General features: G+C 39.3%; 11 protein-coding genes, 1 non-coding gene and 2 pseudogenes across 17 annotated transcripts in view; 10 read left to right on the forward strand and 4 right to left on the reverse strand.

The window, feature by feature from the left end:
• The window catches only part of LOC116261365 (dihydroorotate dehydrogenase (quinone), mitochondrial-like), a 9,994-nt gene extending 373 nt beyond the window's left edge, over positions 1–9,621 (forward strand). Inside the window, exons 2-11 of the mRNA XM_031640092.2 lie at positions 1,402–1,484; positions 3,829–4,152; positions 5,626–5,872; positions 6,128–6,208; positions 6,342–6,449; positions 6,578–6,607; positions 7,392–7,529; positions 7,792–7,829; positions 7,950–8,049; positions 9,274–9,621. Coding sequence (XP_031495952.1) covers positions 1,402–1,484; positions 3,829–4,152; positions 5,626–5,872; positions 6,128–6,208; positions 6,342–6,449; positions 6,578–6,607; positions 7,392–7,529; positions 7,792–7,829; positions 7,950–8,049; positions 9,274–9,348 — 1,224 coding nt within the window. The 3' untranslated portion in view covers positions 9,349–9,621. The remainder of the gene's footprint in view (positions 1–1,401; positions 1,485–3,828; positions 4,153–5,625; positions 5,873–6,127; positions 6,209–6,341; positions 6,450–6,577; positions 6,608–7,391; positions 7,530–7,791; positions 7,830–7,949; positions 8,050–9,273) is intronic.
• Positions 9,622–14,327: 4,706 nt separating this feature from the next.
• LOC116260596 (transcription factor TCP7-like) lies at positions 14,328–15,484 on the reverse strand (annotated as a pseudogene).
• Positions 15,485–19,695: 4,211 nt separating this feature from the next.
• On the forward strand, positions 19,696–19,767 carry TRNAT-UGU (transfer RNA threonine (anticodon UGU)). The gene has a single exon. It is a non-coding gene; the product is annotated as a tRNA-Thr (tRNA).
• A 1,212-nt stretch (positions 19,768–20,979) lies between these two features.
• On the forward strand, positions 20,980–24,425 carry LOC116261488 (uncharacterized). 2 transcript variants are annotated; one of them, XM_031640269.2, is made up of 4 exons: positions 20,980–21,106; positions 22,348–22,527; positions 22,861–22,961; positions 23,959–24,425. In XM_031640269.2, the coding sequence occupies exons 2-4, from the start codon at positions 22,430–22,432 to the stop codon at positions 24,378–24,380; spliced, it is 621 nt and encodes a 206-aa protein (XP_031496129.1). In that variant the 5' UTR covers positions 20,980–21,106; positions 22,348–22,429; the 3' UTR covers positions 24,381–24,425. The 2 variants fall into 2 exon arrangements, with proteins under 2 accessions (XP_031496129.1, XP_031496128.1); XM_031640268.2 differs by lacking the exon at positions 20,980–21,106 and adding an exon at positions 21,135–21,162.
• A 1,611-nt stretch (positions 24,426–26,036) lies between these two features.
• On the reverse strand, positions 26,037–44,599 carry LOC116259955 (helicase-like transcription factor CHR28). 4 transcript variants are annotated; one of them, XM_031637988.2, is made up of 13 exons: positions 44,254–44,599; positions 38,880–39,061; positions 38,607–38,773; positions 38,357–38,494; positions 37,552–38,237; positions 34,329–34,400; positions 34,169–34,246; positions 33,183–34,083; positions 32,451–32,581; positions 31,203–31,418; positions 27,785–28,372; positions 27,463–27,672; positions 26,037–26,577 (listed from the first exon to the last, which is right to left on the reverse strand). In XM_031637988.2, exons 3-13 carry the CDS (start codon positions 38,770–38,772, stop codon positions 26,473–26,475), a joined length of 3,291 nt encoding a protein of 1,096 aa, XP_031493848.1. In that variant the 5' UTR covers position 38,773; positions 38,880–39,061; positions 44,254–44,599; the 3' UTR covers positions 26,037–26,472. The 4 variants fall into 4 exon arrangements, with proteins under 4 accessions (XP_031493848.1, XP_031493849.1, XP_031493850.1 ...); XM_031637989.2 differs by having other exon boundaries at positions 38,607–38,794; XM_031637990.2 differs by lacking the exon at positions 44,254–44,599 and adding an exon at positions 44,081–44,230.
• A 985-nt stretch (positions 44,600–45,584) lies between these two features.
• Positions 45,585–49,764, forward strand: LOC116261502 (BI1-like protein). The gene is made up of 4 exons (XM_031640289.2): positions 45,585–45,908; positions 47,550–47,663; positions 47,762–47,919; positions 49,295–49,764. The coding sequence occupies exons 1-4, from the start codon at positions 45,668–45,670 to the stop codon at positions 49,505–49,507; spliced, it is 726 nt and encodes a 241-aa protein (XP_031496149.1). The 5' UTR covers positions 45,585–45,667; the 3' UTR covers positions 49,508–49,764.
• Positions 49,765–55,217: 5,453 nt separating this feature from the next.
• LOC116261454 (RNA demethylase ALKBH10B-like) lies at positions 55,218–64,903 on the forward strand. Its single transcript, XM_031640219.2, has 7 exons — positions 55,218–56,025; positions 60,653–60,786; positions 60,904–61,021; positions 62,662–62,760; positions 63,536–63,651; positions 63,891–64,048; positions 64,349–64,903. The coding sequence occupies exons 1-7, from the start codon at positions 55,395–55,397 to the stop codon at positions 64,791–64,793; spliced, it is 1,701 nt and encodes a 566-aa protein (XP_031496079.1). The 5' UTR covers positions 55,218–55,394; the 3' UTR covers positions 64,794–64,903.
• Positions 64,904–67,122: 2,219 nt separating this feature from the next.
• Positions 67,123–70,298, forward strand: LOC116261579 (40S ribosomal protein S4-like). The gene is made up of 5 exons (XM_031640408.2): positions 67,123–67,281; positions 68,903–68,980; positions 69,087–69,267; positions 69,370–69,467; positions 69,651–70,298. Exons 1-5 carry the CDS (start codon positions 67,279–67,281, stop codon positions 70,080–70,082), a joined length of 792 nt encoding a protein of 263 aa, XP_031496268.1. The 5' UTR covers positions 67,123–67,278; the 3' UTR covers positions 70,083–70,298.
• Positions 70,299–72,756: 2,458 nt separating this feature from the next.
• LOC116260597 (uncharacterized) lies at positions 72,757–74,430 on the reverse strand. The gene is made up of 2 exons (XM_031639049.2): positions 74,332–74,430; positions 72,757–74,281 (listed from the first exon to the last, which is right to left on the reverse strand). The coding sequence occupies exons 1-2, from the start codon at positions 74,428–74,430 to the stop codon at positions 73,031–73,033; spliced, it is 1,350 nt and encodes a 449-aa protein (XP_031494909.1). The 3' UTR covers positions 72,757–73,030.
• Positions 74,431–77,502: 3,072 nt separating this feature from the next.
• LOC116259830 (uncharacterized) lies at positions 77,503–82,772 on the reverse strand. Its single transcript, XM_031637771.2, has 11 exons — positions 82,579–82,772; positions 81,279–81,443; positions 81,021–81,139; positions 80,093–80,167; positions 79,851–79,944; positions 79,639–79,698; positions 79,388–79,453; positions 79,190–79,288; positions 78,933–78,977; positions 78,086–78,188; positions 77,503–77,773 (listed from the first exon to the last, which is right to left on the reverse strand). Exons 1-11 carry the CDS (start codon positions 82,699–82,701, stop codon positions 77,694–77,696), a joined length of 1,029 nt encoding a protein of 342 aa, XP_031493631.1. The 5' UTR covers positions 82,702–82,772; the 3' UTR covers positions 77,503–77,693.
• Positions 82,773–86,347: 3,575 nt separating this feature from the next.
• On the forward strand, positions 86,348–95,050 carry LOC116260464 (F-box/LRR-repeat protein 4). Of its 2 annotated transcripts, XR_004174107.2 has the most exons (9): positions 86,348–86,779; positions 87,410–87,652; positions 88,014–88,420; positions 89,194–89,379; positions 89,870–90,062; positions 91,616–91,692; positions 92,339–92,489; positions 92,601–93,363; positions 93,583–95,050. XR_004174107.2 is itself a non-coding variant. In XM_031638830.2 (8 exons), exons 1-8 carry the CDS (start codon positions 86,450–86,452, stop codon positions 92,895–92,897), a joined length of 1,884 nt encoding a protein of 627 aa, XP_031494690.1. In that variant the 5' UTR covers positions 86,348–86,449; the 3' UTR covers positions 92,898–93,536. The 2 variants fall into 2 exon arrangements, 1 of the variants encoding a protein (XP_031494690.1); XM_031638830.2 differs by lacking the exon at positions 93,583–95,050 and having other exon boundaries at positions 92,601–93,536.
• A 2,822-nt stretch (positions 95,051–97,872) lies between these two features.
• On the forward strand, positions 97,873–98,799 carry LOC116260598 (lysine-rich arabinogalactan protein 19-like). Its single transcript, XM_031639050.1, has one exon. The coding sequence runs from the start codon at positions 97,873–97,875 to the stop codon at positions 98,797–98,799; it is 927 nt and encodes a 308-aa protein (XP_031494910.1).
• An 8,308-nt stretch (positions 98,800–107,107) lies between these two features.
• LOC116261244 (S-type anion channel SLAH1-like) lies at positions 107,108–108,738 on the forward strand. Its single transcript, XM_031639917.2, has 2 exons — positions 107,108–107,925; positions 108,022–108,738. Exons 1-2 carry the CDS (start codon positions 107,170–107,172, stop codon positions 108,346–108,348), a joined length of 1,083 nt encoding a protein of 360 aa, XP_031495777.1. The 5' UTR covers positions 107,108–107,169; the 3' UTR covers positions 108,349–108,738.
• Positions 108,739–119,535: 10,797 nt separating this feature from the next.
• On the forward strand, positions 119,536–122,567 carry LOC116260599 (uncharacterized; annotated as a pseudogene).
• The last annotated feature ends 9,348 nt before the right edge of the window (positions 122,568–131,915 follow it).

The following is a 131,915-nucleotide window of genomic DNA, read 5'->3' on the forward strand; positions in this document are numbered from 1 at the left end:
GATTCGTTGTTTTTTTGTTGAACGTACTACTCATTTCCAGCCTTATTTGAGCATGATCGTTTGTAACTTTCCAGCCTTATTTGAGCATGATCGTTTGTAACTTCTTTTGCGTGTCACGGGCGAACTTTGATTGCTACAGCTACAGTAGTTCATAGGCTCAAATAGAAGTGAAGTACTTCTTCTTATCATCATCATCATCATCACCATTTGGTTGTTTTCCCTTTTATTTTGTTGCACGCCTTCTCTCTTTTGCGCTTTTAGTGTGCTTAATGTGATAAAATAATGGTTAAATATATCTATTGCACCAACAACAATATCCATTTCCCTGTACCTTACTGTAATAGTAGATTGTAAACAACGAGAATGAAAAGGAAGAAATCAAGGACATATTCTTCGGTGTCGTATTTACATTCATAAGTTACACTCTTATGATGAACGCTGATCAAAACATCTTCAGAACTTATTCAGCAACGTATGTTGTACTTGGAAGTGTAAAAATGGTGCAACCATGTGATCCGTATGCACATACTAAGATAATGTCATGGTCACCTTCACTAAATGTTTTGGATTGTCGATCGTAGTTGCTTATTGAAGCATGCGCTTGTTAGGATTGTCTAAATCTGACATGTGGCCAATGGGCATACCAAGGGTCGGCATTGTGGACTGCCCTTGTTGATTTTAATTAAATTGAAATATTAAAATTTCTAAGTCAAACGAGTGATTAATGAGCAAGAAAAGATGCACACTAATGCAAGAATTGGGTCCCAATTGCCATATCTACCAATCTCGGTTGTTTTAAAAGAAACATAAACCTTATGTTGAAGATGAATCAGTATAGATGTAATATTCTACAAGAAAATGCAAATATGAAAATAGAGCTCCAAATGCAGTGTACGTACCTGTATCTAGATCAAATACCCTATCAAGATTTTGAATGTATGGTGATGGAATGGTTATATTGTTAAACTTGATTGGTAGTTTATATCATCATATGTGAGGAAAATGGGCTGGATGACAGAAGTAGGGTAATTCCAAGGAACCGCTGGAATAGTTGATACCACAGTTAAGGTTGGCAGCTTTGAGCTATATTGGCATTTTTTTTCCTTTAGTTTCATGCCCTAGTGTGACTACGGTTGGTTTCTGGAAATAGTTCAGAAATAGGTGTGGTACTGAAGGTTGAGGAAGTCTAAAACCTTAGTCATAAATGGTGTGTGAGCAAAAATGTATACTTTATTTTGCCCCTGTCGCCTTTTCTTTCTTATCTCCTTGATTGTCTTGTGGCAGGAACTAGTTCATAAGCTGCTGCATTACATGCTATACATAGTTTTTTAAATGCCTTTTTTAAAAAAAAATGCTTTTCTAACTTCTTCTTTTGGTTATGTTATGTTCAAATGTGTCCAGGGTCGAATATTGACGGGGACCATGTTGGGAATGGTATTAGCTGGAGGAGCTTATGTGAGTATGGTGGATGAGCCTATTTTGAGGTATATATGAATAGCCTTTACTCAAAAAGGTCCTGGTTCTCATCTTGAAACATGAAAGGTCTGGTAAACTTGTTGACATACTTTTGGCATGATTTCTAAACAGGCTTGGCAAACTGGTAAACCGTAAACATATTCAGCCACTTTTGGCATCTCAGTTTGTTTCTCTTATTAACTTCTCCAGGTTTGCTAAACAGACTTGGCAAACTAGAGACAATTTTGCTGTGAGCTTTTAAGTTTTATGGGCTGATCCCTGCACAGCTGTTCTCCAGCATCTTTGGACTTGGTGACACCTGTCAAATTGATTCTTGGGTTGGCTGTTTTTGAGTGTCTAACATGTATATTATATAGATAGTGGCTGTTATAAATATGTTCAATTGTTTCGGGTCCCTGTTTCCCACACTTTTTACTAGCTCAACAAGACAGTAATACTTGACTTTCAAGTGAAACAACCCATCTTGGTCTTGCTTGAGATCATGTAGCACCGAGCTTCTAGCACCTAAACTAACATGATCCAAACTCAGATTTGTGTTTGCCTTTCTTGTTTACCTGCTCAAGTCCCCTATCCTCCAGTTAACAAAAAAATGCTTCTACATGAAGGTCTATACCTGCAATATGTTAAGCTGTTTTCTGGTGTACTGCTAGTTTGCAAAAACAAGTATGTAGATTTGATAGGAGTGCAATGAGATTCCAAAGCTGCAAGTTTTAATAACCTTGTATGGCAACAAAACATTAGGATCTTTTCAAGACTGTATTTCCTCTAAGCTTTCTATCATTTCTGGTGGTTTGAGCTCTCCAACGACAAAAATGACAGCAAAATCCTTCAGAAAGAAGAGAAGATCCACCAACCAGCAGATGCCATTATTAGTACCAAATTTGAAATTTTATAAGCTTTGGTCACCACAAAATTTTGAGAAGTTTCCTCCACACGAAATGCACATTTTTTGCTTCAAACTTACTTGCCATAGATTTCCTTCATGCATGAAATTTTACATATGGTCACCACAATTCTATGTAGCAAAGTAGATAACTTGGTCTTGGCCTTTCTTCTGCTATAGCTATTCATGCTTATGTTACAATAAGTAGTACATAATTTACTCTCTGCTTGTTTTTAGAGTTGGCACTTTTTTCTATTAAATAGACTGGTAATGGGTAGCGTTTAAAGAGCATGATATGTCATATTTTTTCACACTTTCTGCGTAAAACAGTTCATGCCAGGCATGGCGATTCTCATGTTTTTTAGGAAAGAAGGGGTGATCGTTCATTATAACTTCCACTTCCATTCATGAGACATTATCCTACTCTAAGAATCTGTTTCTTCCACATTTGACAGTGCATGGTAAATGGGGATATGCTCTATGCCTAGGTTGTTCTTTAATCAGACTAAATATAATGCCATTTATCTGCTTGAATATTTGGCCCTTAATAATTCTAATATGCCCATTATTTGAGAGAATGCTTAAGCAACTCATGCTAAACGAGTCTTATTGATCTTAACAAGTTTCCGTCCAGTTCTTCCATGTATTTAGGTATTACAGGTCAAGGGCCACTTTACCATCCCTTACTTGATCAGTAGCATTAGAAAGAGAGTTTTTGAAACAATTCTGATATGGTTTCTATAAATGTTTAATGAATCACAAAAAGCATATGGAAGGGTAGCAAGGATTGTCCCTCTAAAGAGTACTCTATGTGAAATAGGTGCGGGGTGTGGGTGTAGTGAGGAGACATATAATTGTCATGTACAATAATAAGAAATATATATTACCAGATGGGTTAATGTAATCAAGTAATAAAGTTTTGAGGTCATATTCATGAGGATCACTGGCTGAGAGAGAGTGGGATGCCAAGGTCATTTCGTTTCTGTTCTTTGTTTCTACCGGTGATTGCTGGAAGAGGGAGCAGAAAAGGCGGTGGGTTGCGCTGGGGGGGGGTGTGTGTTGGTGGGGTTGGGGGTTGGTTGTTGTTGGGGAGGGAGTAAAAATGGGGAAGACACCCTGAAGTCATTGGTTTCCTTTTTACTCAACCAACTTGCTGTTAACTCGAGTTGGAGGCATGCCTACTTTTGAATGGAAATAGTCCAGCTTAGCTGCATGTTTGTGTTGCCCTAATGGGGGCTGTGCCCAAGCTTCAGCGGCAGTGACACCTGTGCAAGTCACGTCAACTTGGGTATGGCACCTGTTTTAGTAAGTATGTTACTGCACGCACACACACACACTTGAACTGACATTTTTAGCTGTTATCTACCTTCTTGGAAAAAATTACCTTTTAATGTGGTAACTTGTGAATTGGTCTGATAACTCAAACGGACTTCATAATTCTCATATTTCTTGACATGTTCCTTTTGCAGTGACTGGCTGTTCAAAGCAACAAAGTCATTGAACCCTCTCTTTGCTCTTTTAGATCCTGAGGTTGCTCATCATTTGGCAATATTAGCATCATCGTATGGCCTTGTTCCAAGGGAGAAAAGGCCTGATCCACCGGTCCTGCAAGTTGATGTCTGGGGGCTACGGTTTTCAAATCCAGTTGGGCTCGCTGCAGGTTTTGATAAAAGTGCTGAAGCTTTTGAGGGTTTATTAGGAATGGGCTTTGGGTTTGTGGAAGTTGGTTCTATAACACCACTTCCACAGGAGGGCAATCCAAAACCTCGTGTTTTCAGACTGCGGCAGGAGGGGTAAGCATGTATGTTGCTTCTAGTTACCTTGTATAAGCTTCATTCTGAAGCATTGCAACAATTTAAAGGAAGCAGGTGCTAAACTGATAAGGGACAGACAGCAGTTTGCTTCTCAAGTGTTTGGTACCATAAGGTTGCAATTATAGACACCACAAACAATCTTTATTTGACACTATTTTCCCCTTCAATTTCGAGAGGATAGTGCTATCTTCCAGTTTATGAGAGTCAGATAACACTAGAATCAAATTTGTGATTTCGTATTTCATCTTACCATTCTCTATTTTAACTTATTTTAAACAAATTCTTGATCTTCCCTGATTGATGTCTTTTGCTTTAAGTAGTTCTCTTGAGAAGAGTGCAGGTTCTTGGATGACTTTGTCAATGCAAAATACTACCAGGACAACATGCTTTTCTGTCGCCGTTTTACAAGTAGTATGATGAAAGCCAACCAGTTACATGCATATGGTCCTTGGTGATGTCGTCTGCCTTGATATGTAGAGGCTTTTTATTACCTTTCCTCAAAACCATGGTCACAAAGCAATATTTTCAAAAATATCCTGATCAGACTGCAAAAGAGCGAAAAAAATTGGGAATCTATTGGAATAGTTTAAAAATATCACTAATTCAGTTTCTGGCAAAAGTATCACCATTTCATAATATTCTGTGGCATTTTTCAAAGAAGTTCCTAATATATTTTAATTTTTTTGTCTATTTAATGTTTCAATAATTACTACACATTTTTATAGAAAAATCTGTAAAAACTCATAATTTCATAGTTTTTGTATTATTCTTTGTTGCATTTTCAAATTTTTGAATTTGAAAATTTTTTCCAGGAAAACAAACTTTCCAATTAATTCCTGAGAAGAAACTCATAAAAACCTGTGAACAGTATTTGTGAGTATGCTCCAACATCTAGCTTCCTTTAGATTGTAAGGGGTATTTGACTGAGCAGATAGACAGTCTGAGATGACAACACATCTGGCACATACAATATCATTCAAATACAAAAATGTCATCCTGGTTAAGTTCTCCGGGATCAACATGCAAACTGTACAGCTCTTCTTGATGTCTGACCACTCCAGTACAATGCCTATTCAAACACAAAGTGTCATCCTGGATATGCACTATGTCGAGTGGTCAGAGTCATCAGCCCAGAAATCCTGACTTTCTTCACATGAATAAGATTTTGAGGCAATTGAACATGCCCTTAATGTACTTCAAAACTTTGAAAGTATATCCTTTATATTTGTTTCTTTCAATTGCTTAGTTTTTTCTTTTCTTTTTTCTACTAAACTGCATCTGAAGTTTTTGTAGCGCTTCTGCTTGTCATTTAGGTTGCAGTTTACATCTTATTTGCTTTGCATCATCCTTTTTTTATTTTTGTTTATAATAGACAAACTTAAAATGCTATTTCAGAAGATAGCAGCTTGAGATTTTGTTTTCTGGTAAACATTTTAATGGTTCTCTGGTCAGTGCTATCATCAATCGCTATGGTTTTAATAATGACGGTATTGAGGCTGTTACAAAAAGATTAAATGCACAACATCGTAAAAGGATGCCTGAACTAGTACCAGATAATTCAAATAATCGTGTGAAGAATGGAGGAAGAGCTGGATCTGGCATTCTTGGTGTCAATATTGGAAAGAATAAGACAACTGAAGATGCTGCAGCCGATTATGTAAAAGGAGTTCATGCCTTATCCCAGTTCGCTGATTATCTGGTATGCTAGCTACCTTTTGAGCAATATGTTATAGGAATCTACTGAAGTACATAGCCTTCAATATTCATATTAAGAATTTCTTCATCTTACCGATACATTTTGAAAATTAACCATGCACTTTGGAACATACACTGGAAATGGGCTTTTTCTATGTGGTCTGCCTTTAGATTACATGTTATGTAATCTAGACCAAAATTCTGTTAGTAATGCAATACAGTGATTCCAAACGTCATGCTACTTGGTTTGGATTTGCAGGTTGTAAATGTTTCGTCCCCAAATACTCCTGGATTACGCAAACTCCAAGGAAGAAAACAACTTGAAGACCTTATCAGAAAGGTTTTTCAGCTGTAATTCGTTAGATACTTTTTGTGAACGTTGACTCCTTGGATCCAAGTTTCCATTTGGCTTTTGATAATTTCTAATTATGGCTGGAAATTCAAAATATTCTTTTGCATTGTATGATGACAAGGTTCAAGCTGCTCGGGATGAAATGCAGTGGGGTGAAGGTGGACCTCCTCCTTTGCTTGTGAAAATTGCCCCAGACCTTTCAAGACAAGATCTCGAAGATATTGCAGCAGTATGTTATCTTCCATGAAATTAAAATACTTCATAAATGTGTACATATTTCCTCTTTTCCTGAAAAAATTGTTTCATGAACTATTAGGTGTTCAATTTTACTGCTCTGAACATTTGTGTTGCCTCCAGGTTGCTCTTACTCTACGGTTGGATGGATTGGTATGGTCATTTCTCTTGGGCCTTTTGATTTCTATTGTCTTAAAAGTCTGATTCCAAATGCAGTTCAACTTCTTTTCCTGCCATTAAAAATTTGATGAAATCATTAAACTAATAGAAATGTGTTAAACAGGATTATTCAATTTATGGGCATAACTTTATTCATTGTTGACCATAAATTTGAATTTCGTAAATTTTCCTTAAACCTTATGTTAACTTTTCAAGGAAGACATCAACATCCCAAAACCAGAAGAAGAGGAAGAGGGGACAGGGGAGAAGGAAGTGTTGCGGTTTTTTTTTTTTTTTTGGGGGGGGGGGGGGGGCGCGTGGGGGTTGGTGGTCAGGCGGGGAGAGAGAGAGGAGGCCAGCTGAGGGAGAAGAGGGGCCAATAGCTCACCTTTATGTGTTTCTTAGTTTAACTTTTGTTTAAACGTTCAAAAAATTAAAATTGATTAAAGTACAGCGTTGCTACATGTATGTAACTATGTATGCACATATAATGTTTAATTATTTTGGTTGTCCCTGTATTTTTTTTCAAGAAAGTGTTTGTATGGCTCCTACCCCTGTTATATTTGAGTCTTGATAATATCATTTTGTTGTTTTTTTATTAGAAGTTTTATGTTTGAAGAGATTGCCCAGAAACAGGACTTTATTTCTAGCTTCTCATATAAACGTCCTTCTCCTTTTTTAGTTGTTGTGGAGACGTGCTCCTTTGGTTCAAATTTACTTTTATAATTTTTTGCAAGTGTAATACTATGGTGTTGTTTTTATGTGGATGTTTCTGCAGATTATATCAAACACAACTATATCAAGACCAGAGTCAGTTAGTAAGCTGCCTCTGGCTGAGGAGGCTGGTGGATTGAGTGGGAAACCCTTATTCAAGTTGTCAACAGATATTCTCAAGGAGATGTACATTTTAACACAAGTACGTTAATGATATTTCGCATTGCTAGAGAAAGATGTAAAAGCATAATTTCCTATGGTGGCCGATTTGCATATGAAATTTAGAATATATGTGGCTGTGAACTAATTTAATTTATTCATATTCACTATTTGCTTTTCTATCGTTCCTGATTCTTGCCTTGCTTTACGCTATTACTGCTGTTTTTGTTGTGTCTGCTAAATAGCATATCCTGGTTTCTGCTGCTGAGTGTCAGCTTATGATTTGTCTATCTTTGTGTCATCAGGGAAGGGTTCCTATCATCGGCTGTGGAGGTATTAGCAGGTGGAAATAATAATATTTTTCTGCTTAATTTTAAATGTGCACCTAAACAATTGTTGTTTTATCCTGAAGTTGTCTTTTCAAAGTCTAATGAGTTTAAATGATTGAAAATACTTGATTTAGTGGTGAAGATGCATACAAGAAAATAAGGGCAGGAGCTACACTCGTTCAGCTGTATACATCCTTTGCTTATGAGGGACCTGCTTTGATCCCACAAATTAAGGTACAATATTAGAATGGTATAGTTTGTAATGAGCAAGGTATCATTTTCCTTTTTTAAATTAATGAAATTTGATCTTTGATCTTTTTGGTAGGGGAAAATATTTAGTTTATTTTAATCCTTAGATGTATTCTTATGCAAATAAAATTGAACGACCCTCAATATGGCAAAAGACTTGATGGTCAATCAAGTTAAAATTTATTTAGACCAAATCACTTTTCTTAGCAAGAGATACATAACATATTTATATGCTTAAATTAAGCCAAGATTATGTCAAAGTGTGTCCTTCCAGGTGTCTGGATTTGTCTAGGAAATGAACTGTGTGGGACCTACCAATTACTTGTACATCTGCTTTTAGATGTACACTTTATGGTATGTGCATGTTTATGTGCCTATGTGCATAGTTATATTTTTTTTTATTGACTGTCTATCCTATTTAATTGCTTGGTATCTCCAAAAACTTATTTCCATATCTCCAATGCATTTGGTAGCAATGATCAAATGTGTGTTCCTTTCAGTCTCTAAATTAGCACTTCGTTCTCTGGCAGTAGAGTTGTGCAAGAAGAAATGCTTCTAATCCTTAAACATTAATGACATGATTATCGTTTCAAATTTTAATCACCATGTTTCCATTCATATTGCGGCACATAGAAAATGCCGGCCATTTGAAGTTGCTTTTGTTGTCAAGCTTCAAGCACCATTACCAGTTGTGATTTTCTTATGTTTTGTTCTAGTTCTTAATGTCAAGTAGTGAGAAGCCTCAAAAGGCATAGCATAGCTGGTTAGGCTAGGAGCACATGAAGCAGTGGTCTCTAGTTCTATTCTCTTCGCCATGATGCCTCTGTGTCTTAAGTGGTGAGGCATGGTGTCTAAGTTGAGGGGTGCAATGTTACCATCACTGATGCCGATGCAGCCCATGACCTCGAAAACTGAGAGAATAGAAGAAGGGCTCCTTTTCTTGCTCATCGGTAATTCAAGTGGTGACCAACTTGTATTAAAACCATGGTGTCCCTGATTGCCGAAGTTGAAGCCAGGCTGCAGAATCTGAAACATGGTTTTGTATTTACGCAGGGAAACGTTCTTTTTTTTTTTTTTTTTTTGTACACTTGATAAGTTTTGATCCATAATGGGCTTCATGAGGTTGCAAACATATTACCAGATTAAAAACTGAAGTTTTCATGGCAATAAAGTTGATATATATTTTTTTTTTCCATTGTCTTGTTGCAGGCGGAACTTGCTAAATGCTTGGAAAGGGATGGTTTCAAGTCTGTTCAAGAAGCCATTGGCGTGGATTGTAAATAGCCCAGTACCAAACGAGTGAATGGAGCCAATTTTGTGAGTCTAGGTTTGCTATAATATCCATTGATGTTGTTGCACATGAACATCTTCCCTCAATATCTGCTTGAGCAAGGAAAGAAATTAAGAGTATGGATTTTCCCTCCCTTTTTAATCTTTTAGGCAATGATTTGGGCATATGTATTAGCGTATGAAACAGTCCATTTCCTTCCGGCTTTTCCTTCCCTTTTTTTCTACGGAAAGAAGGAATCTAGTACATAGTATCTGCTTGGATGGTTTTTTTGTTTGTTGACACTATTCTTGACTTATTTTAGCACATGCACGTGCATGAACCTTTGTTCTTTTACTATCTATAAGCAAAAAAGTCTGAAACTTCAGAACGTTTTTGTTTTCCTTAAAATATGTGTATAGCATATGAAACTTTTCAAAGGTAAGTTGTGTTTCTGAAATTTTTTCAGAAAATCATTTTTCAAATATTGCTCGTCGTCGCAACCCCCTTGGGGGGCTATCTGTAAGTTTAGCTTGTATCTATCTACCTATTCTAATTGGAACTTTGCAACTCGTATGCACTTTCAGCATATGGTCATAAAGTATTTCTCTCAGGCACGTCAATTTGGCAAACCTTTTAGTACATGTTGAATTTTGTGGGGATACTGGTATGCAATTCTAGTTCTTTCTATTCTTTGTCACGTGTGTGTGAACCGATAAAAACTAAGGAGCTTTTCTTTCTTTAGTTTTTCACAAAAAAAGTCATCACGTGCAATGTGCAGCCCCTTCTTCCGGTCCAGTCAGCTACTGTAGTTATGATCATAGATAGATACATATGGATTCTAATAGTTATTTGGATATAAAATAAGTAAATAAATAAACAAAAGGCTTTTCAAAGTTGAAATTTTATAACATAAAAAAGCTTTAACAGCTGTAATGAAGTAGTTGGTGCTTCAGAAATACCATTTCTTTGCAATATACATATATGGAATACATGTCTCCCAAGAGGAAAACATGTTCATGACTCTATGTCCGACTATACTCCTCTTCAAAAAGAGCTCCGTGCACGTGCTTAGCGATTTAGGCTTAAGACCTTTGAGTTGAAATGGAGAAATCTGGTTATAATCTGACCCAAGTGCCTGGTCTGCTATCATAAAATGCCAAGTTGTCTGAGACATGAGTATGCCAGTGCCCCAATATTTTTTTGAAAGCCTTTTCCACAAAAAGGTCGAAGATGTTTGGGCATCTCCAGTATAAATTATGAGAGATTTCCCTTATGTGGCTTGTGCTTGTGTATGGGAAAAGACCTCCAGCAGTCAGTGGGTACATAGACACAAGCATGAAGCACCTTTGAAGATAATCAATCTCATCATTTTGACCAATAGGTAATTTGGTGTTTCCCTTTGCTTTTTTTTTTTTTTCCATCGGAGAACCGCCAAATGTTATTTATTCATGCTAACTAAGTTCATTCCTGACTTATATAGGCAATTAAAGACAAGGACCTGGTAGTACACGAATCCCAAAGGCTGCTAATCATGGGTTGGTAACAAAAAGATGTCCTAAAAGTGCAAGATTTCCTAAGTATAGTTTGATAGTTTGGAAAACTAGAATTGGAATTAAGTTTCTGTAAAAAGTGTTTTCAAGAATCATGGAATGGAAATTTGCTGTCCATTCCATTTTTGCTGGGCATGTGATGGGATTGGATAGAGATTCCTGGAAACATCTTTCATAGTTTGATGGCATAAGATGGAATTGATGGAAACGACCATTAATGTCGTTTTTGTTTTTTCTTGTTTAATTCTTTATTCTGTAAACCACAATTTCATCAATGGTGGTTCTCTCTCTTCAGCCCAAACAGGCATTTTTTTGGTCCACGGTTGTTCCACCCCTTGGGGTGGGTCAAAATTTCCAGAAATTTGCACAACAACCATCTTCTTATTCCTTGTTTGAATTTATTTTCTCATCCACAGTACATTTCGGGGCCGTCAAATGGGCCCTAAATGACTAAGATGAAGGATGAATGTGCAGATGATCTTTCGTGCTCATCTCCCCTAGAAACAGATAGAACCATCCACGTTCTATTTAGCCTGAACATTCCGTGTACGGTCAACAAACGGCTGCCCAGTTTTTGATTATTTTATACATCAGTCTCAAATACATAGTGATGTGCATTAATCAATTATTTCCTGCACCACGTTCTTCTTGACTAATCACCGCAACTTTGGCATTTAATATTCACAAACCACCACCCACCAACCAAAAGAGATGTCCTTAGGTTGAAAAGTGTTCTGCCCAATCTATCACAAATCAGTAGAGAAAGGAAATAGAAAAGGAAAAGCAGATTATTGATTAGCAGTTGGACTTTTTTTTTGTTTGTTTGTTCCCACAGAGTTTTCAGCCAACAAGAGATCCATTTACCGGCATAAAATATCGAATTAAAGCCCCTCAGACGGAAGAAAATCGAGAAACTTAATATCTGTGACAAGCTTCTGCTTGCGTAATTCGAACTCAAAGCGTTAGCGCAACGTTAACAATTGCTCATGGGTTCAAGCCCTATAATAATAATCATAATAATCAACTTATATAGCCTGTTTATTATCAATGAAACAAGTAGTGGTCAGAACCCATGAACGGCCTTTGGTTCAAGTTTGAAGGTAGTGGTTATCATGTTTTAGTGTGTTTTTTCTTCTCAATCATAATAGGTCTCATCTGCAAATCTGTAAACCCAGTGAGCAGTGGTGGTGAGTACGATGAAGAAGTGATGGGCATTTTATCAATGATGGAATGAACTACTCACCTTAAAGAAAAAAACAAAAAGGATGGGCCTATTGAAATATTGGCAAAACAACAGAGATTTAAAGGCAAAAGGATGCAGTTAATGCCTGCTCCGTGCTCTTGGGAAGACTGCGAAATCCATGGGCCATGACTAAATTTTGTAGATGGTACGTCAGCTCGAAATTTGATTAATTTATTTCAGAAAACTTAGCCTTAGGTTCTTGAAATCTTGGAAAGTGAAAAAGAAATATAACCTGAAACACCAGAAAAAAAAAAACCCCATGATAAAATAATATTGGTTGGACTTCCTGCGCAAATAGAAATCTCCACTGCTGGCAGGAACAACACTGGAAGCTTCCTCTCACGTCATCAAAACCTCCTTCCAATTAAAAGTTGTTCTTTCCCTATGTGGCCTATAAAATATCTCAGATAGTCAGGCACCATTCGGCCTATAAAAAAACCTTTTCCTCTTCTTTTATATTTATGTACATGCATATAATTCTTTTCATTCGATAGATGTGTTCATGATGTTCGATATAGTAACGAATATGAACTGAACTAGTTAGTTTTATACTTAAGAATATTCTAAGAGATTCGAAATCAAAACTCAGAGAGATAAGCAGAGAGTTTTTACCGAATCAATTGATCTAAAAAACATGCCTACCAGCAATTCTTTTTATCGGGAGGAACTCTAGTTGAATGACCAGGCCACATAATGGCCCGGACATTCCTTGAAAGGAGAACAACTCCCAGTGAGCCCACACATCATTTATTATTGAGCCAAAAGATTTATTTCTTCCGTAGATCACAAAGGACGCCGAATTTGAGGCACCCCATTCTCTCTCTCTCGCGTGTCCTCTTGAGTGGCCGCCATGACTGTTGAACCGGTCAACCAGTTATCAGAGACAGACGCATAAGAAGAAGAAGAAGATGGTGGTGGTGGTGGTGACGATGCCAAACCCACCGGTTAAATTATTTGGCACTGCATCGACGCCTTCAGAACACGGGCACAACTGCAAAGCCCTGTGCAACTAAGTACAGGGTCTCGTACCACAAAGGCTGCAAGTAATGCTAACGACGAAATCTATAAATGGGGACACTGTATCGTGATTGGGGTTATTTAATTAAGGTCAATCCCCAAACAGGATAAGAAAAAAGGATTCATCTAATGCTCTGCGGCTGCACCTAGAGAAATAAATTCATGAAAGAAGAAGAAGCTTCGAAGTAGTAATAATGAAATTCGCTTGCATGGTAAAGGAATGATCCGGAGAATATTTTACAGAGCACAAAATAACGCAAAACCTTGAGACTCAGAGCACCATAAAGTCTCCAGCAGTTTGATTTTTTATAAGAGAATAGCAACAGCAATAGAAAGTTCCGACGTTAAAGACAACAGGAAAAAAGGGGGAGATTTATGCAGTTTCCAAGAAGACGAGGACCAGAAACTTTTACCTATATTGACACCTATCAGAAACATAATCAGAACCCCTAACAATTGGCACAGTTCAATAGTTCCAATTGGCATAGTTCGGTTTTCTCCAAGAACAAGAAACAACCATCATTCCTAGCTCCAGGGATGTTGCAAATTCAAACAAAAAAAGTTTCTGCATCAAGTTGCATTCAAGATTATATTCAACTACTTTCCCGACTATCACACTCTTGTTAAGATGAACTGCTCCATGACCATCGAGATTATGTTCATATATGGTAAACTTCAAACCCCACTAGAACACTGACAACAAAAAGTTTAAAGGAAAAACAGAACAAAAACTCGACCATGTGGCTATAAACTTCTGAACTCAGCTTCCTGTGTTCAAGTTCTTACGTAAAGGGAATGTACATAAGCGCAGGGAAGGGTATGGAGGATTTACTTCCAGAGTATTGAACAAGTTCAAAGTCCTAGACAACTAAAATCACAAATGTACGCCATTAAAGCTCAACGTAACTTAATGGGACCCCTAGAACTGAAAAACGATTGGCAACTCGGTCGATTTAGTGATAGCATTTTCTGCCCTTGTCTAGTCCCCTCATTATAGAAACAATAATGCCACAATTTCGATCAGCAGCACTAGAGGAACAGCAAAGGTGAGATGAAGCAAAAGAAGAAACAGATAGATACATACCCGCAAGGAACAACCTCAATACAACATGTTTCTGTCTGTTCAGTTGCAGACATGAAATTACCATGAACCAAAAATCAGATAAAAGAAAAGAATGCACAATGAAAAAGAGAACCAACTAAATATTTATTCACACTATGGCAGCCAAGTTACACAAGTCAGTCCAATTCCACAACATAAATACACCCAATAAAACAGAGAAAAATTACAAGAAGTTACCGGCATGACTCTTTATTTCCACACCAAATGTTTCTAATCCAAATGCTTGGCCCAACCCCAATTGAAGAAGGAAAAAAAGCACATCTGAAATCCACAAAATTCAACAGAAGAAGGGACAAAAAGAAAAAGAACTTACATGATGGAAAATTCTCCACCTCACAAATTCCTCACAGAAACTAACAGACACTTGTATATAACAAGGAACACCACCAATCATCACTGTCTCCACCGTCAAGGACCATGAAGGCAAAACTTCACACAATCATCAAGGAACGGAACAGCTACTCAACGGGGATCCTCCTCCCTCCGGCCCGCGACGGGAGCTCCAGAAAACGAAGCAAGCAGGTTCAGGTGGCCCTGCCCCAGAGGAAGGTAATTGCCAAGCCTTGCGGCGGACGCCTCGCCAATAAAAGGATGCGGCGCAGGGAAGGCAGCGAAGCGGCTGGCTCTGCCTCCGGCGACTGCAGCCGCCGCCTGAGAGGCAACTAGCTCCGGGGATGCGAAGCTCCAAAGCTGACCTGGTTCGGGCCGCGTGGGGAGGGCGAGGAAAGCTGGAGAGACGGAGACGGGGTCGTCCTCAGGGCGGAGGCGCTTGCCGAGGATGAAAGGGGAAGGGGGCTGCGCCGCCCCGACAGAGGACGCAGAGGAGGAGGGCTTGTAATCGAGGGAGGAAGGGGGGCGGTCGAGGAGGGGCTGCGAATGGCAGAGGCGGAGGAGGAGGAGGAGAAGCTGGCAGGGGTGGTGCCGGTGCCCGTGGCAGCGATGATGGAGGGCTCGGCCTGGCGTAGGAGCCACTCGATGGTCTGGCCGTCGGACTTGTGGCCGAGCTCGCGAGTGAGCTGGAAGACGCGCGCGGCGCAGACGATTGGCATGCGGATGCGGCGGCCCCGGCCGTCCACCTTGCTGTGGCGGTCCTTAGATGGAGGCTTTTTCGCCGGCTGGGGCTGAGCGGATACTGGGGTCAGAGCGGTGGAGGAGGGGGTGGGGCCTCGCTGGTGCTTGTGGTGGAGACCAGCCGCTGTTGCTGCTGGTGGCGGGAGTCAGCAAGGGCAGTTGCTCTTCCGCCTCCTTTCCCTTTGCTGGTGTTAGTGGCGGTGGTGGCAGTTCCCCCGCCGCCACCGTCTGTAGACATCGAAGGGAGAGAAAGAGAAGTTTTGTGGGGGATTAGAGACAGAGAGGAGAAAGAATTATAAAAAAAAATTCTTTCCTTTGTTTATCCATCTGTATTGAAAGGTTTTTGTGCTCGATGCTCTCGATCGCTGTTTCTAGAGAGAGAGAGAGAGATAGAGAGGGAGAGAGAGTGAGAGAGAAAGAGGGGCATGTAATGATTGAGAAGGGAGAGAGAGAGAATCGGCAGAAGGTCACATGGGATGGACCCCAGCGTGATATATGGCAGCCGTAATCTCCCTCTCTTTTTTTTTCCGGCGTCTTGCAGTTAAATCTTCCGTCCCCCGGTACCGAACAACCTCTCTTTAGGTAGTCGACAAAGGCTTTTATCATATCTGCATGAAGACTTTTCTTTCTTTTTCTTTTTTTACTGTACTTTCATCTGTAGGAAATTCAGAGTGAGTTTTTCAACATCGATCTGTTTTTTATCATGATGGAAATACTAAAAAGAATTGTTTTAAGAAGCAGAAAGAAGAAATATAAGAACTAGGAAACCTAAAATTCATGAAAACAGTAACTCATTCGATAAGGCCAACAAGTTCAGACATGCCACTTTCTTATAGTATTATTGTGAGCTTGTCGATCCCAGAGTTGCCGACATAAATTTGACAATTATCTGACACGAATTTAAGAGTGTTGTGATCAAGGTTGCAAGTGAATCACATTCCGCACACTACAATGCATTAGAAAATCAAATTCGATGTACCAAAAAATTGACAATCTTGGAAAAACTTGCAACGCAACTTTAGTCTCCATGATATATCTCTCTCACCGTCGCCACTCTTCGACGGGGTCTTCCAATAGTCATTCGTCCGCAGGATCGTAGGCTCTCTCTCTTTCTCTTTCTCCTTCTCATGTCGTCGTTTGTTGGCACGTCACCTCGGTGAGTTGGCTGAGTCAATGGTTTCTGCATCGGTCGCATTTACCACCATTGCCGGAGTCCGGCCGTCCCATCCCCTGTTTCACAATCCTAGACTCTAATGAGGTCAACTACCTCTCTCTCTCTCTCTTACTATAATTCAATTTTTAACATGGTTTAAGGGTTGGAGTTGAGGCAAAAGATTATTAAATCTCCAACATTTTCCATTTAAGAAGAATATAAAAAATTTCCTCAGTAAAAAGCTAACGATGAAGTTTGGACTTATGACCAGTCAGCGTTTTGTCTGGGGCCATTCGAACTGCCAATTCCCTTGCTTCAACAAGATCAACTTTCAAAACTCCTCATTTGACAAAAATGAATGGACTGGCATGACCGATCGAGTAGTTTAAGGGTTGTTTGGCATAAGGAACAAAGTATGAATGTTGAACAAATGTCTCATAAATCTATCTCAAAATCACATGTTATCATATGTTATTCTTAAATGCCAAAGGGCCCAACTTATGCTTTTCAATCGAAAATTTGAAATAAAAAATAGCAGCAAGATTCATGAAATCAGAGTTAGATGTAAAAAATAATCCCTAAACTATTCAAATGTGGGCATCTAATGCCCATCAAACATGCCTCCAATGAACATCACCAGGTCGCATGTCAAACCCTTGCTTAACCCATCAGCAGTCCTAGCTTTAGGATCTGTTTAGTAACAATAACATGTTGTTACTGTTTTATGAATCTACCTACAAAGGTTAATCATCAAATGCTGCCACCACCCAGTATTTTGTAAATCTGCTCCAACTTTTTTGGGAGTATGGAAACAATTGCCAAACAAACCCTTTTAGCGCTTAGTGGCAGTGGATATATAACCTAAGTCAACTAGTACGTCTGTCATCAGTTCTATTATATGTTGGTGTTCGAGGTTGAGATGGAACTATGGATCTCATCAAAAGTCCCATGAATGAAGGATGAGGAGCATACTAATAAGAGCGTGAATCCCAGTCCTCTTTGTTTTTGGTGCTCTACACGGCACCTTCGTTCCAATCATATAACCAAACGAGAGGGCCACCCTGGGCCCAAGCCCATGCCCAAATCCAGATTCGAGCAACAAACAAACCAGATGAAGTTTTCCTGGAAAATAAAAGAAACGTGCCTGCTTTGGCTTGATCTGGATCAATATCTGGATCTGGATTTATTTATACCGATCTTAGTTTTGTATTTTTCCTGGAGAAGATGAAATGCGGTGGTGGGGCGGGGGATGTGCAAGAAATTTTGAGTGGATCGGACCTCTTAGGTTTGGCTCAATCGCTATCAATCCATTTCTGACCCTTTCTCGTCCCCAGTTGCCCACGCATAAAGCGCTACAGCGACTCGTCCGTCCACTTGGTTTCGCTCATGAATGAGTCAATTATTAGTTTACAGCAACCGCGTAAATGGCTCCATCTACCTTCAGCTACATTCTTCACGTCGGAAACAATGGCTGTCCCACGACCACCCATGTTTCTGATTTCTCTTCCCTTCGGTTAAGCCGATGTAAATCTAGTAGGAAACATGTCTCTGTCTTTTTTCTTTGAGTGGGTGTTGTACTGTGTGAAGATTTGCACTTCCCAGATTTCTTGTTCAGGATACCAAAGACGGTCTAGTTACAGATGAGGAAGGCAGCTTGCAAGATTTTACTGCAATTTCCGGCGATGTTTCAGAGAACCGAGCTCTGCCCTTTTGAGATCGTGTTACACAAAATTAACTCGGATGAGAACTTCCAGATCAGTTCATGGGTTGTGACAGTACGTGCCAGGCTAGCTTGTTGCAGCTCGGGTCTTTCTAGATGATGCAGAAACACACACCAACAAAGGTGGCCATGATCCAAGCTCGAAGCAAAGTGTCAAAAATGATTCGAATGGCCATGCCGAGACAAATATCCACGTCCATTTCAGAGTGGCACTGTATTGGGACCATCCCTTTTCCCTTTCTCTCTAAACAGAAAAATGATTACGACCCTTCGGTCTTCCCGAAGGTGAGGCTCTTAGGCTTCACTGATCACGGTCTTTTTCACGAGTTATCAATGAAAAGATGTTTTTTCCTCGCCTTTTTGGGGAGGAATACACAGTTGGGGAGCAGACCTGCAAGCTTCTGAGGCTCAATCTTGTTCCCTTTTAGTTCCTGCTACAAAGAAACCAGACTTAGAAGGTAAAAATTTTGGGCAGACAGGGTGAAATCTTGCAGCTACTACCCCGGAGGTAACGCCGGAGAAAGTTTACCATTCTTACTATTTCGGCAGCTGCACCAACCCACGTGAGTAAGGGGGGGCCATGGAATGCTTCAACGCCTTGAGTGGACCTACGCAGAAGCAACGTACAAAGGGGGTCATGGGGAGGGCCCCTACCAGTAGACAGCGGCAGAAACACTTCAGAATTTCTTTCTTGGAAGCTTCCATTGTTCTTTAGCAATTGCTTTTCCATGTGAACAGCAGCAGCAGCGGCAGCTAGCGCGGCCGGGGAGACTGTTGGGATAATTTACTGCTTTTCTATTTCTCCAGGGACCTAAAGGAGTATAGATGCCATCAATATGCATCGACTGCTTCCTCGTGAAACAAGGGCCCCATGAAACAAAGCTCCCAAGTGAGCTGAGATTGGAAATGAAGAGCCAGATGCAGGTCCTTTTCTAATCCTTTTGATAGTGATCATCCCATACTTATGCCGCAGTTGTGACCCATTTTGGTTTTTCTCGGTGCCCAATTAACTAGCTAGTGTATCCTGTCCACATACTTTAGAAGAGTTGAGAAGGCATATATATATATATATACATATATCTGGGGTCCCAACCTGCCCCACAAAAATCTAAACTTGAATCGCATTGGGTCCTAAATGTTATTTTCATTATCAAAGAAAGATCATAGACAGACAGAAGAAACTGAAACCGAAGAAAGATTGTTGAAGAATCATGAAGTCTTGACTTCGATCTTCACCAGATTACTCCAGGGTGGAATTAAGTATGCTCTAGCTGGAAGCTGGAGCACAACCAAAAGGCACAATCGAGCAAACAAGAATCCTTCAATGAAATCACAGCACTGTTGTAAAAATCAGTTTGAATTGGTCGATTTGAATAAAATCGGTGGCAGGTTAATTAAATTCTTGTTTGGATATAAACGGAGGCAAGGTCCAGGCTAAAGCTCCTTATGTCACATTTCATGGTAAAGCCACCGTTGCCAACAAAGCCTCTATAGCTCAGTGGTAGAGCGTCAGTCTTGTAAACTGAAGGTCTGTAGTTCGATCCTGCATGGAGGCAACTACCTTCTCTACATTTTTAGATACTCAGTTTTGGCTCGCATCTAGAGTTCGCCGTCGTTAGATCTCAAAGCCGAGCTCTTTCGGTTCAATCGAGTCTGGTAAATCTCTTCGTGAGTGGCCAAATAAACAGAGGCTCGTTTTAAGACAACCCTGTTTTGTCTGTATCTTCAATTACAGGCTTTTCCTTTTCAATGAAGGCAAAAGTAAGCCGGAAACACCAAGCTTTACACGAAAATAACACCATGGAAACAACATCATATTCTCTCTCTCTCTCTCTCTCTCTCTCTCTGTGTATATGTGCATATATTACAGCCGAGCGTTCAAAACTATACAACAGATTTCCCAGTAACATGCAGTGTATAGAGTCTGTTTTAGCATGCGGAAATGTCAACATAACAGTGAGGAGAAATGTTCTCTACCCTAATATTTGGCAAGACAGTAAAATGCGAAGGTTTCTGTCATGTGCTATAAAAAGTTCGCTTTTGTAAAATAGTTTTGCTAATTCGACCGGTGAATGAAAAAGTTAAAATAATAGCGAGTTTCTACTTTGCGCTTGTTTATTGAACACATTTTGTAATTTATTGAATGTAAACCGCGGTAGGAATTTCTTGTCTCTTTAAATAAGCCCGTAACATTTGTTGCAAGTAAAATGTCTTCGAATAAGAATTGTGTACTTTCACTTACTTCAAAGTACGTCAACCAATGATGATCTTCAAGAAACTTAAAGCTCGAAATAACTTTGATAATTTTCTTATGTCAGATAACACAAATTGCTTCAGCGCAAATCCATTGGTCGGGTTGGTGGATCGTTGAAAGCCTCATCATCAGTTAGATTTTTATGGGTGGTAGTCTCAAGCTACGAATGGTAGATATGCTGCACTCTTGTTGACGAATATCTCGTTTTTTAGTAACCTTGGATTTCAAGACGAGACTCTTGTTGACGAATATCTCGTTTTTTAGTAACCTTGGATTTCAAGACGAGAGGAAAGGAGTTTCGACCTCTCACCAATTCGCCAAATAAAAAACAGTTATTTTGGCTAAAAGGTATCATTTAAAGCTTAGTTCTTAATAAATGCAGTAAGAAGAGACGTAGATTTCATCAGAATGGGAACTCGCACTTGTATACATTTTTTAGGATGGCGTATGAACTAATGGTCGAGGAACATATTAAAATCCGCATGTGTTTAGCGTACGAGGATAGAGGCAGGAGATCCGGTCCGGTCGACGGCGCCACGACCGTTGGCATTCAAATCTTTCGTTTTTCTCGTACGACGAACCGACCGCCACTCGAGCGCGCCCTTTGAGACAGTCTCGTTGCCCTCATCGCAGCCTCGCAGGTTTGATCTCTCTTTTATCTCTCCTGACCAAAACAGAAGACGGAGTATTTGAAAATGTATACTGGTGCTCTCTTCCAACCTTCATCTGTCTTACTTCTGTACTTTGCTTAGCCAGTTTTTCGATGACAAACTTCATTCTGTTTGCTGTTGCCACAAGTATGTTGACGTTTCTGCTCTTGGTGGTTGATTTCTGCGCAAACCCACATGGCTTCTCACGCCAAAACTTACAAGTTTCTTTTTGTTTTCGCTTTTAACCAAATAGATTGTGTGTTCTGATGAGTCCCTAGAGGAGGGACTCGACCTGCCGAGACAAGTAACAAATTTCTGTTTAATATTGATGAAAATGGTGGCTCATAAATTCTTTCGGTTCATTTCTTTACTTCATTAACAGCCGTATGCACGGTCTAGTGCTAAAAACAAATGAACATGGTCTAACTTTAAAATGTTTGTCAGAGATAGTAGCATTGGACTGGTTTCATTGACGGAATCTCCTTAAAGAATGTTGGCACTTCCCAAACTTACTGTTAGTGAGATAACGCCGTTTGCTTTGAAGAGCAACGAAAGAAGAATCCCGTAGAAATTCAGAACTTAACAAAATCATGTTTTAATAGTTTTTGGTGAAAAAGAGGATTTTTACTAATTCATTAAGATTCACGGCTATAACGGTCTGTGGTTATTCGGTGGGCAGAACCCATCCCATTTTTTGGGTGCCCACTTCGGCACTCAATTGTTAGTTTCAACACTTTCCAAGTAAAGTTTTTTTTCAGCGATGCATCTCACACTATAGCATTGTTGTCTTTTTGAGTTATAGGTGCAATGTCTATTAAGCTTCAAATTCTTTCGAATTGCATGAATGATTAAACTATGCTGGCCTTTTTGGTCTTGAAACCACCAGTGCGTTATAACTGATGAATTTTATCTCTATGATGTTGATCTGCTTTTAACAGTCGTTGATTTCAAAGCAACAAAGGAATTGTATATTCATATGTACTGAGATACAGCCTCCAATGAATTCTAAGGTTCTTTTCCAGAAGATCGCCATCTTCAGGATTTTACTCCAATAAATTATTTGTGCAAAGCAGAATGCAGTTGCTTTTTGTATGATGTGATCTCTGATAGTGGTTGAACACAAATTAAAAAATAACTACGAAGCGTATCAAGTTTGTTTTATGGTGTGGTTATGTGTGACGTGCCTAAACATCTCGTCCTTTCTGCTTTCTTCCTTTGCAAAAATACTGCAGGACTATGTGAGGGTTCCTTTTCCTATTTGGAGTTTGGATAGTGAAAAGGAGATCGCATGAATATCACTGCCAACACAGCCAGATGGGAAGTGTTGTAAGTACCGTTGCAGATGGAGCCGGTTCTGCCTTGGGAACACTAATCTCAGCTCCTATTAAAACCATATTTGGTGGATCATGCGAGTAAGAAACTTTCAGTTCTGTTCTCTTTAAGATCATCCCCATTTTAGTTGAACAGATGATAAACTGTGGCACTTAGTTAGATTATTTGTGGCTTTGTTTTTCTCTATATCTATATCTAGCATCAAAACTGCTTCCCCAAGATATTCATTCAATGGCAACCCGCTTTGCTAAAAGCAGGTGCTTTGTTCATATAACTAAAAGCAAATGATTGAGCCTCGTGCTACTATTCTTCAATAACTAGGATTTACCTTTCAAGTTCTTCAATCTGCATATCATAATTCTTTCCCAGAAACATGCATGATTTAAATAACTGAATTATCATTTCTTATCCAGGAACATTTGCGTGGGAACATGGGATATATTTTGCTTCATCGAGCATTTTTGCATCTCAAATCTAGTAAAGGTGGCTATGGTTTCTCTCCTCATCTACATACGTGAGTTTCCCATTCATATACACGGTCTTCACACACACACCCCTTGTCTTTCCGCTATAATTTCTTTCAGAAACATGAAACCATGTACCAGATGACAATAATGCCTTCAAATCAGAAAGCATCTTCAGGTCTCTCTTCCATAGAATTGCCCCTCTGTAAAGGCATCATGCAAAAGGGTTTCATTTCTATATCATATGGCAGGATCAAATATTGTAGGAGAACAATTTAAAAGGAAGCTGCCACTGAAACATGGTGTATGCTTATTATTGGAACACACTTTAGAATGCAGTACAAAGTTCTTATAGAATTCAGTACATTGATATGGTTGTTTGCAGTACATGGAATTGGAAGCCACATGTTTTTAGTATTTCTCCTGGAAAATGGATGGAAGATTCACCATTTAGAAAAGAGGACTTTCTTATGTTGCGGATAAGTGTAGTTGTTTTAGAATGTAACAGTTGAGAATGGTAACTAATGGCCAAAAGATCCTGGAGGAAGTGCCTCGACCAAGCAATTTAATTATATAGGGAGACCTCCCATAAAGACATCTTTGCCCGTGCAACCAGATTGTTGGTAAGGCGGGTTTTCCAACTATGTTATGAGGGTTCGTATACAGACATTCTTCTCCGTTTTTTCATAATGAAAGATAAGCAAGTGGAGAAATGTTTCGAGCATTTGGCCCGTTAACTTGCTGAATTTACCATTCTCTGCACCGAGAGTTGAAAGGAAAACCTCGAGGATAGTTCCCCTGCTCATGAAGTTCTTTTAATGTTTTATTCTGTTCTTTCGTGTGATCTTGTTGGGTTCTGCCTAACTCATTGTAAAATAAAAAACCTACTGGATTCTCCATGATCCACCTTCCTAAATTTCCTTTGTGAACGACTGCATACTTGCATCACATATGAATATTACTGGCCTACTTAACCTACCGCGCCTGCCCTCCCCCCCCCCACCAACACTGTTCCTTTCTTCTCACCTTTATAATGTTTATGTGCAGTTATGCTGTTCTTCTACCTCTTATACCAAATTGGCATCGTCCAATGCATCGGTAGAAGTATTTGCAAAATGACGTGGGCCTGTTGTGAAACTTACTGGTTTGCTGTTGAAGACATCTCATGTTTCCTGTGGCACAAACTACGGAATGCTAAACGGGTATATCATCGGCGTCGTGACCTTGAAGCAGCGTATAGCTCAAGCGATGATGAAGAAGAAGATGATGATGACTCCGTCAACAACTACGAGAGTCTGAGAGTGGCAATAAGCAAGAAGAGACCATTAAAAGACAGACGCAAGAATCGAATCAGGTCATCTTTGAAGCCTAGAAACCATTGGTCAGGCAGTTGGAGCAAACATTCACGTAAGCATGCCGACTGGAAGACTAAAGTCGGTCGGAGTTATGAGAGAGCCTACCGTTATTAAGCTCTTTCTTTTGTAGGTGAACAGATTTTCCTTTCTCGTTTTTCACCTTCCCTTGGCACAGGCGGCAGTAGCTACATATGGCCTGCAGTGCGTTCATGGTTCTACTGTTCTTTTCTCTGTGAAGCAGATCATAATATACACTCGATTCTAAGGATACCAAACATCATGTGCATATCATACATATACCTGGTAATGGATTTGAGTTTTCGAAAACAATTTTATTCAAATTCTATAAGAAATATAAAATGGCCACATAGAACAATAGCTGTATATGCGTGTTCGTCGTGTCACGTCCATTATTGGATTCAATAGATCAATTGTTGCATATAGCGCGCACACACTCAGGGAGAGAGAGGGAGGGAGGGGGAGAGAGAGAGAGCTGCGCACCGAGCAGCTGCTGCAATCAATCGAGAACAATTCAAGGTTCGCAAGTTTCAACTCGACACAAAAGGTTTATCATCATGATGATTCGATAAAGCTGATCATTACAAAGGACAACGTTGGCAACTCTCTCACCTGCTGATGAAACCCAAGAAAAAACTAGAGCCTTTCGAAGTCCACAGATCATTTCCTTCATTGGGTGCCCTACCATTTCACGCACCAGCATCTTCCCCCATGATATTCCAGCAGACTTGAATGAGGACTACAGGATCGATTGACCAATTCGTTCCACTTGATTAGATGAAGGAAAGAATACCTTATATGATCAGCTGTATGCCAATAAATACAAGCTTTAACATGATCTCTTGTGCATGGCTCCGCCACGTATTTAACTTCTTTTCATGCATCTAGATTTTTGGAAATAGAATATAAATAATCGATGCTTCTTGATGTGCATTACACATATGCAAGCCAATTTCTCCGTATTAAACAATTGAAACGATTTTCGCGGTCAAGTTTTTGACATTAAGCAGGCAATTCTGAGGATCCCAATATAGTTAAGATGAACCCAAAAACCAGATGAACCATAGAAACTAAGTTGGGGTTATGACGTGGATCTAGCTGGCTATATAAGAAACTGGAACGCATAGCGTACTTTAAACGATCAATCTGAAGATTAATGGGCAATTCAGCTGTTGGAAAACTCTAACTAGAATGTAACGCCAAGCTACTTTGGTAGGAAACCATGGTGGAGGTCGGAAGGTCCAAAATCCCTTTTCAAAGCACCTAGTTTAGATGGGAATAAATTGCACATATTGTTGGTAACATTTCTTATTCTTCGTCATCTTCTTCTTCTTCTCATTTGCTTCATTTACCTGGCCATGAGTTCAAGATGGTTGTCCTACATGAGACCAGATCAGCAGTGGCGATCGTCAATGAAGCGAGCCTCATGGCCGAACTTGGTATTTTCTTTCCCTGCCGAGTAAGTCCTCACCATACCCACTTTGCCTCCGGGTGGACTGTGTGAAATGTTGAGGCTCCATATGGGGTAAGGCACTGCCTCTGGCAGAAGGTGGCGCCAACAAGACTGACACAGCACTGCAACTAAGACAGCTTTTTATCGTCTACCTCATCAGTTGTATCCTGATAAGAGGAGCAATTTAATTACTCTCCGCTTCTGAAACAGTAACGGCAGGGTATGGCGCCTCTCTCTCACTCTTGTTGGGGGAGGGAGGGGTGTTCAAGGACCAGTTTGTCGTACATTACTCGGTAGACTTTACACATATACACTGGTTATACAGTTGCCTTTTGTATTAATGTTAAAAGAGCGAGCTGCAATACATTGACACCAAGTCCAGTATGTACAATGTTAAAGAGTGAGCCGCAATATATTGACATCGACTAGAGTATACACCAGCAACCTCTACGCTCCAGGAACTTTCCTATCTCTGACCAAAGGGTAGGTTCTGATCTGGAGAAGCAGAACCTGGTCTAGAATCTAAAAGCGAGCCTTAGGTATGACTAATATCCTCTTCGTACCTCAGAAGGGAAATATTTACAAAAAATTACATATAAATGCTATGCAGCATCACAAAAATGATCAGCCCTGACCTTACTCCCACTACATGAAAGTGATAATTTCCCCGAACGATCTCACTTTGGTATTAAGGTTTGAGGTGGGCTCCAAAAACCAAATCTATGGAGACTAGTATCAGACCATGAACAAGTATCTTAAGTCCTCCACTGTAAGCCGAGTTGCAAAGCTACCTGTTTGGTCCTCTGCAAATGCCGAGGCCACCATCTTTCTCTTTTCCTCCTGCAGACATATCAGGTGTTAGTATTCAGTACTAAAATCTACAGTATCATAGACAATTTCAGCATCAAAATCAGCAGTAAACAGATCAGGTTCTACTTAAGAAGTAAAATAAAAATATCCGGGTATGTGAATGGCATGTTAATGGATGCAAAGCACCTATGAAATATGAGGATATTGGTAAGATTGTTCGGTAAGTGGAAGGCAGCAAAATTGGAGTTGCATGTCACTGATAAAAATTCCTCTGCACCTAGTGTAAAAAAAAAAACCAACAATTTTTTGAACTTAAAGATACGTATCATTGTCGAAGGCACACCTAAGCCACCAGGCATAGCAATCATCTAGGCTGGCTGTTCCAAGACAACCTCTCACCTGATAACCCTTAAAGCATCACCTAGGTTGGGTTTTTTTTTTTAACAATTTTTTTTTCTTTTTCTCCAGCTTACTCCTTTTTTCCCCTTCTCGAAACCATTTTTTCTCCTACCTATGTGCAGTTCTTTTTTCACTTTTACTTGTTGCATGTGATTGTGTATTAAAAGTATATGTACGTCAATGTGTCTCTGTATGCATCCACAGCTACAGTTACAAACTTACAGTTCATATACTATTATTCTTTGAAGCCTCCGTATAACTCTGTTTCACACACACACACACAAATGTTTTTCGAATCCATTTTTTCTTTCTCACCTACTTTTTCTCTCTCCCTTTCTTTCCCCTTTTCACAACCATATTCTCCACCCTAGAACTGGTGGATCTTGGGAAGGCAACAACACACACACATATATAATCCATATAATCCATTTAATAGTTGGCTTTTAGGAAATGGTAAGATTTGTACGTTTGCCAAAGGGACCACAAAAAGGCAGTAGATGCAAGGAAGTTAGGTACCTGCAAAGCTAATATGCGGTCCTCAATAGTATTTTCTATCGTCAATCGAAGAACAGTCACAGGACGAGTCTGCCCTATGCGATGTGCTCGGTCAATAGCCTGATCTTCAGTTGTTGGGTTCCACCATAGGTCAAGCAAGACAACATGATTGGCAGCAACCATGTTTAGACCAAGATTACCAGCCTTGAGAGACATTATCATGACAGTTACCTGATAAAATTTAAAAAAAAAAATAAGAGAAAATGGCATACCAAAAAGTGAAAAAATATGATCATGAGTGACAGTAAAATGATATATCTTGGTCACACAACAGGCATCAGACCTCTGGAAGTGTGTTGAAATCTTTGACGGCTTTATCTCTGGCAGACAAAGTCATTGTCCCATCAAGCCTTCTGTAATTTATAAAGGAGCTCTTCAATGAAATTTCTAGCAGATCGAGCATGCTGGTCCACTGGGAAAAAATAATGGCTTTCTCTGGAAGTGCAACTGGTGTGCTTAACTTGATACCCGCCAGTGCATGTTTGTTTGAGTCAGCAGAGCAACTCATGTCTGGTTTAGAAGTAAAACCATGAACTTCACCACATCCTGCAGAACTAGTGTTACAGTTCGCTTGCCGCATATTAAGTGACTGCAAAATGTCTAGTACAGCCCTAATTTTTGATGAGCTACATGCACTGGGTTCTACTCCAAATTCCTTCAACTTTCTAGAGCTGGCAATGCTGTCACTATCAGTATTAGAATGCCCTGCACTACCTTGAAGGACAGATCTAGAAAAAATGAAGTCAGTGCTAATTTGACTTCTGCAATCAGGTGAAGGGCAGAAATTATCATCACCAGTCAAACGCTCGGATATGCATTGGTTGCAGAAAATGTGACCACATATTGTAATGACAGCATCCTCTGGTGGATCCTGAAACAGTGGCAAATGAAAGAGGGAAAATTTTCAAGCGTCTGATGTAATTTACAGTAAGCAGCAGAGTTTCATGCAACTTCTTCAGATGATATCAAAGGACATGCAGAGACTTTACAAGAAGAAGCCTCGTCAAGGACTACCATTACGGATTATGCTCTGATTGTTAATACTAAACACAGGCCGTTACTCCAGGAAAGCATAATACAGATTACCATGAAATACCAACTTTTTGTTCCTGTAAACCATGCGAAAGAAAGATGCTTGGGGCCAAGTTTCACAAGAAAAACATTAGTAAATGCAAAAATGAAGTGAATTTCTCCGTGAATCTAAAAGTATTTTCACATTCTTAACCTCTTTTAATATCTAAGTCAATTCGAAGTCTCAAACATGCAAGATCTGAATGTTATCTCACTGATTTCTCCTGAATCGAAGACTTTATACTCAATTTAATCAACTTACATAAAGTCAGACCCCATTGATGATGAGTCCCATTGAAGCACCCAATTTATAGCTGGTATACTCATATTACTATACTTGGAGCATGCAAATTAAATGCCGGCCCCCAGGCCCCCCACCCTCTTCCCTTCCTGAAGGTCTTATGTACTTCTTTCCTACATAACAAAATCACTGTAAACTTGTTTCTATACAACGTAATGTCCTGATTACCCACAATGCTACTTGGGTATAAATGGTGCAAAATCGTGTAATCTTTTGAAAATTTTTCTAGAATCCAAAAGTTCAAAATAAAAAGATTCTAAAAGAACTTATTGCATGAAAAAATGTTATTAACTACAGAGTACGATTACAATACCACAAGCAAATGACAGAATGTTCAAAAATAAAAAGATTCTAAAAGAACTTATTGCATGAAAAAATGTTATTAACTACAGAGTACAATTACAATACCACAAGCAAATGACAGAATACCATAAAACATAAAATGCAGAACAACAAAAATTTACAACATTGGTTCAAGTACAAAGTGCAGGTGCAAAAAGCCTGCACCCCAAGAGTCGCCCTCTCCCTTATACGTACATATGAATACTGTTCTTGAAGATTTGTCTCCTTCTCATCTAAACTATTTTGAGGCAAAGAGGTTACAACAGTGCCCAAGAGATGGAGTTATCTGCTTTCACACATAAAGCAGTGCCAGATGGCAAGTAAAGCAGGTCATTTAGCATAAACTACATAAGCAACAACTAGGCCTTTAGGAACCTCTTCGTATGAAATATCATTGGATGTATTCTCTTGGAAGGTAGCTTAATTGTTTTATTACATTAACTATTTGTTTGTCGTTCATTTGGTGGTTATGTTTCTAACACTAATAATTGATAAATTCTTGGAAGTAATTTAGTTAAGTTAAAAAGTTTTATCATAAAAGAAGTCAATCAGAGAGATTAAGTGCAGAAGGGTATATGGCCAAAGAACGGATAACCTTTTGTTCTACATATTTACATGGAATAGGGACTCATTTTGGCATACCACCAAAAAAATATAATGAAATTGATGTTGTATTAGTGCATAAATGACACAACTCAGGAGCACAAGAATTATTCACTTTGACAACAGCTCATTATTGCACACACATAGCTACGTACATTTTACCCATGAAGCAGTGGCCACTTTTCTCAACCAAGTTACTACTTTCTCCTTTTCGATATAATATTACAATACATATGAAAATTTTTGGAAAAGACATGCAAGAAGCATTTAAACGTGGAAAAAAGACAAAACTGCAGTAGGCCTTGCAAGAGCCAACTTAGTGCTTATTGGAAAGTTTTCAAATGATAAGTTGCACAAAACAGAAACTTATATACCAATGCAACTCTAGTAATATTTAACCAATGTTTATACTTTATACCTATGTTACTGCCAGCTAAAATGAATAAAAGAAGAGAAGTGCTGGAGAAGCCACTCAGAAATTCAACAATGAAGGTTTTCAATGAAAATGGCCCCTCATGGACACTACATGGAAATTCCAAAGCTTATGAAGAAGGAATGGAATTCAAAAGGGATTCAGAAAATATTCAGCCTTTCAGAATGTCATGCTAAGTATTTACAAACCAGAATACTAGGTTACTATTTCATGCATCATGAACTATGTTTTAAGAAATATGTATGCATTTTATCTTCTGGATAGTTGTATTTTGATTAGGCTTAGATTGGGAAATCTCTTTTATTGTTTTCCTTTTATTTATTTTTTGGCTGCACATTGCAGCATCTTGTAAGCCATTGGACTCTCCAACAGCTAGAAAATCTGGCCGTTGGAAACTCCAACGGTCTTCTCTACTTCTATATGTTGGGCAGTTTGCCCATTATGTAATGTAAGGCTTTTTGTGAGCCTTTGTAATTGTTCATTGTGAGTAATGTGAGATTATTTTTCAGTCCTTTGAGTGCACAGTTCAGTTAAGTGATATTACTTTGTGGTTTTCTGAAATAGACAAATTCGTGTCTATTTTCAGCTTGAATGGGTGTATTGGAAGAGAAATTAAGCAATGAAAAATGTTCCTTTCACTAAGAACTTCATAGCAGCTCAAACATAAAGATCATGCTATAGCTAGTTTGTGATTATGCTTGTCAGCTCTAGTCAACTGTCAATTACTGTATTCAATAACCTACAGTCTGCCACCAGCATGTACATTCTTTGTATCGCTTTAAGTGTTTGTATGTTTTCCTAAATTTATGTCATTTATGATACATTGTGCCACAACACTGCTATTCACAGTACATAAATTGGCCGAAGATAAATAACTTGTTGAAAAAGGAAACGCCAAAACATATCATATAAGCCAAAAGTCCACAGAAACATGAAGTGACGGATTCATACACTACAGATGGCACATATTGCAGAAGAAGATTCCAAGTGCTTCAATAAATTCATCAGCATATCATTTGGATGTTTTTGTGCAGCCTCTGCGGATAACTTATTACTAGAACGATAGTCTTTCACAAGAAGAGGGTGATCACAAGCTTGACGAAGACGCAAAAGCAACAAAAGTATGTTCGCATAATTTTGGTTTACAGTCCCCTCATCTGCATATGCCTGGAAGTAGACAGAGCTCGAAAATAGAAGTTAACAACAATTGAACATATATAACAATGTAACAAAATACAATATCAATTCCACCACATTAACACAACAAGATCAAAGCAAAGAAATTATAAAATACAAAATATGCATCATCTTGATGTCTTCCCAAGTCCATGCACTGCAACCTTCCAAGGCATCAAAGAGTTTTAGCTTTTTCTGATCAGGCGAATGAGATTTTTTCTTTGTCTCTACTTAACACAAAATAATTAGGACGAATCAATTCCTACCTCATTTTGATTGCCAATCCTCTCATGCGTTCATGTAAATCATCCCCCAAGTTATTTTCTATGAACAAGCTAGGAAAACAGCTAACTTCTCTATGAAAATGAAATGTATGCCCCAACATTTCGCAATAAGAAACTGAGACTAAAATAGTCCTAATGCCTATCAAGAGAAATCTAACAAAGTAATTAGCACTAAAAATTCCTAGAGCACGTGGACACTACCTGTCTTATAGGAAGCATTAATTTGATATGTCAAACTCATTGTTACTTTATCTAATGTACATCCAGGTACATTCTACAGTTCAGTTCCAAGGTCATTTTCCCTAGATTGGGTACCCAATTTCTTTTTCTTTAATGTGGTTGATCAGTAAATGGAGATAGAGTGCTTCTCCGATGTAGTCCATACTCTAAACTTAGTCATGCACAAGATATGGCCAAAGAATCACAACCATTTTCAATCAGTTTAGATCATCTTTCCTTGTGACAGAGAAATGTAGTTTTTGTTCTCTAAATAGCATCGATAACCACAATGTAAAAAATGATCAGTGCAGCTTTCGTCAAGATGTAAGGTAAAAGAATGCAACAACACCAAATGACAGTGCTATACATATGTAACACTCCAATGGTTCACAGTAAGGCTGCACATAAACATTTTAAGTCACATGAAAATAGACACAAAAACCAAAAATGCTGCACATCTATAAAAGATCAATTATATTTCTTTATACCTACTCATTCAAAATGATAAATGATAAGGTACCTTAAATTCTAAACGAGATTCAGCTTCTAGGTTTGAGTAAAAAATACGCTCCTCAAGGGAAAACTCCACCTTCTTCAAACATACTGACTTTGGGGGCAAATTAATGATAGGTTGCCCATCAATAAAGGTTCCTACAACATAAAAGTTAGTAATATATCAGAATGATAGAACCACAGCAACGTGTTGGCAACAAAGATCTACTAAACTTCATGTTAAAAACTAAAAACCATGGATTGCCTATGAACTACAATCTCCACACAAATTACAAAGAATTGCATGAAATATATAGGATAGCCATACATTTTGACTTCAGATGTCCAAATAGTTGACTTTACTAAATTACTAGGATCCAAACAAAATTGACAAAAGGCACATTTTCAACCTAGCTACGAGCATTCGCCAATATTATTGATAACTTGAAAAAGTCATCAAGATGGCAGCCATGTTGAAGCCAGCCAATGATATAATAATATCAAAGTTTTCAAAGTGCTACAAGAAATTATTAGCCATTAGTAACAATATTATCCTCAAAACTTCTCTATGTTTTCACAAGATTTTCAAAAAGGCTCTTCTAAGTAAATTCTAGACATCAGCTTTCCTAACCAAGATTATCAATGAATATTTGAAAGAAAGCTAAAAAGTAAATCAAACATAAGACAATGAAAATGGAAATGACTCTCAATGCAGACATTGGCAACGTATACACCCAATAATAAACACCCAAAGAATTACCTTTTGTCCTGCGCAGCAGCATAGTCCCCAGTACAGCTTGAAGTTTCTTATACCCATTACTGGAGTTCCTAGAAATTGGATACTTTATTGCAGTACAAAAAAAGTTGTAAGCAGAATAAGGGTCATATCTTAAGAATCTGAAGTAGCTGTAAAGGTCATCAATTGCATTTTGAATGGGTGTTCCGGATAAGCACCATCTTCTCTTAGCTCGAAGGCCACAACAGGCTCTTGCCACCTGTGTTCTATAGTTTTTTATAGTTTGAGCTTCATCTAGAACAACTCTGAACCACCGTACCCTTGCAAGTGGACTAATCTCTTGACCAGCCAGTGATCCATCAGGATGTTTCTTGCTTTTTTTCATTTTCTTATTCTTATCTTCAGTTTTTTTCTTTTTTTTGTTGCCAGAGAAGTCTGAAGACAATCCATATTTTTCTTGGGAATTTTGATCTACATCATCTTCATCAAACAAAGGCTGCTTTGGAACTTCCATACTTACAATGGAATATGTTGTAAGGATGACATCATACTTGGCAAGCTCAAAAGGATCTTTCGTACGGTTTGTTCCATAATATACCAGAAATAAAAGTTTAGCATCATCTGCAACTTTGTCACTCAGTTCTTGAGCCCACTGACGAAGAACACTTGCAGGACAGACTATCAAAGTGCCAGCAACTGGCCTTCCTTTTTGGACAGAAGCCATCCGATAACTGGTAACTGCCTTGCTTTGACTATCGGAGTGCTTGTGCTGCTCGTTACTGGAAATCTCAGCAGGACCATCACCATCTTCATCTAAATTCAGGGTTTCCCTTTTGACTTGCTCCGTGGAATCAGAGATAAACTTAGAGTGCTGATCCCTTTGCATCAGTATGAGCGCAATAGTTGAAACAGTCTTACCAAGCCCCTGATAACAAACTAAATGAGATAACAAGATGGGATAAACATAAGAATAAGTATCATGTTCAGGTGTGATTCTAACAATTCAAAACCTGGTCATCTGCAAGAATTCCCCCCGCACAATGGAAACTATGAGTTTCCTGATGGACCATCCATGCCAAAGCAATTTTCTGTAAAAGGAGAATATATGAAATATAATTTTTTTCAGGATATATATATATATATATATAAGAGAGAGAGAGAGAGAGAGACCTGGTGTCTTAGAAGAGGAACAGAAAGAAGACCGTCAGGCAAGCTTGCCTCTACTCTTGGTTGAGCAAGGCCCTGCAGAAAAAACAAAATAAATAAGTAGACAACACTATATGTAATGGCTCTATGGATAAGAAGTATGCTGGCTAAATTAGATTTATGGATGCATAGCTCTTTTGTCAGGAAAAAACTATTGCATCGTGCTTGCTTCCAAAAAGCATAATTTTCTGACACCTAAAACATGGAGAATTCTCATCAGATGATTCCCAAAATTTATGAATGTCTATTTATGTGTACTAACTCTATCATTAATTATGAGTTCCTACTAGAAAATGACTTGAAGCACATACATGTGATCAAATTCAAAAAAAAAAAGCTGAAAATATCGAAAAGCAAATGATCCACATTCGCAAGTTCTATATGGACATCCACACTGTAGCATCTAAATTTGGACTTATCCTGCTGTCCACACATCTGCATTCCATCACATCTAGAATTTTGATCCTTATGGTTGAATTTTTCACAATATCTAGCTACATAGATAAAATCAACATCTAATGCATGATCTTTTAAGGCACTGATCGAATTTCATAAGCCAAAAGACTTCAGGCCATCAATTATTAAATGCTATTAAGTTATAAACCTTGAGATACACATTAGAAAATTACTCATAACACAACAATTTATAGTCTTCCAGATCTGCACTTCACGTCCGTATTGTGAAAAAAGGCACTGATCGAATTTCATAAGCCAAAAGACTTCAGGCCATCAATTATTAAATGTTATTAAGTTATAAACCTTGAGATACACATTAGAAAATTACTCATAACACAACAATTTATAGTCTTCCAGATCTGCACTTCACGTCCGTATTGTGAAAAAAACACCTATACATACATACATACATACATACATACATATATATATATATATATATATATATATATATATATATATATATATATATATGGTGTTATTGGGCATTTCCAGCCACTTAATGTCCAAAAAGATAAGATTGAAAAAAAATTGATAAGCCCAAAGGGGTAGGTCAGATGTTATAGAATGAGTCTATAAAATCCAATCTACAAATTGAAGTTTTGTTTTCTTTTTCAAACTTATAATTTCCAACACTTTATGTATGGATTCATTGGACTTCAGGCAGCTAAAAAATTCAGATGGTACCCAAGAATCATAAAATCTAGGATCCTCGAGCATGCTTGTGTCTATGTAAAAGTGTATGCATGCTCACTGTAACTGCAATGTTTTCCAAAACTGCAAGACTCCTATACCATACACTAGAACCCATCATGGATGAAAAAACATAATCGAATTGAAATGTACAGATTTAGTGGATTTTGAAATTTTAATGTTCCAGCCAAGACTCCTTGAATTTGCCCATGGATAACATATCAATATAAAATTTAAATAATATTTAAGAATCATGTAAAACCCATGGTTAAGGGGGTTCTCTCTCTCTCTCTCTTCCCCCCCTCCCCCCCCCCCCAATATCTGGGTTGGATCTTGCCCAATCTGATTTCAATGTACCAGAAATTACACCCATATTTACTCTAAATTAATATAGAATATGATATCATACAAAACTTTACATAATTATAAACCTTAACATTTATAAAAACCATACTACCAAATATATTTATGGCATTAGCATAATCTTACAAAGATTATGACAACTATACGATTTACATAGCTAAATACAGTATTTAGTTTACCAGGACATATATTGGCTATGCATTAAACAGCAGGTCAAGGTATTGATTCTAGGGCATATTTTAGTTCTAAAGTTATATTTGCAAGCCTAGAATATGAACAGAAGACAATCCCAGTTCTTAGTTTATGAACCTAAACTAAGCCAATGACACAAACATAAAGATGTCAATATATCTGATTTGGATCGGATATATGACTGAACCATTCCGAAAAATTAGATATGGAAAAAAAAATTAAATATTCAATTAAAGGATAGGACCAGATTCGAATTTATGAAATGATATCCAATCGGATCGGATTATGATATACATAAATATCTGATCGGATTTACATCAGGTTTAGTTTTAAATAAATATCCTATATTCAATGCCTTTACCTTTTGAAAATCAGTCGAATTTAAAATTCAGACATGAATTCGGATGTAAATTTAAAATTTGAATTTGGATCATGTTCGGATTGTGAAATCAGATTTCAGATTCGGAATCAGATATCACTGTTCTTCATTCATATTTGAATCTGAATATGTGAATATCTGAAAAAGCGGATGCAGTTAATAGTATATCCGATTAGAATCTGATCCATTGACATCCCTTCACAAACAGGCCAGTGTTAACTGCCACCGGCATTTAACCGGTCAGAAAAACTAGTGTCAAGACTATGCACTGCAAATTACCTATTAACGGAACAATCAAATGGAGTTATGCAGCTTCTTCCAACTGTGGTTCTGAAGAAAAGAAGACTTGAACCTAAAATGGTTTCTATTTCACAAAGGAAACTTTCAGTTTAATAAAACTATATCCCTATTGACAAATTGCTGCACGACACAGTTACTCAAACATTCAGAAGAATTGGAAAACATGCTGCAATGAACGATCACATGCAATCTCCATGAAGTGCAATACAACATAGTAAAAACACTATATCAAACTAATTCTCCACATTGTCACAAACACCCATCTCAGGCTTTTATCTGTAAGGTTCTTCATGAGTACTAATGAAAGGCTTGTTCTTCTCGAGGAAAACTCAAGAACTCAAAACAATGAAAAAATATACTTAAAAAATAAGATGAAATTTAAGTTTTCTACTAATTTTCTGACACAAATATTGATCAAAAATCAAAATAGCTATTATAATGTTTAAAAAATCCAAAACAAAATTTAAAATATACTAAAAAAAATTTGCTTCCAAAAAAGCTTGCAGAAATAGTTTAATAAAATCACAATATTCCCAATTTAGCAATATTTCCAAAAATTGCGATTCTTTTTTTTCTTTTCCTCTTTAAAGCAATATCTTGATATTTGAAAAAGAAAATACAGACATCTGTTACATTGATTTTACCATACCCACCACTCAGCTGTCTACCTGTTTGGTTCAACTAACACAAAGAAAACAAGATTGAACCTTGTCCTAGTGAAGTATTATCCCATGATAACCATTAAATAACAGAGAGAATCACTTTTTCCAGCCATTAAATAGCAGAGAGATTTATGAATCTCACCTCCAATGCAGCTCTAAAAATTAGCCTCTCATCAGTCTCCTTTGGCTTGTCTTCAACAGTGCCATGATAATGAGTATTCTCACCATAACCAGCTGGCAGTGAAGGGCCAGAATGTTTCTCATTCAATAGAGTAACAGGCAACTGCCTCCTACTGCTGACGTTTTCGTAGATCAAAATTTCATCCTTATTTCCTTGTACATAGTCTGCATGAGGAGCCTTCTGAACTACTTTACCCCCTTCAGGGCAAAAAGACTTGTCATTAAAAGGTCGGCCATAATCACCCCTGTAGGAATAATTATGACCATCTGATGACAGTTTAGATGCTTGTGTATCAGCCACTTCATGCACATCGTTTCTATGAGAATGCAGTCCTGATAAAACATTCTGAACCTTGCCCTTGCTGCCAGCATCAGGCTTAAAATAGAGACCAAGCTGCCCTTCAGATCCATTACTTGGGTGAGGAGTGTCCATGAATCCATTCTGATATTGCAAATGAGGTCCCTTTTTCTGCGACTTTCTTGGATCATTTTCTAATCCAGATGAACCAGGGATAGGCTTCCCATGCATCAAAGATGGGGGCAGACATTTACGGTCAACGGCAGTTCCAGAAATAGAGGTAGCAGCAGTGCTAACAAAAGCTGGATTTTCTCCCAGACCTAACATTTCATCCATTTCACCATCTAAACCTGCACAAATGGTTTTTATTATAATCTGTCAGTATTCATCCTCATTCTTAATATGACAAGATATCCAGTTAGTAGTTATTCCAAATACCAGAACCAAAAAGGATCATAGTGGCACAGACCTTCATTACTATTAGCTGTTGAAGTAATATTCTGTGATACCAATCGTGCTTCATCCCCATCAGAATTTCTGCTAGTGTTAGCGGCCCTTGGTTCCGATCTAGATGTTGCATTAACAGCAGGCTTTTGAGGCAATCCAACTGAACTTGTGAAACAAAAATGAACAAATTTTAGTACTAAATTGTGTTTTCAGAATATTGCCTTTTCGATAATATGTTGAAAACAAATTGAAGAAAAGAAGGATCCTCGTACAAGACTCAGGGATAATTGCAGACGACCATGCAGGAAGTTTTCTTCGGTCTGTTTGACCAACGGTTTCATTGTCACTATCAGACAATGTAAGATCCACAACATCCATGAAGTTGAAACTGAACTTTCTTGGGACAGCTTTGATGAGAACTCCAATGTGATTCATCATTCTGCAAATGGTGATTGTAAAACTGCTAGAGGTTAGACTCAATTATTTCAAATTAAAAACAAAAATTATCTAGATGCTAATAAGCTCACACTAAATCATCCACTCACCGAGATCAAGCAGCAAGATCATGCTTAAGTCCGGTATGCCAGTACTGCTGAGATTCTTAAATTTGTGGGGCATAAACATTTAATCAACTACATGAAGTGATGAAAAACTATTTGAAGAACCTCTGCAAGAAGAAAATCATATCCTGGCATCTAGGTTGGCTACATATGACAAAGTTGAAAACCTGCAGCATGGCACGAAAAATCAATGAAGTACAAAGGTTTCATGATTCCAAATACTTAACTTTTGTGAAACAGTAGGAACAAACACCAGAATTAGCCAAGATATTGTGACCTTTTTCCAAATATATGTAAAAGCAACATATAAAAAAAAAAAAAAACTTTTGGGTCTGAAGACGGAATTCCAGGACACATAGGTGGCATGCCAATCATGTCATACCTTGTTGTACCTTAAGGCCCCAAAGAATAGGAATTGTTGGATTTGAAACTTTTCGCTTTTTCTTGTGTTTAACACGTTAAAATATTCTCCAGTTCTGTTACTAAAAAAAACCCAAAATTAGAGGTTTCACTGGTCCTACCCAAACCACTTGTACCTAACAAACACCTGCTTCGGAGACCCGCAAGTACTGGTTAGTTCTAAGACCCTTGCCAGTTCAAGAAAGTGATTTGATGGTGGGAAACTAAATAATAAAATTGAATCTAATTGAAATAATTCATACTATACACTATCCAAATGTTTATACCTAGACCCATTCATCTGTAACCATAGGCAAAAATATGGTTTCACTTTTTACCAGCAATGTTTTTGTCAGGTATTACTTGGAAGCTTGTTATTCTCAAGAAAGTTTCAGGAACTCAAAAAAAAAAGATAGATATAAAAATAATAATAATAAATATGAAATATGAATTTTTAAAACACATATACTGTGAAACTATCATGACATCTTGATGAGGAATTAAAATGGGGATATTTTCAGAATAAATAAAAATTCCTTTTCTTCATTTTGTTCTACTTTGGTGATATTATCGTGATATTTTGAAAATTATTGCTAATATTTGTGACCATTCCCCAACCGATTGCATACTAGAACTGTTTATACCCAGCTTGTTATATATCAAACCTATACAATATCCAATATAGCTGATCTACTAAATACAAGTCCATTTATAGTGATCAAATGCTTTTCAAAAAATGGGTGTCTTTCCTGTGCAAATTGATTTGAATAAGAAATGTAGATGTCCATAATTTGAATGAGATATCACATATGTAATTATGTATATCAATGCATTTTTTTCTAAAAGTTTTATAAAAAAAACACCTAAAAATACCCACTTTTCACAAAAAAATCAACTTCATGGCAAATTTGTCACTATATGCACACACATGCAAAACCGACTTGGATTGAACATATAATCAATAGAAATCAGCTTTCAATTTAGCATATATTTGAAGTCAATGGAAAAATGGGTCCACTAGAGACGCAATCTGTAACTTGGACCCATTAATTTTGGTACGACTGGGCCCATTAAGCCATTTACAATCGATGTTGATAGCTGAATTTCTTACATCCCTAACTTGTTAAACCCACATGTAATCTAGGTTAAACAGTCAATTTGAAATTAGATTGGGTATTAATCTCAATTTCAGACCCTAATAAAATGAATGGCATATGATCATAACTGAACTGACCTACTTACCTTACCCAGCATTTATTTAAGTCTAACATTACATATCAGCATCCGGATCATGTAATTTCAACGCTATAAGAATGCTTTCTGAATCAAATGGCTATATCCAAGTACCCTCACCCTAATCTACTAGATCTTGCTTCTTTGCATGTTGGGGTAAGGGAGATACCATGTAGCCAATGCTAAAAGTATCCAGGTTTGTTGAACTCATAACTTCCTTAACTTGAAGGTCTTTGTTAAGGTGATTCCTTAGCAGGTCTGAGAATCACCGTTTGGAGTAACACTAAAAGCATAACAGAGTTCAACTGCATCTCATCAATTAAAATCTACTTTGGGAGCATTATTTACGAGCATCTTACTTGTTGTTCTAATAAGACATGCACAAGCTGAGAAGTTCATAAATAACTTCAAATCCACCAAGGAAAAAGGTCAGCCCAAATCATGAACTTAGACATTGAAAATGTGTGTGCTGAATGCAAGTGTTCCATCAATGGGCTCCCATAAGCTCAATTTATTTGCAGCCTTAAGAAATCACAATCACAATAGGAAATTAATTAGGACAAAAGAAACTGCTCAGCAATGTCATGTTGAACTTTCAGCTTTGAGGTCCTAACTCCTAAGTTTAATTTTATAATAAATGTCAGTTTTTTTTCAAAATTTTATTAAAAGGAATAAAACAACTTAAAATACCTACATCTTGTCACGATAAATTCAATTCACTACATGCACACACACACACACACAAACTCGATATGGATTCAACCTGTAACCAGTTGGAATGCTTAATTTGGCATATATTGAAACCCATTAAAACATTGTCTCAGTTTGTTTCTTACTCAATCTAGTCAGAGTTTTAACTAAGAAAGAGAGTTACAATGGGCAAAGCTACCCTAACTCAACTTCCTCAACTGGTGATTTGTGCACCTATTAAGACCTGCCATGCCTAGCATGACCCAGTCTCCACAATTGGAGATCTCTCACATTTGGAAGATGCAATACATTTCTTTATCTGGTGAACAAACCTCTACCCTTTTCTGAAACCTTATTTGGACCAAGTTCATATCAATAGTCAAAATCTAGTTTTTTTTTGTTTCTTAATGTAAATCTATGTGCAGTTGAAAGTTGAAACAGTTATCAATATTTCTTTCATTCCTTTGGATATGGATACCTATTTTTTCATGAATCAGTGTCGATTTAGCCAGACCAATAGGTTAGCACAGCAGGTTTTGGTAGGGCCAGAAATCCCCATATTAAGGAGATCGAGCCCAATTGTCACTGGCCCTTCTCTCCCTCTTGGCACATAGATACATGGGAAAAATATGGTAAATTTTTAAAAATTTAAAATAACTAAAAATGGGGGGAAAATAAAATAGTGAGAAACTAATAAACAAACATCAAAAAATAAGTAATTTGCAACAAAGAAAAAACAGAAAATGAAAAAAAAACTCTTTGGCATTAAAAAACATGAAAAAAATGAAAAAAGCAAAAAAGCGCAAAAAAAAATTGCGTAAAAATGTGCTTTTTCGTTTTCAATGTCTTTTTTAGTTTTAAACGGCAATTAAATTTTTCGTATTTTTTTTTTAAATGCATTTTCTGTTACACGTAGCACTTTATGAACCATCAATCAAGTCGATTGGACAACTTATTAATCACCACCCTACATAGTCCTCATATTATTTACTCCACATATTCAATGAATATATATATATATATATATATATATATATATATATATATATACACACACACACACACATCAACACACATGCACACACACACATATATATAAAACTTTGCCTGTGTGTTTGAGGAAGGGGGGCATATACTAAACTACTCCCAAAATGGGAATGAAATTTCAAATTTTCAAGCCTCTTTCCCTCCTTAACATCCCACCAATATTAGGGTGGAAAGCATAATTGTGAAAGGAGAAAAGAAGGGTTGGAGAGATCAGTCCAAAATGGGAGCGCTTTAACACATTTCCCCATATAATATATATATATATATTCATTGCCACAAATATCATTTTCAGGTATTAAATGGCGAGGTTTTCTCAGGTATAATAAGGCAAAGTTGTTTTTTTGGAGAAAATACTGGAAAATCTCAGCAAATTTTTAAAAAGTTAAAACAGGAAATATCATAAAAATAACATGTGAGGATTGTAAGAACAAAAATCTGATAACTAAAAAAAATGTAAAATGCGTAAAAAAAACGCAAACAATGGAAAAAAACGGAAAAGAAACACAAAAAATGAAAAATGAGGAAAAACGAGTTTTTTTTTTTACTTTTTTTCATTTTGGTGGTTTTTTCCCATTTTTTGACTGACCTGTTTTTAACGTTTTTTTCACATTTTTTTCAAACAAAATATGCTTTCTAGACAATGATATATATACACACGCGATACTTAATTAATATAAGGGAACACACGTAAAGTTAGTTTTTCAAAATGAAATTAGAAGTTCTCGTTCACATTTTCCAAAATCACAATGTTATTCGTGGCAGCTTGTGAACCATCGATTAAGTTGATCAGACAATGCATAATTAATCCAGATACTCCTCATATTTACTCGGTCACAACCAGTCCCATATGGAACTCAATTTTCCAACCATTCTTTTTCCTTCCACTCTGCATTTTTCTTTCACCTTTTTACTCTTTCTGCGTTTTTCTGTTTCAGACCCATTCTAAGGAAGCAAAGAAACTTCAAAATCCAATCCCTGTTTTTACCGTATATTTATATTACCCCAACTATCAATGGTGGTATGCATTTGGGTCTCATGAAATTGCTACAAATAAGGTAGCTTCCTGGATATTGCTTACTATGATTTATTTGTTATTTCATGTATTAAGGTCGAGTCTAGCACGCTTTGTGAGTTATTTTTAAACACTCTCATATTCATTACTTGCGAACCTCTGAATTTTCGCGGCCAATTTTGGTTTTGTTAACTGAATGTTTGTTTGGCGGGAACAAGAGTTTATTTGTTCTTTCTTCCCTCAAGTGGCCAAGATTGTGGCCGCGGTAGTCTACATCATTGCCTTTGCCAGAAATCAGTGCCAGTTTAGTCACGAAGCTGTTCGACCAAATAACGTAGGTGGAGCCCCGTCCAACTTCAATTAGTGAGCAAAATGGATCCCGATTTTGTCCATCAGCAGACGGTCGTTCTTCCAGCCAATCTATCCATTTAAACGGTTCAAGAACAATTTCCTCTCGTTGCCCTCCTATGGTGTTTCTGTGAGCTACCAGACAGACTTGGCATGTATTCGTGTTAGTTCAACAGATTGAGAAAGAGAAGGAGAGATGCCAGTTATTCCACTTTTCGTCAAGCCGTGTTACTTTCACCAAAGGCGATAACCCTAAAATTAAGTAACGGGGAAATCAAGAGGAAAGCAATAATCGATACAATCCACTTTCCAACCGCACGGTCGACAACTAGGCATCAAGAAAGGAACATCAAATTGCCCATAAACAACGAATCGCGTAAATTCCCGAAACCAGCAATCGCTTAGACGAAATGTAGAAGCGAAAAGCAAGCTCCAATGAGAAAGCAAAGGAAATCACGGGGAAAGAACCAAAGCATGGACCCAGATCTTCTTCGCTTGAGAACGACGGCAGAATGATCTCTCCTTCGATGTGCGACTCGAGAACTCCTCTCGCTCGATTAAAGAAACACCCAATAACAAAATAACAAGTGGCGGGAAAAGCCCTAGCGAGAGAGGGGAGACGGATATTACCAAATGTTCGAGATGAACCGCCGGCTCGAACGTCGACCGCCACCGCCCGACGCGCGGATGAAGCAGAAGAGAAGGGAGGAACAGGAAGTTAACCGTAATCAAGAAGCCGCCGAAACGGATGGTTTCCGCCACTGGAGCGCCCTCGACTCTCAATTCAATTAGCAGGCGGTCCAAGAAACACGACCCCGCGCAACCGAGTTTTTATAAATCTCTTGGATGGCTCTCGCTTCCCTCCCCGCCTTTTTTCTGTGCTCTTAGACCCAATGATCTTCCACTGCCGTTGCTCTTACCAAAATTGTATCCACTGCTTTACACGTTCAATGTTTGGGATGGATGGCATCAACTCTCGGCAGTTGACAATAAAAACCAAATAAAACCGATTACCATATCAAGATATTCGAAAAGGATACCCTCATGTTGCATTTAGTGAATGTGATTAATATTTAATGATAATGTCGACAAATTGATTACTTACATGAGACAAAACGACAAGCTTTTCTTCACCAATTTACGTGGTTTTAACTTATTGGCTTTATGATTCTGCAGGTTCCATGCTGAAATTCATCTTTTGACTGCTCTAGCCACAGCTTGCGTATCGCCACTGCTGAGTTGAATTGGAGTTATATCAAATTAGTTGAGAAATGTTCGTAACCTTTGGTTTTATTTTACTTGGAGTACTGTTTTGGGTTGTTTTATGTAAAAGCTAGAGAAGAATCTTTTAATCAATTCATGAGCCGGTATGATATTGAAAGATGACACTCTAAACCAGGTTTTTTGTGGCAATACAGATTTTTGCCGCTAAAACTAAGGGTTATCTTCTTTATCCTAATGAAACTACTACCTTTTTTTGCGTAAACTTTTTTTTTTTTCTTATGTGAACATCTAGAAAAATGAACTAAGTGGCGCTTTTGAAATTAAAATATTTTATCCAGAATAAAATACCCAAAATTGGTACTTAGAGTGAGTATTTTGTCCGTTTCTTGTTAATCCACCGTAAAGTAAACATGGACATTGAATGTTAATAATTTTGCATTAAAGCAATAAAATCAAAGTAATTTTAATCGATTTAATTGATCAAACAATCGTCAAACACCTCACGAGAAGTCTAGTACATCTACCACTTAGGCAGTTTAAGATCTAACGTATGAAAACGTGTAAAAGTACTCGCATTGATTGTGCATTGTGTTGATGTCATATGTCCCATTGAACTATTGAAGTATGCACGAGAATAAAAATGAGCGGCTAAGTGTAATAAACGAAATATTCAGCTTATCTATGTAAAATGAGGAAGTCAAGGTTAATTTCGATGAAACGTTTTACCGCGGAATGGCGATGAGGATTGACTCTTCTCCCTCACATCCTTTCTCCGGCATCCGGTCATCCGCGGGGGAAAGGAAGACAGAGATAGAGAGAGATGTACGGGTTCACCAGCGTCGAGAAGGGGGATATCGAGGCCGGGACGCTTTACCCGGGCCTGGGTTATGGCGAGAACGAGCTCAGGTGGGGATTTATCCGCAAGGTCTATGGCATCCTGGCTACCCAGATTGTCCTCACCACGCTGGTCTCCGCAGTGGTCGTTCTCCACCCGCCAATCAATGAGACCCTCAAGAACAGTCCCGGTCTGGCGCTGGGCCTGTCGCTCGTGCCCTTGATCTGTGAGTTATTCGACTGTTTTGACGTGTGTTTGCGGATTTTATATTTGGGCATTTGTTCGTCGATCTTGTTGTAGAAAAGATCGTTGGTTGTTTTTGGCGGGAGATGTGGTGTAGTTTGACGGTCTTGCGGATCGTTATGTATTTCGATCTTTGATATGTTGTTTTGATGGCTTATTTGTTCCATGCATACGCATCCTCTATGTTTGTTTTCCCCTTTACGTCTATTTATCTTGGTTTTTGGTTGTGGTTTGATTATTTTTTGTTTTGATAGAGAAGGAGATTTTTTGTTACAGATTTGTGATTGTTACTCTTTAATCTTGAGTTTCCAAGCAATTTGTTTTGTGAGTTGATGTTTGGATTCAATTTTGGTTGGTAACTGGTAGAATTTTTTGGTTTGAGAAAGGTTTGCTTGTTCTCTTGTATAATTGAAGGTTCTGAGTTTTCATTTCCTTTTTTCAGATTTTGTTAAATACTGATAATTAATTTTGGCTATGAAATTTTGTCTTACCCCTTGCGTTAGACGCTGTAAATTCGTTTGGATGTTCTCGACAGTAAACCCAAGCTACAATGAGATTGTTATCTTAACTGTCATTGTACTTTGCTGTGCATCCAATGCTCAATTTGCTAGTGGAATGAAAACATCCGCTCATTTTTTGGGGAATAAGGTGATCAACGCATTGTGTTCATCCTTCTTATTTATATTCACAATCAACCTGTTCTCTAAATCCGCCATAATATTGAAGATCGTACTTACAGGCTGGTTTATCTCAGAAGGGGTGCTGGTCTCTCTTGAGTTTTGGTGGTTGCTTCTGCCACTTGGAAGGTTTCGGCCTGCAACTAAAACTTATCATAAGACAGTTTATGGTGAATTTTTGAGGCATGTCTAGAACATCCATTCCTAGAATCTTTTGAGGATTTGGGCAGAACGATCTTGGTTATTTTGCTTTTAGGGAACACCTCAAGGACAAAATGTTTTTAGTGAACACTGTTTGTGGCTGGAAAAGTTGGACTGTATTGGTTATGGATAAGTACGTGGAATTGAAGTGAGCTAATAGTTTTCTTTGTTTGTTGGGTTGGTATTCAGAAGTCCTGTTTAAGGGAGCTTTAGGGATGAATAACTTAGAATTGTCCTCTATCATCTGTCATCGTTGAGGACTTGTGCATATTGGTGGTACAGACAGTAGGGCCTCGTATTTTTCTTCTGTTCTCATGGATAAATAAGAAGAAATCTTATTTTCCTATGATGGTACGTCATCATGGATAAATAAAGAAAAAATTTCTTTTTCTATGTTTTGGTATTAGTGTCCAAGGAGCTCCTGCTAATTTCTGCAGTGAAATGAGTTTTACACTTATTCTGATATGTAAGGGCACCCTTTGTAGACCTTCATGTATTTGCGTGACTAAAGATTTTAAAAATTTTGCTTCTTCTTCACGAATTCCTAGGAAATTAGGTGCTTTCTGAAAGTTATTTATTTTGCACTCAGACAAGTTAATATAAGTTCAAAGTTCATACATATATTAAGTAGCTGTCAAGTAGACCATGGCTGATCAAATTTTCAAGGAGTGGAGTTCTCTGCTTTCTTGCAGAGTATATGCTGTGTGTTCTCTTTAAAATTGCTGATACTTAGACTTGGTGTGCAGTGATGGTGCCCATGTATATCTATCAGCAGAAGCACCCTTTGAATCTTATATTCCTTGGACTGTTCACTGTTTTCTTGAGTCTCTCGGTTGGTGTGGCCTGTGCTAATACTCAAGGTATGCTTTCTCTCTTTATTGCACACACACACACATTTCCGCTTTGTTGCTATCATACATCTAGGATCAGATAAAGACATCTACCTTGACAATTGCAGGAGAAATTGTATTGGAAGCACTCATTTTAACATCGGCTGTGGTTTCTTCTCTGACTGGCTATACCTTCTGGGCTGCAAGGAAGGGCAAGGACTTCAGCTACCTTGGTCCAGTTCTATTTGCTGGTCTTATACTTCTAATTGTCACAGGATTCATCCAGGTCAAGCTTCTGATCTCTAAGGCCTAATGGTTCAGCATTTTACTGCTTTTTGTCATATTCTTTCTCCCGTCTGACATTTCCCATTTTCTTATTCTAGTAATTCTCATTTTAATGTTTTTCTTTATGAAATGGTTGATTTATTTGACAAACTATTTCTGAAATACTGAATCTAGTCCACATTCTCTTGTCTAGTCTGGGGCCGAGAGTAGTTTGGTAGGTAATGGTTCTTTCCCTTGGTTGAAGTTTTGGGTGCATATTCATATTTCTTTAGTCTCAAATCAAACTATTCGAAAGTAATTGTATGCAGCATGTACCATGGCGGTTTGCTCACATTGTTAATGATGTAGATTATAGATCCTTGATTCACTCTGTGCTATGTTACATGAACACTTCTACAGGCCTTAAGTTTCCATGTATGACTATCCTGGACATCAACATCAATGTTGACATTCTCTGGGCACCCCTTCAAAGGTTGTGCCAGAAAATGAGGTTCTCTCTTTTCTATCAAATTAGAAAAAAGAGAAGGTTGGCGTTTAAATTCTACCCTTCCTCTCCTTTTGATCAGATAACAAATGGAAAGTAGACACACCATTCCCTTTCTTTTAGTTTCACACAACACACACTGGACACAGACATAAACATAATTAGCCATATTTAGTTTTCAGACGTTTTAATCTTTGCCATGTGTGGCACCCATATAAAGTGTCCAATGCCATCACTTCTGTCAGCGCCCATGCAGCACAGACAGGGTAATGGTTTTTGGTTTCTGCTCTGAGTTTGTAAATTGGTCTATTTAGGAAGAAGTGCATGTATCACATCATAGAACTGATTCATAGGGTACAGCAGATATTTTTCAGGCCCTTGCTGCATAAATTTCTTATTGTAACTGATGGTACGACTTAAAAGGAATGTGTCCTGCTTTGCAGGTTCAACATTGAAAAGTAAAAAAAGTTAGTAACTATGCTATCAAGGAATATGGATTTCTTTGTGCTTTAGTTGTTGAAAAACCTCACGTAATTGTTAATTTTCAGATGATATTTCCACAAAATACTAAGCATAACAATGCAAATAGTATCGATTGAGTAGCATCTTAGGTTCCCCACAGTCTAATAAGCAGTCCAGAGCTAATGTGGCGTGGCATAAGAAATGAGTTCATCTCATCTTTAAATTTCACCCAGTTGGATACATGATTCATTGTCTATCTTTGCTTTCTGTATTTCCCTAAAAATAACTCATCCGTATTATGGTTCATAATTTAAGGTATTGCACTCTACAACCAAATCTAACACAACCGTTTTAATGCCATTAGCGTCTGAAGAATGAGAGACAAAGGGATGTGAAATCCACTTTTCCCTGACTTTTGTTTGTTGAGCAGGCATTCTTCCCCCTTGGATCGACTTCGGTTGCAATCTATGGTTTCTTTGGTGCTCTCATTTTCTCGGCCTACATTGTCTATGACACCGACAACTTGATTAAGCGATTCAACTATGATGAGTACATCTGGGCATCTGTTGTTCTCTACCTTGACATCCTCAACCTGTTTATCTCGCTCCTACAGATCTTGAGGGGCATGCAGTCTGATGGGTAAACTTACAATTGCTGTGGAGAGCCTGATGATGTTACTCTTTGTGATATCTGATGGTTCATAGTGTGTGGTCTTCAACAGTTCTATGCTGTAATGTATCTTATAACCTATGTTGTCTAACAAGCTGGGTGCAATTTACCTGAATGCTGGATCTCTCTCTGAATATGTTGATAGCGGGGTCTGAGTTTAAGATTCTGATATATCGATGATGCGAAGTTAATGGTGTTCAATATAATAATTGCCGAGGCAATGTTGGTTTACTCAGCTCCACTTAGAGCCGCTTTTAATTGCATCAGTTAAGTTCACGATTAGTTTAGCAGCTAAAGGACTTGAGTAGGATGGGTATGGTCAGCAAGGAAAAAATGGTCTCTGGTTCTTCATGTTATGGCACGGTTGTTTGAACCAGCTCGTTGCTTCTAAGGTTGGACTCATTAGCTTCGTTGTGATTGACCTATTATAATCTTGACGTTCGCTCGTGGAAGTAAGCAACCATTTGAACTTGAGCTGTAGCTATGTGTATGAAACTGCGAGCTCTCAAGCATCTCATTTCGGAGACACTCAGAACCTATTTCTTTTTTGTTTGAAATTGCATCTTCTGCCATCAAATTTCCCGTGTTACATAAGCTGCTGATCTTTTTGTTTGCTTAAAGAACATATATATATAAAGTTTTAACTTTTTATACGTTTTCCATTTAATCAATTATAAGATCACGTCTAATAATGAAACTAAGCAAAAAAAAAAACCAGCACAAGAAACTATGCACATAGGTATGATATACTTTTTCAAATATACCAATTAAATGTACGTGTGCATGTCTACATGTCCGTGTGTCCGTTCAGGGAAACTATTCTAACAACTAACTGATTACTTTTTCTTGCTTTATTGATGTTCATTGTCCATCATATGTGGTTTGATGTACGAGATGTCAAAACAACGACACAAATAGGCCCACATGATAAAGGAAACAGAGGCTGCCCAAGTCAATCGCACGTCCATGGAACACAGTTTGTTGGAGCAGAATGGACCGGATGGAAGCAAGAAATTGAACTTGTCTAGCTAAAGCGTTTAGGAAGAGCCAACAGATCAAATTTAACGAGATAACGCCTATCTGGATCTTCTGCTTCATATATATTCATTTTTAAGAGGAATTTATGTATATACACACACACACACACACATACAGTTGCACACACAGTTGCAAGAGTATGTTTACATGTATGCATGCATGTGTGCTTGCTATTATAATTCTCGTAACTGGTTGCTACCATATTGGGATTAAGTTAGGGCCTTTAATGGTCAAGTGACAACTTCATTGATGAAAGTAAAGCTTCCTTAAGCATATATTTAGCTCAAAAGTCTCTGTATCTTTAAAACAAAATCTCGACGCTCTTCTTGTTCGTCTTTGTCGACCTGGAGATGACCATGAATTCGTTATTTAATAAACATTCATGCCGTTTATTTAAGTTGGAGGAAGACAAGAGTCCAATACTCAAGGCTTGTCTGTTGGCATAATTCATAAAGCGGTAGAAGTCTGCCTGACCTTGCTTTACCCTTTTCCCTTTTTGCAGAAACTTTCATAAACATATCTAAGGTTTAGTGATTAAAAAAATCATCTAACTCTTCATACTGTTAAAAAATTTCACAGTGGTAATAAAAATTAAGATTTTGTTGATTCAACTTTAGACTATCACTAACTTAAGTTGCGTTAATTAGATAAAATGACTAAAACAACTTTAAAATGAACAACATTCTCGTTCATTAATTTATATTAACCTTCTTAACTATGCAAAATATAGTTTAGTTCATGTTTAGAGGGCAAAATAATGATTTTCCACTATGAATGTTTTTAATAAACCTGGAAAGGACTTAGGAGTGTTTTTAACAACATTTTGTGTGTTTTTAACATGTCTAGTGATGGGTGGACAAAGGTCTGAAATCCATGGGCCGCCACCTCCTGCATAATTTAAAGCAGCCCTCGACCCTGGAGGTGTAAAAAATAATGCATGCAAGAATGTGGAACTCATGGAGATGTATGTAGCCAAACTAACTCGTGCTTTCAGCCACCAGTTGGTCAAAGGCCTTCAAATTGGAGAAAGTGAGGAGCAAAGTAGGTGCACTTCTTTTTTTGACGATCTACCAAACCAGTCGCGGAGTCAGAAATTTCTGAATAGGACGCACTTTAAATTTTAAATTTCAAGTTTTAAGGGGCACTCATATATAAAAAACTGAAAATTATGAAGTTTCTATGAGTAAATAAAGTACATTTTGTATTGCCCACTCCAGCCACAACGTCTTTGTCTAAGAAAATTGTCCCAATAACAAAGAGGCCTAACATTTTTGTATTTGCACACTGAGTTAATTTGTAATAACAAGTGTAAATGAGAAAATTTCGATATATTCACAAAACTAAGGGGGGGTTTGGATGACAATCTAAAACCAGGTTTTAGGAAAGAAAAACATGATTTTTCCTCAAAATACCAATTCAAAGAACATTTGGATGACACTAAAATTGGGTTTCGCCAAAACCTAGTTTTGGCAAAACTTGGTTTTCATAAAGGGCATAAAACTTAACTTTCTCCAGGTTTTTCAGGCAAAACTGATTTTTGCTTCTAAACTAAGTTTTTCGCTTGTTATCTAAGCATCTAAACCGAGTTTAGGTTTTCATCCTGTTTTTTTACAAAACTTGATTTTCACAAAACTAAGCTTTTTGAGAGTGTCATCCAAACGCTCCTTATGTGTAAAGTCTCGGGTCATTTTTTCGAAAGAGCAAAATGGTAATTTTCAATAATTTAAAACCATGTTCTGACAGACAAACTTACGGACCTTAGCAAAAGGTTTGGCTGTATTTTTTAACAATATTTCAAGTGCTTTCTTTGCCAATGTCAAATCTTTACGCGTATTTTGTGAAACATTCCAGAAAAAAATTGTGGGAGGGCAAAGGCCGGATGTGGGTCTCACTATCAACACAACTCAATAGAAAGAAGAAAAAAATAATCTCCTACTTTTCTGGTACATCTCTTTGTTTGTTTGCTAGGGAAAAAAAGGAAACTTGTCGCAATTACTTTTTGCTTCATTGAAGTTATCTCTTAATGTCATCCTTCCACAATGGAACTTGAAAGTTCTCCCTCCTATATAATCCACTTATGGTCTTTCATGTCACATCTGGTAACGTATATGTTTCTTTTACATCTTGTTTACTTTATCTCATTCTTGCTTTTTGTATTTCCGTCTCCAAACTTTCTATGAGTGTCTTCCCTTTTACCCTTTTCATAAATCGGGGAAGCCCATCACGTTGATTTAGACTTCTTCTTATCATTACATGTGTGTTGCTGGCGGTGGATTTGGGTGGGGCTGCACACTAGTCGAGTTGAGCCTGAGCTTGGTTAGCTGACTCGACTCAAAAAACTCGAGCTCGAACTCGAGTTGAGCTCCTTATAACAAGCTTGAGCTCGACTCGAATACATAAAATCGAGCTCAAACTCGACTCATTTAACTCATTTAGGTGTTAATTCATTTAGCGTTAACTCTTGTAACTTGTGAAACGGGTTTTGATAATATTATATAGAGTACTGGTTTTTGTGAGTCGAGTCGAGTCGAGTTCTTGAAACTCGAACTTGACTGGTTTATTGTTTCGAGTATGTGTAACTCGTTTAACTCGTGTAACTTGTGAAACCGGTTTTCATAATATTATATAGAGTATTGGTTTTTGTGAGTCCAGTCGAGTATAAACGAGTCGAGTTCCTGAAACTCAAACTCGACTCATTTATCATTTTGAGTATCTTTGTAAGTTCGAACTCGGCTCATTTATAAACGAGTCAAGCACGAGCCGATTTTTTTCAAGTGAGTTTGAGTCGAACCCGAGTTGTCTTGGCTGGTTATGCAGCCCTAGGTTTGGGTGCTTGCTCTTTTTGTGGTATCTTACTCATTTTAAAGTGTTTCGGAATCTATTTTATTTAAAAAAGTGTTTCATCATCTATTTTAATTTTTAAGTAGGTAGATATATAGAATAGTAATATTCTGTTTCGGACTGTTCGATAACTGGATTGTTTTTTGTTAAAAATTAGACCATGTTTATAAAACACTATAGCATAATATTTTATGAATCTGTTCTAAATTTTTTTAAAAAATATATAAATAAGGAATTCCCTTAATAACTGCATGTTTCGATTTATTGAAACAACTCATTAAATTTAGTCTATCCTTTTAAGAGGCTTTAATGACCATGGATAAAACTTATCCAATTTTTAGAGTGAGTTGGTTGGCTGTTCACCGACTAATTGTACCTATGATTTTTTTCTTGGGGTCAATATTAGCAATGTAGTTTGTCCAATGACAGAATAAATAAATATGGTCCGAATTAATTATAGAGCTACAACACAATCAAATTCGAACCAACAAAACGTTGAAACGTTGAATTGAATCATACCAGTCTCCCATTATAGAGATTCGACACAATCAAATCCAAACGAACACAACGTTGAATTGAACTGTACCAGTCTCTTGGTACAAACGAACACAACGTTGAGTTACATATAAGTTGGCATGGGCAGTTGCCCACACGAACAACAAAATTTTTATTTATTTTTACATAGATTTCTTACAATTATTTACTTATTTATATATGTTATATTCCTTCATAAATGAGAATTTTTATAAGAGTGCCCCATAGCCAAAAAATTCTGGCTCCGCCACTATTCACAGGAACTGGGTCCGACCCGATAATAGCCCGGGCCCGGATCTCTTGGTTGTTTCTCTTTGGAAGGTTGCATGTGCTAAGGTTTTGAAGCCATGTGGTTCGGTTTTTGTTGTATTGGTGGTCCAATTCAGATACTCTCGCTCTCTGTAAAATTTACCAAATAAAAGACAACAGGCGACAAGTAAGCCGTCTCTTAATCAAACCAACAATTTGCTCAAATTATCTTTTAGTCATCAAATTATCTTTTAAGGAGTTGATGAAAAAGAACTTCGAACTTTTTTCTCTTTTTTAACGTCTTTTTGATATCGGCTCTTAACGGAACAAGGTTAGCTGCTCGGGTCGATTACCGGCTCTTCATGGGGAGGCTGGGCGGCCCCGATGTTTCTGACACAATAATTTTGCCTCCATCACTGTACAGAGGCATAGATTAACACACGCCACACATTGAAGCCTCCTCCATGCGAGTCAATTGCTCTCATTTAATAATAATTATGTGCAAAGTGCTAGCAATTCGAGTTCTTTCGAAATTGGAGCCCCATTATTATACTCATTATTGAATGTTCCATGTGGAAAGTATGGAGATAGATTGGATTTGATTCGTATCATGCTGGGCCTTAATATAATTTTAAATATAAACTCAATCTAATAGTCAAGTTTCTACCCGCTTCTTATATATATAAATATATTACATGAAATATGTGCAATGAGCAGAAATGTGAAAGTTATGTGTGCTAATCATTTATACAAACCCCAAGTATTTTGGATCACTTCATCTGCGTAGGAACATGGAAAATTTCCTGAGAGAAAAGAAAATGATATCTAGATCTGACTCTATATGTGCCGATCCATTACTTTTGGAGTGGTACAGGAAACAATCAAAGGGATATGGATCAGATCCGGAGATCAGATCTGTCATCTCCCGCGCATCCGAAGTCCCGCTTTAATTCGCCCGCCACGCCCTCCATCGCAGCGCCAGCTGCATCAACCCCCGGGCCCAGCTGCTCCCATAAAATCACCAACGTCCTCACCGGCCCTTCCGCCTCGCTAACAAACCCGAGAGGAGAAGAGCAGAGGAGGAGGAAGTGTGAAAAATTGCCGTCGCTGTCGTCGCCGTTCTAGTGGGCAGCGGAAAGATGACTGGAGGGGGTTTTCCGGCGTAAACCGACCAGTACTTCACAATCCCAAACGAGCGAATGGATCAAGCCAGAGTCAGCCGGAGTCCGGCAACCGACGCCCTGCTCTCGTGGTTCAGAAGCGAGTTCACGGCCGCAAACGCCATTATCGACGCGCTCTGCTATCATCTCCGCGGTGTCGCTAGCTCCGATCTCCAGCAGGAGTATGACCACGTTTTCGCAGCCATCCACCGGCGTCGGATGAATTGGATCCCGATCCTCCACGCACAGACGTACTTCTCCATTGCCGAGATCGTAGCGGCACTCGGCGATGCCGCCGCAGCCCGGAAGCCCGACGGGAAGGCGGAGAAGTGGAAAATAGCAGCGACGGAGGTGGTGGATGTGGAGGAGATGAACAAGGAAGTGGTTGAACGGAAGGTGGAGAAGGAAGCGGGGAGTGAGGAAGAAGAGAAGAACGTGGTGGCAATGGCGGAAGAGAAGGTGGAGAAGGAAGCAGGAAACCAGGAGGAAGAGAAGAACGTAGAGTCAGAGACGGAAGTGATGGCGAAGAAGGAAGAGCAAAAAGAAGAGACGCGGGTTGGCGCTTTCAGTGTGGAGAAACGGGTCACGCCGGGTGAAGGGAAGGAATTGCAGAGTGAAGGATCGGTGATGGAGAAGGACGATCCGGCCCCCGGCGATCTCGGAATTTCAGGTAGAATTCTGTTTCCGATCCGTCTTTCAGAATTTGGTCTGTTGTGTGCTTATTCGACTAGGTCTTTTTTCAATGCTTGAACCTTTTCGTCCTAGAGTCCGTTAGAACTCTGCAGCAGCGGCTCGGTCTCTCTCTCTCTCTCTCTCACACACACACACACACACACACAGAGAGAGAGAGAGAGAGAGAGAGAGAGAGAGAGCTTCAGCTGCTTACGGGAGTTCAGCCGGCCGATGATGAATTTTAATGTTGGCTAGCCATTTTCCGGCAATCCAAGTCATTTCTACGGTTCCTTTCGTTCATTGTTTGTCATTTTCTTCAAAAAAAAAAAAAGAGGAGAAAATAAACAGGAAGACAACTAATCCATGCGTGGATTGCATATTCACAGGCCGATTCCGCTGTCCGGTGAGATGACCGGCCGGGTTCCATGTCTCGGACGATCGTTCATAGATAACTTCCTGCTTCGCCCGAGTCGAAGAGGAACAACGCCTTTGAGTCGACTCACCATGGCTGCCGAATCAGGAGATCGACGATGTCTCTGCGAGTCAATTGATGTCCCTTGCCTGGGACGAGCCACACTCGAATGAGTAGGAAGGCATATTGTTGGTGCCTTTCCCTTCGAAGCCGTCTCGTTTTGTCGAGTCGTTTCCTCCTCCTCGCCTGAGTCGGTTCTATTTTATGGGCCACTCGGTTGCTAAGGACATCTCTTGTTCGGCTATTGGCTAGTTACCCGAGTTGTTCTCCCGCGTTGGGGAGGCGACCTTTTGGAACAAGAGCAAGACTGATCGTTAACGTTAGTGATGACATTGTCTTTTTTCTTTTTAATCTTTTATGTCAGCTTGTCAACTGGGGAAAACGAGTTCATGGAGCTAATCCACTTTTATTAATCATATTTTTAACGAAGGATAATAGAGTACGCTCGTTTGCCGTTTAAGCATAACGAACACTTAAGGATGAGGTAAGGAGTGTTCTTCATCTCATCTCGTTTGAAGTTGGACAAGTTTGTGTACATAAGGTAAAATAATGGATTTCATGATTAATAGTTAGGAAAAGCTCAATATAAAGACTGATTTAAAAAAATCAAGGGTTCAATCTGAGGGCTGCATATTTAGGGGACACTACTGGTCATGCGGCTTTAAGTTTGAATTCGCAATGACACGCATTCACACACGTCATTAATTGCTAGACGTTGGTGTTATGGAATAAAATATTTCTTTGTTGTCTGACGGACAAAATGCTGCATCTTTTAAATGTGGGGTTTTGTTCCTTTGTCATAGAGACAAACACGACGAACTCAAGGTAAGCACGCGTCGTTTCAATAAATTGGTTCAAGCATCGTGACATAGAAGTTGCTTTCTATGCTTTATTATGTTTGATATGGTAAAAAGGTAATTTACGTCTCTCTTTCTGACTATTTAAGATGCGTACCTAACTTTTCCATGAAATTCCGGAGCTGACCTCCTTGACTCGCGCATCACCCAACTAAATGAGCGAATGTCATTTTAGCTGTTTTCTCTCATAAACGATGGAATGTCACTCTTGCATTCTCGTTTTAAGTAGAATTCAAGGCTCATGAGTAGTTTTGAGAATTAGCAAAATTGGCAGTCATTATACTCGTAAGAGAAAGTTTTGTGTGGACCCGTAAAATATATACGAGACACTGGACGCTAAACTTGAGTCTTGAGCCTATCTTGGACTAATCAACGGCATATAAATCTGTGGAGAAAAAAAGGTAGCTTTATTTTGGTGTCCCAGTCGCATACTTTCCCCAGGTCATTGTAGTATAAGCTCAGAGTCTCAGACTAGGCTCAAGCGCATTAGAGGTAGGTCAGACTGGGGTTCAAGCTTGCGTGGAGCACAACTTGAACGAGGCGAGGCGGTTAGATCAGGCCGGTTAGCAGCCTTCTGCTGGTGCATGTGGCCTAGGCGTTTCTCCATTCCAGGTGGGGAAGGGCGAGCAAACGACTCGGGAACTTCCGTCTCGTCCTCGGTTTGATGCTTGTCCTGTGCCGGATCATGTGGTTCATGGAAAAACATGAAGGGAAAGAGGGAGAGTCCAAAGATTCTCAACTCTCGTCTGGATGCTATGGCGTTATGGGCCTCGTGGCCCACTTTCTGCGGGCTCCATGTCGAGCGGTTTGAGGAGCAAAGAGGCATGATGGACGCCAGACGTTGCGTTCTCTTAATCCGTGTGCCAACTTGATTTTCACAAAAAGTTAGGGCCTCTCCCCTCCGAGGCCAAGAATCTGGACCGTCGCCGATCATGAACCAGCGGCTCTGATTGTAGTAATAGGCCGACGTTAGGCGTCGAGCTGGCGCTACCGAGATGCAAGTGGTTGTGGGCGTTGGATTTAGGAGGCTCCATGGACCCATGAGCCAGGGTGGGCATCCATTTGTGTAGTGTAAACCGACTCCTTTTTGGTTCTCAAGGCAACGCGGGCGGGGCCAGCAGGGAAAAGCTGCCACATGATTGGCCGCGCACCATGATGAATGAATTTGAGGGATGCAGCCCATCCGAGTGCGGCCCTTTTTATTTTTTCGGTCGTCCACCGATGACGAGAAGCTTTTTTTTAATTTGTTGCCTTGGATATAAATGTGGCGAAGTGTCGGTGCCAATTGCCATGCTAAGAAAGAAAAGAGAGGAGGGCGGCTTTAGAGAGACTATAGACTGGGTCAGGGTCACCCATCCTTAAGGATGTCTAGGACGTCTTAATCGAGGTTGCGGTGACTTTTTCTTTCCCTTGCTTGTGTTTCAGCTGATATTTCATTTAGATCTTCATATTTTAATTAGAGTATTGTCAGTAAAACCGTCTTTGTCATGAGAAATGCCAATGAAAGATTTTAATGGAAAAAGTTGCTTTTCAAAACTTCAAGTCCTTTTAATTTTTATTTTGATTTCGCACTTGTTGTCTTGCGTCTGCGTGTCCTCGTGACGCAGATGGTTGGGAATGGGTTGCCGGGGACTCAATTATGCAAATCCTTCTCGGCAATGGATATTCTTTCGTAGATCCCTTCACGTTATGGATATTCTCTTTGGCTGTCTCACCAATACTGTAAATACGGTTTTTCTCTCCACGAGATTTTGGCAGATGCGCCTCGATGTAGACGCGATTAAAAAACTGCAGAATAATTTTTAGATATTATTTTGTTAATATATGGGTCGATATAGAGCCGCGCTCGTCCCTAAATTTGTTTCAGGCCCCTCGTTGCCACCGTCGCCCGACAGGAGCCGACGCGCTATACAACCAAGTTTCTAAATAAGCGGCATCTAAACCAAAGACTGAAACATGCCCAAAAATACAAGGGTAGTTCGTTGTTATTTAAAAAATGATGGTGCTTGGACGTTTGGAACTATTGTAAAGCTTAAGCTTTGTGCGCATCAGAGACACGAATATAGTGCTGGTAACTTATTAACTACTTGGCTTTCTAGTTATGGGATGCTCTTTTTCATTTTAAAATTGTTGTCATCAGTGCTTCAAAGCAGAAGCAGCTGCAGTAATTTATTGTCTCTACTTGTGAAGCTGGTCCTGGTTGCTTCTTTCCAAGTATTGCTTGATTGTGGTCACACATTTCCGTTCTACATTTCTAAGGTTCTTCCAACATGCGCCTTATTTCAGCCATTGTTCTGTATCTTTTTTGTTCCCTTAGACAAGTAACAGTGAAATAAAAACACAGAGCAGAGAAAGAAAAAGCAGCTCACAGGCCTGTTCCTGAAAGAGTACTCTGGTCATCATCTAGACGACCATGTGCCAAAACCTTCATGATTGTTAGAATAATCCATTAAACCATGCTAAACAGAACAATATTTTGTTCAAATACGCTCCAAGAATTACAGTATAAAAAACTTAAATGTAGCTGAGAGCTAAATCAAGTGAGGCAGTAAGGATGAGTGTTGAGATCTGCCCTGGATGCTTAAAATGCTGGTTCTCACAAGTTTCACGTGGGACTAAAAAACGCGCAAATTTAGTGATGCCGAGAACCTGAAGTCTTGCTGTTAAAATGGCTACTTAGCCCTGAGTAGCATTATAAATAATAGCCAAAAGATCTTTTTTGGGGGTTGGACGTCAAATATTGGTCTAATGTGCTTGAGCTCCTCTAGCAATTGGTAGTCATAATTCCGAGGTGCACATTATAGTTCTCACTTCTCACAACTCAAATAATTCCAAAACCTGGTTGGATCTTCCACACAAGTAAAACACTCCCCAGAGTTAATCAAAGGCCATAGTATGAGGCTATGAGCCATATTTGGTTATTGTGCATATATGAGTGATTGTTTGGACAACGCCACTTCAACCGGAACGGTTAAGACGCATCGGTGACAGTCTTCGATGCATCACTTAATGCAATTTACTTGCAGTAATTCTGTGGTTCCCGGGTTTGTTTCTGTGGTATGGTCACACATTATCCACTCTGCGCAAATAGAACGAAAAGTCCTTCAAGTGTGAAGCTAGTGCGTTTGAAAGAATTCAGACAGGTAAGACCAGAGAATGAGATTGAACCTCACTGGTTTGCCCCTCATTAACGTCTATTTTCCACCTACATTTGAAAAATAAATTTCTTAACTTCAGTAGCCACCCTTCCTTGATCTTGATAGTTGTATATCTTACATCCCGTTTGTTCTTGTCAGTTTTGGGCTCAAATAGTTCGAATGCTGTCGAAGATCTTAATACTTTCTCCGAATATGATGATCTCAATGAAGGCCCAGAAAGAGTCAGAACTACAAAAGGTTTCAGTGCTAAGGAGCCAATAGATGGACACATGGTGAGTTTTATACCATTCAGGCAAATTCTCTTCTTTACACATCGTAACACTAAGTTTGCATTTTTTACTTTCTAATTATTGTAAGAAATTTTCTTCATTTCCGTATGCTGTTGGCAGGTTAATGTTGTGAAAGGCCTGAAATTGTATGATGGTATATTTACTGAATTAGAGCTCTCAAGGCTGGTCTCAATTGCTGATGAGCTGCGTGTTGCAGGTCAAAAAGGGGAGCTTTCAGGTATATTGACGTTGCTTTAAGGTCTCGTCTATTTTGTAGAATGTAATTGTCTAGGCCACGGACAACGCTTTCCTAGGAGGAAGGCCTGAATCCTATTGCCACCGTTCCGTCTGTCGCGAGTTATCTGTGGCTTTACCCGGAATTTCACCAACTAGTACTGGACGGAGAAAGAAAAAGGTTATTGAATATTGTAGAACAATCTAAATCTTTGGTTTGTCTGCGTTATTTCCATCTTCGAGCATACTACACTATGTCCTTTCTGCAAATCATAGTTGGTTGGCAAATCATGCAAGGCCAGCCCATTTGGGTCCACAAATGGCTTACAGTTACAGGTCTCCATCTCACCTTTTGCTGTGCAAAATAGTTTGTTGTGTACGAGTGCATGATGTCTTCAACACAGTAAAAATATAAAATTCAAGTTTGCTGGTATAGCTCTTATATAATGAAGATTTTAATGCATAACTGTCATAAAAGGATGCTTGAAAAATAAGATGCTGGAACTTGTATTGCTTACTGGCGTTACGTGTTTATTTTAGTGACTTTTATAGGTTGGTACTTGTTTGCTTTTATGTTTTTCTTGTGCGGCAATACAAAACGATTTTAAGGTTCTGCCTCTTCTGATTATTCAGCCAACCTACTGATCCATAAATGAAATATAAAAAAATTCAAGTCCTGAATTTGCAAATTGAGCTGCAATATCAAGGGTGGATATACAAGCTATGAAATTTATCCTACTGAAATTTGACTCTTTAGATTATTCTATGTAAGACCGTTCCTTTGAAATGCATGGCACGCCTATCATTCTGCTCGCTGCCGCACACGGAATTACAGTAGTATATATACAGGTTATGCGTTTTATATCTCGTTCATGCGTGACAGTTTATGGTCTTTTCTGATATGCATGTGGTGGTATCTTGTAATACAGATAAGCATATGAGGTTCGACTATGCAACATATGCAATCCTGCATCTTTGCAATCCCCTTGGTCCTTATTTTGGGAATCAAGTCATTCCAACGTTATGTCAATTGTAAACATTTGTATCCATATATCTCGCATGTTGTATTCATTTTCTGGGGCTCATGCATTTTCTATTCTTTGGAATCGTGACGCATGCGCCTTATTATGGACCAAATTTGCATAAAGTAGGAGGGACACAGTGAAAGGTATGGAAAAGAGAAGAGTCTTTCCCGGACACTGCTAAATATTTGGAAAGGTTGAAAAAGTCAATAAGTTAATGGCTAACTATTTTCTTTCCTTTTTTTCCTTCGGGGTATTCACTCTGTCAGATGCTGCTCATTCCTTATATAAAAACTGTACATTTCTTCATTTGGACCATCCAATGCATTACCAAGAACATGTGACTGTGAAATTCTGTTGCATGCAATCTCTCTTGCATTTTGACTGTGTTTGTGTTTATATTGCCTGGCTAAATTGAAGACTTTGGCCGCCAACTTGCATATTTTAAGGTTGGGAGAAGCATAGAAAACAAAAAGAAATAAGAGAGCCATATATGTAGCGCTGCATTTTGTTTGTCGTTCTTCTGTGACATCAAGACATGCATCTCAAGTTCTGTGTTCCTTGGGCAATTGATGTTGCTACTTTCTTGTCATTGTGCTAATTGCTTTACATGCGAATTCAGGTGAAACCTACATATCCTTCAACAAGCAACTGAAAGGCAACAGAAGAGAAATGATTCAGCTCGGCATCCCAGTCTTCGGGCAGAAGAAAGATAAGCCAAGTAACCACTTATGGCTCCATTCTTTCAGTTTCTCTGTACGTCCCTGGGATGAATGAATTCTGGAACCCAGTAGTCTTGGGCTCTCCTCTTTGTGCCCCTTCCTATGAATCACGCTCATGTGTTATTGGTACTTTTGTTTTTATAGTTCCTCAGACTGTCTACTAACACAGTTTTTTTTTTTTTTTTAATTGCTATTTGAAATATTTTGCATTTTTAGCTTCAATGTGTATATACAAAGTTTTCATATTTTACTTGAACTGTCTGGATGGGTTTATATGGGTCACTAAGCATTGAATTATATAATTGAGTCGACTAGACAGTTCATTTTCTTTGGAGCTAGCTAGCTCATTCAATCTGCTGGCTGTTGATTTAACGGGATCGGCAGCCTGTCCTTCCCTTCTCGTCCGTCCTATTTGTATGACTACTATTTTATCCATAATTTTTAATAAATTTCTTATTTTCGTGATGAGAATCTGGACATGATGTATCTCAGAGTGCCCTGGTACGACATGTCCAACAACTGCTTTTCATGACTACCGGAACAGAACTCTCGAAATCTGACCTGCCAAATTAATTGTTGCTATGAGCTCCGTATGAATTCAGTGCTAAAATGGAAGATCAACTGTACAGGTTTTCAACGTGACGACCTTAATAAAGTCCACCTTTTGTGTATTAACTGATTACATCTCCTTCATGTCCATTCATTTATGGTTTCCTGTTGGCTTCTCTTTATCGCTGTGCAGTTGAATATATGTATATATTTTTCCTTTTACAGGCTACGTTGAACCAATTCCAACGGCTTTTGAAGCTGCCATCGATCGCCTGGTTCACTGGCATTTGATACCAGAAAGCAGAAAGCCGAATTGTTGCATTATCAATTTCTTTGACGAGGTACATCTTTGAGTTTCCTCAGCATACAAATAAAAAAATTTGGTGTATTTCTTTACTGCTTTTTCTTTAGTTAGTCAGTCCTGTAGTACTCCTTGCAAATTTGTGGTCCTAAGCTTCGCTCCAGCCACTCCAAATGGCTCCTGCACACCTCGTATTTCCATGAATGCGGCTTATTTCTTGATTTATTATCTCTTATTACAACCTGCATGACAATGGCCATATATGATTTCTCTGGTCAGGGTGAATGCTCTCAACCTTATTTGAGGCCCCCACATATTGAGCACCCAATTTCAACACTTTCACTGAGCTCTGATTGCAAGATGGTTTTCGGCCGGATCTTCATGAGTGACCGCCATGGCAACTACAAGGGCTCTCTAGAGCTTCCGCTTAATGAAGGGTATGCGCCTAGTTTACCATATTTCTTTTTTTGTTTAATAAGTATAAAATTCTAAGAATCTAAATCAATGTTTTCAGTCAGATTCATCAGAACCTGTTAGAATATATATGTTTCCATATTGAGTTCAATCTCTTCTATCGTTTATCTTCTTCTGAAAAGAAAAAAGAAAAAACAGTGTTGAGGTGGATTAGCCGCGGTTTTTCTCCCAGCAGAACGGAAAAAGTTTGCTTTTTTTTAATTTTTATCTAGAAAAGATTGGAAAAGATCAGGGATGGCCTGACTCAAATTTGTCATATGCAGGTCACTCGTAGTCATGCGTGGCAACAGTGCCAGCACTACCCATGCAATCTGCCCATCTCCAAGCAAGCGAACCACCGTCACCTTCGTGAAGGTTTGCACAGACGGCAGCAACCATGCTCGGCCGGTCGTGATCTCCCGGAAGCCCCTTTTAGCCAGGAGAATGACACTGTGGCAGGTGAGCGGACTCCAAGAGAAGGACTTCTCCTGCAAGCTGGCCGACGACTCCAGTGAATGCGGACAGGTGGACGGCGTCCCCAAGTTGGGACTCCTTCCCATCCCCTTAGTATCGGCAGCGCCGGGATGGCCCATGGTCGTCCAGCGCAGAAGGCCGCCAGTTGCTGGCACCGGCGTTTTTATACCTAGCAAAACGGATGCAGCTGGCCCTAGGAACGGTTCCCGGATGGTCAGAGAAACAGATAACTCAGAAGACAATGTTTCAGCCTGATCTCTCTCTCTCTCTCTCTTCGGTTGGTTTTCGTTTATGGTTATGTGTTAAATGAGACAAAGAGGGCAGCAGCAGTGAAGGTTTTAAGGATGAGAGCTTGTCAATTGCCATTGAGTCGCATATGTCTATTCTCTTAATGCGGACAGGTTATTGTTGATATCCAACAACCACACTCAGCTGGGGCGTGTTCATCAATTAGAAGAGTCATCTTTTATGCGGCATTGGAACTTGGCTCTTTTGACTCTTCTTCTCTTGCCTTCTCACAGTGGCCTCGTGGCCTCTCTCAAGGAGGTTCGTCAGTCTCCATAGAGCCCTTGTCATTTTGGTCGCGAATTCCGACCACTTGATAGTTTTCTGCAGGGCAGAAGCTCGCCGTGCCCACCCCAAGTGAGAAACTTTTTTGGGGTTTAAAAGCGCCTTTCAACTCTGAATTTGACAATGCATCTCAAATCAGAGGAAGAGAGCCTTAATTGAGATATATAAGTTTTTAAAATTGAAGAATTACTCATTTATTGTGGAATCCGTATCTCTTTCGAAAGACAGGTTTCATATCCTTATTAGGAAAAGAATCCGAATTATGAGAACCCAAACTTTTAGATCACCTCCAGTCTTGACTCGGAGACAATCAAACGCTCCTTGAAAAATCACCCCTTAAAGTTTTTTTTTAAGATTAAATTCTGGAATCTAATATTTAACGCGTGCATGTTGTAAATTGGGATTTTTTTCTTGTGGCAAAAAAATTCCCGGGACTACCCAATTGCTCGGGTCCAGATATATGCAAAAAAAGTACGCTTCCACTTTGTCTGCAACTTGAATTTTTCGCTGCACGAGATGAGAAATTAAAAACCCAAAAGAGTTCAGAAATTGTGGGCAAAAGACCAGGAGCGTAATTCCTTGATTTCTATGGCGTGGTTGATGGTAGACTATCTGAGTTCTATTTGATCAAGTTCAATGACTTTGTCTCACTTGATCTTACTGTGAAGTGCGAAAGTACTAGAATGGAGATCCCACTTTTATGGGAGTGCATTACATCCATATGTTCTTAAAAGAGGTCTACACGGGTCCACTGATAACTTCTTAAAGTGGATAGATCTCATCTGTGTCCCATGTTTAAAAGATAGTACGCCAATTGACACAGCTCGTCGTGGGGTTGGACTTAAAGGCCATGGTTGATAGCCATGGATCTGAAACTGCGATGAGGAGGCGAGGGTTCCACAAGAAGTCTTTGGAGGTAATCTCCAATCTGCAAGACAGACAGAGCAAGACTTCAATTTGTTAGCCTAAGTCATCAGAAAGCTCAGATCATTTGGCAAATGAAACAATTTGTGAGTGTTTTATGAAGTACATAGATACCTAGTTTTAGTGTTACATGAATCTGATCCAATCTTCGGAGTAGATTCATGTATAAAATTATAACACTTTGTGTAGGCAATTGCCTACACAGTCCCACAATTTACTTATTAGTAGTTTCCAAGTTATTTGATTATTTATATCTTGGTGGCCATCATTCATTTGTTTAATGCCCCTCAATCATTTGATTATGCATTTGAAGAGTCATATATATTTCGAAATAGGACCCCTCCTTCCTCAACCAACAAAATTCCGGCTCATCTATTGAAAGTAGGAATATAAGTGTTAGATTTTAAACAAAATCTGAACTAATACAATTTTTAAATTGTATGAGATTCTCAACTCTATAAATTTTGTGTGAATTTCTTCCCATTGAGGGCTAGATTGGAGACGAAATGGCTTAGATACATCTATTACCAAGTTGTTGTTTTGACCTCAAATGAACGGAGAAGATTAAAAAGTAGAATTCAAATATTTTTCATATAATCAGATATAAGTGATTGCTCAGTAACAGAATTATAGAAGATATTAAAGTTTGATTACTAACTGGATCTTGCCCAAATCCAAGCAATTTATGCAGACATTTTGCTTTCCTAAATGTATTTCCAGACACTTTCTATAACGTCAATGTTTCTCCATCAAACGAGATCTATAAGTTCTTAGTTTTTTATCACAAGATACTCACTAGTATATAATTCCATTACAAAGTCAAGTTAGATCCAATAGATTCGGCATTTTAAAACAGGCCAATTTCCGGATCCGATAATGATCCGACTACGATGCCGGAAGGGCACGACTTTGGTCTCTTTTGGTTTATCCACCACCGGCACATGTATTCCAGATCTTGACTCAGACCGGTCTTAGTCGATGTCCATTTGGATCTTAGATTCTGATAGGGATCCAGATTCATTCGAACGCAGACCCTCGCCGGGCTTGAGTCACTCGGCCTTCTTTCCCCGCTCAGCGCATCGCTGAATCTGGATCGTCCATCTCTGAGTCTAGGGTTTCCACCTAAAAAGTATAAACCCGAAGACGTGCTGTGTCTCTAGAGCGCTCGAGGGACGACGACTGAGGCAGGGGAGACGTTCGCGGGGAGGAGGAGAAGAGTAGCTGCGGCGGTCATTCCTGAGCCAAAATGGTGCGTCGTTCTTTTTCTTGTTTTTCCTTTTCCATGAGGATGATTCGATGAGTTTTGTTTCTGGTCGGAAGGAATCGACTCAATAACCGATGCTTCTGAGTGCGATTTCACCTTGATAAATACTTGATTGAGCGGAGGTAGCTTCTTCGGATTCTAGATTCGTTTCCGAGAAATTGCTACTGAGGAAATGGTTGATTGGGAAGGATTTCGTACCGTCGGCTGTGATGGAGCTAGGGAATTTGAGTGCTCTGTTATGTAGTACTCGTGTTTGAGTTGGATCTCCTTGATGAAACACTTGGACTATACGATTTTGGCTAACTCAAAACCCGGGGTGCAAATGCGATCTCTTTAGAAGGAATGGAGCTTTAGCTTGATGTCATCCGGAGAATGCTTGATCGAGGCTAGGGGTTTAAGGCTTTCGAAAGATAGGATCAGAAATAGGGTTTTATATCACCGATGCTCGTGCATCGCTGCTTCCATGGTTTTAGGTTTGCCCTCTTATTTTTCTTAGAGGAGGTGGTGTGATGTTTTTGCGATCTGAAACTCCGTCGATTTGGCTTCTCTTTAGTTTTTGCTTTCTTGTCGTGGACTGGTTACGGTGTTGTTACATCTGATTTTTTTGGAGGTTGGGGATTCAATGTCTGAGGCGAGTTACTGTCTGATTCAATGATACTCTCCTGAGTCCTCTGAACTTGTTTGTGTTCCTATTTGAAAGCTTTGCAGGTCGGTTATACGTTCTGTTGTCTCTCTTTCTCTGGATCCTCATTCTATATCTCATTGTTTTTAACTTAGGGCAACACTGAACATGACGGGGTTTGTTGTTAACATGTTGTCAATCAAAACTAATTGTCTTTTTGCTCATCTATTGTGAACAGCCTTAACTGGGACAAATGAATGCGGTAATTCATTAATTTTTTTGGATATTTCATGCATCAATTGGACATAATTTTGCTAAAAAATGGGCAAAATAAACATCTTATGAACTGTAAGGAATTAGGCTCAACCTAATGAGGGTCCGTGACTTGATCTGTGGTCTTCTTCCAAAATGTCATGTTTAGCCTCACGTGAAGATTCATTCAAAATTTCAAACTGAGGCTTTTGCTTTCTCAAGCCTCTTCCTGTATTACCTACCAGGGCGTTGTACAAAAATGTTTTTGTCTCTAACTCGTCACATCTCGTTCTCTATTTGCCATCTTGAACAATGTGTTGCTGTGCAAACTATCACTGATGGTACCTCTGCCTTGTGCTATGTTGACAATTGAAATCTTGAAATCTGGTAGTTAGCATCACGTAACATGGATTTAGTACTTTGGAGCCAATGGCAACAGCGTACAGTTAATACTCCATACTGTCATTGTGTCAATCAAAGACTGAAATGTACCATATCTGTTAAGATCAATTAGAACAATTCGTGGAAGTTTGGATGGCTGCGCATCTGGATTTGTGCTGATATTAGTGTTCTTTTTTTATTGAGATACTCTCTTCCATACCTTAAGGGGGAAGAAGCGCAAGAAGCATGTAATGCACAACACAAACGCACACACCCCTTCCCTTGTTTCACTCGCTTGAGAAGAAGATGATTTGGTTAATAACTTCTCTTTGAATTTTTTTTCTGATTTAGGCGCGAGGGTTGAAGAAGCATTTGAAGAGGCTCAATGCCCCCAAACATTGGATGCTTGACAAATTGGGAGGGGCTTTTGTAAGTTTCTCCAGAACCCTGCTGCTGGAATCCTTCTGAAGGATTCTTTGCGTGCAATTTAATCAATATTGTCTGTTTCTGATTGGTGATTTTCCATGTTCTGTAGGCACCCAAGCCATCTTCTGGGCCACATAAGAGTCGTGAATGCTTGCCCTTGATACTTATCATAAGGAACAAGCTAAAATATGCATTGACATATCGTGATGTTGTCTCAATCCTGATGCAGCGTCTTGTAACTGTGGATGGAAAAGTACGAACTGACCAAAAGTACCCTTGTGGGTTTATGGGTACGATTTATTCCCTTATCTTTTGTTTGGTAAAATGGTTATTATTGTTTCCTTTTTCATTATTGAGTAGTTATACGTTAAGCTGTTCTTTGTCATTTACAGATGTTGTGTCTATTCCAAAAGTAAATGAGAATTACCGGCTGCTTTATGACACAAAGGGTCGTTTCCGCTTACAGTCTATCAAAGACGAAGAGGCAAAGGTATGTTCAATCTATGTATTGTCATGTCTTGTCCGATTCGCTTTTGCAGGTTAGAACTTGAAGACTTTATTTTTTCTTGGGTCTGGTGAAGATAAATTTGATGCCCTGCCAGTTTCTTAACTGTTTCAGTGATTAGTTTGCATGGATATAATCTAACAACAGATTATGTTTTTTGCAATGCAGTTCAAGCTTTGCAAAGTCAGGTCGGTGCAATTTGGACAGAAGGGCATTCCTTATCTGAACACTTATGATGGCCGAACCATTCGTTACCCAGATCCACTTATCAAAGCTAATGATACCATTAAGCTTGATATTGAATCAGGCAAAATAGTTGACTTCGTTAAGTTTGATGTTGGAAACGTAGTGATGGTGACTGGTGGTAGAAATCGTGGTCGAATTGGTGTGATCAAGAACCGTGAAAAGCATAAGGGGAGCTTTGAAATTATCCATGTCCAAGATGCTGCAGGACATGAGTTTGCCACGAGGCTTGGCAATGTGTTCACAATAGGTAAGGGGACTAAACCCTGGGTGTCTCTGCCCAAAGGCAAGGGTATCAAGCTCTCAATCATTGAAGAAGCCAGAAAAAGAAACGCCGCTGCAGTGGCTGCTGCTTAACTGTTTTCAGTTCGGGACGTTGAGTATTCTTGACAGTTTTGTTATCCATTTTGCCTTTAATGGTGGAGGCTGTTTTGCAAGACATTTCTTACTTCTTTTTTTCTCGTTGTTCACAGTTGAAGGAAGTTATGCTTTTGTAATTAGGGACATGAATTGAGTTCGAAATTGGATGACTTTTCCTATAAGTGGACTAGCTTGATTCTGTTTTGGCTTTCATTAACTGGTCTTTTTTGCTGTTGTTCCAGATTTAGATATGCAAATAGCAGGTCGTGAAGTTCTTTTCATGTGTCTTTATGGGCCCCCGTGCGTTATCTATGTGAAGGTGATGACGTGAAAGTAAGTTCTCACTTGAGAAATAGGCGATGACATGGAAAAGCTATATTTGCGAGTTCGAATGTTGCGCTGTTGATCTTGTCTTTGAGACTATACAAAGATTGGATAAGCTTCTTAGCTTTTCGTCGATCTCCGTGTTCTGATCGATCTTCCCCATTAATGAGTTCCAAGTATTTCTCAGTCTTGAAGAAATTACTCTTCGTTTTTTATGCTTTAAGCCCTAATCACGATATTCAGTATCGTAGTAGTATTAGATCTCTGTGTTGGCGTCCATGTGAGGTATGCCATCTTGGCTATTCTCAGGTTCTGGAACTAGATTAAGTTTACGAGGTAGTCTGTTGCAGTCATGTAAATTTTGAACTGCCTGGCGGTTGAAGGTGGTGCTGAAAGAGAAGAACTTATCCTACTCGGGCATTCCCTCTATTTGGCTTGTTCCGAACTAAATAAGGTGATAAAATATGCCGTGAACTTATTTAGCAGTTTTGAGTAGGGATTGCCAAGTCATGCTTGTGAATTGTTTTGAAAAGTAAATCTTGTCATGTTGACAAGCTTCTTAAATTGTTTTGAGAAAACAAATCCCAGTCACAGTCGCTGTTGGATATTGTAACACTTCTCAAGCCAGGCCACTATCCAAAGTGGCTGATATTCTTCCGCATCTTCACAAGCTTGTTGAATTGGTTCGAGAAGTAAACCTTGTCATCTTCATAATCTTGTTAAATTGATTTGAGAAGTAAATCTTGTCATCTTCACAAACAACTGCGACTAAGAAACGCAGATTGGCAAAGTAGGTCTACTTTTATAATGGGTATATTAAGCGATCCATAGGCCTCTCTGTTTATCCTTATGATCCTCATTTGCCTGTAATAAAGCATCTAAGGAAGCCAGTACAAACAGAATCAAGAGATGTGAATACACAAGAATGGCATGGTGGAGCAGGAGGTTGAAGTCCTCAGCTGGGGCCTTGGGGTTTAGAAGCAACAGTTGAGGTATCTTTAAAATGGGGACATTACACTCCCCCAATAATGTTTCATTGTATAATAAGATTGGTCGAAGAATCCGTGTTTTATGAGAGGCGCCTTGAAGGGTCGTTTGACAAATGAAACACTTTTTAAGTGTTTCATGAATTAAAGGGTCGTTTGACAAATGAAAAAATGAAACACTTTTTAAGTGTTTCATGAATTAAAGACTGAGGCAGCCTGTCCCAATATTTGGTTTAGGTTCATAGCCAAACAGCCCCAGTGTGTTATGCCCTGAAATAATTAAGAGCAACTGCACAGTGGAGATCACAACGTACCTCCTTTTGTCTTGAAGACGAATGTAACAAATGGTGATCTCGTTCACCACTAAACATTCCATTTGTTGCGTCTCATCATCCTCAGGGGCCACGCTAATCTTCTCTGCATGATTCCAATTTTGTCAGATGTCTCCCACCAATAAAATTTGCGTCATTCCAATTCCAATTTCAGTGGACGTCTCCAAAGGGACCGCCAGTAAGCATTCCTTACGGTGCCACTTAATGCCTACAAAGAGGTCTCACTCTTCCTCATCAAGAGGGCAAGGTGTCCAATCACAGAAAATTCGAAATCATGCAATTAAACATGACAAGCTTTCTCCATTTTGTTTCACGATGGCTGAATCAGAAGGATTTTACCCCTGTTCACATTTTCTGCTAGTCAATCATTCAAAATTTGCATTGGGAGACTTGACGAAAAGAAGGAAACGAAGATCACGGTGGATAATAACAAGTCTCAATCAAAGCCACAACAGAAAATCTTGGATATTAAACAAGCCGCCCATTTTACGCAAACAATCATTTTAGTTGCTACGCAACGTGCAACCTAAAATCAGGTAGCGTTAACCCTTGAAAAAAGAGAAGCAAAGAAACTTAAGCAAGATAGAGTGGCTAACAGACTATGGAGAGATCCGCCCTCTCATTAAACGTAAAAGGCAGAAAACATGATGCGCTTGAGCTCCCAATGAGGAGGTGGTGTCTGTCAAGCGATAGGAAAGCATATTACAAAGATTTAAGCCTTAATAGTAGAGGCAGCCGATAAGAACAGGTTAAACAGCCTCGATGTTCAACCTAAAAGCTGCCCACCCATGACTACTCAAATCAACCACCATAAATAGCCATGAAAGGACGCGCTTCATGAGATAGTACGTGAATGATAAGAGGCCACACACTAGTCACAACAATTCATGAACAACCATAAACCAAAACAAGAATGAACACGAAGCAGGGTCAAGTAGCACGTGAGAATGTTCGATCAACGGAAGGTACCAAACTCGCAAGACTACAAGAAGCAACGGGGCGTTGCACAAAGCAGAACGAACAGCAGAATGGATTTAACACATCTAACTAGTTGAGTTTCATCACTGCCATTAGGCTATGATCTGTACTCAACTAGATTTGAGATTATTTCAATTTAAACGTGAAGAATATACATAAAAAGGTATTTACATAATCGAATAATTGTGCTAAAGAAACCAACAATTATTGGATAAAAATACTTGGAGGAGGAAACCAAACCAACAAGCAGAGAAAGGAGAATCTGTCAATGGGAAGGAAAAAAAAAAGTGTGTGTATGGGACAGCAGCCTTCTCTAAGACCGTCATCAAGACTTAACATCATCATCATCTTCAATATCCCAATTGAGATCCTCCTCGTCGTCTGCAGTACTTAGCCGTTTGCGGATATCAACCTTGTTTGGGCTTCCACCGCTGGTCGTCGCTTTTGTCTCATCGTTGCTTCCGAGATCTTCGATCTCATCCCAACCAAGATCATCTTCCTCTTGTGCGGAAACTTGGCTGGAAACAACAGAAAAATCACTATCCTTAGACGATTCTCCGTTGTCTGTTTTTGTTTCTAGCAATGTCCTATCCTCCGCAATTTCCTTCACTGGATCCGATTGGCCGCTCTTATCCTCAGGCGTTTCACCACCCAACTTAGCATTCTCATTAACAGTAGATTCAATCGGTGCTTCGAGATCTTTACTCTTAACGGAAGATTCAGAACATGGTTCCTTCTCGTGCACTTCCTCGGAGGCAGTCCCTTCCTTTTCCGGGCTCTCTACATTCTCATAACTCGAGCCAGCATGAACCTCTTCAAGTCCCTTGATATCCTTAATGGCGTTCTTCTGCGATTCATTTGGTTCCGCAGCTTCAGACTCATCATCATCATCGACCTCCCAACTCAAATCTTCTTCCTCGTCTCCAGCCATCACCCGCTTCACCAAATGAGCTCTAGCTTCTTCAACTTGCTTGAGCTTATGAACCCTGTAGGCATACCTAGTCCAGAAAGTATCGGAATCGACAGTTTTAGGTACCAATTTGGCAAAAAACCCGCTAACTGCAGCATTTTCCTCGCAGAGTTCCTCAATCTCATCCTCCATCTCTTGGAGAGAAAACCCAGATTTCCATTTAGTGAAGTCATCAACATCATCCGGATCTTCGCAGTAGGTGTTCGCATCGTTCTGAATGGCATGCAATTGCATCTCGAACCTAGTGAACTTTTTAATGCCAATACTGGATGGTGCAGGCACGGCCTGATTAGGATTATCGAGGGAGAGGAGCGCATCCTTACCATGCGAGATAAGATCCGCCGTGCTCTTGAAGACGACGTCGATCGCCTGGCCAACAGATTCGAGGGACTCCTGGGCGACAAACGCTCCGGTCTCTAAGGACGCCGGGAGAGTAGCTGCCACCACGCGGGCTTCCTCGGCGAGCCCAACGCGGAACTCGTCGAGGCCATGGCGGTACGTGTCGATCACCTGCTCCGATCTGGTGGTGATGGTCTTGATGAGGGAGCCGAAGTTCCATCCACCAAATGCCGCCGCCGCTGAAGCGGATTCTTCTGTTCTCGGGAACTACGGTTAGGGTTCGAGGGAGATCCGGATTCCCCTTCGCCCTCCGCCACTTCCCCAGGATTAGCGTTTCCTGCTGCTGCTCCTTCCTCTTCCTCCGTCTCTCTTGGGTACCGAGGCTCGTCGGAGAAGACGGATCTGAAGAAATCCATTGATCAAATAATCTCTCTGTCTCCGTCTCCCCGCAGAGAGGCCTCTCTCCCTCCCTCCCTCTCTTTGTCTCTCTTTGGGATGGTATGGCGATGGAACTGCCATTTTTAATGGTGGACACAGAAGGCAAAGAATTGGCAATTATGTCCTCAGACAAACTCCAAATGACGTGCAGTTGATATTTATGAAGCCCTAAACCAGCTCTCCTCTCAAGGATATATATGTATATACGAGCTTATTCTTTTGTCCATAATTTAAAAATGTAATTACTTGCTGTAGCTTTTAATAATAGAAATCATAATTTTTCAGGAAAATTGTTGAATAAAAGTTTGAATTTTACCGTTGGCAATCTTGAAAAACAAAAAGATTAGTTAAAATGATAAGGTTACATTGAAAACAAACAACAGTAAACGTTCTCATCCTTTTCAAGATACTGAGGATTTATTTTGGCAGTTTTTCTGATCTGGGTCACGTTATTCACTCTCTTTTAAGATATTATGTTGTCCAAATTATATTCTCACAAGCCCAATTTTGACTTACATCTAACCATGTATTGAACAGCATTTTGCCTCCAAAACACTATTTTAATATGCTTTTGAAACATGCCTCATAAGTTTTGAACAAATTTTATAATATAAACAACTTCAACCAGCAATTGATGCACCCCAAGCGCAACAACTTTGATAGTTTGTAACTTAAACAACACTCATCGACATGCTAATCACAACAACATCACTGGGTGGAATCTTTCGAGACCTGAGCCACACTCTTCCTTTCCTTCTTTCTCCTCAACACCCAAAAATTACTGTGACAAATTGGCATGTGATTATCTTTATCTAGCAAAGTTAATGGTGTTAGATGAAACGACAATTTACTAAGCTCACATGAACTGAGATGTTAGATGTGCATTTCATTATTTTGGCTTTAAATGAACATTTACTTTAGCTGTTGATTTGAAATACTGCACACCAATCTTATCTGGAGTTCTTAACATGATTTCAGGGACATCTAATCAGGTTAAGAGTTCGGGTATGCTTTTTTCTCAGGGAATAATTTCTCTTTCATAGAATAGAACGGCCGTCGGAAAAGTTAGGCACTTCACTTTCATCGAAAACGACAAGTTCCTTGGGGAAAAGTTGGCGCCAACATGGCTTACCGACCTTCTCTGCCGTCCCACTCGTTTCAAGTCCAAAAGAAAAGTAATCGCTTTCTTGTGGGAAACCCTTTTCTTTGCCTCCAAACAAACAGTCCCTAAGAAACCAAGCTTCATAAAATCGTCGTGTCCCCTTGATTGCACGCTGATCTGGTGCAGCTTTTATATAATATATATATATGAACCGTGAAACTAAATAATGGCCCAATCTGATCCCCTGTATCGTGTGGCTATTAAATATGGAGAGTTGGAAATATAGTAGCTTGTGAAGAAGTTGTCACATCAACAGTAGTTTTTAATTTTCGTCAATATGTTATGTAACGTTTATTTATTCAAAAATAACTTCAAACATAACAATCTATGAGTCGTTCATTTTGACTGATTTAATGACCTCCATGTTTTTCATATGTTCTTGAGGGGTCCTCATGTACTGGTGTTTGAAGTTCTGAACCAATCTTTAAGTCTTCCTTACCTTCACAACGATTTAGCATTTGATTTTCAGAGTCTTCTTGAACAGTGAATCCATGAATATGTAGAGATTATTAAGCTTTCCCAAGGGAGACTAGATTATTAAGCTTTCCCAAGGGAGACTAGATTATTAAACTTTCCCAAGGGAGACTAGTTTATTAAGCTTTACCAAGGGGACAACTATATGTTTGTAGACACAAAATATATTGTTTTCATTGAACATTTGATGGCCGGACTCATGGAAACAAGAAAATGCATCACAATACGAACAATGGTTTTCAACACCTTATATTTTTGGCATCATTTCGGTGATCATTTTCGCTTGAATCTAGCAAAGAGAACACTCTTTGAAACCGTTCATGCTTTAACGAACATAATCAGGATATGGGTGCTGAACCCATTGACGTCGATTATAAAGGGCAAATCAATCTGATTCATCCGCTGAAAAAGGGATTCTCACTTGCCATGCACTGTCCATTTTTAAATTATTTTGAAATGTTTTTTATTATTTCTTATTATTCTCTATGTTTTCAGGATTTTCAGTTTTTTCTAAAGTAAATATAATAACACTTTTTTTCAATTCATAACGGATTCAGTTGAATCAGCCAATCCACTAGATTTGCAGCATGAAATGACTGATTTCATCCAGTTTCAAATTTTAACAAGGGGCGCACTCAGGCTCTTCTTCGACCTCAGCAGATATGTTTAACGTACAAAAGAACAACAATCGTCCTTAAATAAAGTTTATGTCGTGACTACGACTCGTATGGCAGATTGAGAGATGGGCCATAGCATGTTTTGTCATTGCATCGAGCAGTAGATGTCTGCTTTTGGATTCTCACAAGAATATCCCGCATATGCTGCCGACAGGTTGGTGATATTTTTATTATAATGTAGTGACCAATGTCAGTATCTGAAATGATACGGAGAATCGGCCTGCCTTGGCATAACTAATCAAGATTCATTTCAGTGGAGCAACTGATACAATGCGACTTCATTGATACAGGGAATCAGGTTAGTACCGCAAGCTACTACTCAGTCCACAAATAACTCCTTTAGTTTATCATATCGAAGTGCAAATATATCGTCAATGCACATTAAGAATGAGGCAGTTTCAGTTTTGAGATGTATGATAAGTTTGTAAAATGAGCAAACTTTACCTTATTAACATGGGTAAAGTTCATCTACATAAAGCTTTATAAAGAAAGATCAGAATTAGACTGGCTGAAGCTGAAGAAGACACTCATAAAGTGACAGTCAAAATGCATCGACGGGTGAATATCAGTGTTCAAAGAAAATTTGTCACTTATTTCTCACATTCAAGATGGTAAAGTTTTCTAAGATACTCTCATCCTTGTGGTGCATCCCAAATGCAAAAGTTTTTACATATCAGATGTGTACCACATCTGAACCAAAAAAAGAAAACGCACTTAGATTGAGCTGACCAGGAGAGTGAATTCATAAGTAGTTTCATTGCTGGCATCTATTACAAGAGCAGCATCACAAAGTAAAAGGATATAAGCCACGGAAATTTGGAAAATTACAATTGCTGTCTTCATATATAGAGTTCAATTACAACGATGGAGATTTAATTCTGTCCTTTCACTTAGAGAAAAAGGAAAAAAATAACGATGGGCATGCTAATTAACATGCTCCTGCAAGGGAAACTAGTTTTTCAATTTCCTTAATGAGGATATCTCTCTCCTCTTCAGACTGTTCATCATCTGCAGTTGGACAAAGTTGTAGAAGAAAAGTCAAGATTAAGGATGAGAAAGGAGGAAGTGGTTGAGGTGGAGAACAAAAACTTTCGCAGGTTACAATTAGAGACAGCCTTAGCTTGCATATGCTGGATTTTCTTTACATCTTTTCTTTTCCCCTTCTTTTTAACAGATATTACTTATTAGTTAATAGATCTTTTCCCCTTCTTTTTAACAGGTAGTAGTTAATAGAAATAGCATCTGAATAACTTCAACCAACCATCCAATGAACCCCAATTAAAATACGTGATGGCAGGGTAAAATAGAGGACAGGCTTACCTTTGCTGAATGGAAGATTGTGAAGTAGGGGTAGCAGTCCATCATGGTTTTTCACGAGAACTGCAGTTATATCTGGTGGCTTATTTGGGTTTGCAACAAAGACCTGAAATGAGAACCAAAAGAACATGCCAAATATTACCACAAAGGGCTTTCATAAAAGTTCATGAGGTACAACTGCATGCAGAAACCAACGGGAAACAGGGTTCCACAAGAAAACAATGTTCAAAGAAAGCATGAAGACAGGAATTGTAGGGATCATCTTCAAAGTGGCAGATCCTGCTTGATATTTGTGTAAACATGTAAGAGGACCAGGTCGGTAGCATCTGTTTTCCGTACAATCTCACACCACTTCATGCTCCGTGCTTCACTCAATACCAATTGCAATTTGAAACTGCGACGGTTGCACGAAGGTTTGAGATAAGCGATAAAAAGAACATGTAAATATATCCAGGACAGTATAGTCCGTGAGATAGAGCAGACACAGGGTGAGTTCCGTGCTGCTGGAATCCATTAACCTTATGTATCTAGTCTCACCTATGTGATTCATAAAGGCCCTTCAAGTTCACATGGTTTGCAGCTAGCAGAATAAAGCTCATTGAAACAACTAAGAAAAAAAAAAGCTCCAATAAAGCAAAACTTTGAATAGCGACAGCATCTAAGAAGGCTTATTTCCAAAGGCAATCACAGAGCACCTTTCTTCAGAAACTTTACACATCCGACTGATACTGCATTTAGTGTGTACAAAAAAGCACAAGTGATGTAGTTACTTTTGTTATATCTACCTACACATAAGTCCCATCAAGAAGATTCATACACAACAAGCATGAATACTGAAATTCAATCACACCTTGAAAATGTGGAAAGCTGATATCTGGATGTTTTTGCTGGTATCCTGCCAAAGTTGCAGATTTCAGTAAGATATCATGCAGAAGTTGCCACATGAAACATATAAAAGGAAAACACCATAAAAGACGATCTGTTCTATCTTAAAGCCTACTGTCAATTTATAATATTACATTTTAATACATGGATTTGAGTCAATAAGGTGATATTTCAATAGTTGACAGGATGCTTAAGAGTTAAGAGAGTATAAACATGTCCCACCTTCAGAAGCTTCATTATGATCTTCAAGTTTTGAACCTCTGAAACATATCGCACCATTACTTGTGAATTTGGGGCTTCCAGAAGAAATTCTGAAAGAAGCTAACCAACAAACAAGGTTCCTATTAGATGAGACAGACTCATATCAGCCAGAACAAATACTAGAATAAATGTTTCAAAAAAGAGTATGTAGATACTAACCTTCAGTGACTGCCTTCGTGTTACATAGTTTGGTGATGTCAACAGTTGTTCATAAAGATCAAAGAACTGAAAGAATATGGCCTCCAGTCAGAAAATGTGATAGGCATTCATTATGACATATGTGGATTTTGCCTTCGATGAGCACTTTTGCAGAATTATTGCAATTCCGCTACAAGATTACAAGCATACAAAAAGGAGAGATAAACAATAGGTATGAAAAGGAGAAAATGAGAGCTTATTATATAGCCAACCTGTTCATAGTGGGAAATTAGGTATGCAGAGACAACATCTTCATGTTTAGTAAGCAGATCCTAACAAAAAAATAACTTTAATTAATCATGAATTACCTGGTATTGATGAAATGTTGTGGAAAAGAAGGTAAAATGTCATCAAACAATTTTTCAAAAAATTAAGATCTTTATGCAAAAGCATAAAGAATCTCTGCACAGTAGTTAAAACAAACCTTAAATGTTGCAAAGGCATCTGATGCTACGTCAAAGTTTGGGAGGTCCACAAATTTGAAGAACAACTCAAAGCTGGTTGACTCCAACAAATATCTGTAAATGAACTACATATTTGCACACTCAAATGCAAGAAAAATCGCGAGCTGGGGAAGCAAAATGCATCCATGAAAGAAACCCAAACAAGCAGAAGCTGCGACTTAGAAATGATTATGAGAAATACAAAATAGTTAGAGAAACTCACTTAGCAAGTGTAGGATATTTGATGCATTCCCTTAGCATATTCCCACAATTCAAAGCAATCGCTTTGTTGTCATAACTGTTAAGAAAGATAAAGAAGATAGGAGTTTGTCAATAGCATTCAGCACATCATTTATGAAGTTTGTGTTACTTAAATATATTAATTAATATGTGCAGACATATGTAGTTAAAAGCACGCCTAGGTGCCCTGGGTATTGGCTACAGCCTAAATACCTAGCTCAAGGCATTTCGGTGCCTCAATAAAATATTATTTTTAAAAAATTTAATGCTAAAATTCTTTTTTCTTGCTCTGCCTTCTAGTGTATTGTTTGAGGTGGAGGAATTTCAAAATCCTCACCTTTTCCCTTTTCTTTTTCCCTCCTTCTCTGTTTCCCCATGTTTTTTCAAATAAGACCCCATGTTTTCTGTCAAGTGACTGACTGGGCCCCACTGCCTAAGCCTTTTTGGAACTGACGCCTAGTCCTGCCCAGAGCTTTTAACTATATAGATGCAGACATGCAAGGATTGCATACATACACACACACACACACACACAAAGGACAAATATTAGAAAAAATGCATGAATCTCTTGCATGTTTCATAATGCAACTCTTGTAGAAGACCCTGACAGGATAGCTCAAATAACACAACTTAACAAATAAAGGAAACCTTAGCCCAATAAAGATGCAAAATTTGAGCAGTAACCACCAATGAAACAGTTTCTCATGTAAAGCTCTTCAATTGGTACACCAACTAGCAATTACTTTCTGCATGAAGGCATATAAGGGGAGAAGTTCCAGGCTTCCAGCATCCAACTAAACAAGTTATTGAAGGTAAATTACTAAATATATAAGAAGCATCTTTCACACTCTCAGAATCCAAATACTCCATATTTGAGCCAGAACATTGTCCAGTTAAGAATGAAAACATACCACACGACAAGGGAGTCTAGAAGGTCAGGATGACTCTCAATGTATTCCACACAGCAATGACTAGATCCCACTGTCTGTTTGAGTAAAATGCCCCAGCAATGTACCAGATCTTTTCTTGCCTATTTCAAAGCAAAATCATCACCTCAAAATACTTGGAGAACAAGGATATATTATACACTCACTTACATACATAAACATGTACTTATGTTATACACACACACACAAACATAGAGAGAGAGAGGAAAAAAGTGAACTCACTTCCCACCCAAGAATAGGTAACTTGTGAACAAAAAGATCAAGAACTCCATCCCGGCATATTTCAGTTGCTAGCTGCAAAACCTGATCAGCATTTGGTTCAACTTCACCGTCTCCAAAAAGCATTTGTCTCATACTAAGGAGGTTTTTTTCAAAATCTTCAAGCACCTGTCCCGATGGGTTAAAAATGTAGATGTTATCATCGGCACTTCAAAACCTACCTTTTGCAATTTAATGTCATCGTTCAACTTGTATAATTCATTTCTGGTCATGGAATCTGTCCTAAGAAAACAGATAAACTAACTACACTTTGACTTACTGCAGAACTGGATCCATATAGGTTGAAGTTCGAACATACAACCCTTTCCGTCACTAAAACCAAATAATGGAGTTACCCTTCATACCGGATGAAACTTTCACATCTTGTTGATCAAAACTTCAAGAACAAAAGAGTTAAGGCATAAACCCCCAGCCATGCCACCCGTTCAATTTGCATAATATTAACGTAACAGACTTCATGCAAACTAATTGCACCAAAAGTAGGTCAGTGCAATGAAACAGAGACCGGTAACAAGTGAGAACCAGAATACAGCAAACAGCTTACATGTTGAAAACTGCACTTAACAAAACAAGAAAGTTGGATATCATTGCAGATCAAACAAAAAAGCTAAACAGGACTACAAATCATTAACTGGTGTAAAGCGAGGTCTCATCAACAGACGGATCGATGCATTGGTCATTGGAGGTAAATTATACACAGGCAGTATTCAACAATAAATTAGTACACCAACATGCTCAGAGGACAACTACCTTATAACCATAAAAGTTAATGACGATTAATCTAAATTAATCAAAAAATCATGAAAAAAATATTACATCAGTGCATAGTATGCAAAAAAAATATTACATCAGTGCATAGTATGCAAAAAAAATATTACATCAGTGCATAGTATGCAAGTCAATTTGCCTAATAGATCATCATACCACCAACAAAGTTCGACCAAACTACGCTAGTGCAAGTCTTACGCCAGTTTGGGAATGCACTAAGAGAAGAGATATCAGTGTAGGAACCCATTACTGACATACAAAATGGCAGCAGTCAAAATGCAAATTCTGATTCCAATTGAACACTCGCTTAAATAGGAAAGGATCACGACACCAACATCGATTCTTCAATCAAACTGCTTGCCAGTTAACCAAAAGACTCGATTCGGCAAGAAATTACGAGCACCAACATGAAAATACACGAAAGAAACTCAAGAGACCACCACTCTGCACACTGCACCCGATAGAAAGAACGGACCTTCTCGAGGGCTCGGACGTCCGCGACGGTCTTCGCATCAAGTGCGAGAAGGGATTCCCTGACCGACCTCACGAGCTCCGACGGCGATTTAGGCCTCGACGGCTTGAAGAACGAGAACGACATTATTCTTCTCTCTCCCTTCCCCCCCTCTCTCTCTCTCCCCTCTCTTACATTTCCACCATCTTTTTTCTTCTTCCTGGTTACGACCTACAGGCCCATTCGCATAAAGCCGCGTCCAAAATGACTCTTTACGCCACATGACTCCCTAGAATGACCTCCACGTCCCTGAGAATAGGCTGCCCAGTACGATAATTGTTGTGGGTCCCGCAAAAAGAAAAAAATTGCTCGTAAGCTCGTCAAGGAAAACTGTGCCCAAACTGGACCCTCAAATTTGTACTGTTTGACAATTTGCCTCTCATGCTTCCGGACATTGTCCTATGCCCGTTGGGGTCCAAGTCCAATTAATGGGAAAAAAATCTCTCTCATTGATAATCAAATCCAATGTTTGCTTATAAGATTTTCTTACCAAACCCAACTTGCCAGATACCCATCACATGTGAAAATCTAACTTTCCAGCTACAACACGGTGCATGCTGGTACTTAATGCCAAAACAATATATATATATATATATGTATATGTATGTATATATATATTAGCCAAGTTTCTCCATAATTAAGACCAAGTTTTATTAGTATTTTTGTTGAATAGTTAAACAATTAGCTTTATGATTTAGAGAATAGCACATGACCCTTAGTGGCTTAATTGGCTTACAAACTTTCATATTGAACAAAAATGAAAATGTGTGTACCATTTCAAGCCAAGATTGAGTTGAATGACGTGTATTTAAGTTTTTGAGATAATTTACTAGTCCTATAAACTTGAATTCTAAACTATTGGGTATCTCGATTCATTGCTTTTTAACAAGTGTCAATTGAAAATAGCTACAGAGCCACATGGTATCTAACTCATTACTTGTGTAAAATTCGAGTTTAATTAGCATAGTTGGTGTAAGATTCATGTTCAACAATGAAAGAAAATGAATTTTCACAATCTTAGTTCTTAGCAAGTGTTCTATAACATTTTAAAGACAACCAAAGTTCTCCAATCTACCTTTCACATAATCATCCACATGAAATAAACTGTTGGTACCAAGGAAAGGTCTCGATCTTCACAAAAGTAGGCGCGTGAAAAAAAAAAAAGCAGACGGCTGACGTGAATTATGAAGGATGACAGAGGATTTATGAAAAACAAAAGGCAGGTAGCCTGAATGTATGATCCACGTTGAGAGCAAGGGTGTAACAGGTATTTCGCTCCTCAGGTGATATTTTTTTACGTTGGATTGGAGGAAAGCCAAAGCTTGGCTGTGTGCAATTAATGAAATGTTGATCTGTTGTGAAATGTACAAAAACTTGAAGCCGTATTTCAAATTTTAGGTAAAGGGTGGGCCCGTTTGCAACTTTGCCTTTTGTTTCTTTGAAGAAAGATTGGTGTTATGTTTTTGTCTATGATTACAAAAACTTTAGGCAAATCTGATTTTTCGGCCCGTTTGATGGAATCATTTTCCTTGGAAAACATATATTCTTTTGGTACAAAATCTGATTTTTCGGCCCGTTTGATGGAATCATTTTCCTTGGGAAATGCATATTCTTTTGGTACAAAATCTGATTTTTGGGCCCGTTTGATTGAATCATTTTCCTTGAAAAACGTATATTCTTTTTTGTACATGAAAGCCCGAGAAGTGTTAAACTCAAGAGGACGGAATTTAATAAATTAAAGCAAGCTCTTAATTGGCATTCGTTGACAAGAACAGCCAAAAAGCATCCTATGCCTCAATGATTTGGGCGTTACTCCATATGACATTCAAATTTTAGTCTAGAACACCAGAATCCAATGAGTTGGATTTTATAAGAAAATCTGAATCGGATACCATTTGAATAAAATTTTGCTTGTCGCATTTTTCTTGCCAAATATGTTCTCTGTCCGCTGGTGAAAGTTTGAATCCGGTATGTATTTTGCACACCTCACTCTGATTCTGGATCCAAATCTGATTAGAGACTATCCAAACAATTAAATCTGGCATTGGATACACTGAGTTTCAAATCAACACCCTATTAGAAACTCTTTGGTTTCCAAACAAAATCCTTCATTTGAGTTATTAGCAATTGAACTTTAACATGCCAAATCTCCGTAAAATGCAAAATTGTATTGGAATTGGTATTTCGATAAAAAATAAAACCATTTCTCGATCTTTTATGATTGTGAAATTTTTGTTTGCAATCTCTTAAAGGATGTAGCATAACTGGTCGGGCAGAGGTACTTATCATTTTGGGGATCTTTATGAATATTCGGATTAGAATTCAATGGTTGCATTAGAATCAAAGTGGGTAATGTGCAAAACTAAGTTATGGGCTAATTATATTACGATTTGGGTGTAAATGATATTTTTTTTACTGACTTTAAATTAATTTGGGCTAAATCAAATTAAATTGGACGTGGTATTGCCAAGATCTGACCCGTTTACCCCTTAAAATATATTTCTTTCAAAATAAGCGAACATTTTAGTGGTTGGTATTCCATTTAATCAGTAAGGGCATTCTAGTCGTTTTATGTACGAACATTTTAGTGGTTGTAGGCAGTCCAATACTAAAACATGATTTGCGTTAAGTGTATCTTTAGGAGGCATTTGCTAATAGAAACACTATAGTGTTTTATAAATCTTGTCTGTCTCCAAAATTAGGACAAGTGCATTCTTTAAATATACTTTAATCTTTAAAAAAAAAAAATCATGAAACACTAACATGGTATTCCGGTTACCAGATGCCCCCAAATAATGCCGGGCTATTCTTATACATAGTTTAGTCTCGACAGTCATTTATATGGTTTGTCAGTATATTCTCATCAATGGAATTACAACTTAATACGATCAAATGTGTCACGATGATGGCATGAGAAAAAGAAGTTGGTGACCTTTGACTTTGACCGGGCGGTGAGGCAACCCCTCCCTTACCAGAAACCAATTGAATTTACCATCTATAATATAGAGGCATAATTTTACAATATACGCTGCCCTACCAATTTTGATGGTAGATTTTTTAAACATATCCAAACGCATAAATTGACATACAAATAAAAAATGGAGGAGAAAGCGTGTTTTAGATTCATGGATTAAGATTTCCCCATCCTTTGGAATCATAGTCGAATTTGAGAGAACTAGAAGGCCATTACTTTTTTCCTATGGACTCCAAACAAAATTTTAGTTTTTATATAGCCTTTAACATTTGAGTGCCATTGTGGATAGGTGTGATTCAAAATAAGTGAAGCTAAAATAGAATAGGGTTTCTGTTAGATGGTGCTAAGTGTGTTTCATCGTCGCAGTTGAAATGCCTTAATTTATATGTTCATTACTGGGTATGCTTCCACGTGTTTTTCTGTGTATTGAAAATTTACCATAAGAAAGGATGGAGGGAGACCTTAAGGGTTTTACACGAATGAGAATGCAATTTTTTTTAGATTAATGTATTGAAGAAACTGAAATCATTTAGGCTAAGAGACTAACATTTTAGTGTTAACTTAAGGAAAATAAAAAAAACTGAAAAAAATTATAAAACATAAGTTTATGTTTGACAGCTATTTGGAAAAATATTTTCTCTTATTTAAAAATTAAAAGGTACCTATCTGAAGTTGTCTTAAAGTTTGACAGACTAAGTGAAAATGTTCGCATGTATAAAATGGGGACCTGGTTCTTCCCCCGTCTTAGGGTGAGTTTCGGGGAAAGACGTTCTGCTCCCTCCCTCCCTCCCAAATTTCGCGCGAGAAAAAGCCCTAGGAGATCCATAACTCTCTCTCTTGCTTTTTGGAACATTGAGGACAATGCGGGGCCAAGATTTTATCAACACCATCATCCCTGATGAGCTTCTCATCGAGATTTTCCGGCATCTAGACGGTCGGAAATCTCACCGAGATGCGTGCTCTCTCGTCTGCAAGAGATGGCACAGGCTCGAGAGCGACACGCGCGACACGATCCGAATCGGCGCGTCGGGTAGCCCGGACGCTTGTACATCCGTCCTGGTGAAGCGATTCGTTGATCTAAGAAATGTGTTCATCGATGAGAGGCTGCCTGTATCCCTCCAATTTCAGACGGGGTTTCCCCTCCGGAGCCAGCGTCTTCGTGACTATGCCGGTTATCGGCAATTTAGATCGGTAATTCCCGGCCTTGGTTAAGTTTCTTCGCGGATTGTGAACTTCTTTTACCGCCTCTTTGGCAATGCAGATCGATAGCCCCGATTTTTGGAATGTAATTGGGGCACTTGTGGTGAAGGGTTATTGGGTTTAATCTGTAACGGCATTGTTCTTTTGGTTTTTTTGTGACCAAACTTCGGTTGAATTGGACTGTCTAGAACCAATTAACAGTAGCCATGGGAATGATGTCATATACGAACCACTGTTTTGGGCGGAACTTAAAGAACCTGTGTTTCTTTACGAATGGTAAATTGCCTGCGGATATTAGATTGTTGGGTGATTATGGATAACTTTTAAATGCCCTTACTAATCTGCCTCTCTCACGAGTAGATCAGTGCAGTAACCTGCAGATCTTTTGAATAAACTGTTTTCCAGATGGTCCATGTCTTGCGTTTTGTATGACATGACTAGTTAAAGTCTATATGACATGACTAGTTAAACTCTGTCATAAACTTGAAACAAGAGAGAGCGCCATATATGTGACTGGAAAACTCTGTTCCGATCGATAAGCGATGTTTCGGACTTTTGCCATTATTTCTTTTCCCAACAATATGTCAAAAAATATTGCTTGACATATTTTTTCATGTGCAGAGAATAGCTCGAAGGAATGTTAACAAAGGACCTGGTTCTTCAAAACTACGGTATACAGCAGAAAATAGTGGATCCGAGTCTGAGCTTGAACTTTGCAGTTTATCTGATGCAGGATTGGCAGCTCTTGGAAGAGGCTGCCCCAAACTTGAAAAGTTAAGCTTAATATGGTGTTCAGCTGTGACAAGTGATGGTTTGAATTCCATAGCAGGAAATTGCAGACACTTAAAAGCTTTGGATCTGCAGGTTGTCCCTCTCATGCTCACTTATAACTGCACATAGTTTGTAGCTCGAGTAATTCTGGATTTATTACAATTTTGTTTTTTGCGAAGCATTCTTAAACTATGCTAAGCTACTTTGCATTTACTTTGCTGTAGTTGTTGGTGCTTCACATCATATCTATATTCTGGTAGTTGTTGCTTAGCGTCCACGTTGGCTAACTCCCTATGTCATATTAGGTGAAGGTGCTGAAGCGCCACTATGGAGTTTTTTCATTAAAAATTGGCTATTTGAAGCTTATGAGTTGTAGCAAGTTCTTATTTACTTCCTAAAGTTGCAATTTTTTCACAAGGTTTTCTTGACACCTTTCTCATTTCCGAATGTTCAGGGTTGCTATGTGGGAGATCATGGCCTTGCTGCTATAGGCCAGTTCTGCAAGAACCTTGAAGATTTGAACTTGCGCTTTTGTGAAGGTGTAACCGATAAAGGCTTGATTGAGTTAGCTGTTGGTGTTGGGAAGTCATTGAAGAGTATTGGTGTTGCAACTTGTGCAAAAATAACAGATACCTCATTGGAGATTATCGGTTCTCATTGTCCCAATCTTGAGAGCCTCTCTTTGGACTCAGAAGGCATCAGAGACCAAGGTGTGGTTGCTATAGCCCAAGGATGTCCATCCTTGAAGTCCTTAAGGCTGCAATGCGTAAATGTTACAGATAATACTTTGCAAGCCGTTGGTACCTACTGTTCGTCATTGGTTTTGTTGGCCTTGAACAGCTTCCAGAAGTTCACTGACAGGTATGGTGGTGATATCAGTTTAAACTTTAAAGATTTCTCAGAGTTTGATGGATTTGTATACTGATATTGCTTCATATGAAAATTTAATTTTAGTTTCATGAGTAACTCTTGAGAGAGATCACCATCATGTACAAGAAGTAGTACAATTGTTCGAGCACATAAAATATTAGCTTGTGGTTCTTATACATCAGGATTTCTATAAGCTCGGAGTATATAGATCATTCAATGTGGCTTGCCCTCGTGTCATCAATACATAAAGAGCTATCTTTACTACGTGTCACTTGTACCATAGGTGGAACTTGACGTATCTTTTCTAAAAGGGATTTCTCATAGTTCAACATTTTCTTCATATCATCATGTGGAAGGGCTAAATTTACCCTTGCTGCATTTTCTGTCGTCTAGGTGAACGTTTTGTTTTTAGGCCTTTGGCTTTTGTGTTAGGTTGTAGGTGGTTGATCTCCATCTTTTGCCACTTATGAATCCACTTATATCTTAAAGTAGTTACCTTTTGAAATTTACTCATTTTGATTTTTATCAGCCTCTGATTTTCATTTTCATCTCATTTAAGTTTCTCATGGCGTATTTTAGTCTACCTATGTTTTGGTCATTGCTTGCAAGTTGCAGGGCTAAGGTTAGTGTATTCTGGTCGTTTTGAGCTAAAAGGTAGTCAGGACTTTTTGGGTAAACATGCACATATTTCATCATTTTCATCAGTGTAATTTACTTTAGTGCCACGGTCTTTTAATTCCGTTTAACAGAAGTATGTCTTGCAGGAGCCTCTTTGCCATCGGGAGTGGGTGTAAGAAACTTAATGTTCTTACTTTGAGTGATTGCTATTTCTTGAGTGACAAAAGCCTTGCTGCTATCGCCACTGGCTGTAGAGAGCTCACACGTCTTGAAGTAAATGGTTGCCACAACATAGGAACTTCTGGACTTGAAGCTATTGGCAGGTCTTGCAGGTATCCTTTTTTCTTCAACCAGTTATGGTTCTTTGAAAGTCTGTCGGAAATGTATGGTACTGCTTGGTCTCTAGCTCTCATTAGTTTGATGCTGTCAGAGAGAGAGACCTACACCTGCAACCTGCAACGTTACACAGATTGTAGAGCTATTTTATTTACTGGATCAGGTACTAGGATATATATATATATATATATATATATTAAATCCATTCAATACAATTTGGATTAAGATCCAGAGTTGGGTATTGTTTGCTTTACAGATTTAGATCTCGTGCATGATCCATCCATTTGTATTTGTAGGTGAAACAGTTCATTTCAAAGCCTTAACAAAATGCTCAATGACATTTTTTTCTGATTTAGTACTAATCATGTGCATATAAAGCTCTCCTGAAATGACATATAACATATTTTGTTCTCTAATCAATGATCTTATGTACCTGATTCTTTCAGGATCAGTGGATCGACTAATTTCTTATGAAAAAAATTGTAGGGGACTATCAGAACTTGTTCTTATGTATTGTCAAAGGATCAGTGATGATGCACTTCTTGAAGTTGGACGTGGTTGTTCATTGTTGCAAGCTTTAGAGCTGGTAGACTGTTCAAGCATAGGGGATGCTGCAATATGCAACATTGCTCAGGGATGCAAGAACTTGAAGAAACTTCACGTTCGACGTTGTTATGAGGTTGTGTTTGGTGCATCACTCTATTGAATATTTATTTTTCGTTTCTGACTATCAATGTCTTGTTGGTTTACACTAATAAAGCATTCCTGATAGAATACAATTAAATTGGGACTAACCTTTTGTTACATACTACCATCTTGATGCACTGCCAACTGTCTCTATCGTAGATCCGATCCTTTTCTTAACCCCCTAAGACTGCTATCAAGATTAAGGTCATTTAGTTGCCTTTGTGTTAGAATTAGTTAACATGTACTCCAACCTTCTGATCTTAGCCTGAGTCCCCCAAGGAAGACTTTTGGGTGCATTATGTAGGTGAAATTGACTTATCCTGCTTACTACTTGGCACAGCAACAGTAACTACGAACGTTCATTTAGTAAACTGTAATATTTTGATATGCAGATGGAAGCCGGAGAGCCAATTTAATATTATGTTTACTTTTGAGAGATGGTTCCTGCAGGGTAGACAGAATGTTGGACTAGTTGGAAATGAAGTTGGATGGCCTTTGAAGACAGTTTGACTTCTGTACTCGAGCAGCAATTATGAATGCCTTCCTAAGTTTTTCTATACAATAAAGGAAATAAAGGGTTAGTCAAGCTGTGACTATTATGGAGTGTAGAACTTCATGTCAGTATTGGAAGTTAAGTTTGTCAGGAACTGGGTTCTCTAGTCGTTTGAAATTGGGATTTTAGGCACTTAGTTCTTGTAGGTCTTACTTACTAAAAGAAGTGCAACCAATATGACAAAGTAACCAGCAACATGTTCCTCCTTCCATGAAATTGAACTAAATTTATGTTTGTCTAAATAAATATATTCAAGTTTAGAAGAATCAACTGGTAAATGGAACTTTCCTATCCTTAAACCCAATTTCAGATTTAAGGTAAAAATGAAGCTTAATTTCTGATTTTGGTTCCTGAATGTTGTTGAATGGTTCATGTTTTTCCTGGATGTGGAAAGATGTGGGACCTCTTTGTCACAAAGAATCTATGAATTTGACCAGTCCTGAATTTGGTGCATGCAAACTATGCATCTCTTACCTCTGGAAATTTCTATGTAGTCAAAAGTGTGGATGGGTGCTCACCTATGCCCATCTAGTGCTCTTATTTTCACAGAAATTCACGAGATTGGGGGAATGCCTGGGCACAAAAATGTGCATATTTTGGATAATCTACAGAAGCTAATTTGTACCATGAAATTGGTTCTGAACCATGTCTTCCTGGCCAATCATGAATCTGGACAATAAAAATGTCTGAACATGTACATCAATTTTGTTTTGCAAGAAAAAGTACTTGATCCTAGACAATCCAGCTTTTCAGCTCTTTTAGTGTAGTATCTATAGGGGGTTATATGCATCAAAGGATGTCGTGATCTGACCGATCTAATGATGCACAGGCTTCGCTACTAGATGATTAAAATTCAGACATCAATAAAATTGGAACTATATGGAGAAAAGGTCTTAGTTGTCCCTTTACTAGTATCCTTGATGTCATTGATTTTTGTTGCTTCGGCAAAGTTTGAGTTAATTCTGGTGTTGCATTTATTTTGCTTTCTGCAGATTGGAGACAAGGGCATCATTGCAATTGGTGAGAATTGTAAGCTTTTGAGAGATCTTAGCCTCAGATTCTGTGACAGGTGAAAAGTTTTCTTGTGTTATTAGATATTGAACATCTAAATGGAGAACTGCATATGAATTGTGTAGACCATTTCTTCTTCATTTCTGCATGCATTTTAGTTTCTCAAAAATGGTTTTTTTGCTTTTTTTTTTTAACTAAAAAGGTAAGGTCATGTTGTTATGCATTTTCCCGTTGAAGTGGACTATAGTGAGTCACAATATGTAAAGAATTTGGATTGTTCCTATGACAATTGATCTAAGTTTGCAAATGACAGCTCAAAAAATTGTAGCAACCTTTACATGAGGTTATATCAGCCAGTGCCTTTCTATTCTGGTATAGGCTCTTACTAAAAGGATGTAGGCAAATTTGTGGAAACATAAACACGGATCAATTCCTCTGATTTTCTAGAGCTTGTGAAGTTCTTTTATTTGGACGAGAACAATTAATTGCAAATAAATTGATCGTATGATGATCTTCAAACTTCAGCCTACTGAATCGGAACCCTTGACATCTGCAGATAGTCCTCTTTTTGCTTTTTAATGACTTGGCCTTTCCCTTTTTTTGTTTTTGTTTTTCTCTTATGAGTCAACTTTAATCTTGAGGAATAATTTCAAATTTCTCATTGAATACAGATGTAACATTAATCTGCTCATTGTATGTGGCAGGATTGGTGACGATGCCTTGATTGCTATTGGACGTGGATGCTCACTTCAGTTGTTGAATGTCAGTGGTTGTCATCAAATTGGGGATATTGGAGTTACCGCAATTGCCAAGGGCTGCCCTGAGTTGGTATCTTTGGACATCAGTGTATGCCAGGCATGCTTTCTCTCTCTCTAGTGCATGTTGACGATTCTATGTTTATTGTTTTATTCGCATTAATTTGAAATTAAGAGATGTAAAATCTAACCAGTTATTTATTATATGCAGACTGTAGGTGATATGGCTTTGGCTGCATTGGGTGAGGGTTGCCCATTACTTAAAGAGATAGTGTTGTCTCATTGTCGAAAGGTTACCGACATTGGTTTGTCTCACCTTGTGAAACGTTGCTCGGTACTGGAATCTTGTCACATGGTTTACTGCCCATCAATAACCTCAGCTGGGGTTGCTACTGTAGTTTCTAGCTGTCTTAACATAAAGAAGGTACTCGTTGAGAAGTGGAAAGTTAGTCAAAGAACACGGAGGCGAGCTGCCCCTGTTTTAGCAGACTTGTGTTCAGAGTTGTGACTAACGTAGGCTGAGCTTTCATTTGGCTGTGATGTTCAATAAAGATTCAGATCCAGAACAAAGTTTCAGTGGGAAGGATTAATTTTTCTTTATGCAACCAAAAGGAGTTGACGACTGTTGAAGCTTAATGTGGAGAACCTCACAAAATCCCTAACCAATCTGCAGCCGCTGTTCCATGTGGTCACCACGGACAGGCTGCTTGTCAGCTTGGCTTCTTATGTAGATTGCCAATGTAAATTTGCTTCCTGTCAAAGCGTGTGGGATGATGCTCCTAGATTCATCTAGCGTGAATTAAAGGGTGAATTCATTTGCAGTGGAACTATTGAAAATTGCAAGTAAACATCATTTCTCTGTGAAGGCGTGGGACGAATTGAAGGCTTCCAGTATCGCCACATACCTTGGTCTCCTTGTTCGAGAAATTCAACGGTGGTCCACAAAATCAACCTTCAGGGTTACTGGTTCTCGTGTAAGTCTTGAGCTTTGAGGAGGGGTAGTATGCTTCTTAAGCTGAGGTGTATTTTTCTTTCAACTGTATATGTTAAATGGTTTCTTTCTAGCAGTTGGATTCCAACTTTGTCAGTTGTATATGTTCATTAACACTTATCTAATAATAATTTCTGCGGCTTTTTGTTTGGAAGATATGGGCTTATTGTCATTTTGATGCTCTTCAATTTTCATACGGCAGAACCATGCCATCACGGGAAGAAACATGAAAGCGGCCATTGACTCTTTGTGAAGCAAGTGCTTGCTTAACTTAGAGGTCATGAAAGGAAGGACTTATCCTCAAGCTATTCCTCACTTCCTCCAGCTTTTACTTAATTGGCATGTGACTTCTCTCATGGGAAAGAATCGAGAGTCAGGGTCATCTTAAGTTTGTGATTTGGGGGAAGAATTGTTAGTCATCTTAAATGTCTCTTCTTCTGACATATGAGCTTCTCTCCTGTACCATTTTCTCCTAGAAATGGAAAGCAAGAACGAGCAATCCAACTTGATGGGTATTTGCCACAAGTTCCTCAATTCATTTTCCCGGGGCTCGGCATTCAGGTGGCTGCGTCACATTCGGAACGAGTCTAGTCATTGCAACTCAAAGCTGATGCCCGTTGCACGTTGTGAAGGAAGCACAATGGTTGTAGCCACGAATGCTGCGACATGTGATGGCGACCTTGGGAATGAAATAATAGTGGGACAAGGGATTCATATGGTGTCTCAGAATGATTTGCATTCTGAAATGGAAGATGAGCCATATTTAGTATCACACGAAGAGGCCTCTTCTGCCTCCCATCCTGTGAAAGAGAAGTCATGTGACAAGGATGCCGCGCTTGCTGACCAAATGACGCTGGTGAGTGCAGGAATGGCAAATTCAGCAACACACATCGAGAGCCACGTTGAAGAAAACGGTGAGTCACATTTGAAAGATGAGGAGGCCATGACCAATTCTGCTATTAATGAAGTTCAGCCAAAGAAGAATCACCTACACTCTAGTTTACAACCGGCTGATACACCAAACAATCAGTGTGAAAATGCGGGAGGAGATTCTCTTACTCAGCTGAAAAATGGGCCACTCAGAGAGCAATCTACCTTGCACGATGACAAACGAGACAGAGGCTCAGACTCGGGGTTCACAGATAATGTCATGGAAGCAAAGATAAGAGAAAAGGGTCACGTAGAGGCGACAGAATCCAAGTCGATGCGCGATCGGAAACAACCAACGGCAAAGTCCGCGAAACCTCCACGACAAATACGAAGGCCTTTGGGCCAAAATGAGCGGCCAAGTGTGTTGATCAAGAGGAGGAAGACAACCCGCAGAGCAGGATTAGCTATGGATTCAGTCCTGCCGTGACGACGCATTTCATGTACATGAACACTCGCTCCAGTAGCAGTAGAGTTCATGTTCGTAACGGACGAATGTTTGGCTCATTCCCGTGCAGCTGCATGTGGAATAGATTAAGCCGTAAGCCAATAAACTGCTAAATTTAGAAGGGACGAGTTGATTTGACCAGATCTTTCTGATGCTATGTGATGACACATCTAAAGATTTGATCGTTTCTCTCTCTCTCTCTCTCTCTCTCTGTGTGTGTGTGTGTGTGTGATCCTTTTGCACACACCTATCCTACAGAAGGAAAGGGTCTTGAAGATCGAGCCTTAATGGGATTGGATCAACTTATATATCATAACATATATGTATATATTCGTGTCAAACTTATTCCTAACATATAGATGCGTTGAATAAGTTTCCTCTCCCAACGAAAACTTTGTAAACTTTTTTCTGTCATCGAGTTTTTATACGTTATGTGGTACCAATTTTCCAAGCACTTCAGAAACTTGCTTCCATGTTAAAATAACATGATCAAAAACTCATTTCCTACTAAATAATACATATAAATCGCATATATTGCACGATTCGCAAAAACTATAACGTGTAAAAAAAAAGAATCACTTCGTTAGTTTTCTACTTTCTGTAGTAGCAGACTTTATCCCGCAGGTATTATGCGCATCTTTTAGTGTTTTCATAACACAAGCATAAAAATGTCTAAATTTATAAACTAAAAAAATTATAAAAGTCCAAAGTGTAGATCAAATTTTACAACTTTAAGATTAAGAGACTTCCCCTGTAGGGTTTCATAAAATCAAATTTGGACATCAGATTTATGATTTTTCGACATTTTCGACTTCTTCACATCCATCTTTCACCTACGCGATTCGATTATTGATAAGAAATGAAACGAAGGATTAGACCGCTACATGCATAAATCCATACGTGCGTAAAAAATCACAAAGGCAAAACTTAAGTTTGAAACTCTTGGCCGGCACTAGTTTCGACTTCTAACGCCTTGGGGAGATCCTATTAGCTCGGTCCTTGCTCGTTTGTTGGTCACTTTTTTTGCCTTCCCATTGTTGGAGATTTTCCTTGAGAGAAAGCATCCACTCTTCAAAGAAGAGCCAAATCCCACATTCCTCCGTATTCCCTGGGTTGAGGACTTATATGTCGATGCTTGTGATGAGACAATATACCTTTGCTATCGAACCATTCTATCATTTTACCATGTAGGAGCATAGCACCCATAAGAATCAAATAGAAAATGCATTTAACTTAGTCTAACGGAATTGAAAGAATATCTCTGTTTGTAAGATTGGAAGAAAATTAATACAAGCTATGCAAGCAGTGCAGGACTAGAATGCGCACTGCAACAAAGCTGGCACCATTAAAAGAAAAGAATCACACTCTTTCTCATTATTCTTACAGAAGCTAATGCCTTCTAGGTGGCGTTTTCGATCGGACCAATTAAAATGGCCGAATAGGTTTCATCAAAATCTGTCCATATTATCAAAGTGCATCGGCTGACGAATCGATCAGATACGAAAACGATGCATTGGGTAAAACAAAAAAGACTAAACTGCCATCTTTAATAAATTCAAATAAAATTGTTTCACATTTGTTATTCTTCAATAATAGTTGGTCATTCCTTTTCCAACTCATTGAATTATCATCCACTTCATTTTCACAGCTTTCTAACAGATCTTCCAAATTTTTTTGGAAACTTTCTTCTTTTTACATTTGTCAGTTTCCGTAGAAATTAGAATTTCTGTTCTTCCCAATCGTCGATATCTTATTCCATCCATTTCCATTGGTTCTCTTAAAAGCAAAAAACGGGTCATGAGTTAAATTATTGTCCTTACAAGACGCAATGAATGGTTCAATCTTCAACTTTTGCGCAATCGGTGGTTTAAGCAAGAGAGGAATATAATATATTTGTAAAGCAAGCTGACTCTACTTAAAGGTGCTCACATTAAGGTCTCTGCATAAAATTCCTTCTCCGACTTTGGTGTCAGATCAACTAGAAAGTAATTGAGAATTTAACTGGAAAATTTTCACTCGAATTCCGGCTGAAATTGGAAAACATAATTGCTTCACATTCTATTGTCAAGGCTGAAACGATCTAAAGCAAAAAACAGCTTTTACATAAGTAAAAATCTTGAAGAAAAAGACTAAAATATTTGTATAATATTGCATTACCCAAAGTTCTAGATGATGATGATGCAAATCAAGAGATCAACAAAACAAAGGAGGGTGTTCCCCCCAATAGACGGTTGGACATGAACTCGAACACTTAGTAGGTTCTTGCCAAGTAAAATCATCTAGAAACGAGAGTTGTCCTAAGAGATGAGAGGTTGAGTAGGAGCTTTAGCATTCAGCTAGGTAGTGAGTCTCCCCCACTCACCTAGATGGTCTTGTGCCAGAAATTTTTTCTATTTTTATTTTAAAAATAATTAAAAAGTATTTTAAATTATTTAATAATATAATTTAAAGTGCCTAATGTTGTAAGGTTGCATCAGCAGAACCGTTTTGGGTTTTTAATCTGATCAAAGAACAACCTGAATTTCGTTTCTTTTACTTCTTCTTTTAATTGCTTTTGCAATAAGAACATATAAAGCAAGATTAAAAGGATAGACAGTGGGCATCTGCTGCAGTCGGCAATCGGCATCTCAGCAGCACGGACCATATGAAATGAACAATCTATCTGTTAGCCTTAAATATGCCAAACCGTCATAGCATTCATCAGCACGATGTGTGACGCAGTGTCTTGGTGGTCTGGGTCCCCAGTTAGCGAAAAAGCATGAATAGAGGAAAAACTGAGAGAATTTATTCCTTGTGTTTTCAAGGAAGGGAACTGTTAGAAGTGCCATGATCAAGCAATCATAATAACAATAGTTGTAGCTTTCAATATGTAGAAAAAATAAAAAATGGGGAGAATATGATACCAAAGCATGGTCGAGCGAACACTTTCAAAAGAAAAATACGCACCAAATCTGCTCCATTTTCACGCAACCTTTTCTTTTCCTCGCAAGCAAAGCAAGAAAACTGCAGCATATCAAAACAATATGAGCCCCCTATATATGAGACCACCGTGCAGTCAGGCTCTTCACTGAAAAAATCCAACACGAAAGGGAAAGACAGAGAAAGACAGGTGCATCAATGGAGAAAAAGGAGGCTGCACCAGCTCATCCCCTTGGTGTATGTGAGAAGCTCTATAATGCCTTCGCCAATAGGCCTTCCCTCATCCATCTCCGCCGTCCCCGCCTGACTTCTGGAGCTAATTCACATGTTGCAGAAGGCCACCACAGCCCCTCTGACAGCATAAGCTCTTCGCCTCCTGCTGCTGCAAAAGATAATCAGCAGAAGACGGCGGCAGCTGCTGCACTGACTCTGCCCAAAGAAGTGCCTCCACCGCAGAAGGAAAAGTTGGCTACCAAGCCGCCTGAGACACAGTCTCCACAGATACCAAAGGACCAACAGAGGAATACTAACCTCCCTCCTTCTGTAACAAAGTTGCCGACGAGGCAGGCCACCATACCTGAGAAGCAGAACGTAGCACAGTCGGGGCCACCAACTGCACCAGAGAAGACGGGGCGACCACCAACTTCTGTCCTCAGGTTGGGCACAGAGAAAGCAAAGATAGCGGCACCTGCTGTTTCCCCGCCGCCACCGCCAGCAGCGGCAGTCCAAGGCAAAGCAGCACCACCTCCAGCTGCGCCACCAACGGCACCAGCAGTTCAAGCTAAGCTTCCAGCTCCAGCTGCGCCACCAACTGGGCCATCTCTTCAAACAAAGGCTCCGCTTCCAGTGGCGCCACCAACAGTGCCCCAAGTTCAACGTAAAGCTCCACCACCAGTTGCGCCGCCTACAACGGCTGCTCCTGCTGCACTGCCGACAGTTGCAGCAGAGGAGAAAGGGAAGCCAGGCGTTGCAGAGAAACCTGCGCCAGTTTCTGAGAAGGGAAAGGCTGCTGCACCAATGAGGACCATAACAAACATAAACGAGAAGTCAGAGAACTTCATAAGGCGTGCAAGGAATAGCTGGCGAAGTTCCAGCGCTGTTGGTGGGACTCGAAAGGAAAGCTAGGTATTTCCAAGTACTGTCTTTCTGCTTGCATTTGTGGACTATTCAGGAAGCAGCGACCTATTGCACGCTTCCTGACAGTTTGTGGTGTTTGTGGAATTAAATAAGAGAAGGCTCAGAAGGAATTTCAAGCTATGTACGGGACCTACATTTCTAGAAATTCATTCTTCAATCTTACAGTTATAAATAAGCGTAACGCATTGTGCATAAAGGAGCCCGTTTATGTGATTGTCAAAAACAAAAACTCCGGCCATTATGCTTAATAATATCCATCAGAAATCTATACATTTGCTCACCGACATAGATGTGGACAGCTTTGTCACTGAACCAGGCGAAAGCGACCAGAATCATCTCTTTCCGGCAAGAACAGACCAGTATATGTCATAAAATCAGCATATCTGTTGGTCTAATTAACCAACAAATATGTGTACTGCCATCATTAGCTACTGGTTTCTTTGCTTAACTGTAGATATGAACCTTCTCACTGAAACGATGCAGAGGCAGAAAAATATGATTTGAGGGATGGAAGGAAGCCAAGCCAGCGGCAGTTATTCAATGACCAAAACTTGTTTTCAGCAGTGATACGACTTTGTGTATCCAAGGTCCTGGAATGAACATGCCAATGTGATCTGCAAAAAAGTAAGCAACAGTATCAGTCGATTAAGATATGATAGGAACATCAATTTGGTATTTAAAAGAACATCAATAATAATCGCACACCCTGAAGTTAAGCTTTCCTTGACAAGCCAATAAGACTGCTATCCACTTGGTTTGGGGGTTGGATTTAAGACCCATATTGGAGTTCAAAGAGAAGGGGTTTCAATGCTGACATGCATAACTTTGCATAACCTCACTGGCTCTGCTAATCCAAGCTTCTCATTAAAACAAAAGATGTTTTCCCAATAAATTCAGCCAGTTTATTAATTTCAAATACAAAAAAAAAACGTAAAACATTAAATGACGTTAAAAAAGAAACACTAGCCATATTATTGTGTCAGAATATTCATGGCCTCTAAATTTCTCACACTACAATCATGAGGTCCTGCTAACTTTGCAACAAGTTGTCTTGAAGAAAAACGTTCAGACCAGACGCGAATTGAAGCTTCCATCTTCGACGGAAGGGATTGAAATTCTGCCTTCAACTTCAGGAATTGACATAAAATAGTGCAGAGATATCTCACCACCAACGACAGATACAACAGACGTTACAGGCTGCCTCCTGTCCATTTGAACCTAGATAAAATCTACGCCCTGAATAACTTGGAGTAGGAAAAAATCACATTAAAGGAATGCCAAAACGAAAGCAGTTTAAATGTTCTACGTCAATTCGAAGATTAGAGACCGCGAGATAGTTTCACAGAAGAACTGCAGAAGAGGGTCAGATGGTGCAGAATGAAGTTGGAAAATGAAAGAATAACAAATCTTCCTCTTTATATGCAAAAGTTTGAAGTTGCGGACACTTTGAAAAGAGAAGGATTCCCAACAGGGTCACAGTGTTGGAGCTTAGCTTTAATCCAACATGAAACTGACTCTTGGCAATGAGAGATTAAATATAAAAACATTGAGTTAACAATTTGATGGTAACTGAAGGAATTTCATATATCTATACTGCATGATGAGAGCGGTAAAGTCAAGAGTTAAAAAAAATTCTGTTGAGGTGTTGAGTTTCCTGTGCTTGGGTGTACCGTTGGCCAAGGAGATAACAGTCGACTTCCTTCTTCACATCAAGCCTATTCTTGTGCATTTCTATAACCTTACACCTAATTCTGTGCGTATCGATGTATGAACTTGTGTATAATTTGGATTCATACTCCATCTGCCTTTTCTCCAGTGTACAGTGCGAGAATTCATGAGTTTAAAAACGAAAGCAGGAACAAGTGATCTTCTGCATATTGAAAACTTCAAAATGTGAACAGTTTCGTAAGGGAAGAGTTGTGCAACAGGGGCACGCATGGTGCAAGAACTGAAGAAATTAGAGTGTGCCCGAGGGTTTTACACCGGAGGTGCAAGGGGAACGTTACACCGTGAGCATCTATCAGGACAGTAATTATAGAAAGAAACGAATGGAATATATATATATATATATATATAAAGAAAACGGAGCAAAGAGCCTGGTTTGCTAATGAATTTTGCCAAAAAAAAATTCAAATGCTCTCAAAAGCATAGCAAATCTTCATCGAGATTTCTTTTTTTCACCACATATTAATCCGGGGATTTTCTTGAACATCAAAAGATATCTTCTTTTTCCTTTTTTCCATTTCATGGTTCACCATGTAATGTGGAGATTTTTCATGATACATAGTTTGCCCCAAAAGCTGAATATGTTCATTCACCATGAGAATTGCCCCGTTGATTATATGAGATTTCTTCGAGTTTTTAGAGGAACTGTGACTCTCCGTTCCTCTTCTCTCAGAAGCCACAAACATATGTCATGATTAATCATGGCATTAACTTGAAAATTTCAAAGCTTTCAAATCTATAGCAAGATTGTTTGGAAATCAAAATCACCGCTTGCCATTTTTTTCACATATCATGTGATGCGATCGTTTTCATGATATTCTGACCCTGCAGAAGTTTTTTCTAATTCATGTTGAGCTGTTGATCGCAAGAAGTGGCTATGAGAAAGAGAGAGAGTGAAGAATGCACGTGTAACGAGATGCATTTGCTTTCGTTGTTGTCGGTTCGTCTAGTAACTATCACACGCTGGAGTTGGATGACTTCGCCTACTTGAGTGAAAACTCAAAACTCTGTAAAGCTCTCAACATGCAAGCAAACTCATAAAACATGACGCTGCATGCAACAGAAGAAAAAGAAAAACTAAACGGAAGATGAATTTTTCTTATTAGGTGGAAGAGAATAAAACAAATGTAAAAAAGTGGGGATGTCAAAAACATTTCTCTAAATATTAAAATGAAAGAATCTGCTCACAAAGTCAGACGATTAAATGCCAATGCAAGTCAATGTGTGGGAAACTACCTGGAGCTTGAGGAAATGACGAAGGAGAAAAAAAAAGGCACTAAATTTCAAACATCATAAGTATTGACAGGTTGTTGTTCGTGGTTGACTTATTGAAGAACACAAGTTGAAGTTTACGTTAAAAAATTCATGATGTCGACGAGCTTAGTTGTTTGCCCTCCTCTTCTTTTTCTCAATAAAGTTTACTTGAACCGATTACCAAACTTAGTGCTCCTAGGAGCCTTTCCTTTTCATTCATTAAGAAGGGGGAGAAGGGAAAGCCTACCTAGGGCGTTTAACCAGGCGAAAGTTTTTAGCATGAAATATTTCCACTAATGAAACAAGTTGTCTTATAAATTGCCATCTTAAAATGAAATGCTACAACAAAAAAGTGTTTCTGTATCGGCTGTTGCATAGGAAGAAAATTATAGCTTTCATAAATACATGTATCTATAATTTACACATGCTTCAAGAACACTATATTTTTGCTGTCAGACATGGGGTGATTAATACGTCTAGCATTTGCTTGTCGTATTTAAAAACAATGTCCTCAATTATGCGAAGTTTTTCGAAAGAACATAACGTTCTTGGACTATATGTTCTAGGAATACAATGGTCTTCATATATATTTATCATCATCATAAGGAAATTAGGAGGAAAGCCTTCTCTCAAACTCCAATTCTCTGTTTGGCTTAATTTTATAACACTTTGCTTTATGGCAAACATACTGAGGATTGGACACATCTCATTCTGAAATTATGTGTTGGAAATCTATACTCTCCTAACTGTATTTTCTTTCCCAAAGCGTACTCCTTCCTGCTCATCCTTCTTCCCCTAAAGAGGTTACAAAACTGCTAAATTTTTATGTAGCCTGAATTCGATCTGACTCTGAACCATCCACTTCGCAAGTTACTTTTAGAACATCAGTATACGTGCATGAAGAAATGGCCTTCAAAATTACACTGAAAAATAATGCAAAATAAGAATGAAGGGTACTCATTTTTATTTTTGATCATGTTGGTCTGCTCTCATAAAGTAGAGAAATTGCATTACTCGAAAGAAAATTGTGCGCGTAATTTATCAGTCGGATATCTTTCCCTCATCATATAATTAGATCAAACTTGGAATTATCTAGATATGAAGTTGGATCATTGAACCGGATGTAGATTCATATGCGGATGAGATGCAATAATTTGTCTTCCGCCCTGTCATGAAATAAGGACTCATTAATGATTTCTTTGAAAACTGGTTCTACCATCCCAACACAAAATTCAAAAGTGGGTTGAGCTTCAAATTATTGGATCATGTCAGATATGGCTTCCGTTTGTGACCTAGGCTCAATTCAGAAATGGATTTGGATCTGCCACGATTCAGACATGTGGTGTCTGTTTCGCCAATATGGGCGTTACCTGTTGATGCATCTAAACGTCCAGGGATCTCTGTCGATGCGATCCACATTCAATTCAGTTGGGTACCGAACTAGCTAGCTTCATACATGAGCTTAGCTCACATATGCTTAGTTGACCCTAGCTAGTGCTGAGTTCATCAACTACGCATTTAAATCCACAGGTTCAAGCCATTGGTAAGAGAGCTTGGTCAACACTTCATTTCAGCAGATACATTAAAAAAGAAGTTGCAATACGTAGAGAGACCTCGAAGGCTTAGTGTGAGACTGCCCTTGAGAGAGAGAGAGAGAGAGAGACCATGGAGTATGCTGAAATGTTGTTCATTTGATACATTTAAAATTTAGTAATTTGTACACCTAGTTGGGCATAAGGTTGACTTAAAAATATTATTGGACGACGGCACTTACTTTTGGCTGAGATAAGTCGAGCAGACACGAATTTATATTGTATTGGGCAGGCAACTGCACTAATCCTGTTTGTACTCCGGCTGGTGCCTACACAAGCCCACATGTAGCTCTAAAACTGCTATATAAAAATTTGATGTGTGTTGCAGGTATTTTGGTTGTGACTTGTGAGGCCAAGGTAATTATGAAAAGGCTTTCCTCAAGGGAATTATGCCTTTTACTTTAGGTGTTTGAATGAGCTGTGAATTCATTTCTATTTCTTGAAAAACCTATATTATCGAGTGCCGCCGAATGTTGAAAATTATGTTTTCTCATATATATATATATATATATCATCTGACATGGGATTGAGGAGATTCTGGCGATCTTTTTTATTGACTTTTTGCTATTCTCAAACGTTCCAACTGGCGAAGGCAGAATAACTTTCTTTTTTGTTCCTGGAAACTCTCCGGAAATTCCATTTCACAGGTCAACTGGAAAAAAAAAATAAACAAAAATATGAAGCCTAAACTCAAGAACTAGAATGCAGTGACCCGCTCCCCCTTTGATTAAGACCATGATGCTTAAGCAGATTATTTAATTGCTAGATGTCTTTGTCCCTTTGATTAGGACCATTCAGTTTAGAAGACAGATAAATGGGCGCAAGATCATGCTTGATTTGAGAGGGCATCTAGACAGGCAGGTCATATATGTATAATATTCCGTTAATGGACACCGTTCTCCTACACAGGTCAAGGACGGACACCTACTGGGTCTTACTGTTTCTCTTTAGACTTTCAAAAGAATATGTCCATGTTCGTCCCCACAAAGCTTTCGTGTCTCGTTGCTGTCAAGAATTTGATTGAACTTGTGAACCATTTTGGGTAGTGATAGTGGCCATGAGCCCTACCCACTAGTAACTGTAAGGGGGCCCACTTGCAGTTACGAGCTTTAATGTTCACCTAAAATCTTTCACTCACTTAACTGTTGTTAGGGTTGGGAAAAACCTACTATATATTCCTAGCATATCCAGAGTTTGAGGAATATCTCTCTAACACATCAACCTGTGAGGCCCCTTGGAAGTAAACCCCAAAAATCTCTCTCTCTCTAGTTTTCTTTCTCTCTCTCTCTAGTTTTCTTTCTTTCTTCCTGGCAGAGTTGCTGGCCAAACTTGGGCGGAACCTAAAGTTCCTACATTTAACACCATGTACTTCATATTCTTCCGTGAGAGAAAGTACAGAGGGATATTGTTTCGCAATTGTTTTCCTTTTAAAATCACCATTTATGTGCTCTCTGTAACTCTGTTCTCTGTACTCCATAACGCACTTTGTCTTTTTCTTTTATTCATGACGGAAGCTGCCTTTACCAATCCTCGAAATTGTAGAATCCTGAGTTGCTGCGTATCGTCGAAGTTTCTGATATTACGAAAACATTGTGCGGACATTAATGGTAGAGTGAGGAAAGTACCCTTACATCTCTGGCCAGTTGGAATTTTTAACTCAGAAAAGTAACATCGCCGTGCGGTTTTTCCGGCAGAGGTCATGCATGACGCCGCAATGCTGTAGCACAAGAGAGGAATCGTTTTACAGAACGATGAAAAGATTCACACTGCATGCAATGAATCCGGGCGAAACAGTTTCTCATCTTTTTTTTTTGTTTCCTTTTCATAATAGAAAGATTAGCCCCAGGGCTTATAGCTAAACCGGCGGGCTGAGATCCGGTTCGACTTGCAGGGGGGGGCTTATGCTATTGTATCAATGAGATATGTGAAGTATGAAACATAAGGTCATTCCACCGCTTGGTTATGAGCAAAAGGAAAAAGGAAAGAGCTTGATCTCTCATTTGAGCAGTAAGATAGAAAGACTGATTTAAAATAACTAAAAAGTTAGAGAAAATGAAAACAGAAAACTTATATAAATATCATTTTGCTGGAGTCATATATATGACACGTATCGGCCGATTGTCCCCGAGACGTTTCAATGCTGACAACAGCAGATGACAATTCAAAGGGAAAAGACTGCGAACTTGTCAACTCCAAAGGTTGGTATCATCAGAAATGCAAGATCTGTAATAGTTGGCAAGTACTGACCAAATTGTCCGCAGAATTGACAAGCAGGATACAATATTAATTCAATACTATCGACGATGCAGTGATTAAACACAAAAAAGGAAAAAAGAAAAGGTCCTGTTTATTGATCTGTCTATTTATTTATTCCTTGAAGTGTTATGTTAATTTAGGGGAACAAACAATCCCTGGACAGAACCCAATGTCGTAGTCTAAGATGGTAGGTGACCTCAACTAGCTGCGTAAGAACCTACACCAGCTAGGCAAGCCCAATATTTTTTCTAAAATTAATTTGAACACGTGGCTTTTTGAGCTACAATTTTTCAATTAAATTGATAAGTCCAATTAATGTCACTCTTGATATGCAACCAATTGAATTGAAAATATATATAGTATCAACGCTAGCTGTTCCACTGAGTTTGTCTTCTTCTCAAGAGTACTTTAAAATGAGTTTGCTGCCCTTTCTTGTTCTCAACAAGTTGAAAGAGAAGCTAGTCATATATGTAATTGAACTATGACTGAAGAGGCCTACCAAGTACTCTATATTAAAATCAATTTACCCTCATTGGAACAGAAAAATTAAGTGGTCTTACTGGGTGGTAATTAAGAGCTGACAATTAGCTAGGTTTGGATTACCATATGATGTAAGGAAGTACCAAAAAACGAATAAAAAGGAGAGATAATGAGATGGTCTCATTTCAATTTTATTCAGTGTGCTTTTCATAGTGTAGGAATTGATCTTGAGCATATTAGTACCTGAACATCTCTCAACGATTAAATTAACAGACGAGGGGCAAGTTTTCTTCGGTTCAAAGGTACACACCTTTTCTTTTTTTTTTTTAAAGGGTATATTCATGTTTTGCATAAATGGTAATCTTTTTTTTAACCTTCTTTAGCTGTCTCCTCATAAAGAGGCTCTTTTTCGTTGGCCAATTCAGCAGCAAGTTAGTTTGTGGTATGACAATGGTAATGTTTTGTTATTATTTCATGAATCTATCCAAAATATTGACATAAAACATTATAATACAATGTTTATCTCAATCTTTAAGGTAAATTTGTAGAATAATAAGAAACTGTTCCAATTGCCAAACAACCCTTTACATATTCAATCTGTCTTGAAAAAGACCATAATCAAAATTTGGAGAACAGTTCGAGTTGATCAATTAAGATTTTATATATATATATATATATATATATATATATATATATATATATATATATATAAAGAGAGAAAGAGAGATGGGGTTGGTAGATGTTCCCGAGGTACTGAGAAAGTTAACACCCAAGGTCTTTGTACTTCATTTAAAACCCAATTGTATGATTTTGACTTGTAAACAATGCGTACATAACCAGTTTTGGGCAAACATCACACATCGCATTCATACACCACGGAAATTTTACGCAGTGACACACACTCTCTCTCTCTGTCTAGAGAGAATTTTAGTTTATAAATAGCACCAACCGCCTATGTTTTACCACAACCCACAAAATGGGCAGGAAATCTGAGTCTGAGTCCCCCTCCCCCTTCCTGGCAAGGTTCCATGCAGACTTCTTTCGTGTCTCCATGGCCCTTGCGAGCCAAGCCGTCCTCTGGAGGACCCTCAGCTCCGGCTCCTTCTCCGATCCATGGCCTCCCATCTTCAACTCCATCATCGAGAAGTCCTTCTGGCTGCTGGCCGCTCTCGTCCTCTCCTCTTCCTCTCTCACCTATCTCTTCAAGTCCATCTTCTACTTCCACATCGTCAAGGCCGAGTTCCTCGACCGGTGGAGAGTCAACTACCTCTTCGCCCCATGGATTGCCGCCATCTTGCTCCTCCAGTGCGTCCTTCCGTCCAAATACGACCGCTGGAGGGGCAGCAGCTTGGAGGATATCAAGTTCTTCAACTGGGGCCATCTGGACTCCCTCGTCTCCCGGGCCCTCTGCTGCGCCTTCACTCTGCCCATCCTGTTGCTGGAGCTCAAGCTCTACGGCCAGTGGTTCACCAAGGGCAAGCGCTTCCTCTCCACCGTCGCCAACCCCTCCACCCACCTGTCCCTCATCGGCAACTTCGTCGCCGCCCAGACCGCTGCCCGTCTCGCCTGGCTGGAACTCGGCCTCTTCCTCTTCGCCATAGGCATCATCCATTACGTGGTGGTGTTCGTGACTTTATACCAGCGTCTCCCTTGCAACGCCTCCTTTCCGGCGCAGCTGCGGCCGGCGTCCTTCTTATCAATCGCCGCCCCCAGCATGGCGTGCGTTGCATGGGAATCCGTCTCAGGCCAATTCGACTCCGGCTGCAAGATGCTGCACTTCCTCTCTCTTTTCCTCTTCACCTTGCTGGTAAGTTTTAACTTAACTATTACTTTTTCATCTTCGGATTTATTTCGCCGGAGATTGCGCACTCAGGCAAGCATCCTCGTCGGTTTGCTGCTGCAGGTTGTAAGGCCAACGCTGTTCGTGAAAGCGATGAAGAGGTTCAACTCTGCATGGTGGGCGTATGTCTTCCCCGTCACAATGCTTGCACTGTCGTCGGCTGAGTACGCAGGGGAGGTACACTCCGGCTTGGCTCATACAATCAGGAGGGTCATATCCATGATCTCACTGGCCATGACCATGGGCTTGATTTTACTCACAATTGTTCACAGAAAAGCCATGTTTCTCAACGATTATACGCTTTCCATTTCTAAGACGAGAGTTTCGCCGGTGGCTTCGCCTTCTAGGACCATGGAGGAGCATGATTCCTACCCAACCCTCCCTCTTTAGAATGAAAAAATTGTTTACTTTTTGCAAAAAAAAAAAAAAATTGAAAGTTTTACATATGAAATTAAAGGTTAGTTATCTGCCTTTAGGCCGAGGTGGAGACACCTAGAAGTGACCAAATCCCTTCCCCTTGAAATTATAATATTAGGAGCAGAATCCATCAATTAAAATATTGCACATCCATATTTTAGATTATAAAGGAGTTTGTAATGTTCATACAAATCAAATTAATGATCACATACTTTCAACGGCTTGTCAATTAACTACACTATGCCCTTAGAGGCCTACGTCCCTTTTAGATAGATTGATATATTGATAGGCTAAAGCAGAATATTTGATATCATGAAGTGTTCTTGTAATTAAAACTTGTAGAGTTTTTAATTGCAAATTAATTAGTTTTATATAATTTCTTTGTGACTCGCTCATGTTCTTGATTGTTCAATTAATTGCGTCTCGAAGTTCGGCCTCTAGGCCGTGCAGCCTGTAGAAAAATGCACGAAACTATTTTCATTTTTCTAATACTTAATGTTGGATACTTGCTGATATTTCATAAGAACAGGAAAAAATATTTGGTTTGACGTCCAACACATTTTTCATTATTCCCAAAAAGGGTGTCCTATCGTGTGAAAAGCCGTCTAACTAATCAAACTGCATTGAAAGTGGAGACAACATACTTGGCAACGAAAATTAATCGACATGTGGAGTTTTGGCGAACAAAGTAATCGCAATATTGCTCAATTGTACCGATCTTCAATTTAATGTAATAAAGAAGTGCCCTATAGATTTAATTCTGCTAAGGAAATGCGAGAATGTTTGGTAGTAAAGACATTTTATGAGTGTTTCATAAATCCTTCAAGCATATTTAGAAAACATTAGAACAAATGTTCCATAAATCTGGTACAATCTTTGAGACAAATTTAAAAGATACTCACAATGTTTAAGGGAAAAAAAATTGAGGAGAGTATATTTATACCAATTTAACTGGAACCCTGGTGATTTTCAATGGAAAGCTAGATGATCGAACTTCAACTACACAACCGGAATAACACCGTCACAGACATGAATTTCTCTCAAGAATCACAAAATAAGGAAAAAAAAGGACCAGGAAAGTTATGTTGATCGATCGACCACATACGAAGAGATGTAGTTGAAATTCTTGAAGCAAGTCTCAACTTAATTTGTCACCACTCACGAGAGTATTAAGTACTTATTATTTTATTACAATATGTGGTTTGAAACCAAGTTACTAATTTGGAGAGTATTCACAAGTGGGGCGGCCTAGAATTGGATTAAAAAAAAAAAAGATATCAGATTCGAATTAAAATTTAAACATTGGGTTTGGATTTGATTTCGAAAGTCAGTTTTTAAGTAATATAAAATGTGGATCCGATTCGGTGGCATATTTAAAAGTTCGACTTCCGATGGCAATTTAAAAGCAGGATTCGGGTCAGATTCAATTTTGCAATTCAAATTTTAAATGTAGATATGATACAAACTTTCTCTATCTGCATTTAATAAAAGTGAAAAATTTGTTTTGTAATAGAAGTAAAAATCATTACAGTCAGAAACGTGGTCTTTTGATTTCTGTTAGCCAATTACAATTACGTAGTGATTTGTCAAGTGATGAGTCCGTTTCAAGATTCATTAACCGAGAAAACTTCACAATCTTCCAAGAAATAGAATTTTTGTTGCCAACTCAACTCTTTTAAGCAGTGACCTTGATCCAAGTTCAAAGCACAAGTTTGCCAACCATAGGGCTCTATTGGTTCTGCCATAACATGCAAAAAAGGGCTGCAGCAAAGCTCACTATTCTGCTGCCATCCAAACGCCCCCTTCATCTTTTAACAAAAACATATTCCAGGTGAGAAGGAGGATTAATCCCCAATCACATCAGAGTTGTAACCTGTCTAGTTCTGTCTCATCCAAACTTTATCTTTTAACAGACACATACTCCAGGTTTGGGCATGAAACTGCTAATCAAATTTGAACTTGGCTTTTAGTGAGTTTTGAATTCATCAAAAAATTCAGTACACTAGAATCTAATTCATGTTAACAATCGAATATATCAAATCCATTTACATTGTTCAAACTCAGCGACTAGCTGGAAATTTTCAAAACATGAGCACTTTACCAAGTCACCTCCAATTGAGTCATGCACCAGAAGCGAGGGAAAAAACGATAACACTGACGAAGATGAGTCATGCACCAGAAGCGAGGGACAAAACGATAACACCGACGAAGATGAGTCACGCACCAGAAGCGAGGGACAAAACGATAACACTGACGAAGATGTTGGCCATCGACAATAGCGTCCTCCATTGCCATCTTTTCTCGAACTCCTAATTAGGGATGTCAATATATCCGATTTGAATCGGATATCCGACCGATCCGATTCGAAAACACGGATATGAATAAAAATTTAATATCCGATTAAGAAATCGAATCAGATTCAGATTTAGTAAATGACATCCAATCGGATTCGGATATACATGAATATCGGATTGGATTCGGATATAAATTCGGATCGGATTCATTTTTAGACAAATATCCTCTATCTAATACTTAGAAAATGGCAAAATCCGGTTCAAAATTCAGATTCGAATATAAATATAAAAATCAGATTCGGATTGTAAAATCGGATTTCAGATTCAGATATGACTTTGATTTATTCGAATTCGAATCTGAATCCGAATATATGAATATCTGAAAAAACAGATATGATTAAAGATATGTCCGATCCGAATCTGATCTACATCCCTACTCCTAATCCACCCTCCTTTCATGTCGTTTGTCATGCTGAATAACAGCATCAACGTTTATGTTTTGTTAAAAGAAAATTTTTAATTTGATTTTTACTTTCAACTTTTTGAATTATTAAACAAAGTTCACCAAATCACGTAAAGCTTATCCGCACGTTCACGTTGCAAATGAAGATAACATCGGAGAATGAACAACAAAAGTATTTTCAGTTGCAATTCTTCCCTTCATGTATACAGGGGCAGAGGCAGTGCTGGCACCGTGTGGTCAATTGCCCCGCATAGACCCACAAAACTTTTTAGTTCATATGAATACTTCAGTGAAATTTTCCTCATTTACATATTGGCGCTCCTAAAATTTTATAACTAGCGGTCTTCGACTAGAAATTTCTGGTTCTCCACCCCTGTTCCCCAATATATTATATGCTAACATATTCACATATATACCATGCTTTGGTTTTTGTAGCTTTCTCTATCCTGCTGAATAATAATTTTACATTGCTTGGTAAATTTAATGCAGAAAATGTTAAATATGCAAGCCGATAATTCTCTGAAGGTTAATCATGATGTTGACTGCCTTGTCTAATTTGTTATCCATTCATTTGCATAAAAATACTTTAATTGCTATTTCTGTAGTGACTGTTATTAAAAATTCATATAAAGTGGTGCTTGATTCACTCTCGCCCAACTGTGGGTGGAAAGAGAGGACGGGGGCAATTCACGCTCATTTGAGGTTGATCCGTAAACAAATTAAAAACCAAAAGAAACAATTACAATTTATAATAATTAATATATATTTATTCATGCTTTAAGTTAAGCAGCTTACTTTTGGAAACAATTACAAGCAATGAATTTACAACATGAATTTCCAAGCTTAATATTTTGCGCTTAACATGAATCAAGCGAGTGTATATTGTCTTCCTCAAATGTCTTTTAATGCTATTCTTAATGATTCATGATTAATTATTTTTTATTTCAAAAGTGAATATATATTTTTTGTTTAAACATCTTTTAACACTATTATTAGTTATTTTTTATTTATCACAATAGTAACCACCTTACCTTGTTCACGCTACTTCCTTTCTTTAACCTACCTTCCACCCTCCTACCGTTGGCTTCCACATACCTTTGGGTTGTCAATTTTTCTTTAATGCCGGAATGTAAATCAGCTCGCTGAAAATACCGTTTCGGTAATTCCAACGTGCAAGTTAAATTGGCAAAAGATGTTAGAAAACAAAAGTTATGTTGATTCGTAAAACTTTTTTAAAAGAATAATTTTTTTCCGACGAATCGTAAAATTTTAAAGCAACGTTGCGCATTTTATGTTCTATCCACAAGCAATTTTATGTTATCAGTTGGCTACTTTAATTAACAAAACAAACATTAGAAAAATCTAAGCGGGGTAACCTTTCACCAATCTTCAAAATATATTTTAGGGAGCACTTCCAAACCAGATCATTGGGAATCTCAGATCCACCGTCCAACCCTTCTTCCATCCGGCCTCAAACCCATGTTTTGGTCATAAACTGAGGATCGCAGATTCAGTCAACTCAACAAGTACTAGCTGGTTCAAACGATAAACTTAGTACTCAACCACAAAATCATCTTAACCTATGAAACAAAGGGTACTTTCACAATACCGGCAGACACTTGACGCACCCATGTTCATACTTGGGCACTTCCGTATGGTTCAAACAGGCTGCACACTTAAGATTAAAAAGTATGTAACGCAGCTACATATTGTTCTATTTTAGTTGTTCAATAATATATTTAAAGTATCCCAGAATTTAGTACTTAATTTTTTTAATTTAAAATTTTTATTTACAACCCTCTTCGCAGGTTGCATGTATTTGCAGATAACCTTATCCAACTTTTAATTAATTGTCATGTTAGAACCTGGTACCCAAGCCACACCCTCTTACCTGCAGCACAACCGATATGACAGACTAGCCAAATCCAAGTGGCTTCACGAGCGAATTATGACAAAGGCAACTTGAATGAACTAAAAGTCCACCTGCAGTGCTCGCCATGTATGGTATAGAACCAATTTCATCCTATTAGGAAGAAAGTATCAAACATTTTCATGATACAACAGAAGCAAGATCAACATATTAGGAAGAAACCATCAAACAGTCTCTTGTTACAACAAAACATGTTCATGTGCAGGTTCGTTTTTGAAAGAGGAAATATAAGTTGAAGAGAAAAGAACGGCTTTAAAACAGACATAAACGTTGTGAGACATTGCAATATTATTGCGATAAATTTATTTTGCCATTTTTTGAAAAGCAGTGCTACATTCCAGTTAACTACGTTTTTCTCTTTATTGATGATCATTTACATAAGAAAATATAGTGATATATGTGAAATCACCACGCCGTATACTTTTAAGGGCTTTTTATTATAAAAATCATATAAATCATTGTAAGGGAAATACTTACTTGAAGGAATTTGTTGGTTGAAATATGTTATCATGGAAAAATAATATACCCAGTTCAGTCTGTCCTCCTTTTCCGTAAAGAAGCTTCCAAAGGAAAAGAAAAGTGGGGAATTTGTAGTAGGCAAACCGCTACTTACTCTTGATGGTGTGATATCATGTGAGCCTTGAAGACGTTGTTGCAAAAGATTCCTTGAGACTTTGACATCCACCTAAAATAAATAAAGAGATCATCTTTAACACAATGAAACACATAATAAAGTAAATATTATCGGCAAAACATGTTAGTATTTCCTCAGTAAGTATTTCCTTTTTTCTGTTGGCTATAGGTGGTTATTCGTGTCTAATTGACCCTCTCTTTTGTGACCACCTTACCTCTTGGCTGATAGAGTTAAGAATGTGTTTTCCACGATAATTTGTCCAGATGAGTGGTTGCAAAGGTTTAACCTCTCCTCCACAGAATGCACTTTACTCTTGTGCTTAAAAACTGCGAGACTGCATGAGTCCACCTGTCAGCCTTCTCTAGCACTTGTCTTCTTATTCAATATTCCCAAGCATTTGATTTCCATTGGATTGCATGTTCCATGTTGACCAAAGTGACACAGGTGAAAAAAGCAAGCTCCATTTGACGTGCAAGACTCCAGCAAAAGAAGACAAAGCCAAGGAGCACCAGGACATTAGGTTGGAAAGTCTTTAACAGGTCTCCACATGGTCCACCCTTACTTCTTTACCTTTAACTTTTCTATTTAGAGAAACAACTCGACAATTTTTTTTTTTGTTGATGACTTTGGGTTAGCCTAAAGATATTGGATCAACGATCATGTGTAAGCTTCCCTTCTCATTTCATTTGCAAAAGAAGAACTAATAGGGGCAACAAAATGGGAGAACTCCAATGACATCATTCACCATCATTAATAAACACCCAATGATTCCATGTTTCCTTTCTTTCTAATGCAATGATATTTACAGGAGTGCTGCACTTGAGCTCTAATGAAGTACCGAGGACTCAAGAATAAGAGCTGATTGCATATAACATATGAAAACTTCTCCACATGACATTCATAGACTAAAACAACTGTTGTACTTGCAACAACAATTTGGATTCAGCATGCTCCCGCGACCTGCAAGATTTTCTCTAAGATTACTTTTTCCACTCCTAAAGCAAAAACCCACAATCACCAAAGAATCTTGCCCAACGAGCACCATCATAATCATTTGAAAGCTATGAGACACAATTGTAATAATAACAAAATATTGTCTACCAAATAACTAAAAAATGGTGACGTCCTTCTTGAACATGGTTCTAACCATTAGTAATTGACTTTCATCCTAAACAAGTATATTGTGGGCATGTATTATGATCAACTGAACAATACAAGATAGGGCAGCAATGTTTTTTTGTAACAAATGCCAAACCCTTTTGCACTGACTGATTCAAATTAATTGAAAGATATGCAGCCTATGGATAAAAATTTTTGCACATTAATAAAATTACTCGATGTTCAATTCTGAAAATATTTGCATACATTCTCGTATATGGTATCCTAGACTGGTGAAAGGCAAGCTAAAACAAATCCGTAAGAAGTGCAAGATAAACTAACAAGCAGATGAAAGTAGGTAAATGCAATCCCGATATCCTAATGACAATATACATGCATTTAGAATCTTATGCACACATCCACATGATGTTATCATGCAAATTGCTAAAAATGCAGCCTACTCTTCGAGCACTTATTTGCAGAGCGACAAGTAAATTTGATAGGTTTAATGTAATTTATCTAGCCTAAAATGAGTTAACATCTTTGCTATGCTGCCTTGACAACTTAAAGTGAACTTCCGCAAACTAAGATAAATTTGCCAACTGAGATACATAAGCAGAAAAATCATACGCAATGCTTGGGGCTAACAGAAGTGAAGACCCTAAAAGAGCATGATAAGACCTACCAATTCAAATGGATCCATAAGGTCACCTTCAACAGTTGAATAATGAGGAGGAAGGCGCGTTAGTTGGCGGCTCTCCTCAAGAAAGCACTGGCAAGAGAAAATAGAAGTCCCACAATTGCAAGTGTATTTATAAAAAATTGACAAGTACTACAGAATACAAATACAGGAAAGCAACAGGCATTACAACGACATACATATATGGCATATCAAACAAGTTAATAGAGGTACCTTCCTCCAGTTGCAAGCTTCTGAAGAGAAAAAATTGCTTTACTATAAACAGAGTATTCTCTAATCATGTATATAATTGGTCTTTTTAAGGCATACAATTAGGAACCATCTGCACAAAAATTTACCATCTGGAATTGCCTTAAGGTTGCTGCTACTCAAGCTACCATTGTGGTCTATTTGGAGCAGGCAAAAAGATGGAGCTAAAGCAGCAATAGAAAATAAGTAAACTTCAATCATGCACACCTGCTCAAAGGAAATGCAACATAATCCACAACTTGCTCGAAACACTTGCAGTGTAAGCCTTTCAGTATCTAATCCCAAGAAAGGGATAAGACAGAGTTGCAACTTTCTCATGCAAAGACAAATTCCAGCAGAGGCCAAAGCTCATCAAATGAACATTAGATGGACCATAGACATTGTACATGACTAACAAATCAACTCAAAACACTGAAAATAAGTGCATGCAATCACCACTAGCACAATTTTCAGCTCCTAGCCAAACTACAGCACACCACAGTTATTTAATCTCCTTCAAAGAACCAACGGCCAATCCCCACAATTTCCAACCATCACTAACACGGTAGACAAAAACAAAAAGGCAAGATTCAAATGGGGATCAATAACGCCTTAATGAGGGCCACGCCCAGCCAAGAGATCTCATATAATTAGGTGAATTTAGATTTAGGGCTGTTAGAATATCTTGTGTAAGGGAACCGGGTCGGAATATGGACCCGGTCCCATGTGCACGGGAATCGAGAGTGGCTCGGTACCCTAGGCGGGTCTCCCTCCTTATAATCCCACTTAGTGTTGTGTTGTTGATTAAGTGGAATATAATCTTCTCTCTCCTAGGGTTGCGGTCTTGCCCCTAAGTTAGAGCTTCTCCATGGTTTTTCACCTCTTCTTGAGGTTTTCCATGTATATCGTGTGTTTCATCCTTTTTCCTTTCTTCCGTTGCATATTTCTACATGGTATCAAAGCTACCGTGTGTGGGTTTTTGCTCTGTGATCGTGCGTTTCCATCGTTTCTGCCGCTGCTCGTCTCCCGCCGTCGCTGCCTGTTCCAGCGCCGCCGCTTGTTCCATCGCCGTCGCCGGAGTTATTTTCAGCGCCGTCACCCACGCCCTTTCCTGCGTCGCTGGCGTCATCGTCGCCTGTCCTGCGTCCCCGCCGTCACTGCTATCACCGCCAGTAATTCTTCCGCCTCCGCTGCCTCTTGTCTGTCGTCTTTGGTGCTGGGTATTGCTTCTCTTTGGTGATTGTGATAGCTGAAGCGATGACTCCCAAGATCGATGATGCCCTAGATACGAGCAGCAATACCAAGAGCGAGAACTTGCCTGTTCAAGTCACCTCCATCCGGCTAAGCAAGGACAACTATCTCTCTTGGTCTGCTTCCTTAGAAATCGGGATAACCAGTCGTGGTCGCCTGCCCTATATTACTGGGGAGAAACCTGCACCTTCAAAAACGGATCCACGATGGGCGACTTGGGCATTGGAAGATAGTCAGGTGAAAGTATGGATCATTAGTTCTGTTTCTGCAGATATTTAGCCTCTGATCTTGCGTAAATCGACTGCATACGACATGTGGACTGTGCTTGCGCGGATGTATGGCCGTAAGAAGAGAGTATTGCGTACGTACCAAATCAAACGTAACATATACTCTCTTAAACATGGTGACTTGTCTGTAGCTTCTTTCTTTGTAGCCCTGAAGACTAAATGGGAGGAACTAGACTACCATGTGAATGATGACTGGCATTGTGGTTCTGATCATGCCTTGTATTGGGATAAAGAATGGATGGACCGGACTTTTATTTTCCTTGGAGGCTTACGCGATGAATTTGAATCCATTCGGAGCCAAATTCTCAATTGTGACGAGATTCCCGGGATTGAGGAGGTGTATGCCCGGGTGGAATCTGAGGAACAACGTCGTCAAGTTATGCATATTGACTCTAGCCATGGGAGTTCCCCTCAGCATTTGTTAGCCGTGCCTTTGGGACTGGACAGCGTTCTGTTCGCCGTTGTAGTCATTGTAACAAGTTGGGGCATTCTGTGGATTTTTTGGATATTCATCCTGAGAAGACTTGTTCGTAGTCCTCCTTCTAGTCGGGGGTCCTTCTGTCGAATGGATTCTGATGTCCTGATACTGAGACTTACCAATGGTGAGGCTATGACTAAATGGGATCTGGTACTGGATATAGCATTGTGGTTCTGATCATGCCTTGGATACATCCTAGATCAAGCTCTAGTTCCTTTAGTCGGTTTTTTTTTTTTTTTTTTTTTTTTTTTTTTTTTTTTTTTTTTTTTTTGACTTGTCAGGTAGTTCTTCAACTGTTGAAAAGTCAAAACTTTCCTCTGATCAAATCAAGGAATTACAAGCTTATATCAGTCGGCTGTCTACTACACGAGGAAACTTCCACGTCCGAAGGAGCTAAATTAGCTCAAGCTCTTGTAGCCACAAGCGATCAAGGTAATCCCTCACTTGGTGATTGGATTGTTGACAGTGGGGCTACGCATCATATGACAGGGAATCCGAAGCTGTTTCAAGAATAACAATTGTCCTCAGGGCAGCAACGCGTGTCTATGGTTGACGGGTCTTCTATTTCTGTGGCTGAAAAAGGAGTTTGTCCATGTTGAATAAATATCATCTTCATAATGCTCTCCATGTTCCCAATATTCTTGTGAACTTGTTATCTGTCAGCAGTATTACCAGAGAGCTCAATTGTAATCTAATCTTTTCTGCTGATCATTGTTCCCTGCAGGACTTGGTGACGGGGAAGAAGATTGGGATTGGTTCGGTTATTGATGGACTCTACAGATTGCCCGTGCAAGTTGCGTCTGCCTTGATCTCAGCCACTAGTGGACGGTTGTCAGGCATGGAAGACAAATCTACCATTATGCGATGGCACGAGCGTCTTGGGCATCTCCCTTTCCAGTTGATCAAGAAGTTGTTTCCAAGGCTTTTTACCTCTGTTTCTATTGATTCTTTCTCATGTGAAGTTTGCCAGTTGGCTAAACATGTCAGGGCTTCGTACCCCATTTCTCTCAATAAAACCACTCGTCCGTTTGCTTTGGTTCACTCTGATGTTTGGGGTCCTTCGGGAGTACCCACTTGTCGTGGTTTTCATTATTTTATGACTCTTATTGATGACTACTCCCGTTGTACGTTCGTGTACCTGTTGAAAGAATGTAGTGAAGTCTCGATCATTGTCAAAAAATTTGTTGCATTTGTTGAGACCCAATTTCAAACCTCTGTCAAGCTTTCCGCACCGATAATGCTCGGGAGTATGTCTCCCAATCTATAGATGATTTCTTGCGGAGCAAGGGTATTATTCATGAGACATCCTGTAGTTACACACCTCCTAGAAATGGCGTGGCCAAACGTAAAAATCGCCATTTATTAGAAGTCACCCGTGCCATTATGTTCCATAGGCATGTTCCTAAGCGCTACTGGGGTGATGCTCTTCTCACTAGTGCCCATCTGATTAACCGTATGCCTACTCGTGTGTTGAATGGTCGTTCTCCCTACTCTGTTCTTAGGCCCACTCACAACCCTTGGCCTCTTACTCCTCGAGTGTTTGGGTGTACTTGCTTTGTTCATGACCATAGTCCAACCCTTAAGAAACTTGATCCTCAGTCCGTCAAAGCTGTCTTCTTGGGGTATTCTCCAACTCAGAAGGGATATAAGTGTCTTGACCGTACTACCTCCAAAATTTATGTCTCTCGAAATGTTACCTTTCATGAACATGAGGCGTATTTTCCTGTGAATCCTCTTCAGGGGGAGTGTATAGGAAAAAGTGTGGAAGAGTATTCCTCAGAGCAGCTGGTTCAGTTTATGGATTTTTTAGAGCACAAGGTCAGCCACAGTGTGACAGAGACAGTCAGAAGTGATAGCGACAGCCCTGTGCAAGGGAACTTTGTGTATGATCAGCCCACAACCCGTGATCATCTGTTCGGCCAGGTGTACATCAGAAAGAAGACAGATGTGGTTGAAGATGCTGATGTAACCAATCCCAATCCTGTGAGTTCCCTGGATAACCCAAGTCCAATAGATGAAGAGCTTCCCATAGCCTTGCGCAAGGGAACCAGGTCATGTACTTCTCACCCTATTCAGAGATTTGTCTCTTATGCGAAATTTAATAGGAATTACAAATATTGATTATCTTGAAACTTTTGCCCCTGTTGCCAAACTGAAAACCATGAGAGTCATCTTCGCACTTGTTGTGCAAAAGAAGTGAAGCATGGACCAGCTTGATGTCAAGAATGCATTCTTGAACGGCCGTCTAAAAGAAGAGGTCTATATGAGCATGCCCCCTGGATATGCCCAAAGCGAAAAATGTTGTCATCTCAAAAAAGCCTTGTATGGACTAAAGCAGTCTCCTAAAGCTTGGTTTCATAGACTAAGGATAGTGATGAAGACTAATGGATACAAACAGGGAAATGGTGATCACACCCTATTCATCAAGCAGAGAAATGGTTTGGTGAGTCTTCTTCTTGTATACGTTGATGATATGATTGTCACAGGTGACGACGAAGAAGAGAAAAAGAAGATGAAGGAGAGGTTAGCTGCTGAATTTGATCTGAAAGATTTGGGAAAACTAAGGTACTTTCTGGGGATAGAGATTGCTCGATCAAAAATAGGGCTTGTTATGAGCCAAAGGAAGTACACTCTGGATCTCTTAAAGGAGACAGGTAAACTTGGATGTAGGCCCTTTCTAACTCCAATGGAGTCTGGTACAAAGATAAGCATCAAGACTGGCAACATCCTGGATGAGGAAGAAAAAGGTCGGTATCAGTGGTTGGTTGGTAAGCTCATCTGTCTTACCCTCACTCGCCCTGATATCACCTATGCTGTGAATGTGTTGAGTCAGTTTATGCATGCTCCTACTGATTGTCACTAGAAGAGTGCAGAAAGGGTGTTGGGGTATCTGAAAAATGACACAGGGAAAGGATTACTGTATACTCAGCTAGACCAACTTAATATTGAAGGATACTCTGACGCAGATTGGGCAGGGTGCACTGATACTAGGAGGTCTACTACAGGGTACTGCATCTTTCTGGGGGGTAACCTGGTTGTATGGAGAAGTAAAAGGCAGGAAGTTTGTTCTACATCCAATGCTAAGGCTGAATACATGGCGGTTGCTATGGGAGTTACAGAAATGCTATGGTAGAAGATCCTTCTAGTAGATATTGGAATTGAAATGAAAGAGAAGATAAAGATGTACTGCGACAACAAATCTGCGATTAACCTTGCAAATAATCCCGTCCTGCATGACAGAACTAAACACGTGGAGATTGATCGCCACTTCATACGGGAACACATTGATTCAAAGGAGTTGATCATGCCTTATGTGAAGTCTGAAGATCAAATTGCAGATGTTTTAACCAAAGCCTTATGTATATCTCAATTTGAAAAAAATGTGAGCAAGCTTGGCATGTTTGACATGTATGCCAAGCTTGAGGGGGAATGTTAGAATATCTTGTGTAAGGGAACCGGGTCTGGATATGGACCCGGTCCCATGGGCACGAGAACCGAGAGTGGCTCGGTACCCTAGGTGGGTCTCCCCCCTTATAATCCCACTTAGTATTGTGTTGTTGATTAAGTGGAATATAATATTCTCTCTCCTAGGGTTGCGGTCTTGCCCCTAGGTTAAAGCTTCTCTGTGGTTTTTCATCTCTTCTTGAGGTTTTCCACGTATATCGTGTGTTTCATCCTTTTTCCTCTCTTCCGTTGCATATTTTTACAAGGGCCAAATCCATAATATCCACCCCTTTACAGAATAAGGGGCTGACTTCGTCTTTGAATGAACCTTCCGGCCCCTTTTTTTTCTCCCGCACAGCTCAAGTGTGCGACTCCGACTCCGTATGAGGACCTCCTTCCCTTCTGCCCACTCTCCATTCACACGGTTCTAAAAGCAGAGGAAGAGGGAGGGCAGCAGGTATCACGAGCCCTCTGTCCCACACATCTATCCAGAAGCAAGTGTAGTTCACCGGTTCCACCGAATGCTCCTATCTCTCGGCAAAGATCGTGTGAGAGTGCAGTCTTGCTTCGGATGCTTCGCCATAGAAGAGATCAACCAAGTTCCCGACCGGTGCACTCGCTTTGTATCTCCGACACACAAGGAAGGACGCGGTAGGAATGAAGCAGCCTAGCCTCTGTCCGGCCGATCATTCCGCTGGCATCTCGCATTCACGCCCCGTTTGACTGCCGCTCGGGGATGTAGTTGTAGATACGTTAGTCTTTTTGGGTCGACCACCAGTTATCTCCTTCTACGACATGTTGTTGTCGTCGCCATATGGAATATGTCACTTAGTCATCTCTGCCTCGCTGCGGGTCAGCACCTCTGAAATCAACAGAGGACTTCATTCTGTGACTCCGTGATCGCCCTCTGAAGGATCCAAATAAGGTAAAGCTTGAAGATACGTTTTGTACTCTATTAATTTCTCTGTGCCTCTAGTCGGGTGGGCGCCGGCCGGTCTTTCAGCCAGATCCCCCTCAAAACCGTACGTGCGGGTTTCCCTGCATGCGGCTCACGCCATTCGAGGTGGCCCAGCATTCATTCGCAAATCCTATAGTGCATCGCAAAGAAAGGCAAACAATTTCAATAGCGCAAAGCCTGACGCAAAGCTTGGTAGCCGAATGAGCAAGCAGCTGCAGTCTTCTTATAGTGGTGGTGGTGAAAGCACTCGAAAAGCCGGAAGGCGAGGCGCTATGAAATGGAAGGTACGAGCAAAGCCTTTAGCAAAGCGACTTTTTGGCGAGTGCTTTGGCACTACTAATGCCGCTTTGCGAGTCATTTGCGTGTAGGCAGCACTGTCTATCGTACCGTTGACTAGCACTATTCATTGATCTATTGGTCCTCTTTTTTCAAGCAAGCCAAGAACCTTCCATTTCCATCAAATGACCCAGCCTCCTCTGGCTCTGACACCGTCCGGGCTCTCCCCTATGCTCCCCCGGCGCAGGCCTCCCACGCTTCGCGCTTGCGGCGTTTTCGCCAGACGGTCTTTGCCAGTAGTGCCATCCTCCCCGCTGGCTTGATGGGTTGTCCCTCCGCTGCTGCGTTATGTTAGGCTATGGATGACTGGAGCAAGTGTAGTTGAATGGGACAGCAGGCGGGTTACACGTTCCACTGTGCCGAGATGTGAGGTGCAGGTGGTGATGATCACCCCGGGGTATGCGCTAGCGCCCTTGACGGGCACTCCAGGACTCGCCAACGCTCGTGAAAACCCGATACCATTCATCCGACCTGAGGTGTGGATAACGAGGCCACCTTCACAACCTTCTCCCTTCTGTCCCGTGTGGAAGGTAGGGCGGTTCGCTTGAGTTGCTCAACCGTCCCTACTTTGCCTGGTGCTCATGACGCGCTACGGAACCTCCACCGTGCCAGGGGACCAAGCAGGGCATAGCTAGCAGCATAGGAGCCGACTCGGCGTCAGCGGCTTCGTGCCGCACTGGAGTGATCCAAATGCGGTTCCGCACGTTCCACCACTTCTCCGTTCATTTCCAATACCGATTGTGAAACACCATGAGCAGCAGGATGTTGAGGTCCAGAATTCAAAGTGAAATTCTTGATCCTAGTCGTCATGGGACTTTTCTCAGAAAGAAGAAAGAGATTATGGACGGAGAGCTTGTCCAGTACCACCAATACCTGAAATGCATCTCCTTCGCCCGCGCGCATCTACCTGGCGCTTGAGCCGCCTTGCATGCCAAGCGAAGTGCTATTGGCGAGCTCACTGAACGATGATTGATACAGTCAGTCAGTGCCCTCGATTGATTGTTCCAGAGAGAAGGATCATGGCACCCTAAAGAAACAAGCCACAGAGCAAACCAAAAAAGCACTCGCTTCTTAGCCAACCGACCACTTGGTACCAAGCAACCGGTTAGCTGTTGCGCTTTCCAAGTCGAAGAGTGGTCTCTGACTATAAGATAGTGAGTGGTTCCTCTTTTTTGTCTTGAAAGACAGTAAGCGTAGCGAAGCATATACGTGAGGTTATTCAGCGGCGTCAGAAGCCGGCCGGCCTTTGTTTGAAGACCCCAATGGCACATTCATTGCCAGTGTCCCAGAAGAGAACAGTTGATTGAATGAAGTGGCTGGCGTGGCGAGACAAAGAATTGGTTGGTGCCATGCATCATGCCCGCAGCCACCTGCTCTTGTCATGCACGCTCCCCACGCTTCATAACATGGGGGGGGGGGTGGTTTGCCTTTGGTCAAGATGGGGAAGACTTGCTCGCTGACCCCTCTCTTCCTCTGGAACCAAAAGCGGGGTCATGTATAGGGCGTATCAAACTCCAGAATTTGCGGCAGTCAAGGTCTGTACGATCCAATTGGCGCCCTCGTACCTGTGCAGTTTGGGCAGGGCTCCTTTTCCATCTCAGTGGGAGCAGGGTTCGACGAAAGGAAGGGCAACCAACAGTTCAGAATGCAAGGCGTGTGTGGAAGCAAGCAGGCAGGAATGGAAGCTACGCTGCGAACGTTGGGTGTAGTGGTACCAAAAGACAGAGTTCTTTGAAGATGAGAGAGACGAGGAACGCTCTTGGCGGCCTTGGAACTTGATTCAAGTCAGTGGAAGGAAGAAGAACCACGACAGAGGAGAAAGGACGGATCACCTGCCGATCTTTGATCCAACAAAACTATGCCAGAAGAGGGATCAAGATTGACCGGCAAAAGCCATCTCCAGCCATCGGAGCTCAGTGATGAGATGGCGACATAAAGAAGACAAAAGGGTGACCTACCGAAGTGTAGGTAGGTGCGATCGCGGATGAAATCGAATAGCGAATGCACTTGCGGTTCTGATGGGTCCTGCATCTACTACCTAATGCAATTGACTGACCCGGCATCTCTTTCATTCCATAATGCCAGAGCGTAGTTTGATACTGGTTGGACACTATACTTGGTGTGAACGAGCGCTGCGGTAACGAGCCGTCAGAAAGGACATTCCTTCCGCCGTCATTGACGTGGTGAGATAGATAGACGTCAAATCCTGCAGCAGTGCTCGGTCTATCTGATCTCACACTTCCATCAACCCCTTCTACAAAGATCCAATCAATCGATCGATCAAAACCTTTTGCCGGTAGTCCTCGCTTTCTCTTTCTCAACGGTCGGATTAGGCTTCCATTCCATTGAACAAGCTCCACCTTGTGGAACACGGAAAGGTTGTAGGCTGTCGTTGAACGCTTCCACTTGGTCGCGGAAGAAGGCGAAGCTGGGCGAGAGATTGGGCCAGCTTACTACTTACTACAACGTTGGTGGAAGCTTTTTGCTCCATAGACGGAACGTTGGTTAAGGTCTTCCTTCGGGAGGGGAGGACAGCACTCCGCACCGTTGTATTTGGATGTAGGATTTGACTTTCGCATCACCACTCTAGATCAGAGGTCAAATCTGATCGGTTTTTAATCTTGAATTTCAATTTTACATCCAAGGTGTAGATCAGATGTGGTATTTAGATGTAGGATTTTACTTTCGCATCACGGCTCTAGATGAGAAGTCTCATCTGATCTAGTTTAGATGTTGGAATTCGGCAACAAAAACAAGGGTTTGATCAGAGGTCTAATCTAATCGATTTTTGAGGTCTCATCTGATCCGGTTTAGATGCTGGAATTGGGCATTGGAAACATGGGTTTGATAAGAGGTTTAATCTGATCGGTTTTTTTATGTTAGATTTCAGTTTCACAACCGTGGTGTGGATCGAATGTAGTATTTGACTTTCGCATCACCGCTCTAGATCAGAGGTTTCACCAGATCCAGTTTAGATGTTGGAATTGGGCACTGAAATTATGAAACTAATCGAGGTTTAATGTAATCAGTTTTTGATGTTGGATTTCAATTTTACATCCAAGTCGTGGATCAGATGTGGTAGTTGGATGTACGATTTGACTTTCGCATCACGGCTTTAGATAACAGGTCTCATCTGATTCGGTTGAGATGTTGGAATTGGCTTGCAAAACATGACTTTGATCAGAGGTCTAATCTGATCAGTTTTAAATGTTGGAATTTAATTGGGCAAACAAGGCATTGATCAGAGGTCTATTCTAATCTCTTTTAGATGTTGGATTTCAGTTTGACTTCCAAGGAGTGGATCGAATATGGTATTTCGATGTAGGATTTGACTTTCGCATCATGAAAACTAGATCAGAGGTCTCATCTGATCCGATTTAGACGTTGAAACTGGGCACTAAAAACAGGGGTTTGATCAGTGGTCTAACCTGATCGGTTTTCGATGTTGGATTTCAGTTTTGCATCCAAGGTACGGATCAGATGTGGTATTTAGATGTAGGATTTGACTTTTGCATCACAACTCTAGATCCATCCGGTTTAGATGTTGGAATTGGGCATTGAAAACAAAGGTATGAACAGAGGTCTAATCTGTTCGGTTTTTGATGTTGGATTTCAATTTAACATCCAATGTCTGGATTAAATGTGGTATTTGGACGTAGGACTTGACTTTCGCATCACGGCTCTAGATCAGAGGTCTCATCTGATCCGGTTTAGATGTTGGAATTGCGCATTAAAAACAGGGGCTTCAACAAAGGTCTAATCTGATCGGTTTCTGATGTTGGATTTCAATTTTACATCCAAATGTGTGGATCAAATGTGGTATTTGGACGTAGGATTTGACTTTTGCATCACAGCTTTAGATCAGAGGTCTCATTTGATTCGGTTTAGAAGTTGGCCTTAGATATTAGAAACATGAGTTTGATCAGAGGTCTCATCTGATCCGGTTTAGATGTTCAGAGGTCTATTCTGATGGGTTTTCGATGTTGGATTTCAGTTTTACATCCAAAGTGTGAATTGAATGTGGTATTTGGACGTAGGATTTGCCTTTCGCATTACAGCTCTAGATCAGAGGTCTCATCTGATCCGGTTTAGATGTTGGAATTGGGCATTGAAAACAAGGGTCTGAACAGAGGTCTAATCTGTTCGGTTTTAGATGTTGGATTTCAATTTAACATCCAAAGTGTGGATTGAATGTGGCATTTTGACGCAGAATTTGACTTTCGCAACACGGCTCTAGATCAGAGGACTCATCAGATCCAGTTTAGATGTTGGAATTGGGCATTGAAAACAAGGGCTTGAACAGAGGTCTAATGTGATCGTTTTCCGATGTTGGATTTCAATTTTACATCGAATGTGTGGATCAAATGTGGTATTTGGACGTAGGATTTGACTTTCGCATCACAGCTTTAGATCAGAGGTCTAAATTCATCCGGTTTAGAAGTTGAACTTGGACATTGGAAACATGAGTTTGATCAGAGGTCCAGATGTTGGAATCGGGTGTTGAAAATAGGGATTGATCATAGGTCTAATCTGATGGGTTTTCAATGTTGGATTTCAGTTTTACATCCAAAGTGTGGATTGAATGTGGTATTTTTATGTAAGATTTGACTTTCGCATTACGGCTCAAGATCAGAGGTCTCATCTGATCCGGTTTAGATGTTGGAATTGGGCATTGAAAACGAGGGTTTGAACAGAGGTCTAATATGTTCGGTTTTCGATGTTGGGTTTCAATTTTACATCTAAAGTGTTGATTGAATGTGGTATTTGGATGTACGATTTGACTTTCTCATCCCGACTCTAGATCAGAGGTCTCATCTGATCCGGTTTAGATGTTGGAATTGGGCATTGAAAACAAGGGTTTGAACAGAGGTCTCAATTCATTCGGTTTAGAAGTTGAACTTGGGCATTGGAAACATGAGTTTGATCAGAGGTCCATATGCTGGAATCGGGCGTTGAAAATAGGGGATTGATCATAGGTCTAATCTGATGGGTTTTTCATGTTGGATTTCAGTTTTACATCCAAAGTGAGGATTGAAGGTGGCATTTGGATGTAAGATTTGACTTTCCCATTACGACTCAAGATGAGAGGTCTCATCTGATCCGGTTTAGATGTTGGATTTAGGCATTGAAAACAAGGGTTTGAACAGAGGTCTAATCTGTTCGGTTTTCGATGGTGGGTTTCAATTTTACGTCCAAAGTGTTGATTGAATGTGGTATTTGGATGTACGATTTGACTTTCTCATCCCGGCTCTAGATCAGAGGTCTCATCTGATCCGGTTTAGATGTTGGAATTGGGCATTGAAAACAAGGGTTTGAACAGAGGTCTAATCTGTTCGGTTTTCGATGTTGGGTTTCAATTTTACATCCAAAGTGTTGATTGAATGTGGTATTTGGATGTACGATTCGACTTTCTCATCCCGGCTTTAGATCAGAGGTCTCATCTGATCCGGTTTAGATGTAGGAATTGGGCATTGAAAACAAGGGTTTGAACAGAGGTCTAATCTGTTCGGTTTTCGATGTTGGGTTTCAATTTTACGTCCAAAGTGTTGATTGAATGTGGTATTTGGATGTACGATTTGACTCTCGCATTACAGCTCTAGATCAGAGGTCTCATCTGATCCGGTTTAGATGTTGGAATTGGGCATTGAAAACAAGGGTTTGAACAGAGGTCTAATCTGTTCGGTTTTCGATGTTGGGTTTCAATTTTACATCCAAAGTGTTGATTGAATGTGGTATTTGGATGTACGATTTGACTTTCTCATCCCGGCACTAGATCAGAGGTCTCATCTGATCCGGTTTAGATGTTGGAATTGGGCATTGAAAACAAGGGTTTGAACAGAGGTCTAATCTGTTCGGTTTTCGATGTTGGGTTTCAATTTTATGTCCAAAGTGTTGATTGAATGTAGTATTTGGATGTACGATTTGACTTTCTCATCCCGGCTCTAGATCAGAGGTCTCATCTGATCCGGTTTAGATGTTGGAATTGGGCATTGAAAACAAGGGTTTGAACAAAGGTCTAATCTGTTCGGTTTTCGATGTTGGTTTCAATTTTACATCCAAAGTGTGTATTGAATGTGGTATTTGGATGTACGATTCGACTTTCTCATCCCGGCTCCAGATCAGAGGTCTAATCTGATCCGGTTTAGATGTTGGAATTGGGCATTGAAAACAAGGGTTTGAACAAAGGTCTAATCTGTTCGGTTTTCGATGTTGGTTTCAATTTTACATCCAAAGTGTGTATTGAATGTGGTATTTGGATGTACGGTTCGACTTTCTCATCCCGGCTCTAGATCAGAGGTCTCATCTGATCCGGTTTAGATGTTGGAATTGGGCATTGAAAACAAGGGTTTGAACAGAGGTCTAATATGTTCGGTTTTCGATGTTGGGTTTCAATTTTACATCCAAAGAGTTGATTGAATGTGGTATTTGGATGTACGATTCGACTTTCTCATCCCGGCTCCAGATCAGAGGTCTAATCTGATCCGGTTTAGATGTTGGAATTGGGCATTGAAAACAAGGGTTTGAACAGAGGTCTAATCTGTTCGGTTTTCGATGTTGGGTTTCAATTTTACATCCAAAGTGTTGATTGAATGTGGTATTTGGATGTACGATTCGACTTTCTCATCCCGGCTCTAGATCAGAGGTCTCATCTGATCCGGTTTAGATGTTGGAATTGGGCATTGAAAACAAGGGTTTGAACAGAGGTCTAATCTGTTCGGTTTTCGATGTTGGGTTTCAATTTTACATCCAAAGAGTTGATTGAATGTGGTATTTGGATGTACGATTCGACTTTCTCATTCCGGCTCTAGATCAGAGGTCTGATCTGATCCGGTTTAGATGTTGGAATTGAGCATTGAAAACAAGGGTTTGAACAGAGGTCTAATCTGTTCGGTTTTCGATGTTGGGTTTCAATTTTACATCCAAAGTGTTGATTGAATGTGGTATTTGGATGTACGATTCGACTTTCTCTTCTCGGCTTTAGATCAGAGGTCTCATCTGATCCGGTTTAGATGTAGGAATTGGGCTTTGAAAACAAGGGTTTGAACAGAGGTCTAATCTGTTCGGTTTTGGATGTTGGTTTCAATTTTACATCCAAAGTGTGGATTGAATGTGGTATTTGGATGTACGGTTCGACTTTCTCATCCCGGCTCTAGATCAGAGGTCTCATCTGATCCGGTTTAGATGTTGGAATTGGGCATTGAAAACAAGGGTTTGAACAGAGGTCTAATCTGTTCGGTTTTCGATGTTGGGTTTCAATTTTACATCCAAAGTGTTGATTGAATGTGGTATTTGGATGTACGATTCGACTTTCTCATCCCGACTCTAGATCAGAGGTCTCATCTGATCCGGTTTAGATGTTGGAATTGGGCATTGAAAACAAGGGTTTGAACAGAGGTCTAATCTGTTCGGTTTTCGATGTTGGGTTTCAATTTTACATCCAAAGAGTTGATTGAATGTGGTATTTGGATGTACGATTCGACTTTCTCATCCCGGCTCCAGATCAGAGGTCTAATCTGATCCGGTTTAGATGTTGGAATTGGGCATTGAAAACAAGGGTTTGAACAGAGGTCTAATCTGTTCGGTTTTCGATGTTGGGTTTCAATTTTACATCCAAAGTGTTGATTGAATGTGGTATTTGGATGTACGATTCGACTTTCTCATCCCGGCTCTAGATCAGAGGTCTCATCTGATCCGGTTTAGATGTTGGAATTGGGCATTGAAAACAAGGGTTTGAACAGAGGTCTAATCTGTTCGGTTTTCGATGTTGGGTTTCAATTTTACATCCAAAGAGTTGATTGAATGTGGTATTTGGATGTACGATTCGACTTTCTCATTCCGGCTCTAGATCAGAGGTCTAATCTGATCCGGTTTAGATGTTGGAATTGGGCATTGAAAACAAGGGTTTGAACAGAGGTCTAATCTGTTCGGTTTTCGATGTTGGGTTTCAATTTTACATCCAAAGTGTTGATTGAATGTGGTATTTGGATGTACGATTCGACTTTCTCTTCTCGGCTTTAGATCAGAGGTCTCATCTGATCCGGTTTAGATGTAGGAATTGGGCTTTGAAAACAAGGGTTTGAACAGAGGTCTAATCTGTTCGGTTTTCGATGTTGGGTTTGAATTTTACATCCAAAGTATTGATTGAATGTGGTATTTGGATGTACGATTCGACTTTCTCATCCCGGCTCTAGATCAGAGGTCTGATCTGATCCGGTTTAGATGTTGCAATTGGGCATTGAAAACAAGGGTTTGAACAGAGGTCTAATCTGTTCGGTTTTCGATGTTGAGTTTCAATTTTACATCCAAAGTGTTGATTGAATGTGGTATTTGGATGTACGATTCGACTTTCTCATCCCGGCTCTAGATCAGAGGTCTCATCTGATCCGGTTTAGATGTTGGAATTGGGCATTGAAAACAAGGGTTTGAACAAAGGTCTAATCTGTTCGGTTTTCGATGTTGGGTTTCAATTTTACATCCAAAGAGTTGATTGAATGTGGTATTTGGATGTACGATTTGACTCTCGCATTACAGCTCTAGATCAGAGGTCTCATCTGATCCGGTTTAGATGTTGGAATTGAGCATTGAAAACAAGGGTTTGAACATAGGTCTAATCTGTTCGGTTTTCGATGTTGGGTTTCAATTTTACATCCAAAGTGTTGATTGAATGTGGTATTTGGATGTACGATTTGACTTTCTCATCCCGGCTCTAGATCAGAGGTCTCATCTGATCCGGTTTAGATGTTGGAATTGGGCATTGAAAACAAGGGTTTGAACAGAGGTCTAATCTGTTCGGTTTTCGATGTTGGGTTTCAATTTTACATCCAAAGAGTTGATTGAATGTGGTATTTGGATGTACGATTCGACTTTCTCATCCCGGCTCTAGATCAGAGGTCTAATCTGATCCGGTTTAGATGTTGGAATTGGGCATTGAAAACAAGGGTTTGAACAGAGGTCTAATCTGTTCGGTTTTCGATGTTGGGTTTCAATTTTACATCCAAAGTGTTGATTGAATGTTGTATTTGGATGTACGATTCGACTTTCTCTTCCCGGCTTTAGATCAGAGGTCTCATCTGATCCGGTTTAGATGTAGGAATTGGGCATTGAAAACAAGGGTTTGAACAGAGGTCTAATCTGTTCGGTTTTCGATGTTGGTTTCAATTTTACAACCAAAGTGTTGATTGAATGTGGTATTTGGATGTACGGTTCGACTTTCTCATCCCGGCTCCAGATCAGAGGTCTCATCTGAACCGGTTTAGATGTTGGAATTGGGCATTGAAAACAAGGATTTGAACAGAGGTCTAATCTGTTCGGTTTTCGATGTTGGGTTTCAATTTTACATCCAAAGAGTTGATTGAATGTGGTATTTGGATGTACGATTCGACTTTCTCATCCCGGCTCTAGATCAGAGGTCTAATCTGATCCGGTTTAGATGTTGGAA

The sequence above is a fragment of the Nymphaea colorata genome, chromosome 9, assembly GCF_008831285.2.
Source record: "Nymphaea colorata isolate Beijing-Zhang1983 chromosome 9, ASM883128v2, whole genome shotgun sequence".
In the NCBI taxonomy this organism is placed as follows: Eukaryota; Viridiplantae; Streptophyta; class Magnoliopsida; order Nymphaeales; family Nymphaeaceae; genus Nymphaea; species Nymphaea colorata.

What these genes read in the sequence shown, in the direction of transcription:
- LOC116261502 (XM_031640289.2), top strand. Translation starts at nt 45,668, where the DNA reads ATGTACGGGTTCACCAGCGTCGAGAAGGGGGATATCGAGGCCGGGACG. An exon ending in GTCGCTCGTGCCCTTGATCT is followed by an intron (nt 45,909 to 47,549) that starts GTGAGTTATTCG and finishes CTTGGTGTGCAG; the next exon opens with TGATGGTGCCCATGTATATC. An exon ending in GGCCTGTGCTAATACTCAAG is followed by an intron (nt 47,664 to 47,761) that starts GTATGCTTTCTC and finishes TGACAATTGCAG; the next exon opens with GAGAAATTGTATTGGAAGCA.
- LOC116261454 (XM_031640219.2), top strand. Translation starts at nt 55,395, where the DNA reads ATGGATCAAGCCAGAGTCAGCCGGAGTCCGGCAACCGACGCCCTGCTC. An exon ending in TCAAAAAGGGGAGCTTTCAG is followed by an intron (nt 61,022 to 62,661) that starts GTATATTGACGT and finishes ATGCGAATTCAG; the next exon opens with GTGAAACCTACATATCCTTC. An exon ending in TTATCAATTTCTTTGACGAG is followed by an intron (nt 63,652 to 63,890) that starts GTACATCTTTGA and finishes TTCTCTGGTCAG; the next exon opens with GGTGAATGCTCTCAACCTTA.
- LOC116260597 (XM_031639049.2), bottom strand. Translation starts at nt 74,430, where the DNA reads ATGGATTTCTTCAGATCCGTCTTCTCCGACGAGCCTCGGTACCCAAGA. An exon ending in GAAACGCTAATCCTGGGGAA is followed by an intron (nt 74,282 to 74,331) that starts GTGGCGGAGGGC and finishes CCCTAACCGTAG; the next exon opens with TTCCCGAGAACAGAAGAATC.
- LOC116261488 (XM_031640269.2), top strand. Translation starts at nt 22,430, where the DNA reads ATGGGAAGTGTTGTAAGTACCGTTGCAGATGGAGCCGGTTCTGCCTTG. An exon ending in ATATTTGGTGGATCATGCGA is followed by an intron (nt 22,528 to 22,860) that starts GTAAGAAACTTT and finishes TTTCTTATCCAG; the next exon opens with GAACATTTGCGTGGGAACAT. An exon ending in TTCTCTCCTCATCTACATAC is followed by an intron (nt 22,962 to 23,958) that starts GTGAGTTTCCCA and finishes GTTTATGTGCAG; the next exon opens with TTATGCTGTTCTTCTACCTC.
- LOC116260464 (XM_031638830.2), top strand. Translation starts at nt 86,450, where the DNA reads ATGCGGGGCCAAGATTTTATCAACACCATCATCCCTGATGAGCTTCTC. An exon ending in GCTATTGGCAGGTCTTGCAG is followed by an intron (nt 89,380 to 89,869) that starts GTATCCTTTTTT and finishes AAAAAATTGTAG; the next exon opens with GGGACTATCAGAACTTGTTC. An exon ending in AGCCTCAGATTCTGTGACAG is followed by an intron (nt 91,693 to 92,338) that starts GTGAAAAGTTTT and finishes TGTATGTGGCAG; the next exon opens with GATTGGTGACGATGCCTTGA.
- LOC116259830 (XM_031637771.2), bottom strand. Translation starts at nt 82,701, where the DNA reads ATGTCGTTCTCGTTCTTCAAGCCGTCGAGGCCTAAATCGCCGTCGGAG. An exon ending in CTAGACTCCCTTGTCGTGTG is followed by an intron (nt 80,168 to 81,020) that starts GTATGTTTTCAT and finishes CTTTCTTAACAG; the next exon opens with TTATGACAACAAAGCGATTG. An exon ending in CACGAAGGCAGTCACTGAAG is followed by an intron (nt 79,289 to 79,387) that starts GTTAGTATCTAC and finishes TTTGTTGGTTAG; the next exon opens with CTTCTTTCAGAATTTCTTCT.
- LOC116261579 (XM_031640408.2), top strand. An exon ending in ACAAATTGGGAGGGGCTTTT is followed by an intron (nt 68,981 to 69,086) that starts GTAAGTTTCTCC and finishes CATGTTCTGTAG; the next exon opens with GCACCCAAGCCATCTTCTGG. An exon ending in TCAAAGACGAAGAGGCAAAG is followed by an intron (nt 69,468 to 69,650) that starts GTATGTTCAATC and finishes TTTGCAATGCAG; the next exon opens with TTCAAGCTTTGCAAAGTCAG.
- LOC116261244 (XM_031639917.2), top strand. Translation starts at nt 107,170, where the DNA reads ATGGCCCTTGCGAGCCAAGCCGTCCTCTGGAGGACCCTCAGCTCCGGC. An exon ending in TTTTCCTCTTCACCTTGCTG is followed by an intron (nt 107,926 to 108,021) that starts GTAAGTTTTAAC and finishes TTGCTGCTGCAG; the next exon opens with GTTGTAAGGCCAACGCTGTT.
- LOC116259955 (XM_031637988.2), bottom strand. Translation starts at nt 38,772, where the DNA reads ATGATGAATCACATTGGAGTTCTCATCAAAGCTGTCCCAAGAAAGTTC. An exon ending in TGCAATTATCCCTGAGTCTT is followed by an intron (nt 38,495 to 38,606) that starts GTACGAGGATCC and finishes TCACAAGTTCAG; the next exon opens with TTGGATTGCCTCAAAAGCCT. An exon ending in GCTGCTGCGCAGGACAAAAG is followed by an intron (nt 32,582 to 33,182) that starts GTAATTCTTTGG and finishes TTTATGTTGTAG; the next exon opens with GAACCTTTATTGATGGGCAA.
- LOC116260598 (XM_031639050.1), top strand. Translation starts at nt 97,873, where the DNA reads ATGGAGAAAAAGGAGGCTGCACCAGCTCATCCCCTTGGTGTATGTGAG.